The 143,590-nt window shown below is 41.8% G+C and overlaps 6 protein-coding genes across 27 annotated transcripts in view; 1 reads left to right on the forward strand and 5 right to left on the reverse strand.

Annotated features, from left to right (window-relative positions):
* Positions 1-2,305: 2,305 nt before the first annotated feature.
* On the reverse strand, positions 2,306-11,900 carry CLDN11 (claudin 11; the record flags this gene model as incomplete). The annotated part of the gene is made up of 3 exons (XM_082319194.1): positions 2,306-2,538; positions 8,736-8,900; positions 11,675-11,900. The coding sequence occupies 3 exons, from the start codon at positions 11,898-11,900 to the stop codon at positions 2,306-2,308; spliced, it is 624 nt and encodes a 207-aa protein (XP_082175320.1).
* A 4,174-nt stretch (positions 11,901-16,074) lies between these two features.
* SKIL (SKI like proto-oncogene) lies at positions 16,075-34,459 on the reverse strand. Its single transcript, XM_082319833.1, has 7 exons — positions 34,328-34,459; positions 31,701-33,607; positions 27,660-27,757; positions 25,985-26,223; positions 25,531-25,772; positions 24,212-24,436; positions 16,075-21,218 (listed from the first exon to the last, which is right to left on the reverse strand). The coding sequence occupies exons 2-7, from the start codon at positions 32,805-32,807 to the stop codon at positions 21,057-21,059; spliced, it is 2,073 nt and encodes a 690-aa protein (XP_082175959.1). The 5' UTR covers positions 32,808-33,607; positions 34,328-34,459; the 3' UTR covers positions 16,075-21,056.
* Positions 34,460-37,114: 2,655 nt separating this feature from the next.
* PRKCI (protein kinase C iota) lies at positions 37,115-74,602 on the reverse strand. Of its 11 annotated transcripts, none has more exons than XR_014229087.1 (21): positions 74,311-74,602; positions 71,841-71,977; positions 62,997-63,118; positions 58,397-58,486; positions 57,021-57,071; positions 55,721-55,806; positions 54,246-54,386; positions 53,330-53,384; positions 52,545-52,603; positions 51,939-52,115; positions 50,854-50,951; positions 49,729-49,815; positions 48,944-49,079; positions 47,867-47,954; positions 46,568-46,693; positions 46,391-46,470; positions 45,350-45,439; positions 44,938-45,053; positions 40,831-43,798; positions 38,095-38,159; positions 37,115-37,649 (listed from the first exon to the last, which is right to left on the reverse strand). XR_014229087.1 is itself a non-coding variant. In XM_082320713.1 (18 exons), exons 1-18 carry the CDS (start codon positions 70,888-70,890, stop codon positions 43,711-43,713), a joined length of 1,806 nt encoding a protein of 601 aa, XP_082176839.1. In that variant the 5' UTR covers positions 70,891-70,955; the 3' UTR covers positions 39,149-43,710. The 11 variants fall into 11 exon arrangements, 1 of the variants encoding a protein (XP_082176839.1); XR_014229093.1 differs by lacking the exons at positions 71,841-71,977; positions 74,311-74,602 and adding an exon at positions 70,775-70,955 and having other exon boundaries at positions 37,116-37,649; positions 40,831-41,049; positions 43,621-43,798; XR_014229086.1 differs by lacking the exon at positions 71,841-71,977.
* A 51-nt stretch (positions 74,603-74,653) lies between these two features.
* Positions 74,654-112,604, forward strand: PHC3 (polyhomeotic homolog 3). Of its 12 annotated transcripts, none has more exons than XR_014229084.1 (16): positions 74,654-74,716; positions 78,034-78,181; positions 79,027-79,185; positions 80,620-80,697; positions 82,339-82,497; positions 84,802-84,900; positions 86,495-86,735; positions 88,228-89,105; positions 90,578-90,728; positions 91,799-92,052; positions 92,915-93,071; positions 97,240-97,354; positions 98,749-98,899; positions 98,991-99,222; positions 100,974-101,281; positions 103,751-103,788. XR_014229084.1 is itself a non-coding variant. In XM_082320707.1 (15 exons), exons 2-15 carry the CDS (start codon positions 78,056-78,058, stop codon positions 103,903-103,905), a joined length of 2,952 nt encoding a protein of 983 aa, XP_082176833.1. In that variant the 5' UTR covers positions 74,654-74,716; positions 78,034-78,055; the 3' UTR covers positions 103,906-112,604. The 12 variants fall into 12 exon arrangements, 10 of the variants coding, with proteins under 10 accessions (XP_082176833.1, XP_082176835.1, XP_082176836.1 ...); XR_014229085.1 differs by lacking the exon at positions 100,974-101,281 and adding an exon at positions 99,383-99,483 and having other exon boundaries at positions 74,655-74,716; positions 103,751-103,826; XM_082320707.1 differs by lacking the exon at positions 100,974-101,281 and having other exon boundaries at positions 91,802-92,052; positions 103,751-112,604.
* A 1,543-nt stretch (positions 112,605-114,147) lies between these two features.
* Positions 114,148-115,167, reverse strand: GPR160 (G protein-coupled receptor 160; the record flags this gene model as incomplete). The annotated part of the gene is made up of 1 exon (XM_082319420.1): positions 114,148-115,167. The coding sequence occupies one exon, from the start codon at positions 115,165-115,167 to the stop codon at positions 114,148-114,150; it is 1,020 nt and encodes a 339-aa protein (XP_082175546.1).
* Positions 115,168-126,622: 11,455 nt separating this feature from the next.
* Positions 126,623-143,590, reverse strand: part of SEC62 (SEC62 homolog, preprotein translocation factor) — a 20,558-nt gene continuing 3,590 nt past the window's right edge. The window contains exons 2-8 of the mRNA XM_082320942.1: positions 139,071-139,179; positions 138,564-138,669; positions 135,715-135,925; positions 134,032-134,124; positions 131,520-131,580; positions 130,480-130,599; positions 126,623-129,872 (exon numbers count right to left, since the gene is read on the reverse strand). Of these exons, the coding sequence (XP_082177068.1) occupies positions 129,406-129,872; positions 130,480-130,599; positions 131,520-131,580; positions 134,032-134,124; positions 135,715-135,925; positions 138,564-138,669; positions 139,071-139,179 (1,167 nt within the window). The 3' untranslated portion in view covers positions 126,623-129,405. The remainder of the gene's footprint in view (positions 129,873-130,479; positions 130,600-131,519; positions 131,581-134,031; positions 134,125-135,714; positions 135,926-138,563; positions 138,670-139,070; positions 139,180-143,590) is intronic.

Genomic DNA, 143,590 nt, shown 5'->3' on the forward strand with positions numbered 1-143,590 from the left:
TTTCCTCCCATTTTGCTCCAGGACCCTTTGCAGGGCAACGTTCCAGCAGCTTTCTGCTGTGAGGTCTCCCACGCCGCCATCGGCCCCGGGGTTAACCGGCAGAGCCACTGCTCAGCTAAAGCCGCGGGCAGGGACACACAATCCACAATCCCCGGGCAGCCTGCACAAGCTGGCACGTCTGTGCGCCACCCCTTCGCCCGTGGCACCCGCACATCAATGGCAGCACTTATAGCGTCTCTCCAGCGCATACAACAACTGCCTGTGCCCTGCCCGTGATGTAATGGGCACAAGTGTCCTGCCGCCGGCCCCGCGCCGCTGCCCGCCTCGGGTACATTGTATAGGATGGCAGCGATGCAAAGCCTGCACAACAGAGACGCGTTCAAGACTGCTCGGTCTTAAAGGCAGATGCTGGGGTTGCCGTGTCGGAGCTGGAGGGTGATGCACAGGCAGCCCGGGACGTGACCAGCCCCTCCTGGAGCCTCCTTATTCACTCCTTGTAAATGCTTCCACCTTGGTTTCCTACATGGAGGAGGCAAGGTGTGGGAGCTGCAACATCCTTGCCCTTGGCTGTGTCAACCAGTTTGGATTCTCCAACTGAAGCAGACCGAGATGAAAGGACAGTCCCTAATCCACCAAGGCTTGACTAGCAGCCTTGTTTTCCAATTCTTCCCTGTCATCCCAAACAATTTGGTTGGTCCTCCTCTCTGCTTGCTCGATCCCCTCTCCTCCTACACGCAACAGCACCTGGGCTCTCGCCCTTGTCCACGCTTGAACAGCGGCTGTTCCTCTTTTCCTGCTCCTGAAGCCTGGCTTACACAAATTATTTGAACTGAGTTAACATCTCTGGGAACAGATGGGATTTTGTATCAATGTAATTAAATTGCTACAGCCTCTGGTAAGGACAGAGTTAGATCTTGATCTTACACGGTTTTAATCAGAGCGATGACCCCAGATCAGACTCTTATTTTAGTTGAAAGCACTTCCAGCAACATGACTTCTCAACTCCAGCACACCCAAGCAGTGCTGGGGCTGTGTCTCCACCGCTTCAGTGGGTTTCTAAGCCTCCCCGATGCGAAGAGTACCACGAGTCGGTACCGCTGGTACAAGCTGCTCTCGGGAACATTGAAAGAACGAATGGATAAGACAGCGGTCAGTACCATGCAGGAAAATTACTCATATTTTAAATATTCCCCCAAAGAACCAAAAGGCCCTCTGAATTCCACAGCGGAGCAGAATATCTCATCCTGAACTGCTATTAAAAAAAAAAAAATCTTTAAAATCATTGGGAAACCCCCGTCATGGAAAAGCTAGCTATGGAAACACAGAGGAAGGAAGGAAAAAAGAAGCCAGTGGTTGCAGGGACTCAGTTATTTATTGTACAGTGTTTCACTGAAAGTACAAAGGCATCATCAGTATTCACCAGAATTGTATTGTAACAGGTACGTTATACTGCGTGTTAAAATGTGCTACTTTAATGATGCAAGAGAGAACACAAATTTAGAGGAAGAAAGCAAGGAGTTTAAAAAAATGTAAAAATACATTTTTAGTAACTGGTCTGTACAAAGGAAAAAAAGAAAACAAACCGGAGCGCGGGGATTAGAGCCCCCAAAGTCATTTAAAAATATATAAAAAGGCACTGTTATCTACCGTGTAATTAGGACCTTTGGGTTCTGTTTCCTTCATACTGATGACTGTGGGGGTGGAGGAAATACTGTTATTAAAATGATCAAACAACTCATACAAAAGTATTTACAGAGAAAGGCAGAAAAAATTCCCCTACTCCTGTTCCAAAAGAGAAACATTTGCCCGGTTGGAGAGCACAGCCTTCCTCCCTACCCTCTCGCCCAAACCGTGCCAAAGCAGTGACCTTGAACAGGGGAAAGCAAATAGCGACTTGGTGGGAGAAGCTGTCAGAGTCCTTCTAACAACGGGGAAGTGTCTCTCTCATTTCTGTTTTATTGCTTTAAACTCTCCTATAATCAGGGGAGCTGGAAAATAAAATAAAAACCCTAAAACCCACATGACAACCCCGAACCATCTGAGTCATCCTGGCTGCAAGAAGATGGGGCAGGTGGGCAGGCCAAAATGGGGAGGACCAAGAGGTAAGGCTGGCTGGAGCTTTCTTTCTAAAGAAGGGGGCAACAGATGGGGAGAATAACGCTTCAAACTACCAGACATTTGTGCTGCTTTTCTAAATCTTCCCCTGGGAGCCCGACAGCAGCGTGTGTCAGTAGAAGCAAACCCAGGGCACACAAACCCACCAGCCAAGGCATCCGACGGCAGCCATGGGACGTCCCCAGGACGCTTACACGTGAGCGCTCTTCGCGTGGGTAGGGGAGCTGGATCCCGAGGCGTAGTAGAAACGGTTTTCACCGAACGTCTGGGCATCTCCCGAGCAGCAGACGATGACGCAGCCGCCGAAGAGGCAGAGGGCAGAGCCGATCCAGCCCGTGTACAGGGAGTAGCCGAAGCTCATGATGGTGGTCTCGCGGTGGGCGCACACGGGAAACCAGATCGTCGCAACGACGCCGCACATGGCTGGGGAGGGGTGGAAAGGAAAGGTAACTGCAGCGAGTAACCCCACCACAAAGCGCACCAAAGGGGAGGGAAGGCTCGGCAGGACAGGGGACAGAGAGGGAGCTCATCCCTCCTCCCTTGCTGTCCCACGGTGGGGCCCAGGAGCATCAGCATCAGGGGCCGGTCCAAGAGATCTCCGAGCAGGAGGCAGCGTGGGAGCCTTATGGGGAGAGAGATCACGAGAGAACAGCCGTCTCTCTCAGGCACCAACAAACAAAAAGAAAAAGCAACTGCTGCTTGACACAACCTGATATATTTATTACAAGGGAAAGAGGTTTGTTCCCTAGAAATATCTTTAAGGAGGAAGAATGAAAGTCATCCCTGAAATTGATGCTCCGGAGAGCTGCAGAATTAGGAATAGATTAGATATGAAGCAAGACCACAAAAGCCGTATGCATTGGTGAGACAGTAAAATCAGTGGCCCGGAGTCAACTGGTTTAACTGACTATTTCTGCATGAACTCACGTGCTACGTCCTCAGCCCATGTCAATCAATCAGCATCACTGCAGTCGCTCTACTGAATGGCCACATAAACATTAACAAAATACCCCAGCACTTCGCAAGACAGAGCAGGGTTTATAAGATATAAGCAGAAAATGGGCAGGGACAAAATAAGCAGCAGTACAGCATCGCTGGGGCTTTTTATGGAGAAGGAAATGTCTCACAAGTCAGGAAAGCAGATTCCACTCCCCTATGGAAAATTTCTCTGTATCAAGTGATGGGGACAAACCCAGCGAGGCTCTCCAGAAACCTATTGAATTGAATAGAAATGGGACCTCATCTGAAGGGAAAACAGTGTTTTACCTAGAGTGTATGGTAGGTCAAAAAATGACTGAGGAGTTCAAATTTTTCTTGAAATTCCATAGTTTTTTTCCACGCAAAGCAGGAAGGCTGCCACGGCGGTGCTGCAAGGACTGCTAGGCAGGTGACTTGTTCAAGTAGATACCCTCGGGACAGTAAAGCGGATCCAAATTCAGCACTTTGCAGGCAGCCAGGCTGGAGATCCCAATGGTTTCGGTGTGCAGCACACACGCAGGGTTTGCTGCCAGCAGGGAGAAAACACGTGCCCTGCATTCTCCTTGTGCTACACAAGGTCACACTCGCTACCCTCACGAAGGGTCCTACCTCCGTCCTGCAAAGTCCCCACAAGCACCGAGGGCAACGGGAGTTGATGGTGTTAATCACCTCACAGGAGCAGGTCCTAAAACAATACTTCTTTATGGCCTGTACATCTGAGAAGAATTAATCTGTCAATATTTACTTGCCTCCGGGACAAGCTGTGCAGGACTCCATCCTTGTGGCTATCAGAGAATCAGAGCAAAACAATAACAGGACCGTGGCAGCGTTACAGATTTCCACCGACCGCGTTAAAAGGTATCTGGAGGCAGTGTCAAAAAGTTAAGGTTGCAAGAGGAAAAAGAAAGGGGGTGAGATTAAAAATAAAATTGTTTAGTTAAAATGGAGAACAAACCATAGCTCCTGGCCGGTACAGCAGAAAACCCATCCCCAATAGCTGCAGTTATTGTGAGAGAAAATATTTTCTTATGGAAAAGAGAAGAACATTTGAAGGATGCTAATAAAGCCAGTAATAATTTTGGGCCTCCTCAAAGCAAGGACCCTGCGGCTTTGGAAGGAATTTTTGGAGAAGGCAGGGAGGGGAGAACAGCATTTCTCCTGCGTGTGGATCAGTCCTGCAAAGAGCTCATGAGCCCCTAACGCTTTAAAACAAAAATGTATCAGTTGGGAATCCACAAAGCATTCTAATGGGCTCCGGAAGAAAAGCTGCTTTGTTGTCCGAAAAAACACAATCATCTTTTCTTTTTCTGTCAGCAGTAAATATATATATATATGTCCATAGACTATAAGAGCCTTATCTCTCCAGACCCTCCCCCACAACACCGGACCGAAGAAAACACTCGCACTGGGGTGAGGAGAGCTCTCAGGGACGCTGACACAATGGCATCTCTTGTGCATGTGGCTCAAGTACATGTAAAACCACCTTATTTTAATGCTGACAATACTAGAAAGCTGTGAAACACAAGCCAAGGACTTTGCATGGGTTAGTTTGACCTCTCTGTCTTCGGAGGCTACCAGCTGCCGTCAGTCACCAGCGACCCCGTTGCTCAGCAAGAGGAACGCCCTGAAACAGGACTGGATTTCATCGCTCTGCATAGATTAGATTGGGTTGTAAATCCTCCGAGAAGATGTGAAAAGGACGGTCTGCAAGTGCAATATTTCTTGGTGAACTCAAGTTTTGGACTAGCTGTATCACAGAGAAAGGCTGAAAAAAAAGTTGATTTGCCAAGGAACTCAAAGGGATTGGAAAAGGCATTTCAGGGCAAGTTTCAAGTACTAAAATAGCTGCCTACAAGGATGATATCTTTGAATAGAAATTATTAGCCCTTTTCTTTTGTGCTGATGCTGAGAGACCCTTTGCTTCTCCCTAAATATGATGTCTTCAGATAGTAGAGCTGCTGTAGTCAATGCAGTCTAGCAGAAAAGTAAAAGAAAATCTGCAAACAAACAGAAGGAATATTTTCTATTAGACCAACCATGTTAGCTGGAAAAACAGGCATGTTTTAGGGCACACGCATACTGGAAAGCTTGCCAGCTTTTTGCAGCTAGAGTAGGCAGCCCTGTAAAAGCCACTGCTTCTACCTGCACAAGTCATCTCAGTAACAGATGGTATGGTTGTCCTTGCTCCGTCAGATCACTGTGAATCCACAGGGATACGTTCCAGGCTTCCAGCATTTCTAAGTCCTTTTTGACGATGGACTCGCAGTGGCTCAATCCGTTGAGCTGAAACTCTTAATATTCTACATTACAGGCGTATTTTAATTAGATGGAAGAACACATAGACAAGAAGCACAGAAGGTGCTCGGGGAGGTGGGGGAGATAGAGCAGGGTTACTCTCACTCAAGGGACAGGGAGTCCCTGCCAAATTCCTTAACAGTAAGTTAAAGGCTTTCTGCAGAAGAAAGAATACTTCTTTTTCACAGCTAAATTTAATCATTCTCTGAGTTGCTGACTCAAAGTCACACAGATTTCTCTTTCAAAGCATTTGGTTGAAATAACAGATATCCATTATTACTTTTTTTCTGTGTTCAAGGCAATCTTTTTATCTTGATACCTATGGTTTTAGAAGTAAATCTCATGCAATGCCCAGAAGAACTTATTACTATCATTTATTTAGTATATAATAGCTAATCCGGTCATTTTGCAGTAGTACTTGACAATAACTAACGTATTTTTCCTCTGTGTTTTCCAGTGTCTCGAGTCCCTCACCTCCATTAGGAAAATGCCCGCTTGGTTGCCGGCACGGGGTCCCCCAAATTAGTATCAACAACACAGGATGGGCCAGGGTTTTTCCATCAACACTAGTGTATGAAGTGTTTTCATACTGGCTCAGAGCAAACCTCTGCTGATGGTTGTTTTCGGCAATAAATCAATTCTCTCGGACAGATAAGATCAAGCAAAGACATAAATACATCAGCAGGCAGGATAGGAGGGTGTGCACACAGGTTGCACTCTGCAGCCTGCTATTCTCAGCAGACAGAAAAATCAATGGAATATCTGAGCCCGTTGTTTTCCTGGCAAGTTTTCAACTTTTTTTTTGTTCATTTGTTGTTTTCCCCCCCCACACTGTTTCCACCCCTGTGTTCCTTTTTAATAAATTTCAGTGACAAACTGCCATCCCTTCCCCGAGCAAGAAGTGAAGTTTGCCATGGGGCCAGGTCCCCCGCTCACATCTCCGCTCTCTACTTCTGCTATGTTAGTGAGCGTTTTGGCGTTTGTTTTCTTTTAACCAGAGCTCTGGGAGTTGGTCTCCGCTTAGAGGAAAAGGCTGGAACCCATGCGGTTGGGGAAAACCACGAACGAGAGTTCAGTGGCCAGAGGGTAAATAAGAACAGTCCAGGGCATATTACTTCTAGAATATAATTAATTTTAAGCCAGTATTATGACTTTTGAGGCCTGATTCATGCTTATTAAATGCTCTGGAATGGTAACGCCTCATTTTGCAAATAACAGATCATTAATCAGCTTAAATAATGTCAAAGTCCCAAGCTCTGTGCATTATTCTTCTTCCAAAGGGACTGCCTTGCTGATCAGCCTGGAAAAATTTGGGGTTTGTAAAAATAAATGTGGGTTGGTTTGGGTTTTTTTAAGAAAAAAAACATAAGAGCAAAAGGAGCTTATTTATTCTTCATTTGTGATCTGACAAAAAGAGCATTATTGTAATTGTGACTAAAACATTGTGTCGGGGCTGCTGTTCCCAGCCCGGATCATTCAGGACATCAGTGACATGAGCAAACCACTTCACCTGCAGATGCTTCAAAACTCATGGGGTAAAAAAATCAGTAAGAAGTCCAAATGTGACCCAAAGAGCATTTGTCTGCCAGTGTCTGTGTAAATACACATTTCCTTTCCTCACAGGATCTCCTTAGTGGGAAAACCGTGTTCTGAGGCAGAGAGGAGCCTGGCTTACGGAGCACCGCAACCCCTCTCCTCCATCCTCTTACACCTATCCTCCTCCCTGGTGTTACACCAAAGCAAGACCGGGATAGGAGAGTCGCACACCAGACCCCAAACCCCTGGTGCAACACTGCAAGACACAGGATTTCACTTGTTCTAATGCAGCATTACCCAATATTGCCACTGCAATTTGTTTGCCATGTGTGCTGGTCCTGTAATTCTGTTGCCCTTCGGCAAAGCAGATTTAAGGGCACTACTCTTGCCTCCACGTCTGCAGCCGTGCAAACGGGGTTGATCTACAGCACTGTTCTCCTTGGCCGGAACAGAAAACTCGTGTTTGTTTGCCACAACGTGCAGCTCTGCCAGGCCTCCCCCATCCTGGGCAGGGGAAATCCGGCAGAGCAGACTCCTCCAGCACTAAAATTTCATTCACAGGTAGAAAAAAACACTTTTTCTTTCACTTTGCCAAGCCCAATTATGTGACTCAAGGTTTCAGGACGGAGATGAAGGCCACATTCCAACAGCTCTCTAACGCAGCTGTTCACAATCGGGGTGTCCTAAACAGGCCCTATAAAGCTGATTTTAGGACTTCCAGCTGTGGCAATGTGCCCTTAAGCCCCACAGAGATTGAAAGGGCCCCTTGGTCTCAGTCCCCTAGATTTCGGACGTACCGACTTGTACTATCTGCTTCTCACCAAGGCACTGGAGGAGAGACCGCTTGCAAGGAAGGAGCATCCAGAGGACAGCCCCTCCGAGCGTGCAGCTATATCCAGTGCCCACTTGAAAAAAAAAATAAGGAGGAGAAGAAGAAGAAAGAAGACGGGCATGATGTCAGCGCGGGCTGCCAGCGACCAGCAGAGCCAGACAAAGAGGCCACTTTCCCTCACCCCTCCTCCTCTGCCACACAGACGGGTAAAAACAAGGCACCGCGGCCTGTTGCTGGGATGACGAGGCTTCAAGAACATGCAGGTGTTGCGTTGGGGACAATGAGCTCCACAGTCTGCGCTGCTGAAAACAATCTCCTCCGCAGGCACGGAGGACGGGAAGAAATTCCCAGGGGAACTTGGAGCCAAGGGCAAGGCTGGCCGGAGGGGGTTGGGAGGCAGAGGGGACATACCAGCCCTCTTCCCAGGTCCATGCCACCCCCTGCTCCCTCCCCTGCTGTCACCGCAGGACCAGCACCCCCTCAGCCGTGGGCTTCCCTTCCCACACACCCCAGCTTATTTTGACCCGGCTGCATCTGCGATGCCGAGGGAAAATTCAGAGGCTATCCTTTCCCTGTAAGCAGCTTGGGAGTTTAGACCCTTTTCCAAACATAGCATCACTTCCACAGCAACCCAGCAAAACCAGTGCCTGCAGGCAGCTGCCTGTGTGCGATGGCTATCGCCCTGCTGCAGGCACAGGCGGTGGCCGTGCCCGAGGACTCCACAAGACAATGCACAGTAGGGTTTCACAGCCCTCCTCTCTTCTCTCTGCTTCTCTCCCTGCCTCCTGTCTTTGTCCTTCCACTCCTGTTCGTGCCTTTTGTTCTCCCCACAGACTACAGCGGTGCTGGGGAGCTTCAGGGTCAGCCCAGCCTAGATAACCATGCTTTCAGGTGAACATGCTCAACCAGCTTGCACCACGCCGTCCTGGAGCAGAAGACCTCCAGCTCCGCACACACGCGGGGCTGGCAGGCGCCTTACCCAGGAGGATGATGAGGATCCCTCCCAGCTGGGACCGCCGGTACTTGGCAGCTCCGGGCTCGTGGCCCATCCGGATGCAGGGCAAGACCGTTATCAGCAGGAAGATAGCGGGAAGACCCAGGACGGAGGCGGCGATCATCAGTGCTCGACATGCTTGGACGTACCCTGTTGGCAAGGCAAGGAAAGAGGATTTTGATTATTCGGCACAAGAAAAGGAGAGCTTTGGACAAAGGCCCCTGTTAGATTAGCTCCCAAGAGTTGCATGGAGTACAGGAGAGAGGTTCAATCCTTTGTGTAAGCAATTCAGTCTTCACCAGGCATAAGAGAGTGAGGCTGCAGTACAGTGGGCAGTGCATGAACACGGGATATGCAAGCTCAAAATTTTCCAATGAACAAATAGCACTGCCTGGAAAACACAAGCTCTCCCCAGCAAGACACTGGGAAATATGGGAAGGGAAAGTAAGAGAAACAGCTCGGAAAGAGTTTTCCTATATCTTCACAAAGACAGCCTTGGTTAAATAATAAGAATTAAAATCTTAAAGAACAGCTTGCTGTGAGCAGAGGAGGTCCATAGTCACCCAGAGGAGGGCTGAATAGTTGAAGACCCACTACTGAAACGTGCAGGTCCATGAGATACTAACACCAGCTGCCCTGAGGAGCTGAGCACTGATGACCTGGGAGGAGGAGGGATGCTCACCAGCCACAGCCAGGTCGCGATGCTGCACCTCAGGGGTCCAGCCTGCTAGCGGGGTTTCAGAGGAGACCCGTGGCTCCAGCTGACCGCTGGCACAGCTCTTCCTTACGGAGAAGAAATGACTGCACCTTGCAGAGTCGCTTGAGTTGCCATAACCAAGGGCCATGTTATTCCCCTGAGTCCCTACGGACATCACGGGATCCCCTGGCATTTCATCAGCTACCACCCCTCTCCTGCCTGCCCCTGTGCAGCAGCAGCCTAACACAAGGCAGCGAGGAACAACGGGGATGGGACTGTGCGTGTGCTGGGCAGGCACGTGCTATTTCTACCCATCTGTGAGGGACTTTGTATAATAATGTATCAATCTTTTTATATTTTTATCTATATTATGTATATATAGTTTATTTTACATATAATTTTTATATATAATTTACAGATAAAATATAAAAATTATATATAAGTAAATAAAACCAGGTCATTACTCGCATGTAAAAGAAGAAGAATCAGTATCAGATTTGCTCTGGTGCCTGGTGAGTCTCTGCCAGCTCCTGGGACAGTCCCAGCAGAGCAACTATGCTGGCTCTCTTTCCCCTCTTGCTAACAACACGAAGCTGCCACATGCAGACACGGAGTTTCATGATGCCTCATACAACATCAGCAAACGGGGGCCTCAAGCAAGTCCCTGACATACAGGTAGGACACCAGGAATGAGGATTTTACTGTTCCTGGAAATGCAGACTCTGTGTTTATTGAATATTTGCTTGATTTTTTCAAGAGGAAACTTAACAAAAAAAGCTACCTGAGGAGTTCAGGGCAAAAAATGAGACCCTAAACAAAGGAGCTGGCGGTGCCCGGTGTGGTGTCTGTGCAATCAATCCCAATTAAACAAGAATACAAACACATTCGTTTCAAAGACTTGACTCGGGCAATGAAAGACTCTGAATACATTTCAGCTGTCGGGCAGACCAGGATAAATTTCTCTCCCATGGAAAGCTGTGGGTATCAAATGGGTTACAAGCAGAAGCATCTTGTTTTGTGATTTGTTTCTGCTGGAGAGAAGCATTGCTTTCGGCTGCTGAAAGACCTATTTACCTATTCATTCAATAATGTTTCTTCAGGGCAAGCCTTGTCTCTGTCTTATGTGCCGGATCATATTGAACAATAGTAGCAATAAGGAAGGTAAACCTACTAAAATAAAAGCATACGTACACAGAGAAAGGGAAAATAGGAGCTAGTGTAAGAGATTCAATATTGCTACACACTGTGTGATGCAGACAAGGCTCTGTAACAGAGAGAAATTCGGGACTAATCCTTCTAACCTCTTGTGAAATTATTTTCACAACAACTTAAACAAATAAATAAGGAAACATGAAAGAAAACTACAAGGAATGGTTATTTCTACCCTGTCAGCTTTGAAAGGGGCATCTCTGAAATGCTAGAGGAGGTGCGATCTAAACCATAGCAGAATGAAGCAGCACCACAGAGTTAACAGTGAGTGAAACAGGTAAGGTCATTAACTAAACTTACAGGGACCGCACAGGACTTCGGCAGGTTTAGTTAACTCAAAAGATGTATTAATACTGATGAAACACCTTGCTTCATTTTTGCTTTGCACTAAACTAGATGAAAGTTACTATATAATTAGAAAATATCAAGGCAAGTTAAATGTAGTTATATCTGTTTGCCGTGTAAAAGTTCTGTCTTGCCTTAGAACGTGTGGGAAGCACAGGGCCACCAAGACTAATGACAATCTTCCAAAAGATTGAGAGCCATAGCAGCATTAATAATAGATGCTGAAAGATTCGTTATGCTCACAATCATTTTAAGGAATAGAACCTTAACATCTGTGATAGTTCATCATCGTCTCAAAGCAAAACTCAAGCTACTCTATCATATCTCAAAGCACTCTACTATCCCTCAATATACTATATATGTTTTGCGATGCAATCTAGACATGAGATGTGAAAGGAACAGCAAGTGTTTACTAAGAGCAATGATTAAACATCAACTGGACTTTAATAGCCACAGATGATACCTAGGTATGATTAAAACCAGGTATAATTTAATGAGAATCATGTTAAGAATGATCATACAGATTCTCTAGCGTATTTAATGGAGCATCTCCTGCGCTGATGAAGTTGAAGGAGCTTCGCCATCAATTCCTCCGGCAGCAGAACCTGCGCTGCTCAGAGCACGGCTTCGCTCCTCACCTCCGGGTGGGAAGGGGAGGACGGGGCACACGTACCTGGCAGTATGAGGATGTCCACGAGGGGCTTGCAGTGGTAGAGCCCTGTCGCCATGACACAGTCTGCCCACAGCCCCTTGGATCCCAGCTCATCCATTTTCCTGCAGGTGGTAATGGTGTAGCCGCAAGTCACCACCCAGTCGTTGGTGGCCGTTGCCACAACCACCCCGATCCACCCGATAAAACTGCAGACAAATCCGGCCAGGTGCAGGCAGGTGGCCACCATGTCGATCCCTTGGTGGGGCAAGCTGGACGGGAGAGCGTCCGCAGGGGTTCAGCCAAGCCGGCCGGCGAGCTCCCTGCTGCGGATCCCGGCTGCTGGGACCCACTGCGAGCTGCGAGCAGGAGGGACGGGGGTTTGGCAGGACGAGGTCCCTGCTCAGGCACTGCTGCAGGCGCTCGGCTGCCTCTGCCCAGCTCCCTCCCTGGGAGGGGTCAGAGCTGCCTCCAGCCCCACAGCGCATGGGAGGAGCGAGCGGGGAGCCCCAACTTCTGCCACTTCATCAAGGGAGTCGGAGGGGAAGGAGGGTGTGGAGAGGAGGAGATGCAGAATTACACCCACCCCTGCCTGAAAAGCAAACCAGGCTGCTGTATTCAAATGCAAACAGCCTGACCATTCAAAATTTAGCATCGAGGGAGAAAAATTAAGGCAGTGTTTTCGAGCTGAAGACAAATGATGACACTGGTACCTCTTCACGGAAAGACAGGGCAAGAAACATGGTGGACAGAGTTACTCAAGAGGTGGAATTGTTCATGTCATCAAAGCCATCAGCACGGCTGCAGAAGAAGGACAAAATCAGTCTTGGGTCTTTCCTGATGTTTTCAGTAACTGCAAAAACGTAAGAGCCCCATCGCTGCATTCTCTGCTTGTGCCTGGGTTTTCAGAAGTAGTAACTAACACTCACAAAGTCTTAAATAAGTGTTTAACGGCACCTTATTTCCACTTTTGAATGCTAAAATTAAAATGAGCAGCTTTTTACTCAGACTCATTACGGGCGTACATTTTAGTCTACGTGATAAAACAAGGAACAACCCACTTCAAAATGCCCAAAGAAGAAAAACTTCCCAGCCCGTTCTGCATCAGGAGAAATAGGCAGGCAGGCTCTTTTCCCAATTTCACTTTGTGTTTTCACACAGACACAGGTACGTTACCGGGTGCCAGCACAACCCTAGTGAAATGTCATCGTTGTGCGTCCTCCAGGGCTTTTAATTTTGCGAAAGGGAGGGTTTTTGGGTCCGGGCGGATCAGACGTGCCTGGAGGGACCACTAGCGGAGCGCTGCCCGCACTGCACGGGGGAAGGGGAACACCGGGCAAGGAGAAGGAGAGAACAACGAATTTCCTTCATTCCTAGGGCTGTTAGTGAAAAAGAAATCTTGGAAGCTACACCCCAAGATGAACGTGCCGGGAATGAAATATATCCTGCTCTTCATCTTTTTTCCCATTCTTTAGCAAATGAGGTGAAAAACATGAACAAGACCATCCCAAGCTTCCTTTGTCCCATGTTCCTGAGATTCAAAATTCAAGGAACCCGAGGCCACAGTTTTGTTTTGCCGAAGCTTCAGCTGAACATTAGAGTTACTACAGAAATAATTGAAAATTACCTTTGAAGAGGAGCTTTTATAATAAATAGAAATCTAATAGTTGTGTTCACATTTGGTTTATATTGTTGGTTACTCCTTGCTTTGTTGCTTTTGCAAAGCAGTGCTGCCAGCTGGCCTTCCATCGGCTTTCCTGATGCGATTCCACCTTTCTACGGAGTTTATTCTTCTGCTGCACCCGCTTCAGCTGGAACCAGCTGTTACTTACATCCAACCGCCATTTTCACGTTGTCCAGGTTTCAGTTCTGGATGGATTTAATCCTTCTCCAAACAATATCCCTGCTTATTTATTATTCAGGAGATAAACTTGTCATCTCTCGAGCGAAACGGGTGTTGTTCCGCTTCTCGGACCACGCAGTTGCGTCGGCCAGATCACGCGTCACCTCCTGCGTTGGGAAGGAGACGAGCTGACAAAGGAACGCGTTCCTGCCTCTCCCCTTCACTGACTCACTTTGCGTTTTTTCAGTCTGGCATTTCCTCAATCGAACTTTATAGCTTTCCGTAAATTAAGTATCCGATCTGTTCGTATCAAGTATAAATGCACGTAGCTTAATAACTGCTTTCTGATTAATACCAGGCATAAGGATACTTAACCACTTTGGGATGACTGATCCCAGCCTCTATCATCTAACGACAGTGTCACCACACAGTCCTTTGGAGGGTAAAAACCATGGTTTTTAGCTAAACCATGCTAATACTTAGATTTCTAATACACTTCAAAGTATTTCATTTTTCTTCAACACACCAGAAAAGTTTGCACCATCTTATATCCCATTCCATCCCAAGGCTGAGATGAGAAGCATTTTACCCGGTGATAGCGCAGGCACATCCTAATGTACAAAACCCGGCTTTTTTAAAGGCTGCAGGATAGGAATTGGAAGGCTGCGGACACATCCCACTGTAATTCAGTCTCCTACAGTTATGGGACTGACTCCTTAACCACCAAAGCTTCTTACGCTGCCATGTCTTCCTTCACAAATGCTTCAAAGAGCGTGCAGCAGCTCAACTGACAAGAAGTAAATTTTACACGTCGGTAACTAGTACTATTCACCGGTACTCAACCTGGTGCCCGTAGGGCAGAGGGGAATTGTTTCATTAAAGTCAACAGGGACAGGAAACATTTACTGTTTTGTCGCTGTTATAAATAACACTACCAATATTTAAGTGAATATGTTAGCATGCTACAAGCGAGCAATGATTCACTAGATCAATAAAATAAGAAACAAAGAATGACTTCCCAGCGATATGCTAAATAAACTGATGCATAGGGCAATATTCTTAAAATTTTCCATTTTTAAAGCAAGTGCTACACATGCATTTATTTCAGCAACAACACCTTAAAAATCAATCTTTTTACCCTGCCACTCAAGCAGTTTTTCCTTGATCAGCATTGTTGCCTCTGACAAATGACCCGCGTTGCAATTAGTCATACTTGCAGAAGCTATCAACACCCTATGACTTTTTCTCATGCAAATGACTCACCTTGAACTTTTTCTTTGCAGGTTTTCAGCCCGATAGCTTCTCCCTCGCTTGGAAATACAGCGGTATAAAAATATAATATGGGATGCAGAAATAAACAGGGTTAACTCTTTAAGTGGTACAGGTAGTTGTTAATTTTCTTCCATACTAACAGCGGAGCTCATCAAAATATTACAGATTTCATCTTCCTCCTGGTTAACACCGCTCATTTCTCTCTTTGGTTGTAAAATACAGGCAAGTACGTGGTAGCATTAAGGGTTTAAGAGTCTGAAACAATCGGGATTTCCTATATGTCAGACCAGTACCTTAAAACAAGGACAAAACATTTTCGCTTCGATTTGAGGGGAAGGAAAAACATCTAAGTGTGTGCATGGGACCGCGCTTGCTTATCCGTCAAAAAACCCCACTTAGTAGGAATAAAATCACCTGGAAAATCTCCAAAATATTATTTGTAGTACAAGTTATATTTATTTACTACAACCTACATTTTTTTTAAGTGACCAACAGAGCATAGCCTATTGCTGTAAGTGAGGGAAGCTCAACCTGAAGAGAAGACCCATTCATACATAGCTTACAGGAACAGCTCCCTCTTTTCTTCTTGCCTCCTTCTTCTCTCTTCTATTCTGAATTTTCTGCTATTTCAGCTCCCTGATGGTAGACAAAAATGTTAAGCAATGTAATCACGTGATTTACAGAAACGAAGAACTCCTGAGAGTCACCGTAGGGCATATTTTCCATCAGCAAATGAAATATAATTCTCATTTCTGATTTTAACTTTTTATAAACGTCAGCATTTTATATGGTGATGTGTAATTTTTATCTTGTTCCTTACCAAGCTATTAAGGAGAGGTGTGAACAACTCAAACACTGCTCGAGTAGTCAACTAGGAACAAACGCTGCGCACCCACCAGAGAACGTGCCAAACACACAAGTGGTTGTATTTACACGTATGAACACCAACTTTATGTCAAGATAGACAGAAATCTCAGGGTCGAGAACATCTTCAGCCGTAAGAGGTTTAGGAAAGGGACTCATGGTGAGGGAGGGCTATTGATCTGGCACATTTTGCTAAAAATGCCCTTTAGAAAACTGGGGACCTGCTGCAGGCAGTGGGAGTTCTGCTAACAAGTTTCAGTGTAATCCGGTTTTAATTTACTGTCATCAAAGCAAGGAAGGCTCTGTCCTCCTCGGAAAAGCACCACTGTTTTAAAGACCTTTCAAAAAGTCAAGTTTAGAAGTCAGTGTTCAAAAATATGACGGAGACAAGTGTTCTGACATTACAGTTCTTTATTTGTTTCTGAATCCACAATCTATACAGGTATTTACAAGGCATGAAAATGGATAACAGCACAAAATACAATTGAGGTATAAGCTAAGAGCACAGTATGTCATGTTTCAATAAATAGAATTCAAAATTTGTAAACTAAGTGACCAGATAGATGCATCTTGTTTACTAAAACCATATAAAATATCTGTTAAATCTCACGTGAGGTAGAGGACAGTTTTGTGTGTCATGTAATGCAACCACAGCAACTCTAACGATAAGACTGTACATCATTGGCAAAGTATTAAAAATTGTTGAATGCACTGATCATTTTTCACAGGTTTTTACTACGGTTTCAGAATAGTCATTCAACCTGTTGCCTTGAGCTAACGCAGACTCTGTTGTTTTGCAGCTACTTTCTGTAGTTTATTAAGATAATTATACTGGCATGTCAACATCAATAAATACTTTCAAGAGTGAGTATGAAAACACAAAAACAGATTTCGTCAATCACAGAAAGCAACGTAATAGCAACAGAAGATTTTAGACCAACTTTTTATTATTTCCTAGAATTAGTTTAAATACAGTACAGCTGTGCTTTCCTTTAAGTGAGGTATCTATATTTGAAGAAAAAAAATTCAATTGATATTGTTACATTTAATCAATTTTCAAATAGCAAAATTTTATACCATTTGTTTGCTGTGCTTGGTGAAGTGCTTAAAACTCATTTTTCAAGCATTTTCCAACTGAACCACTGACCCTGAAAAAAACCCAATTTTCTGAGTAATGGAGACACACTACAAAATTGCCGTGCAATTTGCAAGCAATAACTGCTTTCACAAAAGCTAAAAAATGGATGTCTTTCTGAAATAGAAATATGCAACAAACAGATAATTCTACAAGCTTTCTGCAATGAAAACTGAGGAATACTCGCACTACAAATGCAATAAGCAAAAAGAAAATTGAAATTCGCAGCTTTTGCTGCTTCCTAGTGACAGCTTAAACAAAATTACTGAAATATTGCAAGCACAGATTAACAGGTAGGTGTAATTACGTCTTTTGCCGACTTCACCACGTTATAGAAAACTCTGTTCTGCGGATTAATTATGCAAATTAAGTGCAGAAAAAATACAAAGTTGTTATCTTTACCGACAATCAAAATATATACTCTACAAACAAGTGAACTCTAGGAAGCTGACCATGACAGCAGTTCACGGCCAACTTCTCGACTAATGCTAGGAAAATTTTCCAAAAATTCCATAACACATTCTAGCTATCCCCTCCCCTGATGGAAAACAAGAATGTATGAATAAAACGTTGTGACTTCTAAAATACGGGCCTTATTTTTTCAGGCCACCAGTAGCTTTATGCTCCCATTCAACTTTTCCTACTTCACTAATTGCATTATGCCTTTACTATATACAAATGATTTTACACCTAAGCTATTAATATATTAAATATAGAATAAAATTAGTTTAAGAATGTGAAACATAACTACATTTATCTAATTACTCAAGCTAAATGATGTGCTTTACAAAAAATAAAACATGGACTTAGTTAAGTTTGGAGATTTAGATAAAAATCTCTTTCGTCTAGGGATCCATGGCTACACTGTGAACGAGAGTGCTTTCAAACTGTCAAAATTATGAGAGTTTTACTCTCTAAGCTCGTATACTTTCTTGTTCATTAAGAGCACACAATGCATGTGAAAGTTCTCTTTTAAAAAAGTATAGGAGCAAACTAGATGTGCACCTTGAATCCTACTTACTTTGTTCCAAAAGGTGCACTAGGAAACTTTGATCTTGGTCTAGGTGTTTAATCATGGAACTTTCAAAATTACGGACAATTTTAGGATTTTTTTCCTGAAGGCTTCATGTCACGACTATCTGGGAAAACGACGTCTTGCCTGAAAGATCAGCAAGAAGTAACTGTAGGCAAAACAAATACTAGTACATAAAATGAGCATGCTAGGACTAAAAGCGAGGACCTAATGACTGAAGGAGTTTCTACCGTTAAGTGTGCACTTAAGTGAGGGCCCTTAAGTGTGCATTCCAAGTTCCTATGTTAGGCTGTAAAATAAACCATTCAATATAGCTAGTATAAGGTAGTGAAAAAAGGTCAACGTATATTTATTCTAAAACTTATACAGTATTATTTACAATTTACTAAAAAACTATCTTTCAAAGACTGTGAACACACAAAATCTATGGCACATTTATGTATACATTATTACTTAAAATCAGTATAAAATTAAGTCTACACATATGAAAATTTTTTATGTTATGTAAAGAGCCTGAAAGTAATATTTAAGAATTTTAAGAGGATTACAATAATTTAAAATGCATTCTACCATTAGATTAACTAAATGGAATATTTACAAAGCTACTTTTAAAGTCATTTTAATAAATGTTCCATTAGCTTTTTCAGCCAGATGTTTTAAAACGATTAGGAGGCCTTATCTGCAGCTGGAATTGCTCAAACATCACATAGCTGCTTGAGTTCTTGCAACAGTGAAAATATTAGTACCAACTACGGCCACCGGCTTCTTAATAGTCTACAGCGTAAGGTGGTTAACAGCTGGTTGAGAGATGGTTCAAGTGCTGGCTGAGGCACAGGAACCCGGGCTACAGCAGTACTCCACTGCAATTGCCTCTGCTGAACATCAACCGGCGGCAAAAGGGGAAATTTGAGCAGAAGTCACGTAACATAGACAAGACCCGAATGAAAACGGAATATACAGTATCCTAATATAATAATCCCATGAGGATTCCATACATTCAACAGCTAAGCTATAAATACTGTGGTAAATTAGTTACTGCAGCTGTATTAAATGAGTCTGTATGGCCTTATCTACACTGACAATCGAACAAGTCTGGTTCAAAACACTGATACTGAAAAGTGCCTAGAAACGATATCTTTTGATCCTTTGATAATACCCCAAAGAAACTTTTCAGTTTCCCCGGACAGCGTTTTCTCACTTGCCCATCTAGCTAATCCAACGTAGGTTCTGCCAATCAAGCTGGACAACTTCAAGCTCCCGTCTCTAATAATCACACTTCTACCAATATTCCTGCCTACTCTCCCTATAGCCATGGTTTTGGTGGTTGTTACAATAAAACACTCATTGTGTTTTTAAAGCAAGCGGTGCACACGCAACCAGAACAATTTATACTCAACACCTTTCCTTCCAAACCATCACTATGTTGCAAAGACAGGCTTTTTTTCTTTTCTTTTTTCTTTAAAGCAATAATTTGGAGATGGAGTTGAAGAAGGGAAAAATGTAATCTGGGTCCTCTTTTCTGATCAACACTGACAAAGAAAAATTGATATTTTTTCATCTAAACTGCTTTAATTGTCAGTGTAAACATGACAAAGAGTCCATAGACAAAATTATACACAGCTATAAAAGAATCATCCTCTGACTCCATGACATTTAATTTACCACCTCATTTCTCATTCAGTTTAAAGACATGTGCAATTTTATCTTTCTCTGCAATATTCAGTCCTGTTATACCACTAAAAGAGAAACAAAAAAGAACTCAGAAGTGTTCAGTTTTACTAGTTCAAGAAAAAAAAAAAATAATCAATGTAGGCTTTTACTAGTGGTTTCATCCAGAATTAACTGCATTATTAAGAGACTAATAAACCTAAGCACCTCAAAAACAGAAGCTAAAGCACAGGTTAAAATTATGTAGTGAAATACTAGAACTACTAAATATTCCTAGTCACTGACATAATCAGCTAACATCTGTCAGCTGTATCGAACTTTTTGGAGAGAAGTGCAAAAAAGTATCTCTTCATCCAACTTTGTAGTCATGCGTTTAATCCACTAGGAACCAGACTGCTGAAGTACTCAAATATTATATATACATAAAACAGTAATTCTGTACAATTACACATTTTCAAATGTTATAGCTTAACAAACATGCTGTATTTCTTAATTCATGGTAACATTACCATGCCATTCAAATACAGAGGCTATCAAAATGATTTTCAAAGTGCCATGTCTCAGAACGTTATTTTTTAAGCTATTAACACAATGTCAGTTAAGGCCTGTTCTATGTAATGAAAGAAAAATCCACAAGTTGGCAAGAAGCTAAAGGTGTGGAGGCTTAGGGTACTAAAGAAACTAATACATATTTCTTAATAAATATTATTTTTCTTGAAAGCATTAGTATCTGAAAAACAGTTAAGTCAAGCTTTCTCTGTTTCTAGAAGGAAAAGCCCCACCTTTAAGCCTTTTATTAACGTTTCTTTCATACCTACTATATAGAAGAAAACAAAAGAAAGTATGTAAATTTTTAATTTTGAAAGATGCCATTGTAATTGTAAATTTTTTAATTTACAAAAAAACCCTAATATTTTCTTCTTCCAGCATGGCAAGCAAATGCCGGCTCTAAAACTCTTTAGATTGATAACGAGTTGTTAAATAGAAAAGTACTGAAAAGATCAGCTTGACTTCACACAACGAAATCATGGGAAAAATTTACGCTGGTAAATCACTTTTGATGATCAATCATCTATCATAGTGGCGATTTTGAGCATTAACTGACAGATGAAAAGCTGCCTTTACTTTCCCCAGTTCGAGAACGCATAATTCTCACTGAAACCCAAACTATTTTTGACCTTGAAGAATTTAGAGTGTTTTTAATGTACTTTTATAACTGGATGTGCAATTGATAGCAAAATAAAGATCACCACATAGATTTTAACAGACAATGTTAAAAGGTATAGAGTCCTCAAGACTGCATTAGAAATAGACAGAAACCGGTCACCCTAAATCAAGAGTTTCGTATTTTTCATTGTTTGAGAAAAACACCAGTACAAATAAATGCAGATTTTCATTGGTTAGGAAAATCTAAAAATGTATACCTATCTATCTCGATTTATTTATATATATGTATATCTTCATCTGGCCTTGTCTGGGAAATAGAAATCTGTAGAGAAGACTTTTTCTTATCACACAGAAACTGCTCACAATTCATTAAAAACCAAAACACCCTGTTTGAAGGACGCAGTCATGCTTCCTCTTCCAATTTCTACTTTCCTTTTCCATTTTTTGAGGATTTCAAGATCTGTAGCTTCAATTCCTTTATCATCATTTCTAACTTCTCCCTTGCCTCTCGTTCTTGTCTCAGTTCATCTTGAAGCTCTTGTCTATCTGCCTCTGCGTGATCCAATCTCTGTCTCAATTCTGCTAGCTGTAAAATAGAGAGGAGAGACAGAGAGGCAGAGCAAATTTTATCAAACTTATTTGTAAACGTCAACTATTCATTTCAAGATGCCACCGATGACCACCATATGCACCAGATAAAAATATTTCTGTTCACTAGTATTCATCAGCTCATCTTTTGCAGTTACCAAGAGTTATACAGTTACCTGCTACACCATTAGCAAATGACATCAATATGGAAAGTTGCATAAATATCATAGTATTATTAAAAAATGAAAAAGTCTAATCTTTAAATACATATAAATTGTAGTTGTATGAACTGTCACACTAGACCACGTCAATAATACATATAATCTGTTAGGAAGATTGTGATGATGTCTGCATCAGATGTTTCATAAATCCCAGAATAAATAGCACTCTTTAATTTCCCAGGTTCATTTCTCTTACCTGACAAATATTACTTCTTTATTTCAAAGCCTTAATACATTTCTGGAACAAACAAAACCACCAACACTGTTTTCTGATACCCTTTAGCATAAATGAAACAGAATTACCAGAAATGAGATTCAGAAAATCTTGAACATAACTGCCTGGGCATTTATGTGTGTTCAAATACAAACATGAGTCCACTCAAATTCTTTTGTGAAACTTTTTGTGTTTCAACACATAAATTAAATAATTTTTTCATCTTCGGAGTACAGTAAACCTCAAACTGGCTAGAGTGTCATCAGAACTTATTTACAGTGAGATCTGGAAACGTCTGATGAATATTTCAAGTGTGGGAAAGTTACTGCCTGTTAGTTATAGAAAAAAAATTGTCAAATTGCTTATAGGTATACTACCAGCAGTTAAAACGGGGAGGAGACTGGAAACCAGTTATCTTCTCTGCCATTGATTTTTGTTATTTCTTACAAAAAGACCCCACTGAACCTAAAAAATCCACTTGCCTTTATGACGATAGGTATCTAATCTGATCTAAATCATCACTAAGCGTACATCTGACTGAAAATGAGGAAGGCAGGTCAGGAAAATGAAAGCAGCAGGAGCATACAGGATCACTGGTGTTTGCCAATTGCTATAAAATGTACTGGGCAAGGGAACTGCTGTGCTGATTTTAGAGAAACACCACATTCACTGGAATTTAAATGGTTCTTAGTATAATCAGAAATATTTAAGCGGTTCTTAGACAGCAACAGGCTATTAATGCAAGTCTTCTGACTCCACTACTTTGATTCAGTAAACTGCTGCAGTACAATAATGCCCACTGCCTGCATGTTACAGCACGTACTACATGAGCACGTCTCTGGTTGAGTTTTGATTTCCAGCTCTAAGGAAAGGTTCCAGTACTGGTTATACTGCTCTATTGTGATTGACAGGGTAAAGCAACAATTAAACTAGACAACTCAATAAAGACGTCAAAAAGGGGGAGAAGACACTTAGTGCATCTTTAGGCAGGCCTAGAAGGAAGAACAGACATTTAAACAAGTTCCAAATCCCAAATTATTCATTTTGTTTAATGTACAAAGAGGGTTCCTCCCAGTCCACGGTTCTCAGAGAGAAAGGGCAGCCTGGGCAACTGCTTCAAGAAGACATCGGATTAAGGCTTTTTTCAAATGCTGTATACACAGCTTGGGCAAGTTACCTGTTGCCAGGAACTCTGTTTAACTCGGGTACTTCTGACAATTGCTTGGAACCTAGGGTCCAAAATCTATTCTAAGATGTGATAAATGGAGAAAAAGGTTCAAATTCTATGTTGCGAATAGCTCTACCACACAGGTAATAGCAGAGTAAACTTCCATGAAAGGAATTTATTTAGTTTTCAAAGTCTAACTTCAAAAGAAACAATCAACCAATCTCCTTGGGGAACAATCTATGGTTCTTACCCTCTAAAGAAAGTAAGCTACACAACCCATATGAAACATGCTATACATGATTATCTTCATAAATTAGAACATGTCGTTACTTGCAGTAACAGGGCTTGTACCAGATGTTTAGTAAATCAGGCCTTAGTCAGAGAGGATTATTTCTGGCAGCAAAGGCTAGGAATCTGTGGAGTGGGATGTCATGAAATTAAATTCACGAGAAGGATTTATGATGCTAGTCCCTGCCCTACTCCCCAAAAATACCAAAACCTGTCTCTCAAGTACTGCCTGTTTCTTATTTTGAGACAATAAGAACAGGAAATACACACAGCTATGATCGAATGACCACAAAGCTTTACTGAACTTAAGTTTTACATTTTGTTTACTTTAAAAAAAAAAAAACCTGTGAAGACTAGTGTTCTGTGACACAGTACAAAATGCATCACAATCATAACTGCAACCAATTTTGAAAAGGGCCATTCCAAGGCTCCCTTTGGCATTAACTGTATTTTTCCCATTGGAATGACATGAGTAACCTCCAACCTAAAGAAGCAATAGTAAAAGTTAAAAGGAAAGTGAAAGAAAAAAAAAAAATCTCCATAGGTTTTCACATACAAACACAAGAGGCAGGAATGAGAGACAAAAATGCGATTATCATTTCCAAGAGAACTCTTGACCAAATGCTTTGATAGAGCACAGAAGGGGGCTCAGCAGTGCAGCAGATTCTACCACCAAGGAACAGAAAGAGCAGCAAGGTATGCTACTAATCTGACAAAAAGGTGGTTAAGAGGTTTGGATTTTTTTTTTTAACGTAAAAGGAAGAAAAAGAGGAATAGCTTATTTCTATAACTAAAATGAGAATGTTTAATTCTATAACACAAGCAAGCCTATATACATTAAAAACACAATTTGTTTTAAATGAGGATGTAACAGACCTTATGTTATATTTCATCAATAACATCATATGTTTCCGTAAGTTGCATTCTACCTCAGTTTCAATCAAGGAACAGGGAAATATGTCACTGTGACCTATTTTGGTATTCGTCTATGGTATCAGAACACACGGAGAAGATAAAACCTTCAGGTGGCTGAGCAATAGCTTCACCATTTCCTGATACACTAAATACGGTTTGGTTTGAAACGAACTTTCCCTTCTCACCTGTGCTGCATATTCAGCTTCTTTGTCTTTTTCTAAATTGGAGTCACAGCTACACTTTTGTTTCATCACTTGGTCCAGTTTCTTCTCCAGGTCTCTCTGCTCAAAATAAAATTCTTCCATTCTTTGAGCATGCTCTGTTTGCAAACATTCAAGTTCTTTTTGTAAATTCTGCTGCTCTTCAGTTAGTTCCTTCATAGCTTTAGAGCTGCTTAACATTTCCACTTCCTGTCAAGAAAAATCAGGATCACATACACCTTGGTTCTAAGACCAGAAAAGTAAAAACTTAATTTAAATGCATATCTGAAAACAATGACGCCAAAAAGAGCACATTTATCTACTGATAACAATAGCTCGACAATGGTATTTATCTACTTATCAATGACAGCCTGGAATTCTGTAGCAAGCATTTCATTTTTAAGAAATTATTTCTACTTCCAAGTACGCGGAGCTTCCAGAAACAGATTCACAACTTCCAGCAGTGAACCTCAGAAAGCAGCAGCACTGATTTACTAAAATATACTTTGAAGATGTAAGAAGTGCATCATCAGAAAACAGAATATACGTGTTTGATTTCTTTTTCCACTAGCATTTTGATATTTCTTAAAGTCTTAATTTCTTTTTTTTAACTTCTCTACAAGCTTTACCTCCAACAGCAGGACAACTTAAAAGCAGCAGCTCTAGGGCCCTATCTGAGCTCATAGATTCAAAGCTTAACATTAAATAAACTAAACTATTACGTCTGGTCTATGAATGTAAGAGGCAAAGACAGTATTTACCTTAAATCAGAAAACAGAAACGAGGCAAAATCACAAGCAAACACCAGCTTCTAACATCATCCATTATTAAAAAAGACCAACAAAACCCCCCTAAAAACAAGGGCTTATCAAATAGAAATAGGAAGGTGGTATTCTTTTTTATGCAGGGCAGTGATAAAACCAATCCTAGAATACTGATGTCTGCATCTTTAAAATCCTGAAAACTGAGAAAGTTTAGAGGACTTAAACTATATTTGCCAAGATACTTAAGTGTTTGGAAAACATTTTAAAGTGGAAGAAGTAGTTTTCATTTGGATAAAATAAAAGAAGGAGCTGCTTGAACACAGTAGTTGCAAACTGAAAAGACACCAATTTTTAGTGGACTCGAACCTAATGAGCTTAAGGGATATTAAAGATTTGGTGTCTGGATTCAAGCTGGGGAGGAAATTATCTGTGTTTTGGTGTTTCTAAAGGAATGTGATCTGTGATATTGATTCTAGAACCAACAAGCTAGAATCAGCTTTCTGATGTCAAAAGTGAAATGCACTCAGATTGGCACTGTACCATTTGAAGCTGCTGTTTCCTCCGCAAAATAGTATTTAGTTTTTCCTGCTGTTTGATGTAGGTTTTCATTACTTCTTCCATGATCCTTCCCTTGTCATCTTCACAACTGATGTCTTTCATGAGAGTGGGGGACAAGGTTCGCAGATCATTACCTACTTCAACACGGCTAGAGCTTCTAGTGATTTTGGAAGAAACACGTTCAGATTTTCCACCTCTTGCAGAACGAGTGGACACAGGTGTATCTATAGAGAAAAGAACAACACAGCATAATAATCACAGAAAATTAAACTTCCAGAGTGAAAAAAATGCAAAGGAAACTGAAGATTATAGAAAGGTCAAAAGAATTTTTGGAAAACTGAAGTGGCACCACGAAATACCAGCTTGGTGTTGAGCTTTCCAAAATTATACAAATTGTAAAAATTGAAAAGACTTTAACATAATTTTCACTACTCACCTAAACGTTTATGCTGCTCCACGCCTGTTTTCAAGTCAATTTTTTCCTGTTCTTCAAGAGAAAGCTCTGGATAGGAGGCAGCTTTTTTGTGCTTTCCGCTACTAAGTTTCTTCTCTGACTGTCCAGGTGAGGATTTAATTACTTCTGAAGCTTTGACTGTTGTTTTTGCAACATCCTTATATTGTGATGCAAGAGATACATTTGGGGCAACCACTTTATCACACATATAAAGGTAGTAACTGAAACAGCAGAACAGTAAAATTAAGAATGAAAGGTAAGGCATAATAAATGATGACTGGTAGAGAGCAGTAAGTTTAATTTAACATGATTTCAAACTGTAAAAGCTTCAATGAAAAATAAGCACGTCCTTTTTAAATTTTTCCTATGCAAAAGGAAATCCTAATGACCCACTTTAACTTCACCGAGCAGGTCATCTAGATAAGGTTTTGAGGCTATCAAACAAGAGGATTTTTCAAACATCCTTCAAAAAAAAAAAATCACATAGAAAATCATATGAAGTCGTCATTTAAATGCAGAGTGAAATTAGAATGCCACTGAATCCAGACTCTCCAGCATTTTCATAATCCTTATATTAGCAATGGAGGATGAGGGAAGCGATTAGTGTAGTGGCAATGAGCATACCACTCTTTAAATAGCAATGCTGTGTACTGGCAGTGCCGGGGCATGTCTGAGACCAATGCTGGAACTTCCTTCCCACATATATTGACCAATTTGCCAGGACTTTCACAGCCCCTGGACTCCCGGGAGCATCCTTCTGTACTGCTCTAACCTAGCCACTCAGCTTTTGTCTAGTAGAGAGGGAAAGGAGTGCCAAATGTGTTGAGATAAGCGCCACGATAATCAGCGTCACAATGCTGGAGTTAACGCTGCTGTCTTCAACGCTTTCCTTTCTCCTAGTTTTGAAGGAAGGCACCGATAGAAACAGCAAACTGAGGGACCATCACAGAAGTCCCACCACTCACGTGTTTGCGTGGGAACTAGTTTGACGTGTGTGTGTTGCTTTGCTGCACACTGCTAGCCAAAAGCATCTGATCTCACCCATATACGGTAAATGCATAACCACATGCGGATAAGTGTAAGAGGTACATCAAAAAAACCGTTTCCCTCGTTGATGCAGATGACAAACTTTGTACTATGTTAAGGAAATGCACTTGGTTTCTAAAACCAGGAAACTAATCAGCAGACAGTTCAGCTGTAGCCATTGTTCCAGTGCGGAAGAAAGCCTTCAAACACCTTTTACAAGTCTTTTTTGAAAGGAAATTAAGTTGCACTCATGGTAAACAGGGCCTATGCAGCTTTCCACATGCATGCATTATATTATAATACAAAAGATTAAAAATTACCTTCTGACATTTCTACTCTGACAAGGGAAATAGTAATTACATTTCAGTTGTATTGCCCACTGAAGAACACTCATAGATCACAGCTTGAGTCCTGTACCAAAACCCACTCATAAGCCGTTCATTAATATTTACACTAAGAAATGCATAAAAAGTTAGTGTTCAATTATTCCTGTGCGATCCCTTGGAGTTCTCCTAACAGTTCAGGTTCCAAGTACATTTTTTTTTTCAGTCTGAATTATCTTTAAACAGTGAAAAGTATTTAAATACTTGTACACACAGTGCTTATAGTTCTACACAGCAAATTCAGTTACCTGGGATGGAAAAAGGAGGGTGGTTGAGGATCAGTTTCTGCTTCTTGCTTTATAACTGGATACCACTGCGATAATTCCAAGCTCTGCTGTGAATCTGCCTAAAGAAAAGAAAAGAAATTGGTAATTGGAAGATGGGTACATGCTGTTTACATCTTCATAAACGCTCTTCAGTGGAAGGGCATTTACACCATTAATACACACACACCAGAGAAACTGAGGTACTGGAAAATGAAGTGTCTTTGGCAAAGATGCAGGGTGATGCAAGCCACAGAAGTTTCTTCGATTTCCAATTTCCCATTACGTGCAAAGTAGCAACGAAATTAAAAGAAAATCTCTTTACAAACCTATATAAAAGCTCTGCTGAGCTTCCACAACTCTGCCAGAGGCATGCTAAAAATGTTTGGGAGAAACAGAAAGCGGAAACTAGGATTCCCAAAAGGTTGTAGCAGCCTTTGACAATAAAGTATCCACATCATAGTAAGCACTTGCCAGATGCTTTATTACAAAATAAAACCTGTGAATAAAATGGAACAATCACTGTTGTTGCAGAGGCAGAACTTTCTTTAGTGGTCACGAATTTTTATTGCAAAAGTGGGAAAAGCTGCTGCAGTAACATGACAACTCCATTTCCTTTGCAGTAACAAACAAAATTAATTCAGGAGCATCAGAATAGATCATCCTAAAGAACTTTTGTGCATTTTGTATTTGGTTAGCAATGCTTCTTCTGTTTGTCTCAAGAAACATTTCTGGAATTACTCTTTAGTCAAAGTTGCTGGTGATACTTGGTGCTCCATTCCAAAGGTACTATTAATTTCAAGTGAAAGGTGTCTCATCATATGCTTAAACAAGACTCATAGCTAAGAAATTGATTCTTAATTTCATTGTATTAAAACAGCCTTGGGAAGCGGGTTTCGGGGTAAGGTGTGGTTGGTTGACCCCAGCCAGCAGCCAAGCACCCACACAGCCGCTCCCTCACCACCACCCCCAGGGGATGGGGACAAAAGCAGGAAAGCTCCTGGGTCAAGATAAAGGCAGTTTAATAGGTGAAGGAAAGAGAAAAAAAACAAGCGAAGCAAAGGATATCGCTCACCACCTCCCACAGGCCAACTGATGCCCACCCAGTCTCCGAACAACATCCACCATGGATGCCAAAACCCACTTTCTTCTTCTTCTACCCCAGTTTTTTTGCTGACTGTGACATTATACGGTATGGAATATCTCCGGGGCCAGTTCAGGCCATCTATCCTGGCCGTGTCCCCTGCCACCCTCGTGCCCACCCCCAGCCTACTCGCTGCCGGGGCCGAGCACGAAACAGAGAAAGCACTGACACTGTGGAAGCACTGTTCAGCGGCAGCCAAAACACCGGTGTGTTACCAACACAGTTTTAGCCACAAGTCCAAAGCACAGCACCATACAGGCTGCTATGAAGAAAGTTGACACCATTCCAGCCAGGCCCAGTACCTTTGGAAAGCTGCTCAATTAAAAAAAACTATAAAGCTAAAAAAAATCCTACTGTACTGAAAGCTTCATCTAGCATTCTAACATCTTCACAATTTCTTGTGTACAAGATACGGTATCAGAAAAGTTTATATTTACACACCCTGAAATAAATTGTCACAAAACTTCATCTCTGGCAGTCAAGAGAGTACCCAATTACACACCAGTGGCTTGTACCAAGGTCTGCAGAATCAAATGCCACTTGACCATGAGAGAGACGAAATCCCATCTGCAATATTCTGGTCAAAACCTCCAGCCCACTAAATTCAGCTCGAGCAATGAAACTGAAATTTAACTCCACCCTTGCAGTTCCTCAAATCGGTTCCAACGCAGATAGAAAGGGCACAAGGAAGCTAAGCTCCACAACAGTAAATTCATAATCAAGCCTTTAAATAATAAAATTTGAAATACAGCAAATAATCTCTAGAAAAAAGGCCTCATCCTGACACCTGTCAAGTTTTTGCTACTTATTCAGATCATTCTAATAATTTAAATAATGTACAAATATTCTTCTACTTACATTACAGCTAGTACACAGTAATTCAATTTTAACTTCTGAATCACATCTTGTCCATGTTTTAGGACTCACATTTTAACATGTTTATATATTTATATATGGAATTACATATCAGGTAATCTGTATTTTCAAGTTATTAGGTCAGATTTTTACATTCCCACCTATTTCAAACGGAAACTAACTGTATTGTCTACCCATTAGTGTGCATTTTGCGAATGAATTACATAACATGCAATCAAATTTTTACTTAGGAAACAAAACGAAAGGTAATCGTAAATAAACATGAAATCTTTTTCTAACACCATTCCTCCCTTATCATCCAGGTTAATAAAATAGAGACAAAGCATCTACTTCAATATATACATGTATATTTCTTTACCTAACAATCTGTTCAGTCTAGATGCTCCTAAACAACTAAAAAAATGCAATATAGCCAAGTAAACTTAAAATTCATTGAATGACTTCTACCTAAACTGTTTGAAAGGGCTACATGAAAAATATGTCTTTTCTTCTAAAGCTATTTGGACAAAACTGTTTCTTAAGAAAAAAAACGCATAGAGAGAAGTAGTGGTTTCAGCCTAACCATTAAGCCAGTAGTTTTAGCAGAGGTGGGATTTATAAAAATACTCAGAAGAAATGTTCACTCTCCACATTGCGAGCTTTTGCCCACGCACAGCGATGAACTCAAGGAATTAGTCTGAGAAGCAAGACAAAGTTTTAGCGCAGAGCGATCGTCAGAAACTGTCACCAAGTCGGAGGGAACGATAGATAAGATAACCTCAATGATGCGCTGGCTCTTCCGAGGACTGACTCAGCAAAGGTGGTAAGAAGGCGACAGAACAGCAAAGGGAACATCCTGCGAAGAAATTTCCCTAGGAGCGTAGGAAAAGAGACCGTCTACACGTTGTAGCTAATACCTCTCTCGCACCACAGAAAGGAGGGAAAGAAACGATGATTCAAGCAGCCCAAGCTTCCCCGGGACAAGGAAAGGGAGGCTGTGCTCCAACGCTCCCCTGTTAAACTCCCATTGTTTTGGGGCTCAACCATCTGGACTGCTCTTGCTGCTATTTTGCAAGCCACCACAAAACATCCAACAGGCAAAATGGATATATAATCAAACCAGTAGCCACCAAACTGACATATAGATGGCAAATACACTGAAAAGAAACATAGTCATAGGGCAGGAGCCATTTAAAAACCTCCTAAGTTTAAATTATATCCAAAAAATTGTACCTTCTATGAACAGAAACATCTATGATGTTCAATATTTATCTGGTGCTTGTCTTATTATTTAAAGTAGAAACTCTCTAAGGGAAAAATAAGCTGTGTATTTTTGAACCACAGCGCAGACTTGCAGCAGTATTTTAGGAAAAAATACGACGTCTATTATTAACCATTGTCAAGATACCGGCCTACAGCTCATTACTTGGGCTGCTTAAAACCCCCTCTTTTTGCCATCTTTCTCTATACAAGTAGTTTAAACAGAAAGCTATTGCTGAACAAGCAGACTTGGGGCTTCCAAATAGCAACTTATCAATGCACCATTACCCTGCACGCAAAGTCATGAGATGGGTGGTTAGCAAGCCAGGTCACCATACACCGCACGTGTCCGTGCTGGAGTAAAAATAACAAATGAAAAATTAATTTGTAATACTTGATTTTCAAGCTCCTTTCTGCTTTGCTCAGCTGCTGCAACACACACCGCATAAAACCTACTCAAAGGTCAAATGGGAGAATGAAAATTTCCACAATAGCTCTGAATTTTCCAGAGACTGTATGCCTTAGAACAGAACAAGAACCAACAAAGCCAAACCAGCTCTAATGAAGTTGCTTACAGCCCAATGAGGAAAGAAATTACCGAGCCTTTTAACAAGAAATGTATTTCCATGGTGAAGCGCTCTCACAAATTTAACTTAGGCTTGATTTGACAAGCTTTCCCACTTACAAAAGGCAAGCAAGGTGCTTCCAAAACAAGTATTTACGTGTGAGCAGAGATTTGGGAGATTTGCAGGAGTAGGTGAACTTACTTTGGACCGAGTTCTTTTCTGATTTTTCTCGCTAAATTTCTCCTTCATTTCCTCCAAGAGATGCTTCAGTTCCCGCTCCTCCGACGTTCCTAAGTATTTTTGGTTAATGTGCAGGTAGCAGTGCCACTTGGCCGACTCAAATCCCCAGTGGCAGGTCCTCTTGTCCGGGGATCTGTGCGAATGCATCACAAACGTCTGGGGCGAGAACATCCCGTAGCACTCCAAACACTGGATACAGGGGTCATCCGGCGCAAGGTAGAACTGAGGTGCAAACAACCCCTGGCACTTGCCCAGGCATTCATGCTCTACTTCAAAGGCACTGCCAGTCTCTTTCAGTTGGGCCAAGGTGTTCTTACCAGGGAGAAAACTGCCATTTTGCGGAAAAGTGCGAGGACGTAGTAAAGCGTTGCATAGTCTCTGAGCATCGGTCAGCGTAATTAGCCCACAGGACGGAGCATTAAATGGAAGAATTCCCAAAACCTTCAGAATATGAAGCTGGTCTGAAGTGCACCTCGAGCAGTATATATACAGTTCATCGCACACCGTATTGATCTGTTGCAATGAAAAGTCTCGGAGAACTGAATTCAACACTTGAGGCAGGCAAAGTCTTTTTTCTCCTCCGACTTTAAAACAAGAGATAGATTCCCCCTCCAGCGTAGTCTGGGTGAGTTCTGTGGAGCTGTCCGGTGGAATGAGCAGCGGACCAGAAAGTATTTGCGGTGATGGAAGAGGCAAGAAGACAGTGGGTGACATACTCTCCTGGGAATAACGAGCTGAAAATGCCGCCGGTCCACCCAGTGAACTCTGGCTGCTCAGGTGGAACTGTGCCAATGTGTGTTTCAAACCTGGATTTAAATTCAAAGGCTCAGATAGCGAACTACTGTTTGGCTTGGCAGTTTCCCCATCAGCCTCCACAGGAGTTTCGTCATATTCGTCCAAGTTTTCCTTCTTTATGGTTGGCAATTTATTAATTACAACTCGTACTTTGCTATTTACATGCATTTCTGTCATTGCTTTTTTTAATGGAGGACTCCCATCCTCTTGGATCCCACTCCTTTTTTGGTCTGAAACCAGACCGAGAGGGAAGTTTATCTGTGGGCTTTCCATCGCTAAACACCAGAACTTTAATTCAGTCCTGAGTGTGCATTTTTCTGCTTGTTCATACAAAAAATAATTTCAAGTGATCTTTATTACCTCAGGTACGCCATGTTTTGCACTCCTTTCAGTAAAACGTTACTTCTTCAGCCTCCAACGGTAAAAACTGTAACCCATTTTGCATGTAATACCATAAAATTAATAATGGAGAGGCTACACAAATTTTTTAGTTTTATAGTTATTTGTTCAGTTTTCTCTTATAAAAAACCCGCTGCAGTATGTATACAAAAGGCTTTTCTTCATACCCTACCCACTATTTTACACAGGAGTCTTGTACAACAAGTTAGTAAAAAACGATGAGTTGATGCAGGAGCGTCCATCCTTGATCATTTTCTTCCTTTAAAAAATATACTGTCTTTTCAAATAAAAATGGTCTCAGTTTGAAGAACGCTGATCTTAATGCAACCGATCCAAAATTCAGTTTAAGTTGTATGAAAATTTTGTTCAGCACTTTCAGTTCTTGGAGATCAAACACAATCTTACAGGCTTGCTTTATTGTGCTGCCAACTTTACGATTTCACCACCACCGTGAGAGTTACTATGGCAGTTCACAAATAAATCCCCAAATTAAAAGGCTGATCCGGATCGCCGGCCAAAACGAAACGTCCCTAGAGAGTCACCTTTCGCCCAGATGTCACTGGTGTGTGTCAGAATTTTCCCACCCCGCGTTATTAGTAACAGAGGTAAGATGCAGGCCATCGGCTGAATTCATGTCTTGTGCTAACAGAGTTCTGTCAGTCCTCCCCGACGACCTGCGAAAAGAGGTCAGTCAGAAGCAACCCCAAAACGTGAGTTCGCTCTGTCACAGGGACGCGTTTCCCCATTAATTACGAAACGCAGCACGCAGAGAGCTCGCCTTTAAAACCGTAAGCCCCATTACAAGCCCTGGCAGATGGGTGAAGCTGGCAGCAGCAGACGACTCCCGAAGCGCTGCATTCGCCGCCCGGCGAGCGGCGGGCGGGCCGGGGCCGGGGCCGGGGGCGGGGGGCGGCCCGGCAGCGGCTCCCTGCCGGCGTGCCGCCCCTGGAAGGCCGGGCTCTCCGGGGAGGGGAGGGCCGCTCCAGCCCCCCCGCCCGGGCACCCCTCGCCCCGCAGCCTTTTCCCGGAAGGGCCCGGGACGCCGCATCCCGCCGCTCGCACCCTCCTCCCCCCCTCCCGCGCCGTGACTCACCTCAGCCCCGCCGGCACCGCTCCGGGCAGGGCTCACCCCCCCTCCTCCCCGCCGCCGCCGGTCTCGCCGCTCCCCCCCCCGCCCAGCCCCGCTCCCCGGGGGCGCCGCTCGCTCCCTCCCTCCCCGCCGCCCCCGCGCTACGCCCGCCCGCACCCCCCTCCCGCCGCCGCCGCCGCCTCCCCCCGGCTCAGCCCCATCCCCCTCAGGCGCTCCCGCCCCTCCCCCACCGCGGGGCCGGCCGCGCCGCGCCCCCCCCCCCCCCCGCCCCGTCCCCCTCCCGCCGACCCCCCCGGTTCCTCACCCGCCGCCGCGGGGGCCCCGGCAGCCCCGGGGAGCGGAACAGGCGCCGCCCACCCGTGACCTCACTGCGGAGACGGCGGCGGAGACACGGACACCGAGACGGCGGCGGCGGCGGCGGCGGCGCGGGCACGAACCCGCAGGCGGCGCGCGCCGCCCCCTCCCTCCCTCCCTCCCGCCGCCGCCGCCGCCGCAGCCCCGCCCACTGTCTGGGGCAGCGGCGGGAGCGGCCGCCCTTCCCCCGCCCGCCGCCGCCTCAGCGCCGGGAAACCCTCCCCCAGCCCGGGAAAAGGGAGAGGAAAAATGAAAACCCACGGGGGGAAAAGAAAGAAAAAAAAAAAAAAGTGTTATTTCTGACTGGCGTTCGCACGTCCTCTCGCCGCCTCCCCTCAGCCCACCCCGGTCAGACCCAGCCCCGGGCCGCCCTGCCGCTGTCCCCGCTGTTAGAGACCGGGAGGGAGAGGCGGCCCGCAGCGGCGGGGAGCGCCCGGGCGGCGCCGCTGCTGGGGCCGGCGAGGCGGCCCTGGAGCGGCAGCTGGGGCGGGGGGGGGGGGGGGGGGGGGAAGCGAGAGAGCAGCCGTGGCAGAAAGGGAGAAGGGGCCAAGCGGGAGCGCAGGCAGCAGCCAGGGCGGGAGAGGAAGGAGGAGGCCCGGAGGCTGACGGGGAGCTGTCAGCCGTAGCGCTCCCCTGAGGCGCGGCGGCCGGCAGCGAGCGTCCCTCATAGAGAGGGTCTCTCAGTGACTGTCCCTCAGTGACTGTCCCTCAGCGAGGGTCCCTCAGCGAGGGTCCCTCAGCGAGGGTCCCTCAGCGAGGGTCTCTCACTGACGGTCTCTCAGCGAGGGTCTCTCCGTGACCATCCCACAGCGAGGGTCCCTCAGTGACAGTCCCTCAGCGACTGTCCCTCAGCAAGGGTCCCTCAGCGAGGGTCCCTCAGTGAAGGTCCCTCAGCAAGGGTCTCTCAGTGAAGGTCCCTCAGCGAGGGTCTCTCAGTGACCATCCCTCAGCAAGGGTCCCTCAGCGATGGTCTCTCAGCGACCATCCCACAGCGAGGGTTCCCTGGTGACTGTCCCTCAGTGAGGGTCTCTCAGTGACCATCCCTCAGCGAGGGTCCCCACACAAGGTGGACTCCACTCTGAGACCCTACTCCAGGGGCACAGGGAGACATGGGGAAGGCAGGAGATCGTGATGGCGTCTGTCCCCAAAGGGGCCTCACAGACCTCTCCTTCGGCAACGAGATGCCGAAGCGCAGGAGAAGGCTCCGGTCTGTCGTGGGGCCCGGCTGGGAAGGGGTAGGGTCAGCTCTTTGGAGAGGCGCTTCTCCCACTTCGGGCTTCTTGCTGGAGGGGGAAGATGCTCTTCAGGGACTGCTTAGTCTTTGTACCACTAGTTTATGTATTACAAGTATTCTTCTGTCTGCAAGGAGCCTAAAGCTTTCTGGTTTTCATCTTCTTTGTAAAGACAGCACTTCAGCTGAGATTAAGGCACAATCCAATTTGCCATTGCCTTTCATCCCGTACAGTCACATATTCTGATGCAAAGTGAGTATAAAAGCGTGGCGCACACTTGCACAACCACCAGGCACCGCTTAACACCGGCCGGCGCTGCCCGCGGCAAGCGGGGTCCGTCCCGCGCCGTCTCCTAACGCCACGCCAGGAGGACGAGCAGGCAAAACCTGCCTCGCTGCCGCTTGACAGAGGGGTTTGACGCGCTTTAATCCTTGACTTCGCACCTCCGACGCGCTCCGACGTCCTCTGGGCTGGCAGGGCGTACTGATGGAGGGGCCTCGAGAATCGCCGCAAAGCCGCTTCGCCAGTCACCTTGAAACTCTTTTTTTTTTTTTAAAAGACCGCATCAGCTGCAATATCTGCAACACTATCTACGTTTCCTTCTGGCGATGGCTGGGCAGAGCGCGGTCTGGGATTGCCAGCGTTACTTTGGGTGCAGGTTTTGCCCTTGGTGCTAACGAGATGGGCACAGCTGTAGGTAGGCGCTATCCTACGCTAGGGTTGCACAGCAGCTAGCACAATCTTTGGCGCCTGTGGTGCTTTATATTGCAAAAATAATAAATTACTGACAGTTTAAGTAGTAGAAAAGGGTTTAGAATAACTGTATAAATAACAATGCCTGGGCTTTTAACAATAAAACCGATCACAAAGACCATAATGGTTATATTTATTTTTTAAAGCCTAAAGAAAACCACTTGACCTTTCTGTTATTAAAGAATCAGGGTGCAGGTGAAGGAACCGTGAAACTGAAACAGAGCACGACCTCAATTTTTATATTCATCAGAAGGTGTTGTAACAAGGATCATTGTTTTACTGTTGCCACATCGCAGCGCTGTCAGGCAGGCAGCTTTCCTACAAATGAAGGGGTACCAAAACGAAGCCTTCATTTTGTTGAGGGAGGTAAACCTCCAAAAGAAATTAAGTGTGCTCTTCCTTGCAGCTGCTTGAAACAGATATTTCACAGAATGCCTACAGAATATCATAACTTTTCTTTTCAGAAGCTAGAAAAAACAGAGAAGGAAGGGCCAGCATAAATTCCTACCATTCCACACAGACCAAAGCAGAGATAAAAGCTTCCCAAAAATTGGAACGAAGATATAATCTTAGGGAAGAACACAAGTATTGGAGAAAAGCCATTTTTTCCCCTTCAGTACTCTATGTGCCCTTTTCCATCGTCATCTTGTTTCTCTATTTTTATTGTAAATGACTAGAGATTGACTCAGCCTTCCCTCAGGGGGCATTTATCATAACTACTGCCATTACGGGGAGGGCATTTTTCCTTACTTACATTCACCCTGCTACTTTTGCCAGACGCCGTCTGCGTATCTCCTCCACAGCAGCAGGACACCGGCTGGAATGTATAGGTACAAAACCCATCAGGCTCTACGCATTATTTGAGTTTCATGAACCGAAGGATGATCAGGACTGACGCCTCTCTACTTTCCAGCCACTTGAGATTCACCACAAATAGGATTTGTGTATTTAAGGAAATTTCATGGATGTTGGACCGTAACCCTACTCTTGGCTCATCTTTGCATCCAACGGCATTTGATCTAATTTGGCAACACACAGTGGCTGATAAATCCCGGTCATTCCACCTCAATATCCAGTTTTACATCTAGGCTTGTTGTTTGTACTTTCCAAAGCAGAGAAGTGTTATAAACATGTTTAAATGAATTCCAGCATTGTGCAGCGATGTGTAGTACCCTGGTGCTTTCCGTAAACGCTATTCTTTCGCCTGCAGCAACACAATTACAGAGGACTGTGCGAGCATCGTCTCACTCTGGCTGCCACATCAAATGCTACTGCAGCATTTCCAGCCTTGGACAGAAAAGAGGATTGCTTCAGGTAATGATTATGCAGCCGGATTTTATAAATATTGGTATTTTTCCTCCATTTACAGTTAAGCAAACAACACCAGGCAAAGCAGCTGCAGGAGTACAATCGCCTTACACAGAAATGCGAACTGCTTCTGTGCAGGGCAGGGAGACTGAGGGAAATGATGGAGAACATGCAAAAGCGCTTTCATATTTAATCTCAGTTGTTTAAATTCTGTTTAATTCTTTATTCTTCTGCAACAAAATGTCTGAGGGTAGGACAACAAAGAGCTTTATGAAAAAGTAAATACGTTCGTGAAGAATGCTAACTCTGTACTTATTTATTAAGCAGATACAAAAGGTTTGCTTAAAATCCACAACAGTATAGCAGAATACAACAACATTTCTGAATCTACCAGCTTTTGGAGCTGATCCTGAAAGACACAGACCTGTGATGCAGTCGTCCACGTGTTATGGACGTTCCCGTCTTCTCCAGCCTCCAGGGGTTTAGGATCTGATTAAAAAAAAAAAAAAAAAAATCTCTTCAAATACCAATCAGTGAAACACACTAGGTCGTATTTCCATTTTAAATTTACTGAAGAAAATGCAAGATGTATAACACCAGAGCCGGACTGATCTATGGATGTAAGGAAAGCAACGTATGTAGGCAGATATTGCATCTTTTATTAGACCTACTGATGTCATGGAAGCTTAGGAATTCGGTGACATTGTTTAATTTGGGTTGTTCAAGTCCTGCTGCACATTTTCCATTTCAGGTTGCAAATTCTGGTAACTATTGCGCTGTAATGGTAGTGTTGCTATAGAGCTACAATAATCAGGCAATGGAAGACAAAGTTTGTAGGTAGAGGATTGTCTAAAAAAAGATGTCAACTCTGCCTACAACTTCTACTGTAGACTGTGAAAAGCAGTTCCAAAGACACTGCGCAACTAAAACCCGAGTTACGGACCTTTGCAAGACGTAATAAATTGCACTAACAGAGCACAGGAGGAATCTTTCTGTTATTATTAACTCCTCCGAGTTTTCAAGAAGTGCCGAAGCTCTTTGGAAGCTTACGAAATTAACATTTAAGGTTGTCTTAAAATGTAATTCACAAATAGCACCTTCACTGCTTGGTTTCAACACCTTAGGTTTAACACCGAGGAAGCCTGTACAGTATTTTTGTCTTTAAGTCAGCTCTAAGGAAGAAAAGTTATTATTTAAAAAATAATTTCTTACTTTACAGTTGAACAGTGACTGCAGAAGTTTCCTTTTCAGATGAAGTAAAAAATGAGGGATCTATAATAATATACGGGAAACCAAGAGGCTCCTGAGTGAGTATATAATTTTTCTTTCATATATTTCTAAGATAACACCAAGCAGGACACACTCAAAAATACAGACCTCCAAAATATCATGAAGCAAAAAAAAAGGGTGTTAAAAAAAAAAAAAAAGACAAAGTCCCATCCTCCCTCCCCACCCCCCAACCCCTTTGAATTCCTCGCAGGCCACCTTTGGCAGTCGCCGGGGTCGATACCTCTCCCTTCCACTCGCACACTAGGAAGAGGGGCAAGGGAGACAAACTAATCTGCATTTCTAAGTGCAAATAAAAATAAATCCTTTAAACTACTGCACATAAAGTGAAGTGCCAAATACCATATTAAAACAAAATAAAATGATCTTTCAGTTGAGCTGGGTAACATAGATACAAAGTTGTCGGTCGAACTGCTAAGCGTGTAAAGAACTTTGTCACAGTTTTATGAGATTCAAGTTGCATATTTATGAACAAAGGGGGGTTTCTACAGAAATAAGCATTTTTTTAAGTGTTTCCATATACACCGTCTCTAAATATGTTAACGAGTACAATTTAACACTGAACAGAGAACAGAAATTGTGCATTTTCTTCTCTGAAAATATTAGCTTGCGCATTTTAAAGAAAAAAATCATTTCAGTGGCGATTTTTAATGGTAAATTGTAATACTTACAGCCACTCTTGTGACACGTCCTATGACAGATTAAGTAACAGACAAGATCCCGTATTAGATACCTATTACAGATCTTACTGTAAGCACAAAAAGCGGATAGATTTTAGCACGCGCCACATCTTACAGGACAAGTTACTTTGGAAACAGTTCTGTACAAAACGCTACAGCTAACGAAGAACCTGAGCGATAACTTCGCTTCTACATCTGAAATCATGGACAAAATCCGGGTGTTCAGCGAGCGGCTCCACCACCCCACGTAAGAGGGACACAGGCCCAGGCGCTCTGTTCAAGCTTAGAAGTCAAATGCGGAGGCAACAGATTTCTGGTTCTACTTATGCCTGCGAAAGCCCACCTCCCCCAAAAGCCAGGCAGATCCAGGAGGCAGAGGCTTCTCTGCCTTTCATCGTTGGTGATTAAATACGCGATGGTAAGATTACACATTTCAACTATACAGTTCAGATCCCTTTATCGTAAGCAGGAAAAAAAGAAGTCTTAAAAAAAACCCCAGCATCCTAACCGAGCTCTTCTCAAGAAAATGCAAGCTATGGTAAAATCCCCTTTTTCTGAAGGGCTCCAATCCCCAACCCCCTCTTCCCAGGGAAACCTCATTAATCTGTAGGCAATTTCAGATACCTTTCTTGCTCCAATGGCTTAGGCCGTCCATCAGGAAGCGAGGCTGCATGCTTAGCTGTTAAGGTACCAAGTATATATAGATTATACAAGCTATTAATTTCTTTTCTACAGTGTCTTAACATAAACAATTGCTCAGACTGAGCCGAGAGCAGTTGGCCACCAAACTGAACAGAAACAAGAAGTGTGCGTGGGGGGAGGTTAAGCATTTAAGATATGTAACCATCTGTAGCATTTGCCTAGGACTGCCGATACGCACTTGTAATAACAAGCCAGATTGCAAGAGGAAATCTCTTTTAAAATACAGATACAGAAATACAGATATATTACAATACTGCATCTGTAGCAGGGTATGAGGTCAGTGCCCTTGCCCTCCGTGTCAGAAATCTAAGAGAATGCAGGGGAGGAGTTGAAGAAACAAAGAAAGAAATCATGCAGAAGTAAGCGCAGGGGATGAGACCGCTGCTCTGAACTCCAAATCCCCAGCTCTGGAGCCGAGATGACGTCTTAGAAGTTCCAACTGAAAGAGGTCCTTGGTTGAGCAAGCTACAATTGCATTTTATATATTTTACCTGAAGCTTTCTGTAGCTGCGCAGCCAACTGAAGCCTCGCTACGTACTTGTGTTTCATCACTGGTGTTGGGACGAAAGACAGAGCCTACAAGGATGCTTTTTCTCCCTAGGGCACGACGGCTGTAAGGCTGGCGAACCACGCTGGAGAGGGACCTGCATCCGGAGGCAGGCTGGGGGAGGCACTTCTTAGGTTGCTATGGTCTATCCCGGTGCTGTCTTCTAGAAGAAATTACAGAATTAGAACAAGGCTCCCGCGGGACCTGGATATTTAAGGGTCAGACGACAATCCCAAGCAAAGCCCAGCATTTTGCAGTATTTGTTTTAGAGGTTAACACACAGAGGCCTAATATAAATGTTTTATTTAAAGTAAAAAGTGTGCACAAATAAAGGAAATGATTACACAACAATGTTCAAGACCATATTCCATACGAAACACGAAAATAGTAGTGACAATATTAACTAGCAGAGCACCCATAAGAATCCAACTCGTATACAAAAAGGAGGTTACTCCACATAAATACATCATGCTTCTGATGCAGACACTTTCTCCAAAAGACAAAGCCTACTGCACTGGACTGTTTACACCCAATGTCCCTTCTGAATATTTATGACAGTTGCTATAGGCTTAACAATGAAAAATAACTGTTAATATCATGGCACTTTGGAGAAAATTGAAGTTGAAAAATGGATTTACAGTTATTTAAGATGTTTGTCACTTAGCAACATTCTTAACGGTTAGATACGTAAGTAAAAAAGTATCTTTTCTGTGACTTTATCTATTAAAAAAAAATCAACTTTTGCTTTAAGCACAAAAGACAGTGTTTTACTCCATTACTCTTCTGTGATGAATAGCAGAAATGCCCTTCCTTACATAAAGCCATTTTTCTTAATACCCCACATGAAATTCAGCCACTGCAGAGACAAGGCTTTTCTTGTTTGCTTTAAATAACTTCCAAGTTTAATATCAGTTAAGTCCTGATGTCTAACCTAGTCACGCGGGTGTAGAAGTCAGAGGCTAAACAATTAATCACGATTTTAAAACTGCACGTAAGCAGCGCACTTGACATGAAGTAAACGTGCTGAAGTTATCAGCTGCTCTTTAAAAGAAGGTTTGCTCTGATATTTTACATTTGAAAATACACAACTTGAATTTAAGGGAACCCGATTCTTAACAGTGCGGAGGTTCAATGCTTCCCTGAAACCGAGGCTCCTCTGATCACTTCCCAGTTTTGAAAACTCAGCCCAATACTTAGAAGTTTCCTATTCACATTCCAAAAAAAAACATGAACTAAATACCACACCATGCCACTGCTGGGTCTTTGTGCAATCTCCCTCCTTGAAGCTAACATGTAAGTGAAAAAACACACACCGGAAGAGCTGTGCTATGGATTTACAGCGTCGCCATACAAGGATTTTCAAGGAGAGACACCGACCAAGCAGAAGTCTTATTAAAAGCTTCAGATGAGGTTTGCTAACTTGTGCTTACAGATACTTAGATCTGCTTTTGGTAACGCTTAGCCTGCCTTACAGCTCTTACTTACATAACACAGAGTCTTTTCTTCAATGTCTCTTAATCCCTTTTCCCCAAAATAAAAAAAAAAAAAAAAAAAAAAAGTACATTTGGCATTTCTTCAGCCTACAACATTCAAAACTATTCCTTAAACATTAAAAATAAGAATTATCTGTCCTGTATATTACACTGTTCACTAACATGAAATGTAAGAATCACACCTCCCAAAAGTCCTAGTTTGAACCGTTCTTTCAATTTATTCCAATTGCTTTACTATTAACTTTGAGCCTACTGCCAACATTTAAGGTTTGACTGTGATTACAAATCACCCTCCGTAAGTGCAGAAGTTAAGGGAGTCATTGTGGACAGCACCTATTTTTTTCTAGGTGTGCTTTTTCCACTGGCGAAGTGGAATGCATTTCCAACAGTATGGCAGTAAAATTAAAAACGAGAACAAATGCCCTTATCTAGGCCATGCTGTAACTGTATCAGAACTGCACACGTTAAGACAGAAAGTGTAAAATCAATAAATAACAGTATGAGGTTCTACATCTGTCAATATTAGCTGCCCATTACTGCTAAATTACACTCTACAGATTTTAACTTTTTAAAGTATTAATTGAATCCCATTTAAACTGACACTTTATACCACGTACAACCCTCACACAAAGGGACAGGCTCAGAAAGGCACTCTCTGTGTATCAGCGTACAATTCCTAGTGTATAATTTCAGAGCAAAGCCTATTGATTCTAATATTGAGTTAATCACCTCCTTTAGGATAGGATCAATACACTCTGTGAAAGCAGCCATCCTTGACCTATTCAGTTTAAAAATCTGCTCTCCTTGCTGTCACTCCAATCTGAAGGGCGATAACATAGCTCTAACTTCTAAGTCTAGGAGAACAGGGAATTCAGATGTTCAGAGAGGAGAGATTTAGAACTACAGAAGTTGTAACGTCTTACTTGTCTCGCTGGAAAAATGGAAGTCCTTTAATGATATTTTATTACTTCCCCTAATGCAATTTGTATTCTTAAAGCAATAAGAAAACTTTCCTTTATCAGAACGCTGTATTGGCAGATTATAGAGCCAGACCCCAGGCAGGAGCCCCAGAGCCCAACTTCTACATTAAAATTCAAGTTTGGCAAGACTGTTGGAAAGTTTAACATTTTAAATCTGGCAGCCGAAGTTTCAGCATAACAACTGTCCTGGACGACAATTAATACAAAAAGAAAATTAGTGAGTAATTCACGCTCGGTGGCAAGGGTAAGATGTTCAGTTACTCATTTTATGCAAGTGCATCCAAATGAAGAGATGTTTATCCATGCAGAAGCAAACAGAGTAACAATTGGCACAGTCCAGAAACGGAGAATTCAGACACATTCCTCAGCTGACATCAAAAGAGGATTTATATATTCAAAACCTTCGAATTCAGACTGGTCAATCTTCTTCACAATATCACTATTAAGATTAAAAAAACAGTCATTAGTTCAGCAAAATTAAAAAGGTAACAATATTAACCGATAGTTTGTTGGAAAATTTAGACCCGCACAGCGGATTGCAATTGAGAACATTTCCCTTCTCTCTTTAGTCCCTCTCTATCCTTACAGTTACCACTGGTTTTTTTTTTCTAATGCCTATAATGGTAACAGACCACAAATCCACCCTGGAGTAGCGATTGGGCTGCTCCCATGCACATATTCTCCCCACAAAGCAATCTGCAAGGTTTGCCGTTTTAAAACTTTCCCAGAACAGTCAGGTTTGTAAAAAACTGAAAACATTAGGATGTGATAGATACTGCACCTGCATCAACAACTTTTCTAAACTTTTTTTGCACATTATGCATTTACAAAGGGATGAAGAAGGAAGCTGGATCTCAGACCTAATTAAGGCGCATAGGTAACATTTAATATTCACTCTTTGTGTTTACATACTACATGAACATTATACAAAACCCTAGAAAAATTCCTAAAATGCGAACAGCAGTGGCTCAGTCAAACTAGAAAGGCCCTTCCCTCCTCATCCCAAATCAGGGCCCCTCGGGAGTAAAGAACCACAAATCTACTACCAAAATCAAACACATTGTCATGCATTTCATCAACGCTTTTCAGCCAGGATAATCTCACTTGACTTACTAACAATTTCAAATACCTGAACAAGCCAAACAAAGCATCTTCTCTTGTTCAGAACACCCAAGATAAATTCAATCTAAACCCAACGTTCTAGAAATATCATGGCTTAAAGTAATGCAAAAATAAACCACTTGACAAAACAGGTCTTTTCCTTCACACGTTCGTTTCTTGCAGATGATGCCACTAAAACTTGCAAAATAGCACTTATTCATCTTTCCCTGAACTAAGATTCTTTATAGCAACTTTCCCACTGTTAGCTGATTTTTACATCATGCCAGAGTACAATACTTAATCCAGCCATACCAAGTCTACCATGAGGACACATAACAGAACTTTCTCCAAGCTAACAGAAGAAAATGTTATTTACTTCTTTATGTATACTCTATGTACTACAGCTACAGCTATTAAATGACGTTTTGTAACTCCTTCACTGACTTATCAGAACTTCTTAAATTCTACATTACTTACTCATCATCTGGAGTGAGCTGCACAGGTTCGTTGGTGAACTGGGAATCAAAGTTATCCAGACCAAATTCTCCAGATATATTTGGTTTAAACGGAGGCACCACTTGCTTTTGCTCCATCTAAGAATAAATGCACTTAGTGACGCCAAGAATGAGTTACAACCCATTGAATTATTTTTAAACAAGGCTGGCAGTTACTATTAAGTTTCTTCTGCATACTTTCTACAATCATTCTATTAATCTACTGTACTTACTGTGCGTAAAAGGGTTAAAAGATTCTGTATTGTCATTATGGTACATCATAAGTTAAGAGCGTAAGGTTTTTATGCTTAAGGTCATCTCTCGTGCTCAAAACAAGCTGTCAAGCCATTGCTGTGTACAAAGAAACTAAGCCCAGCCAGTGGGCATTCACGCACCAGATCCCAATCAACGTTGCGAAAGAACGGATGTCCCTGGATATCTGCAAATCCCGTTTGAGGATGGCAGCCTAGACGTTCCTTTGGATCCTGCGCGAGGGAGAAAAGATTTCTAAGTGGGTGTCATGGCCTACACATGAATAAAATACAAATGTTACAAATTCCGTGAGAAATGAAACACCAGAGTTACAAGGGACACTGAAGAACTAAGTTAGCATTATTTATTTTGGAAACTGTTCCAATTTACTGTCTGAAATAGGCACGAATACATGGAAGCCTTTAACGTAATTTTGTATAAACAACCATGCCATCTCTCTTCATTTTTATTCTGACCTGTTTAAGCATCCCATATGTTTCAGAGCAAACTGATAAATACGGCGGAAAGGAGGTTACTTTAACAAGACAATTCCATCTCTGTGTACGCACACACTACCAAGGGGCTGTAACAGAAGCAGTGTTCTTGAACAGTATTACTTTCTCAGAATAATTTAGCCAAATCTCTTTTCTCCGTGCCTCTTTCTCCCCACTCATCTAACACTCACTAAATAAAGGCCAGCACGTTCTCAGACTAGCCCACTACCACATATGCCCTTTTTGACTCTCAGGCTAGTTAGCTACCAGCAAACACCGAGCATACACTGCCTCTGCATGTCCCTCGATGAAGTCGTCGGCAGCTGTCACAGAGATTTGCTAAGCTGCTTCTCGTTAAGAACCCAAATAAGTCTGATAAGTTTGTCCAATTCCCCAGGTTATAGAAATCACCCCAAGCACTGTTAAGCCTTTCAAGTTGAAATTTACTCATGATCCCAGCCTGAGAATCTGGAGCTTCAGATTTTAAGACAAGTAGCTAGAATAGATCCCCCAGCCCCACTGGAATTCTGGTTTAGGCTCAGACCCTTTCTACCCTATTTCTGTACCTGGCAGATAAAGTATGTCTACTACACATTGATTAGTCAACAGGTTTAAAAAAAAAAAAAAAAAAAAACAACACCAAAAAAACCCAGCTGCCCTTGAAAAGGTTTAGTCCCCTTTAGTTCTTACCTTATTAAGGAAACTCTTTAGAACACCCGCTGCTTTAACAGAAAGGGATCGAGGAATTCGGATCTGTTTTTCCAAAATTACTGCAAGAAAACAAGGTTCATATCAGCCTTTGCATCTTTAAAGTTAAAGGTAAGTAGAAACAAAGCACTGAAGTGCAGGAACACTCATGGCGCTTACCTTGGAAAAGATAATCTTCTGTGTTCTGATCAGGGTTGTCAGAACTCCCGACAATATCAAATGGTGACCGGCCCGCCATCATTTCAAACATCAGCACACCAAGTGCCCACCAGTCTACACTGAAGCCTAGAATTCAAATGAGAAAACACCACTGAACATATTTTGAAGCAAAAATAACAACACTTTTGGGGCTAAAGACAGACATGTTTTGAGAAGAAAGAATTAATTCAAAAATTTAAGTATTGCCAGTCTTTCCCATTATCTGAACACAGGAGAGGTTAACAGCTGTACTAGACATTACTTGGCTCATTACGTGCGCAGAGGAACGAATGCCGTACAAAGAAAAGGAAATGCAAACAGTTTAAAGGTTGGTGCTAGGACCTTAACGAAGGTTTAGATAATATTTAAGCCTAGTCATTGCTAACCAACAGGGGGTTGGCTATCCAGGGTGGGGGACAAGGAGGAAGTATGTGGTTCTTAATGGTAGCAAGACAGTAATTTATGGAGCTAAGCTTATCTATTCTACTATTCACTGCTAAAGAAAAAAATTCCAGTAGCTAGGCTGGGACTGATATAGTCAGGTTGGCCTGGAAAGTTTGTAATAAGGAAGGAAGACGTGAGGCCAGTCTGAAAGAGACATTCGATTGAAATAAGATGGTAGATTTAAAAAAGATACATACTTTTTTTTTAAATAGGAACTAATTGTAGAACTTATTAAAGTCTTAAGGAAAGAAAACAGATCAAAGATCTGCTTGGCACAGTATTGGAAGCTTAGGAAGAAAGGGTAAGCAACAGGAAGCATACACAGCAAGCCTTCTATACTCTCTTATATCTCTTGCTTCAGGAATCTTGTGGGCTTCCTGAACAAGCAATCGCATAGACAATTTCATTTTTAACAGAGGTTTGTGAAAGGGATGTCTACTATCTAGGCCCTTCGCAATGCATTTTTATCTAATACTATCACTGCTGCCAAATATAAAGCTCCAAAACTCAACACAATTCAAGACTGCAAGTTTATCATTAGTAGTATCTAGAATAGTTATAAACAATAAGAAGATCAGAAGAAGTTATTCTTCAAGACTGACAAAAAGAACTTAAAGGGTGGAAGGCAGGGTATGTCGTTTGCTTGGTGTGATGCCTTCTGCCCTTCCTTTGAATGGTTTATCTACTTTTTCAGACAGGAGGCTGAATTAAGACTGATCATGTGTCTAAGGGAGATTTATACTCGAGCTGCTTAGCAGTAGAAAGAAGTAAGAGACAAGTGAAAGTTACATGGTAGCAGTGAAAAATTCAATTTACCATAATCCTCTCCCCGGAGAATTTCAGGTGCAATATAGTTTGGAGTCCCACAGAATGTGCTGGTTGTGTCACCAGGCCTCAGACCCTCCTTTAAGAAAAGATGGGAAGAAAATACTTCACAGTTTGCCAAAGATCCCACACTTCCCCTCTGCTAAGAACTTAATTTTGAATTAAGTGTCCTGAATAAACTGCTTTCGTTTTAGTAAAACTATACTTAAATCTGTATGTAAATGAATACAAAACACTACTTGTTTCAGAAGGAAGGAGGATGGCACATACCTACTGAAAACATCATCTGTTAAGGTTTTAGCTAGTAAGCTCCACCACCTCTCCAGCAATAGGCAAGTGGGAATAACTGAGGCATGATGGAACAGCTTACACGACCGGGGTGCTGCTATCGACAGATACAAGCTTTTCAGAGAAGAGCACGGGATGCGGCATGGGGGGGTTACCCATGGGAGCTGGGCAGTCTTCATCCTTGGAAGGTTTCAAGGCCAAAATGAATAAAGCCCTCAGTAACCTGGCCTGATCTCATAGCTGACCCTGCTTTGTGCAGGAGGGTGGATTAGACCTCCCGAGGCCCTTCACCTACTCGTGTTATTTCATGCTTTTCAGTCGCTTAGCCAAAATTACAGCATTTAAAGTAGTTCTAATAGAGCAGCATAAGGGCAATTCCATGGCAAAGTCCAACCTGTGCTCCAGTGTCTTTGCAGTGACAAAGTTTTTCCAGAGAAAATGGGGGAGTGTCATAGAATCCAAATGACCGCCAGTGGGACCGATATATTTCAACCTCTCGCTCTTTTTGAAATCAAGTTATCTTGACTATTCCAGCCTACCCCTCCCAGTCACGTTGATACAGCAGCTTTATAAAGACATAAACAGTATATATAGGTAATCTGTGCACTTTAGCATTTCTTTTTCTTTTCTCCATTTGTAGAAATGAAATGAGTACCAGCCTGTCTGCACTGTGTATAAATGAATACCTTGAAATTTCACGTTTTTAAGTCTCTGCATCTTTTAATTTATGACAATTTCATAATTGTTGATTTTACCGATTAGCAAGGAACTAGAGCTTACCTTGCACATGCCGTAATCTGTGAGTTTAATATGCCCTTCAGAATCTAGCAGCACATTATCCAGTTTTAAATCTCTGTAGATTATCCCTCGTTCATGTAAATAGTTCAATGCTAGACTAATTTCAGCAGAATAAAACCTAGGGTAGAAAGAGATATTCAGAATAAAACCTAGTGTAGAAAGAGATATTGATGACTCAAGTAATCAAAAACCCAAACCACAATAACATAGTCTCGGTCGTATGATACTTTTCTAAATATAATCCCCTGTATCCTATTATTTTTCATCAGAGAAGTGGATAAGTTGTTTATAATCATATAAACATTTCTACCCACAGTCACTTCAAAAATTATTTTTAATTAATATTAATGTCTACTGAAATCATCCCTTTCATCTCACCATCTGAGATGAAGCATATGCACCAAGAACTCAGCATTTGCCTGGACAGCTGGTAGTGGTTGTTGTAAGAGAAACACATTGATATCATTAGACAGTTAAAAAAAGACAACAACAAAAAAAACCCACACACACAAAAGTGTTTTTCTAGGAAAAAAAAAAAATCAGAATCGGACTGAAGTTATCTAGGTGACTTCAATACCTATTACAGTTCCTCCTTGAAACAAAAATATGGTAGCTTGCAGCATTAAAAAGGGAGGATGCAGTTTCACGTTTCTTAAATCCTTAACATCTGGAGAGGATTTGCTAGCTCATCATCATAATCTCTGCACTACTGCACTGTGTCAGAAAACCAACTGTTTTGACACAAGAAATTTGAAATTACGACATACCTGGCATGCTCCTCTGGCAGCTTTCTCTGTCTCTGCATATGAAACATTAGATCTCCTCCGTTTACGTACTCTATAACAAAGAATAACCTGAAACACACAGGAGCGTGTTAAAAATAATTGTATACAAGGCTGAAAGAGGTTTGAGATGTTCCAGGTCTGTTATCGAACAATGTCAGTTCAACTCCTCCCATCTCTCTGGTAATATGGCTGGTTTCACCATCTTCCCTCCCTCTGAATGAATTCCCAGAGTTAAAAATTAAGTATATGAAGTTTCTCCAAATAATTCCCTTATTGTTAAAGGAAAGTAAGTAATCCTTCCCACATTCATAATCCATTACAGCTACTGCTTGTCATTATTATTACAGGTGTTACTATATAAATAGACTCACATCTGTTTCTATGCACAAACCAGAAAAATTTTCTCATTTTCCCTCCTGATCCCTTCAATCTCCTTTGTCTGTGCTTAGTACTATTAGTATATTGCAAATACTCTTTCTTCCCACTTCCCTGCACTAGCTTGTCACCGTTTCAAACAGCAAGGATGTTGTTTAAATATAAAATAACTATGTTTTATATATACTGAAAATTATTACTGTATAGAATAGTAATTTATCCATCTACTGCAATCTCTTCTCCTATATATAAACACACAGGAAAAGAATCATTTTCATCTCTGTTACTGTTTTCCTTTTTAAAATTCACGTACTATTTTCCAAGTTTTGCTCAGAGACTCATCTCCAGAGAGTCCATGCAAGTTTGAGATAAATCTCCTCTTTTTTTGTACTTCTGATTTCTCTCTCCCTAAACCTTTTTTCCCCTCCCATTGTCAGTTCTGTCTTCTATCTCATATTTTTAAGCCTTTTTTTCTGCTAGCTGCACTTCTCTTCCTGTCCAGAATCCTTCCCATCATACCTACCAGTACTTTACATTCTTTTGCATCTTCCCAATCTGAAAAGCTTAGATGATGAACATGGCCTTTTGCTCAAAAAACACTACAATGATTTACAGCACATTGACTTTCACTACCTACCTAACACTTAATGCTTTAAATAAGCCTTTGAGGTGCCTAACAGTATGAAATATTTTTTGAACAAGACAATCTTCTTATTATCTCATGACCTTTACCTGCTTTCTGTCTGGAAGCAAGAGTGTAGTCCAACAAGAAAGGGATGATTTGAAGCCTGTTCAAAGACGTGTTTCTCTGTCTGAACCCAATCAATATCCTATATATTCAAGAAAATCGACATTCAGAAAAGGATTGTTGCACTTTTTAGGTCAAGTATTAATGACAATTAGCAGAAAGATATTAAAGTGTTTTGCCATCCTCATTTTACTTGCAAGAAATTAAATATTATATAGTTCTCCAATGTAAAGTAAGACAATTTAGCATATTTTTTTTTTCCTCTCTTGAGTGTCCCGTACTTTTAGCCTCATTGTGTAACTACACTTGGGAATGAAAACACACTGACACACTCATCTATAAAAGATAAACCGGTGCAGACAAATGTAAAGTAGCATCAAGAAATGCAGAAGAAATCAATGGTAAACTGAGAAATAAACGCAAAAACTCTTGGGCAGCAAACCACAGTCACTTGAGTCTTTTCAGAGTAGCCTAAAGAAACACAAGGGAAATCTTCAGCAACAAGAGGTGTTCAGCAGTTCAATACTGCAATTTCTGGTTAGTTTCCACTAATCACTGGATAAGCTACAAACAAATTGTTAAGATGGAGGTCCAATTTAAAGAGCAATTAAAATGACATTGGGAGCTCTCCTTCGTGACAAAAAAAACCAAACTTGAACATATGAAAACCAGACTCCCCCCAGTTCTTTTTCAGCCCAGCAAGCCAACGTATTAGGAGATATATGGGATACTGCTCCAAAATAACAAAGCAAGCCAGGCTTATTAACTTGAATTCTGCAGGAGCACTGCTGCAGACAGTACTGATCACAAAAGGAGACACTGACAACAGAGGCAGCGAGGCTCGCGACAGAAACTGCTGGCACAGGAGGGCAGCTGTGAGCTACCAGTCTGTCAATGAAGACCTCAAAATTGGTTATCCGTCTTGTGAACCTTCTGTAGTATAGTATGTATAAGAAACCACATGTATAATTTTCAATTAGCTTTGCAGACCCAGAAGCCTGGCTCCCACCTTGTGGTAGATACTGAAGCTCTTTGGAAGAGTTGATTTATTGATAAAAAGCTTGCCTACCTCATCATCGTTGACGAGCTCTTTCTTCACCACTTTCATCGCATAAATACGTTCAGTTTTCTTCAATCGAACAAGCAGTACTTTAGCATAACTGCCTCTTCCTATAACTCGGAGCAAATCAAAATCCTGAAGACCCAGACTGGAGGAAGCTTTGCCACTTTCTCTAATGCTCATTGCCTTTTGATAAAGATAACTTGACATTAGTAAGCAGGCCTGCCAATTTTAACAACTGCAAAAGTTAGCATTTCAAATAGAACAGCAAAATTAATATAAACAACTGATTCAATTAACACTTGTTTTTCTTAAAACTGCGCTGCTCTGGAAAGGAATGTGAGTGGAAAGGAAGACGGCAGAGGAGACTTGGCAGATAAGGAGCAAATGAAGCTGGAGGAGTTTGGAATACTTTCTAAGTCAAAGCACATCTCAACTCAAGGTTCAAAATAAAACAGCTTGCAAGCCATAAATGCATATACCTGAGTGAGCAACCCAAATGTGCTTTATGTACTAGTTTTCAGTTTGTGACAAGTTAAATTACTAAAATCTTGAAATTGAGAGACAAAGGCTTTAAGATCTCTGAATACAGTCAGCACGGTTACGATACTTCACCTCTTTTTCTTCACCAACGTGGTCCAAGCTCTCATGACTTGAGGGATTGTACGGAATCACTACAGGTACAAGAAAAATTATTAGACGGATGTGACACAACAGTATTTTCTTTTGTCTTAAAATTTCCACACACAAGAGCTCAATCAGAGAGGTACACAGTTTAAATGCATCTATTTTAAGTATTCAAAACTGTTGGGTTTGACTTTTTTTTTTTTTAAGCCATCAGAATCATTCTTTTGCAATACTGCATTAATAATCAGTTATGGCTAATATAGAACTCTGTAATTACAATTGGAGATCTCTTCAGATTCATCTTGACTCCACACACACAGAATCTTGTGCAGAACAGTGGTTTGTTTGGTGTTTAACCAGATCATTGCCTATATTAAAATTCAAGCGTTAGGACCATCACCCTGATTGCTACAAGAATGAACTTGTTTGGCTCCCGATCCAGTAGAAACCCTGCTAATTCTGTTAGGTTTTTTTTTTTCCCCCCGTTTGTTTCATCAGGGCATTTAAAGTACACGGTTTACTGATGGAAAAGTGTAACTGACAGCCTAAATTCTTCCTCTTTAGCCAAGTTTCTTAAACTGATAAGATATGAAAAACTGAGGAATGTTTATATTTATATCCCCCTTAGCATTAAGAAGCCGTCTTAATTTTCTTGTTCTATGAACAAAAGTAAAGAAGGGTTTTAAAAATAATTTATTCTGTTTCATTTTAAAACCCAAAGTACATGTTTCAGCCACTTACAGTAATTTAAAGAAAAAAATTATTGATCTTACCCGATTCTACATTATCTGGATGCACTGATGATGAATCCATAGGCATTATTGGTTCCTGCAAATATGCACAGGATTTTTGTAATAGACTGTCCAAGTCTGAGACACATTATTTTAGAGACAATAAATTAAATAAATGATCCCTGAGGAATATAATCTAGCCACTTTTTAACTTGATTCATCAACATAGTTACTGTTGTAATCAATACACAATAAAAGACACCACTGCAGTCCTTATTTTACCTATTTTCCAGAAGTTATGACATGTTTCCAGAAGTTGTTCAAGTGACAACTCAGTACAACACAGAAAAGAAGTATCGCAGATGAGAAATGAGACAGAAAAGCTCAAGTACTTCAGCAGTACATATATTAGCCAAATGAATTAACAAAATATAGACCTGTAGCTGTCTGCTTTTAATATTAAAGGAGCAGTAATCATCTAAATTTTGCTGGGGACTTCAGAACTAAAAATGATTTAATTTCTTGGGCGCAAAGTCAAAACTTCTGCACTTCATCTTCCTTTTCTGTGAAATGGGAAATAGTCTAATAATCTAACAGATGTTTAGAGAATTATTTTACCTGTACCTCACTTTGAAGATGCAAAATAGCGCATGTGTGCATATGCACCACGTAACAATACAGTGAAGGATGAGATAAATATCACTTGTATGTTTGTATTTGACACAGGAAAAAATCAGATATGAAAGTTAGACGCCCGTCTTGCCACTAAATTGCCATTTTGCTAAGTGATTCCCAAACTCTCTTGCAAAGTGTCACAGTAACCACAAAGAATGATGTTTCATCTACTGTGATTATTTGCAGACTACAGTCTGAGAACCATTAGTATAAAATGGGCTTTTTTGTTTGCTTGGCCGGTTGTTGTTTCTTAAAGACAACTTTTCAGACAATTTTTACTTACTGGTTGTAGCGTATGACGGCCACATTCAACATTGACAAGTTTGTGACACTTCTTGTGAACAAGGAGTTTGCAATTGATACATTTATACCCCTGGCGACCCAGGCCCCATATTCGGTCGGTGCAGATGGCACAATGAGCTCTCTAGAATGACAAATCAACAAAACCGATTAAAGAGCAAAACTAAACAAAAACTATTCAGCCACATTTTCATTAACAAAGAACATGGATAGGAGATCAGAGAGATCCCTACTGAACTTGCCGCTATACCAAGAGTCTCTATCTGAAAGCTTTAAGAATGAACAGGCAGATACAATACAGAGGATATAAAAAATTAGAAACTGAACAATAAGCAGCAACCGCTGTACAGAAAGTGTGCATCTACACAGAAAGGTGCAGGCATAGCCAGCCTCTTCTGCTTCACACAGACCCAGAGAGACATGAGCCAACTCCAGGTCAAAAGCATTGCAGCTGAATCAGCAGGCTGCTGTGCCCACGCTAATTTGCTACGCGTCTCGTCACCTCTCTGTGTAGATGAGTCCTTACATTTGTACAGAGGAAGGCAGGAGAGCAAAAGCTTCAACACATTAAACCACCAGTTAAGAGGAAGTGGGAAGATCACCATTCACTGATGGACATTCACAAAACAACTCGGAAGAACCAGGAGAACAGGGTGTCTACGAAAGCAAGAGCAGAAAGTGATTAAACTATGGTGCCTTGACAGCCCTTGACCAGCAAGAGGTTAAAAAAAAAAAAAGGCAGTTAAGATATGAAGGATGCTCAAGCTGAAGTTTAGTGGAGACATTCTCAAGCATTAAGCACACAATACACTAAGCTTAGAAAAGAAGGAAAGATTATTGAAGCTGTCAAGGAACCTGGCTTATTCAAATATTTTGGGTTTGGTTTTTTGCTGTTGCCTTTTCTAAATACAACAGATAACCTTCTTGGTCCTTAGCTAACTATATTTGACCATTGCTTCTTGAAAAATATTACAAATGGTTTGTTATTTTCAGTTGATTACATGCCATCATAAGCAGGCTGTTTGGAGAAAGATCTCAGTTTTTCCTTTAAAAGTCATGAAAGAAAAGCCTATGCATCATAAGCGAGTTCAGACCCTTTTATTCCCAGAACTTAAAGAAGAGCATATACACTTTCAGCTCATAGTCATCTAACGCCAGTGTTCAAGTTTGCACTCTGGGAATATTTTAAGGGAACACAGGAGCATTTATATAATTGATATCATGCTTTCAAAGTATATGTAAAGTGAATTGCAACCAATTTTTTTTTTCCTAAGTTCCTGACAATTTAATAATGATTACGTTTCCTGAAGCAACAGGGTTACCAAAAGTCTACATACTATAGACAAACAACAAAAATGAGAATAAAACTACCTTATAATTTTTCAAGGCAGTGACATTGTAATTATGAAAGTAAGACATCCCTGTACCATGGTTTTAAGTAGCCAACAAGAGTCTCACCCTGTTAAATCGTTTGGCTTGGAAAGTGTGACCATTTGCACAATAGAGCTTTCGCCACCGGCGGGCGCCTCGGCGATAAATGGATTCTAAGAGGAAAAACATATAATTATATCCATAAAAATATAAACACAGAACTACAACATCTTCTCATGGACATTTCTGTGTAGAGTGATTTGCAGAGCAAAGTTTCACTCCTGCACCTTACAGAAACACAGAGTCATGTTCCAAGTATCTTTTTCATTTTTTTTTTTTTATGTTTTGGAGAAAATTTGAAGTAGAATATCCCAATCAACTCAAAGTTAATTCCGCTTTTCCAAAGTTAAAAGGAACAGTGAGTTAAGAGAAGGAAAACAGCCCAAACAATACAAACGCTTGTGTGCAAAGTACGCACCTACCTTACCTAAACTTGGGGAGGAGCTGTGGGGAAAGGGAAGGAGGAAAGAAGGTGAATTTCAGGAGCATGCCCTGGTTTATAAGATTGCTTGCACAAATCCTCCAGTGTTTTAGATCCACAGCTGCCACTGTTTGTTTTTTTTTATTATTTTTTTTTATTTTTTTTTTATTACTAGAGGCATGTCAGGAACCAAAACTGAAAACCAGAATACACAAAACTACACTGAGATGCAAATCTATTTCTGATTCAGTCTGCAACCTCAGTTTTTCCGAAAAGGAGCATTATATCCATACTGCCAAAGTTAACTTTTAAGCATGCACATTTACATTTGTCAGAGACTTGGATATCAAGCTGACAGACACGTGTGTGCATAACATACACATGCTCTTCTATAAAACTTTAAGACCAAGGGAAAATTACATCTTTAGTCTAGGACACCAGCTAACCTAACTCAGAGGTTTTCGTAGAATACTCCTGATAGTACCTAAACATCAATTTAAAATGAATTAACCACAGATCTCTAAATGGTGATACAACAAGTCGTTACCATTGCTTACCACTGGTTACAAGCCTTTGTTCACATTAGTCAGCCAGCAATCTGGCAACTACCAAAAAGACAGGAACAGGATAAAAAAACGGTCACGATAGAAGAGGCAAAAGCAAGGAAAGCAGAGTGACATGGATAGTTAACAGGAACATGAAATGCTTATTAACAATGATTCAGAAGTGACAAACAACATTTAAGTTTAGCAAGACTTTCTATTCCTTTTAAATATTTAATTTGTAGAGATCTGCATTATTAATATTCATAAGCGTAGGATGCCGAACCATAGAATATCAAAAATTCTAGAACAGGAAATCTGAATTCCTGATTTTCTGTACTTCTTAACTAAAATGCCTACTTACTATCTTCTCCTGGACAAGGCATGCCAGGCCGTTCTGGTACACAAGGAAATACTGCAAGAAAAACATTAACTTCTGATTAATTTTTATTTCAGACAGAAAAATAAACCTTTGGGTTAAATATAACACTTCTGAAAAGCATTCAACCATTTAGGAAGACAGCACAAACTGCATTTTAACAAAACCTTGTGCAAGAGCAGGTGACCTGAGAAGCTGCCACAAAACCCTTTTGCTGGACGTAGCAGTGATATACATGAGAAATACGAGCAAAAAGCAGAATAAAGCAAGTTATTTCCTAAAGAAAAAAGTAATGATTCTGGTTTCTCATGTGACCAATCATCATTGTCAGTATTTGGAAATCTTGACTATAAACGTATTATATTACAGTGTCTTAACAGCTACATATGATCTTGTCTATATTTGCCTATTTTTTCAGTTTATTTAGCTTCAGTAACTGTCAGAGAGAAGTATACCTGGGGACAGATAGCCCTGGTGCTGGTTTAATCAGAAGCTTATCAAACACAAAAATAAATGAAGAAAGGGCAGATCGAAAAGCATACTGAAGTAATATATACAGAAACAGCGGAATACATACGGAAACAGATTACATTCTTCTTCCACTTTTTAGAAGTTTTTATGGGAAGCTGAAAAGCTGTCTCTTCCTTCCAAATGAGCTGATGGTGACTAGATTTTTTGCATCCTTTCAGAGAAGGACCATATTAAGACATGTGTAACACACCCACTAACACTCTTTACAACGAGCCCCTGCTTTTCTGCTATAACCTCTGTTAAACTGAAATCTATCTTCTACTTGTAAAAAGTTACAAACAGTAAGAAAAATGTACTGCAGAAGCTACCAAAATAGGCATATAACCCTGAAAAATAAAAATTGAACAATTACACACCAAACAGGGGCACGATATTAGGTTCAAAACTGGTCTAAAGTACTTAAGTTTAGAAAAGTCAAACTTCTGACTAATCTGGCATCACAAATGGAGCTCATCAACTTTTTTTCCTAATATAGATGCTGCTCTGCACCACTTATCAATAACAAAGCGTAGGACACTGTACTATATATCTTCTACCATTTGTTACCAGCAAGCACACGAAGGCACTTGGGATGAATGAATGAGAGAGACAGGGGCTGTCTTTCATTAGAAAGAAGCTAACAGCAAGTATTTTTTCCTCCCTTAATTTAATAAAGAACATTGACAAAGTGCTGACAGCTAAAAACCGTGGTGCATGGTCTTCAGCATCCTCTTGACAGAATGCCACAACAGGCTTTGAGGAGGCTGCGCAAGACACAGATAATGCAAGGTAAAAATTCCACTTATTCACAGGTACAAACATGAGAAGTAATACAGTAAATTTGACCATACCATGAATTAGAAGCTCTGAATCCTTGTTTAGTTCATACAACCGAAAGGCCTCTTCTAACTCCAGCTGAGAAGAAACTGTACATGGATCTCCTGCAGAAAGAAAAGAGAACAATACAAAACGCAATCCAATTAGCTCTGTACAATGCAACAGTTCCCTCACAGTCGGTTCTAAGATAATTATTGTAGCAAAACAGAAGAATATTCTCAAGTGTGGTAATGTTTATTTTTAATGCTGTTCAGGGAGTACATCTGAAAATACAGGCATATTGAATGCTTTCAGGGAAAATAAAAATACGAGATATTCCCAAGAGGCAAGCAGATCATAATCACAAAACATTGTCTGGTCTGCTACAAGCGTGGTTACACATCATTTCAGTACAGGAGGTGCAGGTTATCTTCCTGCACCTAAAATCCTTCTACGATTCCATTTTATTTCATGGATTTTTAATTAGAACTGAGGCAATTCTATTTTCACAGCTGCTTCAACATGGCCAAGACTTTAACCAGGAGGTGGAAAAGCAGTTAGACCTCTAGTCCAATGTCTTGACTGAGGTTTGAGGAAAGACAAATCATGTAACCTAAGTTAAAACACTCCATTTTTCTGATTTTTAGCTGCTACTTTCACACTCTCAGGACTATTTGATGTAAAATCCCCTAAAGAAAGGGCACCAAGGCAGGAAAAAACTGTGAGTGGTGGTGGTGGTGGTTTTTTTTTTTTCTTTATTATAAAACAATTGCAGCTTTTGTTGACTATTTGAGATGAGGTAAATTATCATACAAGCATTTGGCATGTATTTTAAAGTTTCTCTGACAAGACTGCATTGGATTGCTTTAACAAATCTGTGTTTCAGCAGTAACAGTTTAGGACTGACTAAGGTCTCTTCATAGATACCTAGTTTATGGTTCTGAAAAAATATCCTGCTTCCACAAAGGCATTTCAGAATCGTTAAACACCACTTAATCACATCAGGGCAATTTTGGCCTATAGGCAAGTTTAAAACCTAGGGACAAGGGTGGGTGAGGAACAAAGGAGATCAAGCTAGAGATCTGCTGTATTCAGGATCAGGAACAAGGACCTTAAATTGCAGCCTTGGTTCATACGCCTTTGGAAAGGTAGCCTGTACTTTACCTGTTTCTCAAGATTCATCTGAAGAATTCATCTGATATTTTAACTGATCACCTGTGTCTGCCAGCGTTTGGAAACTGCTATAAAGACTGAAAAGAACATCCATGCAACAAAATGTTTTCTTCGGTGTCTGATGCACATTAGCAACATTATAAAAAAATTATCCCCCTAAAAGAAGAAACCTTGTTCAAAACAATACTACAACTGAAACATTTTTAAAGCAACGTTGAATCTGAATCCCCACTGCCCCAAAGAAAGAAAATACTTCTGGTTATTAATTCAACTTCCCCCCCCTCCACCTACACAAGATGTTCTGCGGGATTTATCTCTGCCTGTCCGTACTCCAACACATAAGCAGAACAAGCTTCTTTCCAGCCAAAATCCCATGCAGCAAGACTACTGTCATATAACATTTCCAATTTTTAAAAGAAATACTACTTTCCACACCCTTAAGTGGTAAATTGGTTGTGGGTAAGTGAACTGGAGGAAGGCAGAACAATTTTCATCTCAGCTGAACTGGATCCAATCTGAAAGTTTTACTGCTTTGAGTCTTCGGTCAATACCATGGTTTGAAAGTTCACTAGCAACAGTCTATTAACTATACTCTTTTTGTTTTGTACTACAAGATATCAAAATTAATTCAGGCATTGCTAAAGCTTTTCAGTAGAACTATGCACCTACCAGGCAGGGGGATACTTAAAACTCACCCTGCAAAAGTTTTTCTAGTTGATTTGTTTTGTTTCTAATGTATCCATTCTTTTCTATTGCTAAAATATTAGTAATAAATGTAAACTGTCCATTTGCAGCATTCTGTCTTTATTCTTTTCTGCATGTCATAATCCTGAAAACGAGTCTTTGAAGCCAGTTGTAGTCATTTTTCATTGTACCACCTCCCCCCTACAATTAGCCTATCTGGACATCAAACTGCCTACCCACCACACAAACCTACACAGTGCAGAGCACGGGGGGAGGAGAAGGAACAACTCCATTTATTCAGACCCACTATGACAATCAGCAAACCAGTTTTTCTTCATTTGTTTCTGACACCTGTGCAAACAGTTTTGTGTTTCTTTTTGGCAGAAGAAAAGGAGGCTCAAGAACACACACGGTGCTCCAAACCAGGAACAGAAGATTTATAGACATACTCTTTCAACAAGTTCGGAGTAGTACCAATTTTGCAGCCAAAGACAGCTGGGCTAAGTGTCATAGGAAAATATTTACTTTTGAGTTATACAGCAAGAAACAACAGACTGAACACAAACATAAGGCTAGTGGTCCATCCTGCAGGGCATTTCAGAAGACAGAGGTAAGACAAACGGACCACACACAGATAAAACAGAAATTTGTCTAAAATCAAATCAAGTAAATTCTATTTTTCAGTTGCATCAGAGCATTTTTTGAAGTGATTCCACTCAACTAAATTATGTCTGCCTTTGTGTGCCATTACCTCTATGAAATAAAAGTAATTATACACAATGGTCTGCATCTTGTAAAAAGACATTTAGCACATGACAAATAAAAACCTTAGTGACTAGGTAAATCCAGTTTAGTCACACATCTGATCAAGCAGTTCAGTCAGGAAGTAGTGAAGAGATGGCCTAGACACCATACCTTGTCCTACGCTACACAAAGCGCGGGTAGTAGCGTAACAAGTACCAGTCCCCAGTACCCACATTTCCTCATGCTACTATTAAAGAGTGAACTTCAGTTTTAGTGAAGAGGATGCGAGACGGGAATTTTCCAAGAAAGCAAATTATGAGTTTCTAGAAAGAATACCACCTGAAAACACTAGAGAGAGAGGAAGAGAGGAGGCAGGGGTCTTGGCAAGAAGCCACGCATTGTAGATGCAAGAATTACTCATAATAAAGATGGGGGGATTTTTTTTTTTTTAACACACTCCTCATCGCCAAATGAAATTTTTCTCCACTGACATTAAACTGGAAGTCAATGATTAAAGCAAACACAGATTGCTTGTGAAAATTGAATCCTATGTGAATACATTAAAATGATGTAGTCAAACTGCAGCATTCCTTTTTTTTTTTTAAGCCTATCTTTAATCAAAGAGCAGATATTGAGACAGAACAAACTGTTGCTTCAAGTAAATTATTGAATCTGCACAAAATTTTCTACAAATGTTTTATCAAAAAAGATATGTACTTCTTACTGTGACTGACACTGCAGACTCTTCCTCTTCAGTAAGAGGTCTATTATCTTCCTCAAGATAAAACAAAACAGCCAGCTTACTATGAAGTAAATGTTCAACTCAAATAGCACCACTGCACAGTTCAGTCATAAACATTGTTCATTTCACTCTACTGCATCTGCCTGGTATAAATAACTTTGGAATAATGCAAGGAAGAAAAAAAAAAAAAAAAGAAAGAAAACCTGCTCAGATTCCCAAGACCATATAATCTTCAACACACCTGCCCATATAGCACTTCCAAAAATCAGCTTTGTTTAGCTTTAAGCTCTGCATAAACTAGAACTCACCCAATTTTGAATGGGAAAGCTGTGAGAAGGGGAGGAAACAGTTCTATAAGCACCATTTACGCTGATCGCTGCATACAAATACTAATCACTGCCAACAAATCACTGCACATTATGGCCTTTTATGTATTGCATCAAGTAATTAGCATGCTAAAATAACTCAACGGCTATTTCATAATTCAGATGTCTCTTCGGTGTAGCTCAAAACCTGTGTAGAATACAGCAATTCCACAAAGAAAATAGGAACTACAAATAACCTTTTCAAAAAATTACTAATGTATACATACAGCTCAACTGGACTACATCTGCTAAGGAAAAGGGAAAACAGACTCTAAACTTTTTTTTCATCCGAGGTAGACTTTAACACAGATAATGTAATTGCTAGAGATGACAAGAGTTTTCAGTCAAAGTTGTTACTGCACTTTGATGAAAGGTTACATACATAATTCAGACAAGGCATTTCTCTTTCAATACTTAGAAAGGTTTATCAGTAGCTATGCATGAATAGACTTTAGGTTGCTAAAGTAACAGCTGATACAAACACTCAAAATATAATGTTTTAGTTACACATACAACTCAACTATATATTAAATTATATCAATCTTTTAGAAAAATAGTGTAATTTGTAGAATTTAAGGTTAGTTTAACTCTTTTTCAAAGATTTAAGACTTAAGGGAAACCATAGTCATCTTCAGCAGTATAAGAGAATACTTTCTATTTATTTCATAAGAAATCCTAACATTGAATTCACATTTTGATAGTCACTGAGGTTTTATTTGGTGAAAAACAAACAAACAAACAACTACCTTTTCATTAAGATATACTTACAAAGACACTGGATAACCATTATTTTTGATTTACTATTCCTAGAAATATACTTATGAAGTATGTTTTAGAAGCTTATCTTATGACGGCAGAAGGAAAAGAAAAGATGAAAGGGAGAGGAAAGCTAGAAAGCTGAGCAACATATTGATCAGCATTATTTACCTTCTTCATCAATCCACTTCATGGTGAAAAGCTGTTCGTTGTCAAAGGAGCACATGTCTCGAACTTCACTGCACAGTCCCTCAAATGAGATGGAAGGTTCAAAATATGTTATCATGATGTCCCTGAGCAAGAGAAAAATAAATTTGAGAAACTATACCATAATATGTAGCACTTGATCACCACCTCTTAACACCTGCCATATACCACTAATATAAAACCCACCCCTGCTGCAGCCCCCTAAAAAAATATTGAAATAAAGCACATAAGTTCCCTTCCTATAGGGACATCAGGCTCCAAGTGATTTTTATTACCAACTACTTGACATTTAATCCTCCACATATTCGTTTAAGAAAAATTAAGATTTAAATGCCCAAATAACTATGAAGTGAGTTACAGCAGATATTAACCACACACAGAAGTGAGATATATTATACCAGTGGAAACTGAAGAATGAAACGCTGCAAAAATTTTGAAGGACGTTATTAACATATTGCTGGTTTTGCTTGCTCTTTAATAGTTATTTTGTTGTTAGATATCAAAATGTTATAAGAACGTATACATCTTCTCCAACTAAATTTTAATTGTGTAGATGTTATGAAAAATGAATGAAAAATATTAAACAGGTTTCCTAGTGGATTAGGGGGGATGTTCCAAACATTGGAAGTGCCTTTAAAAAAAAAAAGAGACCCACGATGCTTCACCGCAATGACAGGGAAGGGTGACAGAGAGACATATACTTAGAATTAAAATTTACTACTTTACTGTTATGCAGAATGTGTATTTCTGTTATAATTAAGATTAAAAGTTAGTTAACCTGGTGTTTTAAATACGTTAACATAAAATCCTGACCCATTGTCTCTGTATTTGCTGGGCCTTAAAGGGGAACAGGTGACTCAGGGTTGCAGGCCTTTAAATAAAGGATTTCAGAGAGACAGTTCAGAGGAAGGTGAAGGAAAAAAAAAGAAGAGAAGGCTCTTTACAACACTACTCTTCAAACATCTCGTATAAGCCCAATCTTTGAGCTATGAGACTAATCTTCCCATAAAAACCTCAGCTAGCTGGGATTTGTTTCAGTTGGTGCCAGCCACTGGCACTGTTTGGTGGGGGAAAAAGAATAATTAAAGCAACAAAGTTTATATCTGGTCAAAATTCACATCGACATACCTACCAGACTGAAGTGTACATATGCAGCAAGTTAAATGTCTTTAAATCATCTTGTGCATGGGCAGAGTTGTATCAAGAAGGTGACTTAACATAAGGTACTGTGGTCACTGAACCTGAACCGTTTTCAGGAATGGCAGAGAACACACACGATAAACATGCTTCCCTGAGGCTCCCTTAAGTTCAGCAGCATGAATAAAATAAACCAGCAATTCCTAAGCACTCCAGAAGAACAGCTAGCCTATTTCTGGATTTATAAGCATGATCAGAGTCAGTTTAGTTAGGGGAAAGACTCCAGTAAATGGTTAGGATACTGAAATGACATCTCTTCAATAATCTAAACAAAGCAGTCAAAAAGCTGCTACCTTATTCGCTTGAGGAATTGCTCCTCTTCTTTCCACGCGAGACAAAATGCAAAACAAAACAATTTTTGGACGCCAGTATCTAGACATAATCCAGTACTTTGGGGCAAATGGGGCTTTGTTTGAAAGGCCCGATTGCGCCCATCCCACAAGGCAAACCGTGTTCTCTCCGACACAAAGTTCTCTCTTTGCATCCTCTCTCAAAATGCACAAACTGCGAACCCAATGCCAACATTTGTCTCTACGATCCGAGGCGGATTTAACAGCGCGTTAGCGTTGCAGATACACAGGCATCAACCAAAGAGAAGCCCACGAGGCTGTATGAGGAGGCAAAGTCGTAACCTGTATTTCCTGTTTTTCAGGGAAGGAAATAAGGCACTGCTTACTTAGCAACTTCACTGATTTTGTGCTTAAGTTTACCATCCCTTTATTTATTCACATTTTAGTGCAGATATATTCACTTTGGAATATTTTCTTAAACAAAAAGCCAAGTTCTGAAGGGCACTGAGAAGTCAGAGTTAGGTATTTCAACTATGGCAGCTTATTTTGTGATTGAACTAGTCAGTAATGGGAGAGGGTATGTTAAAAGCAGCAGTGACTACATGACTCTTATTGTCAGACAAGCAAAAAGAGTTAGGTGACAGACCATAATCTCAAGAGACTGTAATCATTGATGCTCTAGCAAAAACTGAAGATTAAAAAACCCCTATATATTAGCAAAAAATGTTCAGCAGGTTTTCAAATTTGATAACTCAAGCCCACTTAAAATAGGTTTATCTGTACTACAGTGAACAGAAAAAGTCACAGTGTTAAGATGTACTGAACAGCCCAGGAATCCTTCCGTGTCTATAAAGTAAAAGCTGGTACCAACTGAAAAAAAACTCTTCTTACTCATCGCTACCTTCAAGTAGCAAAACAGTTGCCCTTCAAATAAAAGGAGAGTTTAATTATTTCAGAATTTAAGCAAGTTCTCTGAATTGCTACGCTAATACCTCCAGCAGGACATGTATCGGATAGTTATGAAATACATTTGGAAGATCTTACAGTCTCTGTTACGACAAACACGAATCGGTCTTTCAGAGAACCCTAGCTAGTAGCAATATATTAAAAAAAAAGGATCAAAGTACGAACAAGGTTCTACAAGCAACATCTAGCACACTTTTCTGACACATGCGAAGCCAGCTTTATATAACACAGACACTGAAAGATTACAGGTCTTTCTACAAGCTTTATTTTGCCATTTTAACTATACTGATGACACTGACGTTTTCTACCGAGGCAGGTCTCACTTCCAGAGTGGTTCTGTTACCACACCTTCACATTATATGGTGTTTTCCACACTTCTTGCACCTAACACCGCATTGATGATGTCTTCATTAGGAAAAAGCTGTATTTACTCAAGCTAAGACAAAGTTAAACTCTACTGAGAAGAAATTTGGCATTTTAAACAAAAAATTAGTAGGCTAAGAATAAGGGAAAGTTAATGTGGACCATAGCCTGCTGCCTTGCATGAAAAAATACAAAATGCTTTCTTTCACTAAGACGTGGGAAAAAAATTATTGAAAATAGCCCTTTCCTTCTGATGAAGATAAGCTTATGCACTGCTTTTAATAAGCATGTTTGTTTTAAAGCTATTCTAAGGCATAATATCCTTATTTGTCTCCTCACACAGGGAATGAGAAGAAAATCTGATTCAAGCACACCCTTTGCACCACCACATCTGGATGTGTCAGTTAACTCTTGCTGTGGAAGCATCAGGTTTTTTAGAATTTGTTTTAGTACTATTGTAATAGGTCTTAATCAGGGACCTGTGAGTAGGAAACATGCAAATAAACAAGAGAGTACTTGTCCTGAATTACTTCCAGTTAAGATGTTGTCATTTGTATCTTCCATAAATATTAATAAAGGATCATTTTATTCATACTAATAAAAGGCCTGCCTGAATCAATACCCTGCAAATGCAATAATAATCAGTAAAAGATAAACCATAGGAAGACTGCGGAAATGTAAATGGTAAAATCTAAACACGAACACTAGAGAACAGATTTTAAATACCTCTAGAAGACCATGAACCTCATCACTACCTTCCCCACCTTTCCTCTGAAATCAGCTTTTCTCATGCCTTTTCTTTTACAGATCATCCAACAGCCATAACATCCTTTAACAAAAAAAACCCCACCCACAACCAACCAGCTAAACAAAACAAAAAAAACCCCAATGCCAACAGTTAAATGCAGTTCAATACCCATATCCCATTTTTCACTTCTGAGCTTAAACTTCTGTGGGAGAACAACCCCTGCAAGAACAGAGACTACCGCTTTAGATCTTTCCACCTGCAGCCTAATACAGCTATTACATATTATGTATGTGGAAATATACAGATACATAATCACATATTATCTACATATCCACATATTTATCACACACCTGGGTCAGTCATTAAGGCTTTTGATAATGTCTAATTACAGCTCACTGAAATTAACTCATACAAGACTCCTGGAGAATTCTGCTGTTTCAGTATCATTTCAGTACCGTAAAGCGCAGGCACTGCCATTCAGAACAATTCAAAGCATCTCTTTCCCCAGTGGAAGTCTGAGGTCTCAAATTGCCTGCTCCTGCAATCTGTTTTTCTGGAAAAAATACATCACCAGAAAATTAAATCAATGTTGAAACAGCAAGAAGGGGTGAAAATGTGTTCATAGGCTTAAACCAAAGCTTTCTTAAGCTGAACACTCTCCTATGTGGAAATTGATCCTCAACAGACAACAAAAGCCATTGAGCTGAAGAATTGATCAGAAAGTGCTCACGACAAAGAATATAAAGAAAGCATGCGAGAACTCAAAAATTCTTAAGAAATTAATTTCCTGGAAATATTTATGGAGGTACATTTTGATTTTACAATTAAAATTGAAGGGGTTTTTTTTTCCACTTTTCCCACTCACATAAACGTATTAAAATTAAGAAGCAAATTTAACATGTATCATGAGAGGACTGTCAGGAGTATTCTTCATTTGAACCAAATCAAACTGAAGGTGGGCAAAGCATTGGTAATCTATGCCTTTAACTATATTAGAAGTCTAACCTACATTACAGCCCACACAGTTAAAACAGTGCAAAATCTATGTCAGGCACTGGAAGAACGCAAGCTAGCAGTTCTAATCATGACAGAAAAATGCTTCTTCATGTTTTTAAGTCAACAACATTAATTCCACAGGATTCTTACTGCACAAGCAGTGTATTACTCCTACCTGTTCTCTGCTGCTACAATGCGATCCTCCTCATGCATATTAATGATATAATAGCTTCTTGTACTGAACTGACAAAAAGCATCTCCCACAAATGAGATGAGACAAAAGGTAAGCTTTCAATAATATTAGAAAGCCGAAATGGTTGTAATTACAGATGCTGTTCAGTGCCACACGTTTGAAGCTGGTACACTTTATTCGTCTATTAACAAAAAAGTATGTAAACATTTGGTATAATAGAGTCAATTCATAAGAACTCACTCAGGAACCTCGATTACATACACAGATCACGGTAACTCTTTAAAATAGATAAGACTCTTTTCAACATTTTAAACAACCAGCCCTATGAGAAAGATACGCGTGACTTACCTGAGAGAAGGAAATACCTGGATAAACTCAACCTAATGCCCTAACTCCCAAGTCTCCAGGAACTCCCATCCTCTTATTCTCATGATCTCTGCTCATTTTAGGAAAATTTTCCTTCCCGGTTTTACATAATTCATGAATTTAAGATAAAGAATTACCACTGCACAGTTGAATGAAACAAAGACCCTTCAAAGAATTCTTCATGAAAGTCTTTGTCTTGGCTGAGAAAAGCAATTAGGCTCTTGGCCAGACCAAGGGATGTTTTGGGGATTCAGGTTCGGCTCTTTGCTCCGAGTCGGTAAGCGCAGCGTCTCGAGCCCCAGGCGAGTATCCTGACTATCGGATTCCCAACCGTTTCAAGAACGAATCTGCGCTTTTGAGTTGCTGGGGTTTTTTTCTTTAACCAGGAACTCTTTCTGGAAGTTGAAAAGACCTTCCTAGCAAGACTTTCACCACAACTCCTACAACCCACTTAAATGCTTCTATTAAAATGAAATTACAAGAGATTAACATTTCACGATTAACACCATTTCCCATTAAATCCTATATCCAGCTCTAATCTTGAGACAGTTTATTTGACGACAGGGGAAAATGCTGCCTTTGATATCAGCATTTAGCTCCTCAGTCTCCAAGTCATTCCAGTGTAAGTGCAGGTAAAGTGTTTTGCTTTGATACCCACTTCTCGATAGTGCTAGCCTGCAAAGCAGGCATGAGACCTTCTGTTGTAAGAATGTGGAGAGAATAATTTGTTTAGATCTCAAAACAAATCATGACAAAGGCATTCAACTTGTTAGTTTGTTGGTATTCACAATGGTTAACCAACACCCTATATGACTCAGTGTTATTAAAAGTAAACTGGTAATTGCATTAACAGATAAAAAGTCAACAGATGAGACTCAAAAGAAACATTCCAGTGCCTGTGAAATTATTACCTAATATTTAAAGTGTCATGAGCCAGCATTCCTATCCAATGTAGCAGTTTTCTTCCTCACTCCCACATCCCTGAGCTGCTTTCCCTCTGTTCTTGCACCACAGCCTCCCTGTGCAAGAATTCCCATTGATTGCATGTAGAAACGATCAAGATTAAAACTGACCTAGCAGAAGAAAAATAAATGGCTTTAACCCAGAACAGTTCCCGCTTCAGTTCACTGCCTGACCAAATGGATACTTCTGCCAGCTGGGGCATCTCCCCATCTGTAAGACATGGTGGATTAAAGGGACCATAAAACAAAGACCTTCGAATTTCACATACTATTACTTTGACAGTGTTTCACATGTCCTTTAAAGCCACAGACTGTGCCAGTCTCCACAGGACTCCTATAGACTTTTGTCAAGAAAAGCCCCAAAGCAGACACAAACTAGAAATTAAACACGGTAGCAAATACCAAATGCTCAGCATGGTTTCTATACCTCTCCTTAAAATGATAAAGCTAGAGATACCAGAGGGTAAATACTGTAAGTGTAATAAATCTTTTCTGGTACTTAATACAGATAACGAAGGAAGCTGTCGAGAATATGTGTTCAATCTTAATCCAAAAACACAACCTACGTTTTTTTCTGCTTAGATCACCTCCTCTCAAACTTAATGGCCCAATGAACCACTGTCAACCTTTGCATTCAAACTTTTAAAGTTAGATCCTGTAACTGTTACTATTTAATAGGGGGTTGCGAACCCAAAGCAGAACACTTCTTTTGCCTTATATGTCATTGTTGGAGAGCCATGGAATTAGACCAGCAACATGCAGATTTTCATTGTGCAGACCTCTAGCATTTTTGTTTACAGCAGAGGCATAACTGACAGTAGATGCATCTTAGCTACCATTCACAGGCTCCCTCAGAAGCCACTCAGTCCCTGGGAAACAGCCTAAAACCTGATGAAATAGGTTTTTCATCCCAACACCCTCCTTGAGACCTGCGTATCGCTTAACACGCAGAGGCCAGGACCAAGGCTGCACCCTGGACGTTTTTAAGTACGACTTTCGGCACGCGTCCCCAGTAAAGCGTTGGGAGGGAACGGGTGGCTGTTACTGACGGGGAAGAGGCAAAGGACCGGGCTGCGCGGGCAGCGGGGGCAGCAGGGCCGGGGAGGCCCCTCAGGTGCCTCCCTGTTTACCCGGGGGTGCCCAGCCCGTGCGGGCCCCGGGCAGCCCTCCAAAGCCATTTTAAGGCGGCTGTCTAGTTGTGGGGATTTTTTTTTTTTCCCCTTCCCTCTTTTTCTTTTCCCCACAAGTGGATATCCAGGGCTTGAGACCTTAACGCTACAGCAAACGCAGCGGACGCCCGGTGTGTAAAACGCCGCGCTGTACGACCCGCCGCTGACAGAAACCTGCGGGCGGTGAGCCCTGACGAGGCCGACAGCCGCGACTCCGGTCCCCGGCGGAGAGCCGGGGTGTTCTGCAGCCCCCGCACCCCGGCTCCGGAGGGCAGCGCGCCCCGAGCGCCCCGCCCAGCCCCCGCAGAGGAGCCTCCTTTAGACCCCGCCACTCCCGAGGGACCGGGCCGGGCAGCGCGGCGCCGGCCCCGCCGCCCCCCGCCGCTCCGCCCCGGGCGCTGGCGAAAGCCTCTCCTCACGCCGGCCGCCGCCCCTCCGCCTGCCCGGGCCTCCGCTCCCGTCCCGTCCCCGGGGCTCCGCGCCCTCACTCACCCCTTGTAGTAGGCTTTCACCCGGACCTGGTGGGCGCTGTCCCCGCCGAGGCCGCCCCCTCCGCCGCCCGGAGCCGACATGGTGCTGTTGCCGCTGCTGTCCCGCTGCGTCGGCATCCCCTCCCCGCGGCGGGCGGCTCCGCCCGGGCCGGCGGGCGGGCGGGCGGGCGAGGGGAGGCTGAGGGCGGCGGGGGTCGCGCAGCCGCCGCCGCCGTCCCTCGAGCGCGCCGCGACCCCGCCCCCGCCTCACGGCGCCAGCCCAGGGCGGGCGGGACCACGGCGGGGGTGGGGGGAGCACCGGAGCAGGGGAGAGCGCGGAGCCGGGCGGGGCAGCGCAGGCGGGGAGCGCGGACACTGCCCCCCGCGGGAAGGAGGAGCCGCTCCGGCAGCGGCCGGTCGGCAGCTCTGCGGCCCGGGGAAGGCGGCCGCCGCGCCTCGCGTGTCGCGTCCCCCCCCGGGGAGCTACATGGGCTCTCCCCGCGCACACCTGCGGAGCGGAACGCTCCACGCCGAAGCGGAAGTGGGGGGAGGCGGCGGTGGCGCACAGGCAGCCGGGATCCCCTCAGGCGGGCCAGGAGCCACCCTGATGGCCCCGCTTCCCCGCCGCCTCCCCGCCACTTGGTACGGCCCGCCGCGGGGCACGCTGGGCGGCAGGGCGGGAAGGAGGCGGGGAGCGGCGCCGCGGCGGCGGCCCCGACTGCGGGAACCGCAACCGGCCGGCGGCCCCTCGCCTCCCGGGCAGCTGTGGTGGCCAGGCCGGGGCCGCCGAACCGCCTCTGTTGAGTTCTGGGTGCCGGCAGGGCTTCACCGCACGGTGAGGGGAAGGGGCGAAGGAGGAAAGCTTGCCGTTTTGCTGAGGTACCGACAGGACCGTCCGCCTTGTAAGGCCAGGAAGGCCTGCGGTGGCGCTCTGTGGCGAGCACTGGCCTAGGCTCTCCAGCTGAGCTCTCGGGTAGAACCAAACCCATCACTGCCACCAGGAAAAATAGGCTTGGACACACCTATGCTCCTTTGCCATCGGTTTCATACCGTGACCCCTCCGCGAATTTTGCCACCGCCCCCCTGACCTGAGAGGAGCCGTGGAAAAGTCAGGATTTTGACACCAAACGGTTGCAGAAGTCGCGTGCTGCCCTTCAGCAGCGGCGCGGAGCTGGCAGGCAACTGGAGCTCCTCAGAAGCAACGGCGATGCGTTTCCTGCAGCTACTGTTGATTAAAATATTTTCTGTAAGAATTCTAAAGAATTCATGCAATGTCCACGGCCCACAAGGCTGTATTCAGTTCAGGTGAAGCTTTAATTACCATATAGCTAAGATGCTTTTTAAGAAAGGAAGAGGAAAGATGCTTTTTAACTAAAGGGGGGGTGAAGGGGAATGGTTAATAAAAGGTATTTTATTAAAACTGTTAATCATAAGCCACCTTATCACTGCAAGTAGTATTTCCTTCCCACTTTGCCTGTTGAACAATACATCAATAGCTCCTTTGATAACACGTATTTATATTGCCCAACGCTTCCTGAACAGACGGATGTTTCCGGCAATTCTAAGAAACAGGGAACCTTTGTTTTCTTCTGCGACAGTAAAAACAATTCCTTTTTTCCACTGCCTCCCTCCACGCTCCAATCTGCATCGCATCTGCTTGCTTGTATTGGAGCAGCGTGGAGTTCGGCTTTTTTGTGTTCGGTTACAGGCTGCTACGGGAGATCGGCACTTCCAATCAACACCCCTTGCTCTTTCTCATACTGGTGATAAAATAACTTAAGGCCTTATTTGCTGTTTACCTTTGGTGTGGTTACAAAGTACAGAATTTTTTTCATGCTACCTGCCCTTCCTGCAGCCATTGGTTTTTTTTTTTTCCTCAGAAGAAAGTTATTTGCTCCACCCAGCTTCCAGACAATCTTACATTTTTTTTGTACATCGGGAAGTACCTTGCTGTATCTGAACTCACCCATGTCTTGCACCAGGACTTCCAACATATTTTCTGTGTCCTACTGGATCTCCAAGAGTATTTCAGCATGAGTCTTCATTTTCCCTACACCTCCTTCTTTTTTAACCTATGAAAATTCCTATTTTTCTCCCACATAATCATCATACAATCTTTTATAGAAACCAGGCATCCTCATTAGACCTGGAAAATTGTCACTACTTATCACAGGCAGTCCACTTGCGGTCAGTGTGACTGCTTCACCCTTCAACAGTTTAAGCTCATCTATAACGCTTTGGAAGGTATTTGAGTTCTGTAAGACACTTGCCAAGACTCTTCTTTGCAAAGTACTTATCTATCCCAACTAGCTGCTAGACGTCTGGCATTTCCCCCCTGCCCCCTTCACGTCCAATTATCAGTTGGTCAAACTGCATTATGTGAGGAAACAGCAACCTAACTGCAGAAAGAGGTATTGCTGAGCTACATTTTACTATTTGTTCCTATTGTTCTGTTACCGAATTTTTAACCGATTTCATTTTCACTCACACAACTGGTTCTGTCAGATATTTAAAGTGTCATGAGCCAGCACTTCTGTCCAATGTAGGCACTTTCTTTATCATTGAGAATACAAGAAAATTTGAAAATACTAGTATACCTGGAGGCTATGTAATGATGTTATGTAATTTGAAGATACGGAAGGTATTTCTTCACCACAGGAAGACATTTCGTGAGGAAGAGAGGGCAAGGTGCTGAGTTTGTCAAGATGTCCCATGTAAGATTTGAATTAGACCTATGTGGTATAGTGGCTATTTGTGCTCACGGATGTTGGGCTTTGCCCATCTATGCCAGGTAATATGCAGCAGCTGCTACCACCTACTGACAGGAATCCATTCAACTCGGATCAATTACGGTCAGTTTGGAGGGAGGGGTGGTCTTCCCCATGGCAAGGAAAGTCTCAGGGCCAACATTTCATAGGAAGGAACTGAAAACTAAGCTAACGGGGCTAAAAGACTCTTCTGTTTCATATCCCTCAGAGAAGTTAAAAACTCACCACCAGTGTCCTGGTTGGAGCTGCCGAGGTCCTTGAGCAGCCAATGTGGAAAAGCACTACAAGCACATATTTTCCTGATCTTAACCTCCCAAAAGCACTCTCAAAACAGCATGTATCACCTCCTTCATCTTCCTGCTATAGCTAAAGCATGAAGTAAGTAAAGATTTGCCATAGGCCCTGGTAACATACAGCTCAACTGTACCACTGCCACGGGAAAATTAACTGTCCCTGCTGCCGTGCTCAGCTAAACACACAGCACCGTTGGAGATACGGGAGAAATAAGACAAAGGATGTTAGAGGACGTTAATCAACCTCTGTAAACAGTTAACATGACCTGGCCTGAGAGAAGAAACAGGAGGACACCGCAAAACAGCCTAGCAAGGAAATACCAAGATAAGCATGAGAAAACAAGGCCGTTGACAAAGCCAAAGTGAGAATCATTTGAACCATGAGTGACCTATCCCAAGTAACACGGTAAAAACCACACCTCCAGCAAGGAAGGCCCCGGCCCAAGCAAAGACCCCTACCCACTGAGCACGCTCTGTAGATTTAACACACACTGTACCTTTAACTGGAGACGAGGCTTGTGAGAACTGGCAGAAGCAAGGATGAATAAGTGGAATTGTGGAAACACTGGTAACAGCTACTCAGAACGTATAAAATGTCACATGTGGTTATGTTAACGAAGAGGTGCTAGCTTTGTGGAGCTGCCACCTAGCACCCATCTCTGCCGGGCTGCTGCTCCCCGCCACAACCTTCCCGCGCTAACGTGAAGGCAGTCGCTACCTCACGGCGGTCTGAGAGCCACCGCCGCCACCGCCGCCCCTCACAGACGACGCCGGCCTCCGACGACAACATGGCGGCGGGGGCCATCACGTGCCCGGCGCCGGCGGCGCCCAGCGCGCCTGCGCGGCGCCTCCCCCTGAGGGAGGCGAGAAGATGGCGGAAGCGGAGTGAGCGGCTTGTCCGAGGCGAGTCTCCCGGAGGGACGCGCGGAGGAGGGGGAGCGGCAGCGGCAGGCCCCGGCCAGGCCGCGGCGGGGCGGGGCGCGTAGGCGGGGACCCGCGCCCTGACAGCGCCCCGGCGGCGGGCCGGCCCCGGGCGGGGAGAAGGGTGCCTCCCCTCCCGCCCACCTTTTCTCCCTCCCCGGCGGCGGCTGGCGCCCGCGGGGCTGCTGAGGGGGCGGGCGGGGGCGCTGGGCCGGAGCGCGGCCGCCGGTTGCGGCGGCGGGGCCGGGCTGGGTGAGGCCGCGGCCCGGTGCGAGGGGCTGAGGGGGCGGGTCAGCCCGGCGGGCCCGGCCTGCGGCGGGGAGCGCGGCCGCCGCCGCCCCGGGGCCCTGCCGCTGCCCGCGGAGCAGCCCCGGGGCTCCCTCAGCGCCGCGGAGGCCCCCGGGCCCGGGCGGCCGCCGGGCTGGGTCGCTCCGTGCCGGTTCCCGGGCAAGTTGCAGCTTGTGGCGTGGGTTGTATTTCTACAGAGCATAGTTTCAACTCTCCTTTCTCTTTTTTTAATGTTATTTTTTACACAAAAACACAAAACCCCAAGGTTTGGGCAAGGTTGGCCTATGCTGTAGTTAGAGTGAAGGGAAAGAGAGAGGATTTATTTTGGAGCCTTCAGTCATGTACAAAAATGCCTGTAGGGATTATACTTGGAGGAAATTTTCATTTATTTTCTGTGTTTTGTACCCTTGCAGTTGTAAGGAGAGGTCATGAATGGAAAGAATAAGAATAAACCATATATGTAAAAAAAAAAAACCCACCCTATTTTCAAATACCAATTCTGGTTGCAGATTGTCAGCAGTGTTCGTTATTACCATGACATTTACCAAAAGTCAAACTTTCTGAAGCATGAGTAGTAACGTGTATCCACTGTGAAGGTAGTTTAATGTTATTGGTATAGAATAACAAGTATTTTTTTTACTTCAGATATTTGCTTTGACCAAGAAATATAAAGAGAATGAAACTTCTGAATTTTGCATATTATGCACAGTGTAATTTGAAATTATGTGGTGTCTCGTACTGTTACTATTTGAATAAATACTTGTTTTCAATATAGTTTTCTGTTGTGCTTTGTATTTTGGGGTTGCTGAAATGCATAGTGGGTTTTTAAAGTCGGAATTCAGTGCATTTTCTAAAACTTACTTTGCATTGCAGAGGTTCTTTTAAGTTGCTCACAGGCAGCATCATTGTAAGGTCCTTGTCATGCATTTAACAAAACTAATTTTACTGTAAGTTAGGAGTTTTGCCTTTTTGATATTGTTGAGTACTCAATGAACAATTCCAGAAGACTATTTTCAATTGTATCAGAGATTTTTTTTTTTTTTAATAACTAGAAGTAGTCTCTGCATATACAGCGTTGTAAAGTAAATGAAAGCTATGCTGTAAAGGCAGTCTGATTTTAAGCCTGTAATGGTTTTTATACTTTCTGTCATAAAATATCCATCTGCTAAATTGTAATAGATTCTTGGTTTTCATGCTAAAAAAAAAAAATTACGTATTTCCTCTTCTCCCTTAAACATTCCACTTCTCACTTCAAGAGAGGAGAGGTTTCTAACAAGTGTCATCTGTTGAAACACCTTACTATTCCTTCAGCCGAAAGAGGGCACGCGGTTTCTGCGCCTTAGTGCTGTGCTGCCTGGTGTTGGTGTCACGGTAGGACTGAGGGGAGGCCCGTCAGCATCTTGTACCGGCTCCGAGTGAGGTGTTAGAGGAGGACTGGAGATGCACCTCAGCGCCAGGCCACGCTGAACAATAGTTTGGGAGCTCTTTCCTCTTTTCCGTGTACATCCACTGCGGGAACAATTTGGGCAATGACAAAATTAGTTTTTTAAAATGAGACACTTTCATCTAAAGGATTAACAGCTCTCGTGGGGTGAACTTCTGATGGAATAGCTGGTGGAGTGTGATACGTTGCACATCTCACTAATAATACATATAAACTGTGCCTGAGAATGAAGGAAATTAAACATCCAGTGTTGTTTTCTTAGGCTAATTTAACTGGTTGCATAACTCTCTGGTAAAACTAGCTAGACAAGTTGTAGGTGTAAATACTTTGATGTGCTTTTAATGTCCTCTGGAGGAGACAGGACTTTTTTTCAAGGTACTTTTCATTAGCATTATGTGAAATTAATGTAAAGTGTTTTTAGAAGTGATGCTGTTTTTATTGCAATTGAAATAGTTAACCCATGTATGTTGTACTCTAATGTAGGTAGACAAATGGCATCAATAATGCACAACAGATCTGAATTTTTAACAACAAAGACTTATTTTTTTCTTCAGTTCTAATAGTAGGGATCTCTGCTTTTAAAGCATGCTTTATTGCCATGAATTTTCTTTGATGGCAAAACATATGCAGATATACAATACAATGATAGGCGTGAGGTCCTTAGGTGACCATGTATCTATTAAAAGTTTAGTTATTGTGAGTAATCAGGTGCTACAGCATCATGTGCGGTTCTCTACTTGCAAAGTAGTCATGTTCTGAGAGGTGACGGGGGCAGCCTGGCAGTGCTGCATTCTGCTTTTCGCTGTGTGAGTTGAAACTCCTAATTACGTTCCCGTTTGATGCAGCATCCAATGGGCGGTTTGTTAAGCACTTGGCAATGCTGCTTTTTTTTCTAGTACATTGCAGCTCTCTCAATGATTATTTTTCTGAACTCTTCTTTGTTGTAAGAAGGAAACACATCTTCTCCCCACTGTTTTTTTTAACATCCTTTTAAAAGCAATAAACAGGAACTATACTATTTCCTGTTAATCGTAATACTAAAACTGAAAAAGAAACTAAACACCCCTCATATGTTGAGATAAGCGATTCATTTCAGTTTTAAAGACAACATTTTGGGAGAGTGTACTGTGCAACAGAGGGAAGTCTCGTAAGGCTGGGGAGGAATCATCAGAGGTGCTTAAATAGGTAGTTTCTTCCTTGACTGTTGCTGTATTTTGGAAGGTATTCTGTAAAAAGTAAAAGCATTTTTCTCTACATCCTTTCCATCTCTTGCCAAATAGAGCATGCCACCAGTGATTTTTGCCGAGAACGTGTTTTGCTGAATGCACAGAATGGACAGCCGGCAGTTTCTGTGCTGTGGGGAAGAGGGGTGCAGCAGTACTCCTGTGCAGCTTGCCAGAAATCTTGCGTGTATTCCTAAACTGGTCACCTACTGCTACTCTTGATGGATCTTAGATGATTACAACCACATCTCTCAACAAATTCCATCAAGTAATAGCAAATCCTACAAACTTACCCATTTGAAAATTGTCCGTTATTCTATCCACTTTTATTTCAATTCTGCCAGGCTGGACGAACACTGCACAGCTATGGAGAATGAACCAAACACAACAACATGTTCTGCATCTACAACTACGATCACTACCACCTCCACTTCCCGGACACAGCTGCCGCAGATATCTGTCTACAGCGGCTCTGACAGGCATGCCGTCCAGGTAATGGGCTATGAGATGTTCTTTCCTGTACTGTACAGTGCTCTTAAATGCAGACATTGCATAATACTTTACACAAGATTAAGTTTCCATTCTTAATTGCTGTCTCCTTTCTCAATATCTGACTTTCTGGTTTTCAGAAGATACTGTTTACCAAAGGGTATCAGACCACTTAAAAATAGTGCCGGGTACAGGCCTGCCTCCCAAAAACAAACCAAAACCAGCTCAACCTGGCTGAAAATAAGAGCGTTGGTTAAAGTGGTTAGTGCGGAGGGAAAGCAGTTGTGGCAGGGGAAATGCTACGTTAGAAAGTTTGGGTTTTTTTGCCATTCCCTAAGGGTATGGATTATTAACATAAGCCTTTACAAAATAACACCAAATAAAGCTGTTTGTTTGACCAACATTGACTACAGGGATCCAGCGGTATCTGGGCGTGTAACTGCTGCTTTGGATCCAGCTGCCTCTTGATGTTCTTTAAATTAGGTCTCCTCGAACTCTGTGCGGTCCATTCTGCTGGGTTTGATAATTGAGTCTCTCTCTCTCCATCCTGATCTTTCAGGAAGCAGAACATTTTGTAGGACTCGTTGACAAGAACCTAAGAGGCTTGCGTGTTGTGAATGATGCTCTATTGGCAGCTGATTGTCAGGCTTTCCTTGAAAACGTGAATATATTTTATGTTGACTGTTCCGTGACTTGGTTGAGAACAGTGATGGAGCAAGTTCAGTATGACATAATTGGTGTGAAAAGCATTTATTTGGTTTTCTTTCCTTGTAAAGGTAAACTTCAGCATCATGTCAGCATGGCGTGTACTTTGTAATTGTAATTAATTACCTACTGATTCATCACAGGTTATTCAGCAGGCCTTGCATCGTCCTCCTAGCTCAGCTGCTCAGTACCTCCAGCAGATGTATGCAGCCCAACAGCAGCATCTAATGCTGCAGACTGCTGCTTTGCAGCAGCAGCACTTAAGCAGTACCCAATTTCAGAGTCTGGCAACTGTACCACAGGTGAGAGCGAAGATTGCTGAAAAAGAACGTTGTACTACTTTCTAGAGCAGGACTACAATTCTAGAGCATTGTCAAACGTAATAACAGCTTAAGTGCCTGAGCTTAATGCCTCACAATAATTCACTGTTAGATTTTAATGACTTTGTTATTTTAAATTGTATCTTCCTCCAAACTGTTTGGAGGATTTTGTCCAGTGTTATAGATGCTCCAGTAGGCGACCATTCCATGCTTTATTGCATACATTATAATGCATCATGTAAATCATCAAAGAGTAATAAAATAAATATTAAAAGCAGACTACTTCAATCTTCATCCCATGATTTTCTGTAAAAGTTGATGGGGAGAGCAATGGATAACAATGTATCTTAGTGAAATCAAATAAAAGTAACGAACATCTGATATCTTAGTGTGTTTTGCCACGCATCTGGCTGCGTTGTAAGTAATGGCAAAATTCAATTTTAACTCTGAGTGTGGGAATGTAGGAGGTAAATGACATTTCGTTTCTGAAGCACAGCTTTTAACATTAGCTAACACTGGAGGAGACCCATTTTGAAAACTCAAGCAGTGGAAAGATTTCCTTTGACCTCAGTTGACCTTGGATTGAGACTACTGTCTTGCAGAGATGGTTGTCAATGATTTTGCACATAGAAATGCTAAAACAGAGTTAAAGACTTCAGGGATATAGCTGTTTGTTGTCAGAACTGGGACTGACTCTTCTATGCTCGTGGCTTTTTCTTCTATACCTTTTCCATTAGATTGTGGTAATATATTGATTTATCATCTTTTTGTGACGGATTTGTGTGTGCGTATGCACTCACTGAGACAGAGCAAAGAAAATCAGATTGGGGAAGGCCAAGAAGTTTTGGTATGCAGTCTGTTAATAGAGAAATCTAAGTCACTGTCTCTGTGTCCATCTGAAGGGCTCAATAGCTTTATAGACACTAGATGTGCATACATAAATTATCATTCTTGAATATGAGGGCGTTCTTTACAGCATTTATAAAGTTTGTTTTATTTTTAGAGGATTCTAATCATAATAAAAATCATGATGTGAGTTTTAATAATGACAGTTTATAATGATGTCACATTTAAAGTTCTGAGCACCGTAGGTAGGGAGCTGATCAGTTAGCTCCATCAGTAACAACAGTCTGATAGACTTTACCTCTGATAGTTTTTGTTCAAGTCTTGATCTGCAAGAATCTGAGTGCCTGAAATTGGGTAGGAATTCAAGGCTTTTAGCACCTTGCAGATAGCATTCCATGCTGCAGAGTGCACTTTGCTGAAAACTAATTCCGCTGAGTAAAGCATTTTTACTATTAACTCAGAGAAGAGGTAATGGTAGAGAGGGAGGTTTCTGACGGTTTATGCAATAATATGAACATCACTTAAACACTTTTTTTATTTCGATATTTGACACGTATTCTTGCTATTTAGGCAAGCCTGTCAGGTGGGAGGCAATGTACTTCCCCCACTGGGAGTGTCACTCAGCAGTCAAGCATGTCGCAGACCTCGGTACGTAACTGAACAAAGCCCTCCATCCATTCTCAACCCCTCTTGGCTATTGTATAACTACTTGGAAAAACAGAAAAGATTTTAGTATTTAAATTTGTGTGGGTAAAATTAGTATTACAGAAACAGTAAATAGACGTGTGACGACTCTGTAGTAAGTGTTGGCCGTGCTTCCAGCATCCGCCAGTCATCCTGGTGCATGCTGCCAGCCGCTATTGTTGCTGGCCAGCGTTGCAGGCTTCCCCGGTGCCAGCCCACTCTTGGTGCTCCCAGGGGCAGCTGCTCACTCCACAAGCACTGGTGACTGTTCAGACCACTACAGGAGTCACTCCCTGAGCTTTCATCTCTTACAAGATTTCTTACTGGATTTTTCACATTAGTTTCTTTATTCAGGGCACCATTGTAGGTTAAAATCATAACTCTGTGTATCAGTGATTAAAGAGCACCAAATCTGAAGAATCCAAGTCAATGCTCACATATATATATGAGAAACTGATTAAATGTTATAGCATTCATTCTTTTATTGATTATCATCTTTTATCATGCATCTTTTATGCTCTTTCAATTACTTCATCCATATTCTAGGCATGTGCTCAGGTTTCAGTTATTAGCAGCTCTGTGTTCAGTTCATGCTGTATTTCTTCAAGCGGCATCTTCAGACATGTAATTTGCACGGTCTCTTATGTACAGTTCTACAGTTGTCTTGAGTAGGACTTTGTTAGTCCTGCAGACATCCTGCTTATTAATCATGCCCTCAAGCTGTTCATGACTTCAGTGCATAGCTTCAGTTATTTAACTGTATATTTTTTAAGCTCTCATAGCATTGCTTTGGCTTACAGTTGTTAGAAGTAAAATCATTCATTCATTAAATTTAGGTGGGAAAGTCTTTAAAGATGTCTTTAAACTAACATAATAATTGGGCTGGGATTTTTCCAGGAAATCTTTTGAGTAAGTGATGAAAAAGAGCTGGGCACTTAACTCTGTTAGACTGGTTAGGAAAAAAGGAAAAAGAAAACAAAAAAACAAAAACAAAACAAAACAAAACCACAAACCAAAAAAACCCAAAACCAAACCAAAAACACAGCAGCTTTTGTTTGAGAAGATGCTAAGGAGTGATTGTTCAGGACCATTTAATATGAAATTCTAGGAAGTTTTACTTTCCAGTCATTTTTAAATGTGTATATGTAGAATGAGGAATCAAAGTCCCTATATGGCAGCGCAAAGAGTCCTGATCAGGTTGAATAACAAGCATAACAGAAGATATCAGTCCAGTCAGATAATATAAACATTTAAAGATGCTTAAATATTAAAATTTAGGTGTTTTTCTAAAAATATTGCAAGCTCATGCTACATATTCTGTAAATGTATATTTCTATGAGGTATATTTTTCAGACTTCATAATATCATTGTTTATACTCGTAACTGGTTATTATTATTTACTGCTCAACAGTTGCTTGCAGTTTAAGAATGAAAATGTACAATCTTGCCAGAATCCAGTTTTGTGATGATTGGCTCAATATATTTTTCATATCTTTACAGTTCAGAGATTTCAACTGCCCCTGCCATTTTTGTCAAAGGCTTTCTGGCTTTAGACCCTAGGATGAATGAATTTCCATGACAGGAGCAATATTTTTGTTTCCTTAGATTAACCTCTCCACCTCTCCTACACCTGCACAGATAATAAGCCGTTCACAGACCTCCAACACCACCAGCAGCAGCATTACCCAACAGACTATGTTGCTGGGGAGCACCTCTCCAACCCTGAGTGCAAGCCAGGCTCAAATGTATCTACGAGCTCAAATGGTAAGTTTTGATTACAATTCTTAAGCTTGGTTTTGGTCCGTCCCTGTCGTCTCCACCTCCCACCCCCCAAAAAACAACCCACCTTAACCATTTCAGGATTTTTGTTTCTATAAATTAGTTATAAATATTTTTCTTTAGTTTCAGATAGCATTGAGAATTTAGTCACAAATTTGTGAATACGTATCTTCTGAAACACTGTAGACATCAGAAGTAAAAGAATTGCCATAGCTTAGTTCTCTGGTGAAGTTTGCTCAAGTGTTTTTAGCCTGGTTGTACTACCATTATTAAATTGATCAAACATGGGAAAAGTGGAAAAAGAGCACCTGTCTTTTCTGGCGATGTAGAAGGGAATACTGGAGTCTATCTGGATTCCAGGTAGATTGTTTTCCAATGCACTGGTAACATTCAGAGTTCCGACTCTTGATTAAAATTTTCTTCTATTTAACTAAGACTGTTCTTTGCATTATTGTCTCTAGAATTCAAGTTAGATATATAGCTTTGATTCTCTTTGGATTAACATGAAACTCATCAGATTCTTGCAATTTCCTGTCAATATGGGATTTCCATTTCCTAATGGGCAACTTTGAAAAATTTGTTTAGTGATTTAATTAATTAATTAATTAATTAATTTAATCTCTACTGAGTTTCATATGAATTGAACCTTACAATCTGTGTGGGATTTCATAGAAATTACTGAAGTTGTACGTGAATGCTCGGGTACCAGTCAGCACTTGGTAAAGGCCAAAGGCACTATTATGGCTTGTGTGAGTTGATGACCAGAGCTTTCTAGAGTGTTGTATTCAACTATATGAAACAGGAAGAATCACTGTTGTCCTGCACAGAGACTCAGAGCCAGAGGTCCATGACTGCAGTGGTATATAAAATTAGATGCAGGCATGAGTTCTTGCAGGAATTGCACCCATGAAGTATGTTTGGGAAAAGTGATCCTTTGTTCTTTTTCTGAGATTTTTCGTAGGCATGCACAGCAATGCTGTTATGCTGTGTTGAGTTTTTTCTTTGGCTCTTGTTTTCCTACGTGTTTATTGAAAAAGCAGTATAACTTGGAGATAAGGATTTAAACATCAAACACCTGTTTATCCATTTGCCAGTGAAAGGATTTCTTGAGTCTCTGGTTTGTAAGCAAAGCTAGGTGCTGAATGCACCCAGTACTATTTAACAGAGCAGGAATTACAAATTCATTTTGTGTCGCTGCCTTGCAATATGCATTAACAACTTGGTAGCTGAAGCAGTATGGGGATGACATTGCTGGGTTTTGTAGTAGCAATCTCTCTCAATGACAGGGATTATTGATACAGTTTTCTTATTCATTTACACTAAGTTTTCATCCAGACGCTCAGTGTCAAATCCCATGCTTATTTGAATAACTGCTTTATATCCCAGTTTCAAGAAAGAAATGTACCCTGTTAGTTTCTGTTTGGAATGGTATTGCAAGATCATTTTGCTAGCCTCAGTAGTTCGAACATCATACCTGTCTTTCTGTATTTCTAGCTAACCATACTAAGTAATGTATTTTTCTTCATCACCAAGACTTTTCATTTTCTTTAAAAAGGTCAGCTCTTATCTCTAGCTAGCCCATAATAACAACTTCATCACCTGCTCACTTCAATTCCAGATAAAAACCTTTGTGTTTTCTTAGCTGCTCCTTGCATTTGAGATCTCTTTAAAAATATGCAAGACTAACTAATGGTCTCTCTTCAACACCTTCCATAAAGCTTGTCTTTGCTATATTGCCTGTAAAGAAACTAATGAGAGTTAGGTATGCTGGTATTCTGAAGTTAGTAATTTCAGGTTGGTTGTATGATACCTGTTCTCACTATGAAACTTAATTAGCATAGTTAAAGTTCATGTAACAACTCTGCTTGTTAAATAACATTTTGGCGGATTGAAAGATCTAAGTTCTCTTTCTTTAATATAGTAGATATTGGGCTGCTCTCATGACTTTTTTGCCTTTGTTGCACTCCTTTGTAGTATTGGAGGGAAAGTCCTCTTTAAAATACTTGTGTGAAAGATGATAGGTGTGTGTATATATGAGAAAGATTTTTCTCAATATGTAGAGCAAATATTTTACATTATGATATTTATTTTACATTATTATCTTTTATTTACTCAAACTACCATGATAAATTGTTCTTTGAGTAAGTTCATCTAAAAGTAGAAAAAAGTAAATCTTAGAAGCTGTACATCACTATGTGTAAGTTATGTATCTCTCTCTAAAATATTGCATTTCTTTCACATATTTTCAAAGTTTCAGTCTGTTACCAGGTATTTTTTCTTGCTTTACAGCTTATTTTTACTCCTGCGACCACTGTGGCTGCTGTCCAGTCTGACATTCCTGTTGTCTCATCATCTTCCTCATCTTCCTGTCAGTCTGCAGCTACTCAGGTGAGCTCGTGTAAATTTATTAAAGGTATGTACAGTAGAGTGGGCCAAAATCAAGCCGTTCCTCTCGGCTCTCAATGTTCAGTATGCCCTGTTGCCAGATGTTGTTAACCTTGGTTGTCTGGTAGTTTCTATAGCAGCAATGACATTGCAAAGATCCAGTTTCATCCGTAGTCAGTGAGGCAATGGAAAAGCTTTAACACTGGTACGCTTTATTTTTCTTACTTTGCGATAAATATGTCCTTAGGGTTTCAGTCAGCTGTATTTAGAGAAATGTCTTTGTTTAGCATGTAAGCAAACCTGAGCAAGTAGGCAATGCCAGTTCATAAGAAAAAAATGCATTTGGTTATATCCGTAGATGTGTATATTAACACTTAGCCAAGGCGTTTGTGAAGGTACAGTATAGCGATCTCACAGTATCATCTTCCATATAGAAATATCAGAGAAACTCAGTAGTTCATCAGTGATTAGCAGTGTCTCAATGGCACACCTAACATGGCCTGTTAGGTGAACTGACACTGCTCTCCTACTTACTCTTCTTCCCTTCTGCTTTCATACTTTTTTCTTTTCATGTGTGTCCCCCTCATGTATGACCTGGACATTTCGGATTAGTTCCCTTATCTGTTAAGGTGTGCTGAAGGTTGATTTGTACTCACAGAGACAGGATTGCAGTAAATGCCTCATGTATGCCGATAAGGAAACAAACGCTGTTGTCTTCAGAACAGGATTTGGATGCATCCTGTGGTAACACGCTGAACAGCGAGAAGTAAAATGTCAGCTAGCCGTTTGTTACACAAGTACTAACTGTTGAATGAGGAAGGGATTATGTAATCAAGATAGTGGATGGTGATAATAATTAGTCCTCTTTTTCGTGTAAAGCATGATGTAAATTAGTGCTACAAGGGTAGTCTTTATCCTTGAAAATAAAATTCTAGCTCAGCGCGTAGGATTGGAAAGCTGGGATCATTCTGCGCAGATTCTTGCTGTGGTATAACAGACGTTAGTGAAAGTAATCACTGACTGATTTACATTTCAGAAGGCAAACCTTTTGTTTCATGTGACACTGGAGGTGTCATGATGAAAAGGTACATTGATATCGCTGTAGAAATAAAGGGCTCAGGTTTGTTAAGCCATGGATAACATACAGCAGATTCTGATCCCGTTGACTACCCAACACTCTGGTTTATGTTAGTCTCTGCAAACATACTTACAGACCACTGCACGTCTGCAGTGTCTGTATAAAAATAAAATTGTATTTGCTTAAGATGCTTAGTGTCATTCACTTTGAAGGCACAATAAAAGAGAAAAATGCAAGTTTTAATTCAAATTAATATAATGAACAATTTGTTTTAAAAGCTCAATAAGAAAAAAACTCTCCTGTATTTTCTTTATCAGTGAAGTAATTCAAGATCACTATTCTTCTCTAAATTTTGTGGCTTAAAAGGTACTTTGATATGCAGATTGTTAGTTTCTCATGTATTTTGATCACAAGGGATGAGCAGCATTATGTAACATTATTTTTTTGCTATTTTTGCCTGGATATTTGTCATAGATGTTTATACGGTCTGGGTTTTTTCACATTTTGCTCATTTCCCAGGTTCAGAACTTGACATTGCGCAGTCAGAAGTTGGGTGTATTGTCAAGTTCACAGAATGGCCCACCAAAGAGCAGCAGTCAAACTCAGTCATTGTCTCTATGCCCTAATAAACCTGTAACCAGTTCCAAGGGCAGCCAACCAGATCCCTCAGAAAGCAATAGAAAAGGCGAGAGCCCAACTCCAGAGTGTCGGAGTGCACCAGTCACACGGACATCAAGCATACATCACTTAATAACACCAGGTAGGATGAAAATGGAGCTATAAGAAAGTTATTTTAATTAAAGTTAATTTGTGTGTTTTGGTTCTGTCAGAGTCCAATGCTCTCTGACCGGGTTCTTTTAGATATTCCACATGAATAGATTTTAATAGTAAATTTACTTATTTGCTGATATTGGATGTTACACAGGATTTTGATTTAGCAGAGTAATACAGCAATGTTCTGAAATCACAATACAAGCACAATATAGCAATTGCAATACACAGTTAAATCACAGTACAAACATGATTCTCATTATTGGTCTGTCTGTATGCTTGTTGTCAGGACACGTCATCCCCAGTCTCTGGGGAGCAATATGTGGGCTGAAACCACCTCAAGCCTCTTGCTCTCATCAAAATCTATTTTGGTGGTGGTTCTTTTTTTTTTTTTTTTTCCTGTCTTGTCTATGTCATCAGAATGTTCTCATATCAAGTACTTCTATAAATCCATAGGTAACAGTGCCCCAGAATTTTAGTGTTTTGTATTAAGAGAGAGATCAAAATAAGTGTGCAGTTGGTTTGGTAGGCATTTACATTGCATGCAATGTATTTGTATTTTAGCTTCCTTATTTTGAAGGGGTAAGGGTAGTCTAGACAATTGGTCTGAATTCTGTGGAATTTAGCTTGGCTTAATGGCAGCTTTTAGAGAAGGAGTAAGACTGCGAGGCAGACATTCTTGAGGTATTGAGCCCTAATGCTTTTAGAACTCACTTCTATAGGGAAACAATCTATCTTCACTACCAGAATAAATAATAAAAAAAGACAACATAAATGAGTTGTTCCTCCAGTGGAAAAGACAAAGCAAGAAGAGTTTTGCATGTGGAGGAAAATATGTGTGCATGTGCTGTAAGGAATTACTAATGAGTCACTGGCTCACTTAAAGGTGATGTGACATCTCTGGAAGCTGTGCTATTTTTAGTTTCATACCTTTCAGTTTGTGTGTTCAAGTTCAGGCAAATACTTTGAAAGTTTTTAATTCATACTGAACTCTTGGAATTTTGTTTAGTCTCTTAAAATTGTATTACCTAAAATTCAACTCAGCAGTTATCAATGAATCTTGTTGATGGTGACATGCTTATCTCTTCCATTCCAGTCAAAGCAAAAGTTAAATCGATTTAAAGTTGCATGAAATTCGTAAATAAGCGAAGGCTGGATCAGCAATAATCTTAGAACTAGCACCAAAAAATATAAGCTTAGATACTTTTATATAGAAAGTACGTATATGTGTATATATATGTAAAAAACACGGCTATGTTCCTTTATTCATTGCTGCATTTTGCTTTGGAAATTGATATATTCCCCTAATAAATTGTTCTTGTGTACTATATGGTGTCAAAGAAGGTATTTCTAAACATAGATCCGAAGGGTTGTGCTGGTCTTAGTTTAGAGTAAAAAATTCCTTTCTTTTAATATTTTTATAGTGTTCTCTGGACTTGAAGAAATAAATACTAATTGTCACTTTTTTTCCCCCCTCACAGCTTCATATTCTCCATTGCAACCTCATTCTCTAGTAAAACATCAGCAGATCCCACTTCATTCACCACCTCCAAAGATTTCCCATCACCAGCTGATACTGCAACAGCAGCAGCAAGTCCAGCCGATTGCCCTCCAGACTCCTTCGGGTCAGGAACCCCCTCCATCACAGCACTGTCTACCGCTCCCAAGCCACGGTCTTCCTCCGGGTCCCAGCAGCGTCCAGTCTCATTGCTCACCTATTCACATCCATCCTCCACCTCTAACACTATCTCCTACTCCATCCCAGTCAGCTCAGCAGTCAGTAGTGGTATCCCCTCCACCTTCTCACTCCCCTAGTCAATCACCCACCATAATTATTCACCCTCAAGCACTTATTCAGTCACAGGCAAACTCCCTCGTGCCAACAGCTCTTCAGCCAGAGCAGGCTGCTTCTCAGCAAACTACTACCAATCCAGTTCGACCAATTGCACAGCCACTTAATCTTCCATCGCATCTTCCACTTCCATCTTCCCCCGCTGTACATATAGGGTCAGTAGATCAGCCCAGCTTAGTTTCCCCGGGCCAGCAGATCGTGTCCTCGACACCACACCAGCAATATTCAGCCTTGCAGTCCACACCTATCCCTCTTGCAGCTCCTCCTCAGCTGTCAGCATCTTCAACCCAGATTCAACAACTGCCGTTGCAGTCTGTGCAGTCTTTACAAGTGCAGCCTGAAATTCTGTCCCAGGGCCAGGTTTTGGTTCAAAACACTTTGGTTTCTGAGGAAGAACTTCCTGCTGCAGAAGCTTTGGTCCAGCTGCCGTTTCAAACTCTTCCACCACCACAGACTGTTGCAGTAAATCTTCAGGTGCAGCCATCGGTACCAATTGAAACTCCAGTGGTGAGTTGTAATATTGCAGTCCTTTATTCTTTATCCTCAGCTTCTCTAAAGAGCTGTAAATCTGGCTCATTGACTTCAGAGGGAGCTAAATCAGGTGCTAGACAGAGGACCAGAAGAAACCTCTTGATTACAGAAATGAGTTTCAAGAAAACGATAGACATTTTCCTCTGATTTTTTTTGGCTTTTTGTAATGGATCATCTGTCGAGAATATCAGCCAAGAATCATGAAAGTGCAACTTTTTGACCTAAAGTCATATCTCTTAATGAAATTGCAGCATATCGAAAGTTAAAAAAGCAAGTAAATATATGCCAATGCTTATGTCAAAATGAATTTTGATAAATATACCATATGGACTGTAAGCTTTTACCTCTTTAATACAAATACAAGTAATCAAAATTTTCAGTAGGAGAATCATCTCTATACTGGGTGCAAAGGTATATAGCCGATTATTAAGATAATACAGTTCTGGGTAATTAGTTTTGTACTAACATTGAAAAGATCCTCTTCATGAAAGAATAGGGGAATTTTTGATGCTGTCTTGGTGTTCCCCATCACTGCCATTTAATTTAGTTCAATGTTATCTCAGACATCTGCAGTTTGCAACTGAAGGTTTCGGCTTCACTCACACTGAACTAAAATCACGTACAGTGAAATACCAGTGAAACAAAATGATATGCAAATAATGCTGACATTTAAGATTGCATTGCTAGGCTTTAGTAGTAACATGCTAATGAGATTAACGTGAGCAAAAGAATCAACAGCTGTTGTAGGCTTTTTTCAGGCTGCCAATGGGTTAAGGAAGAAGGTGTGCTGTTTAATTTATATTAAGAGGGTAATGATAATGTCAGCTCTCTGATATTTCATGTAGAAACTGGGCAAAAGAGTAGAAGCCAGGTTTGCTTTTGATGAGGTGGTGGTTTACATCCTAATCTGCTAAACTGGCTGTCAGTAATTCACATAAATTTACTTTTAATAGTTCTGAGCAAAGTACCTTATCATCTCTTATAACCACTAATGCTTGATAGTCTTGGTGTACTCTTCTGCCGTACCCAGTTTGATGACACTGCTGTATTAGATAGAGAACAATTTACAGACTTGTCATTATGTTATAAAGCTTGCATTTCGCAGAAGTGCTTAAATAGCTACAAATGTGTGTGTAAATAAAAATACAGTAAACTATAAAGGTAAGGCCTTGAAAAAGTCAAGTTCTCTGGTCTGTTTGATAGGAGAACTGTACCTCTTTATATTTTGCTATTTGTAACAAAATACTTTAATTTTGCTCTCATAGACATTGTGATGTCCCCAGAGTTCATTGTTTTGTATGCAGTTTGGAAACTAGTATTTTATTAGGAGATTAGCATGTTTGAACATTTTAACTGGTAATTTATTTTAAAAACGGTATTTATGCAACTCTTTTAAGGTATTAAGATAGAATGGAAATCTCTCTAAAGCAATAGTTTGTTGGATGCAGATTTACCAAGTGGAGAATGTATGTGAAGAAGAGATGCCCGAGGAATCAGATTGTGTGCAGATGGCTAGAACACCTACGCCACCCACCTTGTCTCCACCAGCCATAACCTTGGGGAATGGAGAGGCACTCAATTCAGAAGATCCTTTGTCAGGTGAGAACAAATGTCAAACTAAAGTAGCTGTTCTGCTTAGAAACTTCTACTAGTTATTGATGTTTTAAAATAAAAATCTATGATTTTGATCTTTTTTATAATTTAGTGGTATCATTTTTTAAGTAAAAGAAACTAATGAAATATATTAGAAATCCATGTGATAGAATGAATTATTCAGTCCCAAAGGCGTAGCTTACGTATGTATTTGGATAACATGTAGCATGGAAAACACTTATTGGAGCTCTTTATACTAAAATCTTAACTGGAGTGTCAGTCTCCAGTTAATCTTTAAGTGATAGCTGTGTGATATGGGCAAAACATGCCGACCGATGTGGTGGGACGATTGATTTTGCAGAATCAGGGTCAGCAATCAGAAGCTGCTGTTGGAATGGTTGACTACACTGTATGATTCTTCTTGGCACCGTTTTTGTGTGCCACAGTAAGGAGCTGTTCTAATGCAAAAGCTACCAATGAAAATTTTTCTTCTTCAGCGAATTGTAGATGCCCGATACATGCCTGTATCAGTTGTTGTCGTGCAAACTAATGTAACTTCCCCGATGTGCTAAATATGCAAATATATACTCTCTCTCTCTCTAGTATAGTGTGTTTATATATATGCTATATATATAACTGGGTGCTTAGTGGTGCTTAGTGGCTTGATGTTGTATGTGCTTGTGACCCTGCAGGTTACTGAGGCCCAAAGCATCCCTGAAAATAAATTCTTTCTTTGGAAATACCCCAGCTGCTCAGTCTTGAGAATCTAATGTTTGAAAATACTGGTTTCTGCTTTTGACTTAGGGATTTGTGATTTGTGTAGGTAATTAGCGGCCAACTGTGCTTAGAGTTAGTAGGTACTGAGTAAAGGAAAACGTTTACATGAGAACTGTTTGTTTGTGGGATAGTCTGTCAAGGAAAACCATCTTATTTCAAAGGTACAATCTATAAACCATAGGGAAAAGCCTGTGTTACAGGATGATGGGTGTATTTATCACCTCTTATTTTTAGAATTCTGAGCCAACAGTTGGACGTAGGTGATAAAAACATAACATACTTTGTTATTTTTTTTTCAGAAGATGGGGGACTACCTTCAGTGACATCATCAGTCAGTGCCTCAGTAATTAAATCTCCATCTGATCCTTCACATGCCTCTATTCCACCACCACCTCTTTTGCTTCCAGCAGCAACAACAAGGAGCAACAGCACATCAATGCCCAATAGCATTCCTAGCCTGGAAAATAAACCTCCACAGGCTATTGTTAAACCACAGATCCTGACCCATGTTATTGAAGGCTTTGTGATTCAGGAGGGGTTAGAGCCGTTCCCTGTAAGTGTAAAAGTTGCTATGAATTTTTTACTACTAATTTTTGAAACAAACTGTTTTTAAGGACGATGTTATTTGTGGCTAGTAGCTATTTAGATCTTGAATCATTTTTCAGATGTTGTTTTTGACCTTTCTTTCACTGATTGGTAGCCTGTTTCTTACAGCATTCAGTATACTTGTATATTATTTTTATTGTCTTACGTCCATAATCAGAATTCATGCTACTGTTTGGCTTGCCAGTATCACTGGATGACAAGGTACTAAATGAAAACAGAGACACTCATTCATTGAGTAGATAGCCTATATCTGGAGAGAACTACAGAGAGTGATTGTAGGTTACCATTTGCAATAACTTTTTTTTACATTTGTCTGTCTCCTGGAGACCTCGATTTAAGTGATACCTTAATTTAAACCTCTGAGATGAGTCTGTGTTAAAATTCTAAAATGTTAAAATTTTGTCGTTTAAAGCACTGGCAAGCCCCTTACTGAGCTTGGTGTGATTAGTACTGTGTCTGGTAAGAATTTACTGTTGAAAATTTTAAATCCACAAATGGACAGTTTAAAACCTATGAGCCTGACTTATTAACTAATTTAATGTGTCTCTCCTTTTCCCATCGCTTCATTTCTCTAGATAGAATGTGTTTCTTCCTTTGTTAAATGTAATTGTAAACTCTGCAGAGCAAGAGCGAGTCTTTGTATTTGTTTGAGAAATGGTATTTAGAGCTTTGGCACTATATTATAATGATTCATTGATACAGAATAGAAACTGTGATTGTAGTCTCAGTTACAACTGCTAAGTCGCAAATACTATTTTCAATTATTCATTGTTCAGTTAATCACTGTTGCTTTGCTTTTATTGCAATAGGTAAGTCGTTCATCTTTGCTGGTAGAACAGCCTGCAGAAAAAAGATTGCTAGTGGAGGGTCAAATCATGAGTGTTGTGTGTGTTGAATCAGACTTGCAGAATACAAAACATGCAGACAACTCATCGGACACAGAGATAGAGGATATGATTGCAGAAGGTTTGTAGTTTTTGTTTAAATATCCATTTTTTTTTTCCCTTCAGTTCTGTATGTATTACAGAATCCCATCCCATCTGTACTTCTGGAATCTTTCTCCAGGCTTTACACTATCTCTAATAGAAACTATTTTCAAATGTTTTTTTACTAGCTACACATCATAACAGCAGTTGCTGTAGATGCACACAAATGTCAAGAAACTATGCACTTGTCCTGCTTAGAATATAGTGGTCTCTGGCACAACTCATGAGCTAAACCGAGTTCCTCATGCAGTATCCGACATAATCATCATGGATTTTTTAGAACTCAGCAATCAACTATTTTGGATGTGTTACACCACTACTGCTGTTCAAGCCCAAATGTAGGTAGCCTCACGAGTGTTATGAAATGGAAATTAAACCACGGCCTGGCCCAGAAAAGCCAAGTTATTCTTTAACTCACGTTTTTCTATAAATTCATCCAAGATTTCAAAGTCCAGAATTTTTCAGCCACCTCTGGGTTTTCTTTTCCACAGCTTGAGCAATTGCACAGGAGCTGGTTTTGGTGATCTGTTTAAATTTGTCTTAATGCAACTCTTAGTTTCATTCTCTTAAAATAGTTCTTTTCCTCCTTTCATATCAAAACTGTAGCGAGCAGGGTAAGAAGGGACAAATACAGTGCCTGCTACTGCCACAGGTCTGCATCGGGGAAGTGGCTGGAAAAAGTCAGGACAACGTGTCCTGACCAGTAGCAAGTGTCACCGTAGCTGTGCTTCAACTACTTCCCACTCCAGGCATTGTAAATTGTCACTTAATTAAACCAATCTGTCCCCCTGATCTTTTCTCACAGGAATTTTCGAGAGCGCAACACCCATGGCAGTTTGTTAGCTATTGTGGTTTCTGCCTTGGTGAATGGTACTGAAGTGCAATAGGGGAGTTGGCTGCATCCATTGTGTATCTCGGCAAACAAATTAGCTCAAAATTCAGTCTTTTAGATTATTAGATCCTGATACATTATTTTTTACTGCAGTGGTTTGTATCCATTACTGCTTATGAGTGTAATGGGTCAGACCCAAGTCAAGGATTGCAGACAAGGCAAAGAGGTTGCTTTAGAAAGCATTCTGAATTGGAAGAGTATTTGTTGGTAGTGAAGTCAAGTAAACATGGTTGGAATTTTTGCTTAAGGCTGACTGACTTTACTGCTCAGGCAATATCTCTCTCTGCTTAAAACGAAGAGTATATTTTTACCTGTAGCACTATTTTTAGTAGGAGCTGGTTTAGATTGGAAGCACACCACTGAAAGGAATTGTTGATGGGTTGCAGTCCTGCTACAAGTCGATATAACATCTGTGCAAAGAAGTCAGAAACTGTGGAAACAGTGCCTGAAAATGAAACATGAAAGAGGATTTCCTAAGTTATGGCTGATTATATGATTGCATTTACTATTATATCTCAGTACAGTCCAGAGCCCTTCTTCCTTTTGCAGTAACAGCCTAGTTTAGGCAGTGGCAGATATTTGAAGCGCTTTGCTTTGTAACTGTAACTTTCTTTTGATTATGTGGTGATATAGAAAAATGAAGAAACAATTTTTACAGAGTCAATTTTTTAAATATATTACACAATATTCTACTGTAAAGTAATTTGAGGCCCATACCTTATTCTTCACAAACCTTCACATACGCACGGCAGACTAAATTTTAGAAGGCAAACATCTGGCGTATTTATAGTGGAGGGTTGCAGTGTGACTGGAAGTTTTCTAAACCTTTGTTTCATTTAATAGAAAATTGCTGTTATTTTTTTGGTATCGTCTCCCAGTGAGGGCTTTCATTTAACCAGGTCTTTGAGAGGGAAGTCCAGTGACATGAAAGCATCAAGCAGAAGAGGCTTTAAAAAAAAAAAAAGTCATCTGGTAAATTGTATGAACTGTTTGACGTTTTTTGGTTCTTTTACAGCTCAGTGGAGTTACACTACTTTTCTACACACAAAATGAGACTTAGAAATCTCCTAGCTGGTGACTGTGCTTAGTAAATTGCTTAGTAAATCACTATTAAATAAACTTGCTTTCTTGATCAAGAGTACAGCTTTTCTTTTAATACCTTGTTTCACCCAATATATTTCAAACCAAAGAAACTCTTTGCCATCTTGCGTATCTTCTAGAATATTTGAAGCTCTGTTTGCAATAGTTATTTTGCCCTTAATTTCTTACAGTAGATCTTAAGTTTTCTTTTCAATAGCGTTCCCTAAGAACTTTTCAGTATTGACACTGTGTTGTTTCTCAGATTTCAAAAAACAGCTTGTCTGTTGTTTCATGGAATTATTCAAACATTCCTGGTTTTGTTTTTACTTATTGTTCCTGACAGCTGGTGTTAGGTTTATGTACACAATTTGCAACTACTCATTAGATGAGCTAGTAGGAAATGTCCATCATTGAGACACATCCACATATGCAGAAGCAATGGAGATTTTCTGATACTAAACCAGGGTATGATTGCATGTATGGTAGAAACACCTAATATGCAAAAGAAAAGGCCCTTAGCATCAATTTTTGCTTCACGCTGTTGTCATTTTTTTTCTACGTAGCATGACCTGCATTGCGAATGAGGGTTGTTTGGTTTTTTTAGAGAGAGCGTGATTTATTTGAAGGATGCATCTCTGGTATTTAACTTCAGTTGCAAGGTTGGTCAGATTCGGTATGTTTCCTATTTCCAGTTCTTACTTCGGGTGTGATAGCAACTTAAGTTGGAGGCTTGCAACATGGCAATTTTCAGCCTGATGCTGCCAGAGAATTTGTTGACTTCAGTTATGTCTTTGAGTCCTGATACATCAGATAGGTTATTCAAATACCCTTTTCGCTATTTTCAGCTCTTTGCGGCACTAGTGCTTTTGTGTTACCTTGTCAGTACAATAGCTAGCGTTAGCAAGCAGTTCAGTGAGTTAACATCGCTATAACAGACTGTTGCACATTCATAGTTAAATTCTTTCAGTTTGATACCTGCATTTGCATTAGCTAGCATCAGAGCTTAACAAAGAGTTTAGAACAAAAAGCTAGTTTGCAATTTTAGCAACTAATCAGGTAAAATTATAAATACGAATGCAGAAGGTGAACAGCAAGAGGCAAAATGTATGAAACAGTGACTCGGCTGTATTAGAAATGCAGGAGAAATGTATGTTTGTTTAGTCCTCTGAATTTTTGGACAATGTATTTTGTCCATGATTGCAGCCATGTGGCATGCAGTTCTTTTACTTAACCTGAATGAACACAAAATACTACATTTCGGTTTGTGCCATGTTTCAGTTTCACTCCTTATGATGCATTTCACAGATGGTGGATGGGGATAAGGTGGTGTTTTGGTTTTTTTTTTCCATGCCAGAAGTCACGTTGTTTTGCAGGTGTGGTAGCATTATTCTAAACTATGTACAAACCATGCTCTACACATGAAATACGCTTCCAGCTGAAGAGAGCATGGACATTCAGCATAGGACATGTATGCTGCCTTGTTGCCTTGTACTGCCTTCTTTTGGGCTTTTCTGCTTTTTCTTTCACTGATGCTTCTCTCAGCTGGTGGTAGAGTTCTTCACAAGGAGCAGGAAAGGTGCCTCCTCATCTCACCAATAACAGAAAAATATTGGGTAACAGTGGACTGTAAATCCGTAGATGCTATAATCCTTTTCTTTCTTATATGCAGCTTATCTTTTTCATAGATAAGAATCTGTGTTTTACTTGCTTTCACAAGTCCCTTTGGTTGTAGCAGTTGCTTATTCAAAGAAAGTATTTTAAAAGGTTAGTGCATTATGTCATTACAGCAGAGCTTGGATTTAGACTGTGGAGTGCCTGGTTCTCTTAATGAACTCTTTATAAACAATTCACGAGGACTGTAACAGTTCTTTTTCATTGTTCACTATGTTTGAGGGCATACTTGCTCATGGATGGCTTCAAATTTAACAAAAAAGCTGATTACGTTCATTGAATAACTTAATTGAAGGTTCAGTAAGGTTCAGTTTGCTCAAGATCTTTTCTATAGAGAGTGAAATCTATGACTTGCTTAGTTTTGCATAATTTTCTGTTAATCAAAGTATTTAATGAAATGTGTTAGATATTTGAAAATCTTCTACCTGCCTGCTTGAGATGGGAAATTTGGAAATAATTTTGTGTCATTGAAACTGACTTCTTTATGCCTCACTCCTTTCTTTAGAGGGACTGGATGAAATGGAAAATGATCTTTTGAAGTGTGAATTTTGTGGAAAAATGGGATATTCTGATAAGTTTCTACGGTCAAAAAGATTCTGCTCCACATCCTGTGCCAAAAGGTACTCTGTCTAGTTATTGCTTGCCGTTATCTGGTTAATGGAATAGCATGCAAATAGTATCTGATGTTGAAAAATTAAGAAACAGTAAAACATGACTGCCTTCTACTGAATTGGTGGGGTATATGGGTACAAAGGACTATGGGAGATTATAATATATTTCAAGAAGATAGACAAAGGGAATTACAGTAAAATTGTGGACCTCTTTCCAGAGGATGCCATGAATGCTGTTGGGCTTATGGGAAGGTGATGGGTATCACGGAAGAGAAATCCATTAAGGGTTTACTAAGTGTTTGGAAATTGGTGCGGAGGTTCATGGGCCACAAATCTTAAATATTTCTCATATTCCTGTTGTCTTCCCCTTGATGTTGGGCAAAGTCAGAGAAAGAATGCTGGGCTAGGTGGGCTTTCTTATAGTTTTGTGCGATGCTGGGATTAAAAACCCACTGAATTTATCTTGGCATAATTGAAATGCTGCATAGACAAGAAACACTCTTAAATGTTTTTAGTAACAGTGTAAAAATTCTTTGTTTGCATAGAGGAAAATAGAAATATTCATAAACATACATAATTTAGTGTTTTCTAAAGCTTGTACTTTCTTGAAAATAATAAGTGGTGCCATTTGCTTGTACATGGTGGGCAGAGGAAAACAGCTGGTTTCTGTTTCTCTTTGGGTTCACTATGCTGCTTTTATTTTATTTTAGTTAGGAAGAATTTGTAGTCAACATCCGAATGTAAAATCTTCCATCATTACAGCTGGAAATGTGATATTTAATCCCAGATGGCTTAGAAATGGGGAATAGTTTCCCATTTCTAATCACCACTTAGTTCTTTTTTTGCAACCGTGTGCCTAGAAACCACTTTTCTCTTATGTCTGCTACTTTTTTAATCTCCCATGTGAGACGTTCCCATGTTAAGTAGTGGGAATGTATATTTTTTTATTTGGTGCTTGTTGGGACACTACCAGCGAAATAATATTAAGGATTTGGCCCCATAATGTTAAGATGGGATTTTTTGCCTCCATCCTCCTTTGACTGGGTATCAGCTAAGTAGAGAAAATGGAAGCGAAATGTGACTTTAGGCTTTTAGTGGACATTTTAGAGAAGCAGGATTGGACTGTGTGAGAAAATGCAAAGATATTTCTATCATGGAAAATTTTTAAGACTGGGAAAGACAAACATCTTCCAGGGATGATCGAGATGTATTTGATCTTGCATCAAGAGAAGGAGTTTGAGTAAATGGCCTTTGAGATACTTGTCTCTTATATTTTTGTGACACCCGTTGTTGTCTTTGGTTAGGCAGCATTTCTGTAGACAACAATGCAATTTTACTGTTACTTGATTGAATGCAGTCCAAAAAACTATTAGTGCATGATCGAATATATCTTACTTCTTTAGGCACAGCCTTAGTTGCACTAAGAAATATGGGCTGTTTACGTCAGACAAGACCAGTCGCTGGAATCGGAAATCAGATAGCCAAAGTCTTGGGCGACGCGGGCGTCGACCGAGTGGCCCTGATGGGGCGTCACGAGATCATTTTCTTAGACAGGTCTGTGGAATATTTGCTTAAAACTATGGCATTGTTTTGGGAATTACAAATAAAGTATAATACTGTAGTGTATTTGTACTACGTTTTCCAGCTTCCAATTACTTATCCATCTGCAGAAGAAGATATGGCTTCTCATGAAGATGCTGTTCCAGCTGCCATGACCACCCGTCTGCGAAGACAGAGTGAAAGAGAAAGAGAACGTGAACTTAGGGAACTAAGAATTAGGAAAATGCCAGAGAGCATTGACTTGTTACCAGTGGTGCAAGCTGACCCATCAGTATGGACTGTTGATGAAGTTTGGGCCTTCATACATTCTTTGCCTGGTATGTGCCATAACTTGTTCCTTTTTTTTTTTTTAACAGTAAAGCCCTTGCTTTTTAGCATTGGTGTGATGAGGAGGTGGTGTGGTTACAGCACTAGTGTACTCGTTAGTTGGTGATAGAAACTAGAAAGTGATTTGTTTCCTCTTGCTTATTCCTTCAGCACAAATCCCATGTTGATAGAACTAGTCCCACTTCTGCTGTTGCATCCCAGCTGATGGAGATTAGAGCTGGTCCTCCCTTCAGTCTGACTTCTTTCAAGAGGTCAGTAGAGAGGTCAGACACACTTCCTCCCTTTTACATTTTTATTCTCTGCCCTCCTTACTTGCTGCTTATTCAGTAGAAGCAAGAAGAGAGTTCTTTCCCTTTATACAACTGAAAAATTTGAAAGACCTGCCCTCATATAAGTCATTAAAAAAGAATAAGCGAGTTTCTTCTATAAAGCTAAACTTTGTTTTGCATAGCTTTACTCAGTAGCTGAAATGCAGAGAACTTCTGCATATAGACTCTGCTTACTGGTAGACACAGTCTGTTCTCAGAAAAAAAAAAAAATCTTGTTTCTCCTTATTTACAAACCTTTTCTTTAGCTCAATATTCACAGTTACCTTTATATCATCTTCAGGTTATATTTGACATTTATTTATTGTTTCCTAACTATCATAAGCTTTAAAGTTTCACTCCCCCCCTCTTTCCCAAGGATGCCATTCTATCTGATCAGATACTCTAATCCTTTCACGTAGCAAGGGCAGGTCGCTATAATAGCGGTCATACAAGAATTTTTGTTGCTTACCCATGTAACTTACATGTCAAAACATTGAAACCCAGGTTAAGTTTGTTCCTAATTTTCTAGTTTAGAAATGCTAAACCATTTTTCTCTGTATCCCATTAGGCTAATAACCTGTAAGGAATGTATCTTCATTGCTAAGTCATACACATGGGTTTTGACAGTTACTTGTTTATAAAGTAGGTCAGGCAAAGAATTGAGTAAGGGATGTCTTAAATCAGCAAAAGTCATCCTTGAAGTACCTTTCTTCTGACGGTTTATAAATTGCAGTTAAGTTACATTACCTGCTTCTGGGAACCTGCAGTGATGTCTGTAAAAACAAGCAAAGCTCCTGAAGTTTAAGACATGGTCATTCATGTTTCTACTTCAGCTGTGTTACTGGAATATGACTCTGTCACTGCTGGTTTGAGTTATTATTGTTACAGATTTGAGGCTCTAGTTCATTCAATAACTTCCTGATCCTAGGTCCTGCAAAAGAATAAACGATAACTGCTGTCCTAGAGAACGTGAAGTACCACATAAACACAATTCATTTGCAAGTATGAAAACAGAAACATCATTCTTAAAATGTGGTTTCTGTTTTGAAACCATTACTTGTAGAATATTTCACCAGCTACTGGATCTGGGGTTTTTTGTATTCTATAAACAAGGTAATCTCTGATTTTAAACCAATTTTATATTTTTCTGCATTTCATGAAAATTTATTAGGATTACTCATTCCCATCCATATTAAGGCCTAGTTTCTCAAATACTTTTTAAAAAAAGTTCAATAGGTATTTAAAATTATATTCATAACCTGCCAGAATTTTTATTCTTACACAGCTACATTCATATTTTTTTGCAATTGGGGGTCTATTCTGCTCAATACATCCTCAAGCCACCCTCTTGAAAAAATATTTTTTTATATGCTGTCAGAGTTGAATAATAAAGAAATAATTTAATTGACTTTCATTATGCTATTTTGCAACAGATACTTGGTGCAGTCCATGCAGACCATCTGCCGTGTTGTAGGAGACGGTGATTTGTCAGCTTTTCGTAAACATGAGGGGCATCTGTTTTGATTTACAGCTTTCTGCATAGAGTCTGCAGCTGAGATCTAACTGCGTAGTCAAGCGTCCCTGTCAGGCTTTTCCTGAATTCCTCTGGAGTCTTTTGGAGAAATGAAGATTGTAGGACACTTCTACTCTTACTTATTTCTTCTGGGGGGAAGAGACAGCAACAGTTTAAACCCCAGCAGAATTGTTTCTTTCCTTTCTTTCTTCAGCTGCAAGATTAAAGGTCTTTCACCCACTTCCCATCCTTTTTTTAGCTAAGTTATTGCACAACAACCAATTGCGAAAGTGCTTAACAATACCCAGTAGTGCTTGGATGAGGGAACTGAAATGTATTCAACTTTCATCCTTTGCTTTTCCAAAATGACTTTGAGAGAAGGTATTTTAGGAAAAGTTGCGTGGAAATGCTTCATGTCCTGCTTAAAGAAAAAAGCCTGCAATAACAACCGATTATGTATTTTAATAGGACAACTTTTGTTCCTAAATGCAAAAACTTCTCTCCATCTCTCAGATTCTTTGTCAGTGGCGTGGTCTGACAATCCCCATGTTCAGGTCAGATATGCAGTGATACCTTTCACAGAAATACTTACTTAGTACTTGACTGCCAGATGTTTTGTCTGTTGTCCGCACAGAAATAAGAACCTTTATGATGATGATAGAGCTGTTAAATCCTCCTGAGAATGGTCAGTTATCTTGAGATTTTTCTTCATGTTACTGGCAGCATGATCTTCATTTTGTAGCTGGAATCAGCAGCACCATTCCAGGAGCTCTGTGACAACTCTGAGCTCCTGACGATTGCTCTCTTACTGACTGTGGTACAGTTTGCAGCTGGGCTGCACTAGTGCATCACTGTACCAGAAATATTAAAAGTAAATGTTATGGAATACACGCAAGCAATACAACATTTTAATGGCTTTAGTGGCTATATAAATACTGTTTGTGACAAACTAATTTTTTTTTTCTCCAAAGGATACCACTCTAATTTCTTGTTACAATAAATAATACCCAAGAATTGGGTATTTATTGTGTATTAAAGCTGCTTTGTTTTAAATGCTATGCAAAATAGTCCTTAGTCTTGATTAAAAGTTAGCCAGCTGATACAGAGTAACTGTTTTACTTTGGGGATTGTAGTTTATGGAGTTGTAACCTAAGCTACAGAGGTTTAGCCTGAAACCAGAGGCTACAATAAAATTCCATAAGACCACCTTTCTCTTTTCAAATTATCTTTTAATCTTTTCCTTTCCTTAATAAAGTGGCAGCTAATTGTTACATGGGGTCTGTTTAACAAATCATTAAGACAAAAAATGGGACTTTATTCTTTGTGAAAAGCTAACCTTTTCCAACCTTGAATGTTACAATCACTACACAGTAATAATCCAAATGAATTAAGGTTTGGATGTGGATATTTCCGTCCACGATTTCTTTCTATTTGTCTCTTACACATTTATAAATCCATCAGGAAATTAGACTATCAAGTCTTTATAGAATTTAAATCTGAACACACAAGAGGACATAAAATTAGTCAATTGCTCTCATCTGGGGTGGAAAAGGAGTCCTCCACAGTATTTTCACATCTCTGTAATAGTATACCTTTAGAAAAGGGGAAAATATAAAAATGCCAAAAAATAGACTTAACCGAGGAATAATTAAAATCAGGAATGGAAGGTCGAGCACGAATTAAAATGCATCTGAAAGACTTTGAGAGAGACAGAGACACCACTGGATTGAGAACACAAATATTTTAAAAACAGGAAAAATGTGGCTATGAGGAAAGAAGCTTCAAATAAACAACTGACAATGAGTGCTCTTATTCATGTTGTTAGATGACATTTGTCCATATAACAGAGCTGCCATACAGCCAGGCATAACTGACTGTTTCTGCTTAACAGATGTCCAGAACCAGTCTTTTGGGGAACCTTTTGTTTCCACAGTGTTCTTCAGTGGAAAGGGGCCCTCGGTTACTTGGGGCAGTCCAACCCAGGAAGAGTCCCCTTTCTTATGGTGTAGGCCTCAGTAACCTGAGACCATGTTATTTCATGTTCAGAAAAAGAGTTTTTTAAAAGAGTTTAAAAAAAAATCCAACTAGTTTAAAGTTGCACTTGTGAAGTGACTTACTGCTGTGTGTAGCATATTCACTCAGGTAACTGATGATAAATGCCTTCTTGAAACAGTTACGCTAAATAATCAATAATCAAAATTCTGTTTGCTTAACCCAGTGGTGGTAACAGAAGGAATTAACACCTTTCGGAAATTGTAGCGAAGTGAATTTTCTCGTTGAGTTGTACATAGCAGTAGAATATGCATATCTTTTTCTTGATGGGAAGAACCCACTTGAATTATGCTCTTACTTGATTGCTATTTCAGTGGTATTTTCCCAGTCTCTTCCAATTGTGAGATTGTGGTGATTGTTCCTCTTAATGAAATGAGAAAGCTATCTTTGCTAGGACTTGAAATTTCCAATGAGTAACTCTCCAGTAGTTACAGTGTAATTAGAGGCTGTAGTAAAAATTACTTTCAGATTATCTTGGAAGTTGCCATTGTAATATTGAACTCTTGCATATCCCTTAGGTTCCACAGGCTAAAGGGACAAGCATTGGAAATTGTGTAGCTGAAAAGCTCTAGCATGGACAGAGTCATTGCATCTAAGAATGCACATTTCTAACCCAGTAATTCTTTTTTTTCTGTTGCCTTGTAGGTTGTCAAGATATTGCGGATGAATTTAGAGCACAAGAAATTGATGGACAAGCTCTCCTCTTGTTGAAGGAGGATCACCTTATGAGTGCAATGAATATTAAGCTTGGACCTGCATTGAAAATCTGTGCACGTATCAATTCATTGAAAGAATCCTAGAGGGTGAACATGAAGGTTTAAACAAGTTTCTCAGTGACAGAACCGACAGTAATATGCCAACATCTTCACTGTGGCATGAGTATTACTGTGATGTTTTGTTAAATATATGGGGGTTTCCCCACATAAAGACTTAAAAATGTTCCTTTGATTATACCAGGTAGTCCTCTGTAGTTTCCAGCAATTCATAAGTTCATGGTAAAGCCTGAGTAATACTTTGAGTTGAAGTGGGAGTTCATGGAAAAACATAAAGTGAAATATGCTGTGATAGGTTAAATATTCCCCAACATGTACTTTTTCGTATAAGTTTAAGATTAACACCTCAGCACCCACCCCAATCTAAACACCGTTTAAATTGTGTTGCTGTATTCTGAAAGATTTTTCCCCACATACAGCAGTTTTTGGACTGAAATAACAGAAGTGTCCACAGACCCTGTGGAAGCACTAATAACAGTAAAATGCTATGCATTTAGTTGTGCTCTCTGAGTTTCTTTTAGTCTTGAGCAAATTGTTTGTAAGGGGTAGGTTGGCAGCCTGTTTTCCTTGTGTAGCTTACCCTCATCTCTGCCACTGTAGTATTTTCTTGAAGTCTGGAAATACTATAAACCATGTAGATGTCTCATCAAAATCCTCATCATCAGGCTACTGAAATGCAATGGCATGACACTCTTGCCAGAGGTAACTGAAGCACATGTTACTTTACTCTTTGTATGCTGCTACGCACTAAGAGGGCACTAAGTTGTTAGGTTTGTAGTTCCGCATGCTGCTAGTTAAACTAGACCAGCAGTTCTCAAATGGGGGTGCAGAGCGGATCCTGAGAAGGTGTGAGAACATTCAGGGTTCAGGTTCCCAAATGCCTGGGTGCGAGGGGCTGAAAACTGCAGCCAGCACTAGCTCATGTTGAGACAAGTGTACTTTAAAGACTGGAGGTAGAGAAAGGATAGCATAGCTCAGATGCTCTTTTTCTTGATACCTCTTCTAACTCGTCTTTCCCTATAGTGCATTCCCATTACCTCACTGGAAGCTTCCAAGCACCTTTTATTTGTCCGCTGGCTCGCGTGAGCTGGGCTTGCAGTAGTCTGAGGAAGGAGCACGGTGAGTTAGTTGCTCGATGAGGTCCTTTCGGAGCTGGGTGTAGGAGCAGCTGCTGCTGCAGCGAGGGAGCCTGGAGCTGCAGGCGGGCAGGAGGAATGCCACCGCTGGGCAGCCCTGGGAGGGATCTCCAGGGGCCCTGCTTTGTCCCTCTGGCAGGGGATTTTGACTCGGATGCTGCAGACCCAGGCGGTGGGAACTTAGTGTCTCCCTCCGTCTTCCCTCTCTCGCACTCTACGCGGAGCAAACACGTGTTTCCCGAGTTACTGACACTCTCAGAAGCTGCTTGGGCTCTGAGGCAGCAGCACCTTCTCGGCCTTTGCTTCCCCATCACCTGTGTACGGATGTTCGTGGATGTATTTTGAACCTTCTGTTCCCTCCCTTTTGCAGCTCCACTCCCCTTATGTACAGACCTAGATACCTAGATCCCTAAGCTCTTGTATAGGGAAAGAAGGGTATGTGTGCTGATAGAGTCATTGTGTATATTTGAATTAAATATGTGTATGTGTCTGCAAATAATGTATTTTGTATTTTATGCAAATTAACGCATAATATATGATTGTGTAGGGAGATATCAGGGGGACCCTAAAGTATTCCTGAAAAGAAGAGGAACTGATCTAAAGTTTGAGAACTGCTGACCTAGATCAAAAGGAGTCAATGCGCATACACTGGCTGAAAGGAAAGTTTATGACAGGTAGATTAATATGGATATTATTTAACTGATGACCTTAAAGAGTAAATTGGGATTACAGAAAAATCTGTGCTTCAATTTCCTTTAATTAGGCTGTTGCTTTGTTTCTATTAACAGGCTTTCTGCCATTATCTTCCAGAGATCAACAGTAGAATCATTGTTTTTAATTACAACTGTTTGAGCTTACTAATAGCAGATGTTATTGATATTTTTATTAACCACTGAAGCTCCAAGTTAGGACAACCTATTGCTGTTACGTGCTAGTATGTGGTGAGAGCCCTATCCAAATGGCACCAAAGGCTTTAGAGAATTAATCCATGTCTGGGTTTATTTTGGAGGGAAGTTGCTAAGCACTTTCTAATTTGTTTTTTCTGTCTTCAGTTATTGTTGTCAAATAAACTTCTTAGTTGAAGGTTCAACGTTTGGCAATGTTCATTTGAAAGATATTCAAATGATGGAGACAGCAGGTTCCCATTTGTAGCATTTCTGTAAGATACACTGTGTAGCATATCTGTAACATAAGTTCTAAAGGATGCGTTCTGTTTTGATGAGCTAACTGAAGACTAAAGAGATCTTAGATATTTATCCTTTGGCTTTTGTCTTAAAGTTTTATTATTTTTATACGAAAATTTCACTGGCTAATTTTTAATCTGTCTTCTGATTGTACTGTTCTTTGGCAATGTAAAAAGTAGGTATACGTAACTGTGATTTGATAATGGCTTAAGGCATATTTGAAAATGTGGACTTACGAGTCTTATTTAGACTTGCAGTTAATCACGGTGGTGTTACATGCATGAGAATTTCCCGGTTGTTTTAATTTTGCTTTATTAGACAGCTTTCGGGAGAACTTCTACAGCTAGTGTTTATATACGACTCTCGGACATAATCGCTGACAGCTGCCAGGAGCTCAGAGTAGACCTGATTAATGCACGTCTGTTCTGGTTCTTCTGGTACACTACATTTTCTTCTGGTACACTGTGGTTTTGGGAGAGCCACAGATAGTGAGTTACGCTTTAAATATTCATGAACGCAGCAACTAAGAATGTGGGCCTTATGCATATTGAAAGTTTTTTCTCCTTCACTGATTTTGGCATTAAGCAGGAACTTAAAAGCAGACACAACTCTGCTAACCTACGCTGATAGAAATGCAGATGTATTGGAGTGTCTGCCAGTATAGCTGTGTCAAGAAAATCAGTTTTTAAAAAAAAATCGCACCTGTACATGAAAGTAGGCCAGAAAACTTCCAAGTGCAACTGAAGTCTACTTTAGAAGTTTTTGAATTTACTCCAAAAAGCAATATAATACTTAGAGTAATATCCCTCCAGAACCATTTTGCATACCAGTCGCTTGTTTTTGTTCAGATCGGTGAGGGTTTCCCAGGCTTATACTACCATTTTCCATGGCTTTCCTCACAAATTAGGCTAGAGCCTCTTGCAAAAGAGGAAGTATTGCAGATTTTAATTGACTATTTTTTAACACTTGCTCCCACTCGATATGTCTATAAGAAATCCTTTATCTTTATTTCCTGGGGTTTTGTATTCTGTATTCAGACTGCTGCTGTTGTGGGCTACATCTCACAGTAATCCCTGCAATATTTCAATTCCTATAGAAAGCAATACAGGACGCCATGGGATCTTAGCTCAAAAGGGAGATAGGTTGGATGGCTTTTTTTCCCTTCCTTTTTCTCCGCTAGCCTCCATCCTACATTACTCCTTCATGCAAACTGCAGCATTAGCTCAGGGCAAAACCCTCTTGCAGAGCACTGGGCTGAATGTGTCGAGATTTCTTCCAATGGAATTGTAACTGTTACACTTGTCTCAGCTTCAGAGTTTATTTGGGGTTTCAAAGAAATGCACCGGAATGGTCAAAATGGGTATGCAGACTGCCTGGCTTAATCTGGCTCGTGTCACTCGGCAGCCCTGCTTTGCAGCTGAACCAGGGAACTCCAGCAAGGAAGCTCGGCCACCTCCACCGACAAAAGCGCTCGGGGAGCTCTAGGCTGGTCCTTGCTCAAAAACAAGCATTGCAAATGAATTGCTAACTTCTCCCTGCCAACCCGTATCGCCGCACATGTCTAAGACTTCATTCTCTATATAAGCAAGGTGATAAAGAATAACCATCTTGTCAAGTGAAACTGTCAGTTCTCTTGGTTCACCAGAGAATGTTCGAAGGGTTTTTAAACAGGCTGCGTTGTAAATCCATTCTTTACCTATTAATCCATCGTATTTTTTTTTCCAGAAATGAAGTTCTTGATGGAGGGTAAAACCTTTGCTAGATTTGCATCTATGAGATATCTCAAATAGAAGGTTCATGTCCTGCAAGTATCCATTTCCTCATTCTTTCCTGTGAAAGCAGTTTTTTCCCCCCTAACTTCCTTTTTGGATAAATCACAAGTGGGAATCCAGCCTTTTGGATAGAACAGACGGAGTCTGCATTATAACTGCAGATGCAGCAGCAAGAGGAAAGAAATGGGAGAAAAATAAGTATTTGAGCAGGTTTACGATAGCCTTTGGATCGCTTTATCTCGATCTTAGCTGTAAGGACGGAACTGTTCGGGTATGAAACCATTTCTCAACTGTAGCTTGAATGCAAGTTTATGTAGTGAGACTTTGCTGGGTGTGGTGTGTCCCTGCCTGGCATACCGGTTAAAACTAATGCCTCTTTCAGATAACTGCTCTCATTTTAGCGTCACAATATCAATGCAGAAACTTACAGCTCAGTAGCTTAAGAAATTTTTTGCGCATTGACAAACATATAGCTCTAAGTGATCAAAGAATTGAGTGGCAGCTGTCCTGGGAGTCCTGCCTTGCAAATAATTAGACATCCACATAATTTATAACATGAGTAGTTCTTCTGATTTGTGTTGAGACTATTCATATTAAAATTAAGCATATGTAGAAAAGCTTGCAGGGTTATTTTCGTACCAGTATTGCATAGAGATTTCCTGTGAGCGTATATTTAGATATATAGTTGTCACTCGCTAGCCAGACTTTTACTCACGAAGTGTTCTAGGTTGCAGATAATGACTGCAAAAGAATCAGTCTAGGATACTTCTTTTTAACGTTCACCCAAATTAGTTTATTAGAGATGGAGAGAAACTAACATTTTAAAGTGTTTTGTTTTAAATGTACTCTTTCTGTTGAATCGTGAGTGGAACAGCTATGAACAGAGCTATAAATGCATAATTTCAAAATCAGGTGTTAATAATTGCTCATAGTGAATTAATTTTTAAGTCACTCTTGCACAATGAGCTGTAGTTTCAGACAGTAAATATTGTGAGGAGAAAGAAATTTAAACTCATTTAATGATTAGTTCATTTAAGCTAAGCCTAAAAGTAAGTTCATTTTAAAGGAGTTTGCCTTTAGTCATGAGAATTTATTTGGACCGTATCAGTTCTATGTAGTTATATCCACTGGATGGCTTTGCAAATAGTGACATTTAAAAAAAGAGATCGTAATTATGATACAGATAAGTGCCTGCTGTGTAGATGCTACATCTACTTTCTTTTTCAAAAAGCTGTCCCTGATGTAGTCTAAGAGCTGATGGACAGCCTGTGCCCTGCAGTCACTGAATACAAAAGCAGTCAGCACACATTGCCCTAATCCATATGAATCGGGCTGATTTCTTTTTACCATCTACATAACTTCGGAGGAGCTCTGTCACGTGCCATTTCCTTCCCCATATAGATTTCTAAATGTGCTTTTTGCCCTGTTGGGTGTCAGCTGTGTTGGCTGGAGCATTTTGTGTCCTGCTTGTCCCCCGGGTCTCTCGGTCAGCGCTGCCGCGTGTACTCAAGGCCCCCATCCTCAGCTGCTGTGTAGGTTTGCGTAACCTCTACATTAAAACTTACGCACACCTAATCGTTCACTTGAAGCTTGTGCGCATTACTTACTGATCTCTTACAGCGAAGTGGAAGGAAAAAAACAAAAGTCAAAGATGTGAATATGCTTGTAACTGAAGGTGCGTCCTAAGCTTATAGTCTAGCTTTTGCGACCATTGATCTAACAGTTCTGGGGGTCAGTGTTACGAACAGATTTCAAGTTAAAATATTTTAAACTTCCAGCATGTATTAGCTTCCTGCTGAATTATCCAAACTGACTGTGTACAGTAAGGAGCTAGCAAAAGGAGAGCTAAAGAGATTTTTTCCATCTAGAAAGAATTATGATTTGAGCACAATTGTACATTGATAGAATAGTGATCGTAAATATCATTTAAGTGCAATACATAACCAGGAGCATTTTAATTGTACGTAAAAGGCACTGTTGTGTTCTGTAGGGTTGTTGAAAGCCTGGTAGTATTGTTCATAGGTACTAAATGAGGGTATCCTTGCTGATCGTGGGATTAGGCTAGAAGCACAAATATAATTGATTCATGAGGCGTATCTGCTTTGGGGGTGAAGTCTGGTCAGCCTTGGGCGAAGACTCTTGTTGTCCTCCGCTACCTGGCGGGCGTATTGGCAGCCAGGACGTTCCCGTCCTCCGGCAGCTTTTGGCAAAGTCGCTGTTTGAAAGAGCAGTGAGAGATTCTGCACACCCAGCTTCCTTTTTAAGTAGTCTTTGTGTTACAGTGTTAGCAAAGCAGTACTGATCCGGAAAGATGTGTGTAAAGAATGACGGGTTTTATTAACGAGTGCCAAATACCTCCAGTTAGAGCTGAAAACACATAGAGTATCTCATCAAAATCAATGTTGATTTTTAAGGGATTCTTTATGAAAGGACAGAAGTTTCTCATAAAGGGTTAATACTTTAGCTGCCGTTATTTGATATTAATATCAAATAATCCTATAAGAATTAAAGACTGTAAAGTATTTGAATGGTATACAGCCATTTAGTTGCTGGCACAGCACAAGAAGTAAAGTACAGAGGGGACAGGGCAGTGGTTGTCTGTAGTTCTTATTATTTCAGATATTACCACCCTCCTAGCGTAGCTTCTCTCCTCTTTCTGCCTGGCAGTGAAACTGTAATCCTGTTCCACAGAGCAATGGTTTATGGTTACATGGCTGGGCTCAAGGTTCGGTGTCGGGATTTCCCAGAAGCGCCAGACAATAGAAAATGCGCAGAGGAAAAGACTTGGCCGTCCGGAGGGCAATAGGATAAAGCGTCATAAAACGTCATAAACCTCCATAAAACATCACGGATAAGAGCGGGCTTACAAAGGGAGCTCCTGCCGAGGTATTTCAAAATAGTGACTTAGCAGGCTCAGCCGCACAGTCGGATGCTAGGTGAAGACCCGTCGTGCCGCTGTTACCTCCGCGGTGGGTGTAGCCACAGCCCAAGGGCTGATGCTCTTTGGCACTTTTCCCCAAAGAGTACGGAAGAATGAATTTGATAGTAATACGGTGACGTGACATCAGGACGTTCATATTTGCTTTGGCTGCATGTTGTGGTTTCCCTGTAAAAAATAAAATTGTAAAAACTTAAAATGGCTTTAGAAGCACTGCAGCAACTGCGGGCATTCTGCCACGCCGGGATAGATGGGGTTGCGTAAACTTTAATTATAGGTTGAGAAGCTGAACCACACTGATAAATAAAACGCATCAGCAGCCTTACCCAACTCCTTGCCGTTGCAGTCCTGTATGTGTTAATGAATCAGAAGGGTGAGACTAACCACACAAAACAGAAGCATCTGAAATGCGTGTTCTTGAAAATAACTTTGCCTTCATCTGGTGTTAAATGAATTTTAAATTAGGAATTTTCCTTTGCCTGCCGAGTCTGTAGGGATTAGTTACTTCATGATCTTCTGAAATGCCTGGTGCATTACTATATTTGAGATATTTGCTGGTTTTTAAGTGGAATTAGGTTTTGTAAATATTTTGTCAGCCCCATTTCAGTGGGTGTCCAGTTTATATAAAACCTGAAGAAATGCTGTGTCAAAAAAAAATGTGTTTAGACACGGTTTATCCTGTAGCATCTCAAGCGCTAAGTAACAGCAATTACAATTTGAGAGAGCAGGGAGTGATTGCTTAGGGTTGTTTTTCAAGTTAACATTGTACGTGCTTTCCTACTTTTGGCATGGAAATAGAATTTCCTCCAAATACCTTTTCCAGCATAAAGGATGAAATAATCTGTGGTGCCAAACACTTTGAACTATGTTGCCGAGCGTTGTCTCCTCTTATTGCACTAGTTTTAAAATTCAGTTTTTGATCATCTACTGTCCTTTTGATGGCCTTTTTAACAGATTTTCCCCAAACCATTTTCTACTGCTTAAAAATGCTCGCGTCCTTTCGATGACGTCACTGAAACCTCAAAGAAGTTTACCACAGACGGGGGGTGAAAGAAGCACTAGGTGGGGTGAAGGAAGAAATCAGAATGATAATTGGTCTTCGATATATTGCAGAAATTAAGATTAATATATGATTGAGATGTGATGGTGTATTCTTATGGAGTGATATACTGGAATATTCTTTTATAAGAGATTTTAGCCCACGTAGCATTAAATTCTGCAATTAAATCTATGTCTATAATTGATATATAATAACATAAATTATTACCCAGAAATTAATTTTACAGTTGAAGAGCACACAGTGAACTATGTAAAATTATGATCTTTGTGAATCATTTTTTTAAAAAGCACTTTCCTATTACCAACTAGCATGTGAATGAATTTTAGATTCTCTCATTTGTTATGATCTGTAGAAGTGAAATTTCTTTAATCTGTCTGTTAATGGGTAAAATCATCATACAGATGCTGAAACAAAGCACCTTATACTATGCTGCTTAAACTTGCTTGTAATTGCACCTTTTGTTATCTGCAGATTTTTCTTAATGAGTATTCTTGTGCGGTATCATTGTTCCCTGTGGGTCTGGGTGAATGATTAACCAACCTACAGCATCATTTACTTACATAGTTTCTATTTCAATACAACATTGTATTGTGAGTTCAGTGCTTCAGAAATAAATGCTACTTCCTTTTGTCTGCTTTGGTTGTGTATCATTTATTTCGCTTCTAGAAAGTTAAATCAAGAGCTTCGTATAACTGTAAGAATTTGAAAATTAGGAGAGTGTTTTTGCTAGGAGCCTGACTAATTCTTCCCCTACTGAAGTAGCCCCACTTCAAATTGAGCTATTTTAATTTTAAAGTAATTTTGGCTTAAAAATAAACTATATTTTAATGTAAGCTGTTGTCCTGGTTTCAGCTGGGATAGAGTTAGTTTTCTTCTTGGTAGCTGGTGTAGTGCTGTGTTTTGGATTTAGGATGAGAATAATGTTGATAACACCCTGATTTTGGTTCTTGCTGAGCAGTGCTTGCACCACTCAAGGACTTTCCAGCTTCCCGTGCTCTGCCCGGTGCACAAGAAGCTGGGGGGGGCACAGCCAGGACAGCTGACCCAGGCTGGCCCAAGGGCTATGCCATACCGTATGATGTCATACCCAGTATAGAAACTGGGGGAAGAAGAAGGAAGGGGAGGACGTTCGGAGTGATGGCGTTTGTCCTCCCAAGTCACCGTTACGCGTGATGGAGCCCTGCTGTCCTGGAGATGGCTGAACGCCTGCCTGCCGATGGGAAGTAGGGAATGAATTCCTTGCTTCGCTTTGCTTGTGCGCGCGGCTTTTGCTTTACCTGTTGCACCGTCTTTATCTCAACCCACGAGTTTTCTCACTTTTACTCTTCTGATTCTCTCCCCCATCCCACCGTGGGGGAGCGAGCGAGCGGCTGCGTGGGGCTTAGCTGCCAGCTGGGGCGAAACCACGACAGCTGTTCTTTAACATGGGCATTCTTCTTGGGCATGCATTTATGTACAGCAACGAACCTTGTTGTTTATTGGTCTGACTGTAATGATTTAATTTTTAGTATGTACATATATACATTAGAGGAGCAGTAGCAAAGAAATAATGAAACATCACCATCTTTCCTGTAGTTGTGGAAGTTGCGCATCTTGCACTATTTTTGTACTATGTAAACAAAGTTTATGTTTCTGTAGGAGTTGTAGCTTTACATTAACTAAAACAACTTATTTCTTATTAAACAGAAAACAATCCTTAACTGAAATCAAACTGACAAAAAGGCACACCTTAACAAGAAAATACACTTCAAAAATCACAGAAGTTGTCTTTGACAGTAGGTTAACGTGTACGTAGATGTTAAAAGGGCTCCAGCTTTGAAGACGACTTTATTGCATTTTGTACTATAAAACCTGAGATCATTCCATTTAAAGCAAGTGTAAAATTCTAGTAATAAACATAGGGTTTAACTGAAAACTTGGGTTTTGTAAGTAGCGGTCTTTTCTTAAACCTGTGCTTTCAGGTTAAATTCTCTGAAGGGGCAGGTGCTTCTGCCCGCTGGAACCCAGCGTGGCAGCGCGCAGCGTCCCGCACGCGGGTGCAATGCTCGTGACGATGGTGGTGGATGCCGGACTGTTTTCCACGGGTTGTAGCTCTGGAGATGTTTCCTTCTATCATCTGTAAGGACAGGGTCACACAGTTGCACAGCACTCGTTTGCAGTCTTTTCAGTCAGCAGCTCATTAGCAGATGACAATTACTGCCCCTGGCTTATCAGCTGGCTCTGTGTTTTCATTGTTAAATGGCATAAAGCAGAATTTCCAGCTGACAAATGGATCCGTAGACCACATCTCCTCTGTCAATTCGACATCGTGACATCGACACCAGTACGCTACTGCGATGAGAAAGCTGTTGACGAAGTACAGCCAGGGGACGTTCATCTCCACGTAGGCTGGAATCCGAGCACCGAGAAACAAAATGATAATTTGAAGGAGAACAAAAGGTGCCCAAGTGCCAAGAAAACAGATGAGGAGCCTGGTCAGGAGCTGCCACTTAAAGCAAGTGCCGTTGTTGTTAGAGACGTAGGAGAACAACAGGACAGGCTGACTGGCAAAGGAAGCTACCCTGACAGACAGCAGCATGGTTGTAACCTCCTTCCGACAAGCCAGGAGAGCCGTGCCTGTGAGCAGCACCACGGCACACGAGACTGAGTAGCTCTGCACGCTGGCAGAGAGAGGACACTGATAAGGAGAAAAACGGTTCTGAATTTCTAGTTCTTCATAGATAGAAGTTCCTTTCAGGATGCAAAAAAACCCTGAAATCCATATCACAACCACAGCAAATACATAAAGTAATCTTTGACCTCTTTTAGGAAATTGAGAGGTTTGGGCTATAGTCATGTAATAATCCAGACCGGCCACAAGATATACCGGGTAATGCAAAATACCGTAGGTAAGAGAAATTATCTGAGTGAACAGGCAAATGTGGTACTTGGTAAATCGCACACCCCAGAGTGCAAAGTCTTCAAAACAGAAAATGAAAGATATACTCATCAGCAGTGTGAAGTCAAGAAGTGCCAGTGAAACACAAAAGTATCCCATAAAACTAACTTTCACATTTTTTTGCTTAACTTGCAACATGAAGAAATCAAGGAACACTTTTCCGAGCATAATCGGGAGCAACATGCAGCTGATTTCAAGAGGCTGGTTGACCTGGGTGTAGTGGTACTGACCAGAACAATTTTCACAGAGTATGGCAGCCATCCTCCAATGGCGAGAACCAGCAAAGTAAGTATCACAGGGCACAGTGCTTCATACCTGAAAAGAGAAAAAAAAAAAAGGTTGTAAAAATTTATTTCTGGGTACCTCTACCAATTAGTTAATTCTCCATCATAGCAACTACGAAATTTACACCTGAATTTTCCAGGCTCCTTAATTAAGAGTAAACAGCTTCACTAACACATCATTAAATTGTCCAGAAGTGCCTAAATTTCATGTTCTATGAATTACGTTCTCGAGAGTTAAAAGGTCAGCATCGACCTAAGTTACTTTTCTAGCTACTGTCCTAAGGAAAGGTTTAGGAAACAAGGCTGACTGTGTTCCTTTCCTTTAGAAAGCATGGGGGTCCAGCTGCGCAGAGGGATGGATGTTTCAGAGCTACTACGTATTTTGAAGAAATTAGACAACCACATAGGACAGAAATCATACAAGACACAGGAGATGTTACAGTACGGCCTCACCGTTCATTACGCTCATAGGATCTATGCAGAATTGAGACTGCAGGAATATCCTGAAAGCAGGAAAAGCTCCAGCCCAACTCACCCTTTTTCACTGCTAAAATCCCAGAACCCTGAGGCAACCCAACGCACGCTTCATTAGGTGACTGGGCTTTTTTGTTCATCCTTTAGCAATGTAAGTACTACAATGACAGACACCTCAGAACAGTTGTTTTTCCCCTCGGACTTCCATAAGTTTCCTTACGATAGCTCTTTTCCCTGTGTTAATTCCTAAGGAAAATGAACACAGGATGGCTTTGTGTATGTCAGCAAGACATATTACAAAAAGCTGAACATGCTTTTCTTCTCTCTCTCCTAAAGAAGCAGGATGGTGACAGCAGGGAAAAGCTGAGAAGCCAAGGCAGCTGTAAAAAGGAATTGCCCCTTACGATCTCTGTTAACAGCGATGCACTCGTATTTAGACAGACACCTACATTTTATTACTAGCTCGCCAGAGCTGGCGAACGTTCGAGTCGCTGTCTCCTGACAAGCAGAATGACAGGAACAACCAGTTGGCAGCACAACCTGAGCTGTATCCACCAGCTACCCCCGAACTCGGTTACGAGCCTCCCTGCCTGCTTCCCTATTCACCTGTACAAGTCCATTTCATCCTCTAAAACCGAATACGTTTTACAGCACGACTTAAAACAGCCTTCTGCGTCTGGCTTGTCTTCGCGTACTGGATGCCGCGCTTGTGCGTGCGGAAAGGAGGACAGCCGCACGCAGGGTCGCGCTGCCAGCGGTCACTCGGAGCCATTTGCGTTATCACAACGCATATACATTACAACGCATATACATTACAACGCAAACAGACTCAGCTGGGCACGGGCTGGGCCCTTCGCCTGCTGTGCCGAGCCCCGGGCAGGGCAGCCCGGGCGCTGGGAGCAGCGGGGCTGGCGCAGCGCTCGCCCGGCGGGCAGAGGGGGGGTCGCGGCCGCCCCGCCGGCGCACACGCTTCCCCCGACAGCCTGCTGCCAGCGCCGCCGCGTCCCCGCGGGGCTCCCGGGACGGCCCTCGGCCCTCCCACCCCCGGCGGGTTTCTGTTCCTCGCTGCAGGGCCCCGGCCCCCCGCCGGGCTGAGGGAGGCGGCGTCTGAGGGGACGCCCGGGCTGGCGGCGGCTCCGGCGGTGGGTTCCCGCCCGGGCCGGCCCCTCCTCGCCCGGGAACCCACCTGCTGCGGCCGCCGCCCCTCCGCGCTCCTCTTCGGCGTGTGCTGCGGACGACCTTCCCCGGCCTCCCGCGCCGCCGCCGCTACCTCAGGCGGCGGCCATCTCCGTCCCTCCCCATCGCACGGGGACCCGGGCGGGGTGGGGAAGGGAAGGGAAGGGCCTGCCTTGCCCTGCCGGCACCGAGCCGAGCCGGTCCGGCCGCTCGGCGCCCGCTGAGGAGGCGCCGCGGCGCCCGCCACTTTCCCGCCGAGCCCGCGGCGCCTCAGCGCGCAGCCCCGGCCGGGACGGGCCCTTCCTCACGGCGGGCGGGGCAGGGCGGTGAGGCGCTGGTGTTGAGGGAAAAATAAGCGCTCTGAGGGAAAGTGTTAAATATGTTGTGTTTAATCCCTCCCTCCGCGTACGCGCGCTGTGACTGAGGGAAGTGAAACGGCTCCGGGCGCGGGAGGTGAACGCCCGTCGTTACCTGAGGAGTGGGGGCAGAGCCGAGATGAAATGACCGCATAGGTGATGGATAAACGTTTTCTGTTCTAAATGTGCGACGTGTGCGTGGAAAAAAGGGCAGCGGGGCGGTGGCGGGGCGCTGAGGGCGCTTGGGCGGGTGCTGGTGAGAGCCCGGGCCCTCAGGGCTGCCGAGCCGTCGCCCTCGGGACTTGATGGCGGCGGCGTTGCGTGGCAGCCACCACAAGATATTTTATTTATGGAGCCCTGCCTTCGCTCGCTCTGCGTTCACCCACCCACATCGGCCTTGGGACTCAGCCCTGTTGATAAATGGTCACCGGTTTCCCCCACGCAGAGTTAGTCACAGCGAGCAGAGGTGCTGATCCCCTCCCAGAGATGTCTCTGAAAGACTTTTGGAAGAACTTATTTCTGTTTCTTTACTGGTCTCACAGCTGGAAGAAAACCCGGTGCCGATCTCCCGTCCACGGAGCCCTGCGTGGGGAAGCGCATTGCTTACCTTGGGGCATGATTGCACGTGCAACGCCCTGGGTTTGTCAGCTTCCATGTGCACGTTACCCTTCCCGTACTGAACGCAGCATGCTTCTAAATATGTGACAGATCCCCTTTTTGCAGCGTATCGCTACTTCTGTCATGGGTTAAGCCATCGAACAAATGGGAATATTGCAGAATTCAGCCAATGGTGTATTTGCAACACAGTTCAAATTTTTAACGTCATGTAATGTTTTTATAGAGCACTTCTGGTTTTGAAATACAACGCAAAACTGTACAACCCCTCAGTACTGTATATTTATTCTCTTCCACAGAGGAACTTCATATTTGACTAGCAACTACGTTCTGGTAATGACATAGTTAAAGGGCTACACCGTAAATATTAAGAAGATTCTTAACAATTAAGAGAAGTTTAGGAGGGAGGTTAGGGAATACCCATTATTTATTTTAAGATAATGATGAATGAAAGTAGATAATCCTGAAAATATATATAAAACCTTCTAAATGGGTTGCCTTTTTAGCTTGGCCATCCTGTAGCAATCTATTTAATAGAACTTAAAAGTTCACAGTAACAGCTTTTCGCCTGTTCTGGATCAAAGTGCTAATTTAGTTTTCCATTTGCTGTTTTAAATCTCATCTACCGACACGTGTAGGACAGGCACGCATCCCACCGCAGGAGTGGCTTGCTGAGGGACCTGAGCTGCGCTTCTCAAGTTAATTGGCAGTAGTTTCCTGATCGCGGCGTGCACGCGATATAGCCGTAACACTATGACATCTTTATTTTTTCCCTTTATGTTTTTGGTAATTCAGGGCTAAATCTAATGAGAGGCTTGGAAGCCAGTGAGCTGGATGCTGCAGCACCCGCCCTGTGCTGAAGAGTCCGGAGCCCAGAACTGCCACTCCTCTGCCTCCACGGACAGCAAGGTTGCCCGTCCCGGGATGCTCATCCCAGCTGGTTTACTGAGCAGCAGTTGCTAGTGTGAGTCACTGCATGAGATGATCTGGGAAAAGGTCGTGTCCAACGTCCCGCCTTTCTCAGAAATTCGGTACTGGCAGGAATAAATGACATCTTGTAGATGCTTCCTGCAGATTGCACTGCCTGAGAAATTTAGGCAGAACACCTGATTTCCGGGGCCTCATGAGGAGAGCTAAACCTTTGGGAGCTTTTTGGATTTGTTGTATCTTACTCGATTTAACCTGTCTGTTGTTGGGTCTAAACTTCCGTCGTTGATCACAGAGCAGCTACATTTTTAGCGTGTCTGGTGTCCATTGGGAGGGAAACATTTTTTGTTGTTTTTCTTGCAGGGTAGACTGCAAATCCGTGTTTGATCTGTGTGTGATCTGTGTGTACAAAAGTATCAAGTTGCTGGTAGGACCTCTTCTGAAAGCAACTAACTCTCTGGAATTAAATTCAGATGTAAGTAGAGCTTTTCTTTTCTTTTCTTTTCTTTTCTTTTCTTTTCTTTTCTTTTCTTTTCTTTTCTTTTCTTTTCTTTTCTTTTCTTTTCTTTTCTTTTCTTTTCTTTTCTTTTCTTTTCTTTTCTTTTCTTTTCTTTTCTCTTCTCTTCTCTTCTCTTCTCTTCTCCCTTCCCTTCCCTTCCCTTCCCTTCCCTTCCCTTCCCTTCCCTTCCCTTCCCTTCCCTTCCCTTCCCTTCCCTTCCCTTCCCTTCCCTTCCCTTCCCTTCCCTTCCCTTCCCTTCCCTTCCCTTCCCTTCCCTTCCCTTCCCTTCCCTTCCCTTCCCTTTTCCTTTTCCTTTTCCTTTTCCTTTTCCTTTTCCTTTTCCTTTTCCTTTTCCTTTTTCTCTTCTCTTTTTCTTTTCTTTCTTTTTTCTTCTTCTCTGGTTCATCTCAAGGGTTAAATAACTTCAGGGAAAAAAAAAGTTGATTTTTTTTGTGGAAAAACAAGGTGCTTGGTATTATAGTCTGAAAAAAAGTGAGAGCTTAAAGTAATCTCAAGCAGCATTCACGCTGGCAATATTTACTTATCCGAACAGTACTTACTAGGACTGTTGCACAAATTGCAATATGATAAGAAAATGTTGACACCTGAGATGGGTATTTTACATTCCGAGCACCCAGTCCACAGCGTGGACAAGTATCTGAATGGTAATGCCCACAACAGTAGCTACCTTTCTTCTTCTTCTTTCTAATCCAAAGTAAAGCAGCGAAAGTGATTTTCCCGGTGGTAGCTGGTGAATTGGTTGGACGGTATCCTTCTGACGTTTTTGTTTCTGATCATGGCTTTCTTTATGACCGCAGAAACTACTGTACTGGCCTACATCGGGAGACACCTGGATGGTGGAAACAAGCAACTGGGAGAGGAAGGGCAAGGCTTAAAGATATTTTTCTGCTGATAAAAATCCTAATGAGCGTGTGACCTCCAGAATATGCAGCACAGTAGGTCAGCTCCGTGCTCAGCGAGCCCCCTGAGCGGGCTCCTCAGCGTGGCCCGCAGGAGCACAGTGCTGCCCAAGTTACATCCTGAGTTAATGTTGGGGTACTTCATGGCTTCCCGTTCCCTCCCCCAAGGCCCTCTGTGGTGCTTGTTTGCAAGTTTTCTTATTACTCACTAATTACTCTCAAGTGATTGTTTTCCGCTCCTGAATACTACATCTCATCTTCCTGTTTTTCAGAGAAATGGTGGTGCGAGATGGGATGCCCTTGAAATCAAATGCGTTGCTGAGCATTGGCAGGTCCTTCTCGCTGTGTTGGGAGCTGCTTGCGCTCACTAGTGACTAAGGGCAGGCTCCGCTTTAGCATCAGCTCAGTTTGCAGCATCGCTGGAAAACTTGCAGGTACCTGACAGATTCTATGCTCTGTAAATAATGACTTGAGCCCATCCTGCTTGGTTAAAGAGGCTGCGTTTATATTCATGTGCAGCTGTAGGAAGGTTGGAGAAACTAATTTATATTTGCATGCAGGCAGCTGTGTGTGAAAATACGATGGAAGACTGCCTCCTCCAGGAGGAGGGTACGTGAAATGATACAGCAAACCTCTTGCAAAAGCTGTTTGTGTAGTCTTCAGAGGATTGTGTTGTGGTTCTCTGTCCCCTGTAGTCGCGTGACATTTGCATAGATGCGTCCTTCCTTCTTCAGGACTGTTTCCTGCTGCTGGTTGCTCGTATTTTGGGTTCTGTTGTTAAACTTAACTGTAAGCGTAGGATTTTAGGGCGAAGGAACAAGAAAAAAAACTCTTTTAATTTCAAAGCTAACTTGATCGGTTTCTGAAAGAAACAGAGTGACTGAACAAAGTTAGTGTCCTCACAGCACAGCGATCGGTCTCTGCCCTCTCCTCCCGTCTGTGACGGAGCTCAGCGCTGCAGCCCCGCGGTTCACTGCGGCTTCTGAAGTCACTTAGGGAGACCGATGGGCAACAGCAATGTTGCTTCTGCTTCACCCCCAGTGCTGCCTGATTTAGGGCCAGGAGGTTTCCTTCAGACAGAGGTAGGTGTAGATAATAAATACAACTTACTGACCATTCCGTGAAGGAGCAGGGGATATGCTTCCTGTGGAGTTCGAACCAAATCTTTACTTTTCCCCAGTTCTTCCTGTTTGGGACGTGCTGCGCTTCAGGAGCTAGTTGCCATCTGCCCCTTTGTTGAGTTGAGCAGAAGGAATACATTTAAAGCTCGACTTTGTGTATTTCAAGAAATCTTACGTTGACATCTTGGACATATCAAAGCATGTGGGAGCAAGGCAGGGAGATTGAATGCATATTTATGCATATTGATGTCACGTGTGGGGAAAGCTATACGCTGCGCAGCGAACTCCTGGGAAAATGATTACAAAAAGCAATATCCTGAGCAGCAAGGAGCTGGGCTGGGACTCAGTTTGGAGATGAATGGACATAACAGCCGCGAGCAGAGCTGGCAGTAGACCGCAGTGAGAGCAGAGTGTTGTTTCTGGAGCGTATTCGTGTGTGGCGATGAGTGCTGGCCTGATACAGCCTCTCCTGTATCCTTTTCTTTTCCCTGGATGTGCCTTTAACTGGGCGTTGCCTCGCTGCGCGTCTTTAATGCCCTATTAGATTTTATGCCTTGTCGGCACGGGATTAGCAACCGGAGTTTTGCAATGGCTGATGAGCAAGCGGTTGTGGAGTTGCTGTTCCTGAAAGGCTGCGTGTCTCAGAAAGATAGTATGGTGTTTATGAAGATTTTATTTTTTTAATAAAATATTCAACTAATATTCAACTAATAAAATATTTAACTAATAAAATATTTAACTAACTTAATTTCTTAAAGAAGAAAATACTTGACCAGCGTCCCATTTACAAGATGTTTTCCTTTACTTTTCAGGAATCTTTTAAAAGCACGGACAATGTGCATTTGAATCTTGATTTGAATCATTCGAGGTGCTCATCTTAAAAGTAACAGGTTTGTTCTTAGGAAGTTCTTGTTGAGAAGAAACTGTAAATATTTCCATAGTAATTTTAATTTGAAGGCATCTTGTTATAGAATTCTAACTGCTTATTCAGTGAAAGTCTACTAAATGCAGTACATAGTTGATGCCAGCCTTGATGCATTTTTCAGTGGTGTTTCCTTGAGCGGGGTAACCGCAGCAGGCTTTCACTGTACGAGGTGCAGCCTTTCCCGGTGCTCATGATGACACTGCAGGCTTTTTTTTTTTTCCTTGCCTTTGACACAAAGAATTTTTCAGGGAACTAGAAGAAGGATGGGAAGTGCAAGGCTCTGAAATCTACATGACATGAACAGTCGTTTATAAAACCCGACTGGTGGCTTGCTGGTCACCGTGACAGCTATCTAAACATGTTAAGACTGAAGCCGACACGGAGTGCAAGGTGTGATCCTACTCTCATTATGTTGCTCACAAAAACCAAAAGAGAGCTAGGAATCTTCTGTAACCTTTTACTAAATTACTACCTCCCGACAGAGTTCAATTTTAAACAAATTCTGTGGTGCCACTTTCATTTAAAAGGAAGCTAAAAAGGGGAGAAATGTAATTTCAATCCCACCCTTAGTCTGAACAATTCAAAACTACCTCTTCTGATTCCCCACAAACGGCCTTTCTTAATTGTTGGTTGAAGACTCATGCGCCAGAAAGAGAAAATAAGAATTTACTGTTAAGGCTAGCGGGAGTCACTCGGGACTGTTCTGTGTTCCATTTATTGCCTAGTGAAGGTGAACTGCAAGAGTCTCTCGTGAGCACCTACCTCCTTTACTGGATCCAGGCTACAGCGTACTTTCAGGGATCCTAAGCGTAGCCTTTTTTGTGTTTGGTTTCTGTTTTACACGATGAGGATTAATGGCGGTCACCACCTGTAGAGAATACCTTGACCTATATCTAAATCATGATCGGTGTTTACCAAGTGCTGTTAGCTCTCTCTTTACTTTAGCTTGCAGTGAAACCATTTGCATAGTGCTGTTACTAACTCTAACTCCTCTCTCAAAAGTCTTTTATCATAAAACAATTATTTTTCTGAGTGATCATTATTCTCACATTAAAAAAAATACGCATGGCGAAACGAATGCCCGCTGTGTCAGCCGGTAAGTAATGGACTCTTTGTGGCCACAGTCAGGAAATGTGCCTTTTGTTTTCCTGCACCTGTTGCTGTATTACAAATAAAATCATCCGATGTTTTATTAAATAAAAGGAGAAGCCCTAATGAAATTGTAGCAGCCATTACCAGGAAGTCCACTGAAAACATGCGGCAGCTGCTTCAGTCTCAGTTCATTTACACTGACAGGATTGTTTTGTCCTTCTCCTTAGGCTCTAAGTGAGAGCGCTGCCGTGCCGTGTTGGTCTACAGCCGCGCCTTGGAGCGTTCATGCCACTCTAACTCCCTTTGAAGTCTTCGGTCATAATCAGTAATAAATCGTGCTCAACAGTTAAGTGCCTGTGGCTTGTAGAAGTCTGTTAGAAGTCAGCGTCCCGGGTCTTACATCGAAGTGTTTTGCAAACATCAGCTGACACGCCCTTACAGCACAGCGGCAAAGCAGGTAAAGATCTACTGTATTATTTTGATTTTATAGAGGGGGATTGATCAGAGAGGGTAAGAATCAAATCACTCAGCCCTTCTTATTCGACAAAATGCCTGAGGAATCCTCTGGAGTGAGCAGGGGCGTTGGCTTTGTTCAATATAGTTAAATATCACCCCTCTTTATCTAAAGGTCCCTAACAGAATTGCGCTCTCTCTCTCTGTTCCATATTTAAAAGTCAATACGTGTATCACAGCTGCGCTGGCACGTAGGTGGAGGCTCTTTGTCATGGTTTAACCACAGAATAGACTGTAGTTCCTAGCAAGAGTTGCCTAATTTAAAAGAAAAGGTAACCCTAGCAGCAATCTCCATGCTAAATGCTGAACAGTAGATCTTACATTAAAACCACTAAGAAGTTGCATCATAACCGCTTTGGATATTGGAAAATGTTTGATAAAGACTTTCTGGTAAAAACAGCATAAAGAATTTCATTCAAACCCGCATGATTCAACCATTTCTAGGCTTGGTTTTAAAAACGTATGAGAAGTAGCCGGATGAAACGTCAGCCAAGCAGCAAGCAACGCAGCCCTCCCTTCCCACAACAGCTAGGGAGCGAACAGCTACGCCTGCGGGCAGAGCGCGGTCCCTCCGCGTCTGCCGCTGGTGCGGTCCCTTCTGACCCCCGAGCCTCAGCAGAAAAGTTACCACCGGCGTCTGCCTCCTGCCCCGGTTTTGTGACGTTACAAATTTGCGGATCTGCTCTGAATTTAATCCAGTGCAACTCCGTGAAGAATTTAGACTCAAATATAAGGAAGTGAGGCAAATACAAGGTTTTTAGAACAATACGTATAGAATCTATATGTATAGAACCTTTCTGTCTGAAAAGTTGATCTGAAATTACATGCTGTAGTGTGCCTCAAGGAGTTGCTGGTGAACGGCTTCGGCACCCCCGGTTTGGCCTGCCCTGAGTAGAGTCACGCCAGGGATACCAGCAGCGTTCAGGATCCTGTACCTGCTCCGCTTCGCTTTATTTCACACCCAGTCTGTTGGAGCCCGTCCTACTGGTGTTTTCCGCCACCTTGAGATGGCCCTGCTCTCCTTCTCCCTTCAGGCACTGACCTGAGGAGGAGGAGCGAGAGAGGGAAGTGGATTTGGATGTGAAAAGGACTCCGCTCTCCCTTAATAAGTAAGTTAAGGCCAGAGCATCTTTCACGGGGTGCTTAAGGGCCAGCAGTGTTTTACAGTCACCACTTGTTGCCATCGGATCCACGCGTTAGGATTCTGCACCTCTCTGCCTTACCGACTCAACACCTCCCTGGTGCCAGCATGGAAAATTTCCCGGTGCCTGGGCACGCACTGGGTTTGCCCCAGGCCTTGCAAGGCAGGACGTTGTGTTACTTGAAAATCCTCTTTTACTCCAAGCTGACGGCAGTGCGTAGCAAGGTAGGGCACCTAGGCTGGGATAAGGCCAGTTTTGGGGATGGGGAAGAGGGGAAGGACACGTCCCCGTTATGAGCGGCTGGGCTGGGTCATCGACAGGCAGATCCACGGGGACAAGAGCTCGTTTCGGCTCTGGAACGCCCCGTGTGGGGAAGCCGCTCTGTCCTCACTGCGGCGTCTCGCGGGAAGAAAACAGCAGGCAGGGGCACTTAACTCTTCCACAGTGGTCTGTTAGGTGTATTTTATTTTGTAAAAGGCTCAGGTTTGTGGCTGAGTATATCAACGTGGCTGCTCAGCAACCGCACGAGGGAGGAAAAGGGCAGGGCGCACCAGCGAGGAGGATGAAAAGGCTTTGCTCTGCAAACTGAGCTCGCCTGGGCTGAATCTGCCAGCAGATCCAAGAGGGATTCTGACGGGGACTTCCAACTGCTGCCAGTAAAGGAACTGCAGCTGGAAGAGGATGTTTCTCTGTTGCCCGGTGCTTTTGACGCCACCTGCGAGGTCTGAATATTACTTTGCTGTCACTGTGATCCTATTAGGAAAGAATTATGTTCTCGGAGCAGCTGGAGAGCCGCCCTGCAAGGCTCTTACGGCTTAGTGCCACCGGGAGAAACGCAGGTGGCTGCAGGAAGGAAAATACGGGGCTAAGGCAGGCAGGTACCTTTCCCACATCTCTACATTTAATGCTTACATAAGGCAGATGCTTCTGTCAGCCTTTCTCCTGATCTAAGAGAAGGAAGGCAAGTCCCGGCTGAAGTGTAAGTTAGGGCTTGACTGAGGAACTGAGACATTCACCATTTATCTGCCCTTCGTGCTGCGTGATGCTCTGTGAACTCCATCCGGTATTGATTGCAAACCGAAGCTGAAACAGGCCTAAATGAGCAATATATACGTCCTATAAACTATACGTATTAAAAAAAAAATCAGAAAAATCTCTGTGATATACAGCAGGTGAAAATAAATGCTCCCCCTGAGCAGCTACTACAGAGGTACTTTGCTGTTAGAAAATTGCTTATCCTCACAGATACAAGCATCCCCACCAGCGCTGTAACATTTCAACAGATAAAGAAATATGCGAGTTTGTCAAAGAATAATTTTTAATTATTTCTTAATTGCTAGAGAAAGATCTGCCTTTGTTTAAGAGCACCGGAACACCAGAAGCGAGCTGAGGCTGTATCCGTACCAGAGGAGACCATACTTAGGTGTAACATCTCCACTAAATACTGATCTGCATTAAATACTCATCTGTGTTTTACCAGTAACTATTTAATTAAAAAAAAGTTGGGTATAGTCCTATTTTCTTGCAAAGAAAAATAAATCAGAAACTTGTACTGGGTATATAAAACACTGGGAGGAATATCAGTAAAAGACAGCTATAAAATTTTATTGCAGGAAGGACGTTTTAATAGACTGGTTATTTAAATAACTTTCCACTAAATATATAGATGTATATACTTGTTCCCATAAGGTCACCCTAGACTCTGGAAGTTAAAAGTCAAAATCAGTAAGAAGAACTTGGAAATACCCGATATAAAAGCGGCCTGATAAATAACTGACCCTGGCCACGTTTCACCTTTGTGATTTTCTCTCTTTGGACTGGAAGCGTTTGTCAGGATACCGTAAGCCCGCTCACAATTTTACTATTACTGGCACGTTGTAATCACTTCTCTCCTGATCTCATTCCAAAATAACTCTGAAGTATTTGGGGAATATTTGTAGGAAACGCTAGATTACAGGAACGGGTCATGACGTCCTTTCCTTAACCACTGAACAGCTCCAACAAATCTCTTTCTTCACACTCCTCCTTCACAAGGTTCGGTTGTTCGCTGCAGATCACACGGAAGAGTTTAAGAGTAATTCAGTGGCTACAGCTGCGCGAGCTCGGAACTCTAAGGTGACGGCACAAACTTTGGGTGGTTAATTTTGAGATCCAGACACTCGTCCCCAGGCGGGCAGCGCTGGCGTATCGCACACACCCCCTTAGCAGGAAGCAGATGCCAACATCGCTACAGCATTCATTATTTGACCATTTCAACTTTATTTTCCCAGCAAGGCCCTTAAGATGTTATTTCACTTTTAGGAGGAAACAGACTCGAAACGTAATTGAAACCCACCGCGTTAACGTCTTCAAAACCTGGCAGCGGCTCAGCTGCTGGGAACCTCCGCTAGACACGTTGCCAGCACGCGCCTTCTGCCGCGTTCAGCGCAGAGCGCTGCTCGCCGGAGCGCTCATTTGTAAACGGCTTCTGGAAGGTACATACGCGGAAGGCCAGCCACCCTTGCTTTAGCTCCCGTCGGGACGGGCAGGAATCTACCACGGCGGACTGCGAGGGTGCCTTCAGTACGGAGATTTCTGTAACTCCGCGCTCCGGTGGTAAAATGCAAGAGTTACCAAGCGAGCCGCGGCACCGGCGCTTCGGTCAGGTGTGCCCACGCCACCGAGCTGAAGGTCCTTACACAGAACGGCAGCTCTGTCCTCAGCGCTGGGCGGGAAGGCGTGAAATGCGAGCACAAAGGAGCGAGCGGTGCCCGAAACCAGCTGCTGACGGAGCGGCAGGCAGCTGTTGGGCACGGTGCTTCGTCGTCGCACAACGCGCAGCTGAGTGAGGCACTGGAGACAGCGACAGGACTTCGTTAGCTATTTTAATCAGTGGTAGCATACAAGCGTCCGGGAGTCAATCTGTTTAGGTCTTTTCATTTTTTGCTATGTTAATAAAAAAAAGTGATCCAATTTGTCTGTTTCCTTATGGAGTAAATATTTAGATTTAAGAAGCAAATACAGCGTATCCAGGAATTATCAATGCACCCATTACGATAGATGTATTTGCACAATCTGAAAAATCAGTATCTTCGTCCAAAATGCCGATGCCGGAAGGAAGGGGAAGCAATTTAGGCTAGGAAAAAAAGTTCTCCAAGTCAGTTATTAAAACATCAAGCTTACCCTTATCTTCTCCGAGTGGGTTTGGGAGACGATCGCATCCCCAGTTACCCTAAGTCAGCCAGAGGAACGATGCCATGTCTGAACTTCAACGCTCCGCTCACCACAACACACGGCACATCCTCCAACCGCCCAGAACGGGAGGCGCAAGGGAAACTGCGCAGCCTGCTCCAGGATGCTTACGAACAGTTCTTGACCGTCGCTTCGGGTTAGCTTTGCGTTACCTGTATCTCCCAACAGACCAATACTCTCCTGCCTCTTCAGTTTAAAAAGCATTCCAGTTCCAGAATATAGAAAGTTTTAACATTAAGGCATACATACAGCTGGGTTGTTTGCTTTCATTTAATAAAGATCAACTTACTCAAATACATGGAATGTTGGCACAAAACTAAAGCTCTTGTGGAACAGCTACCAACCGTACACAAATATTCCGTGAGGTCCTCTCGACTGGCACGTCTCTGATAGATACACCACAAAATGGCTTTAATACCACAACCTGAATGCTGGATCAAATCTCTAAATAATAAGTAGCAGTTAAAGTAAATGGTTCGCTTTATTTGTAAATTATGTACAGAATACATTTTTCTTTTAATTATGACGGAGCAGGAGAAAGAAAACAGCCATCATTTCCAAACCGCGCTGCTTCCTTCACCTGCTGGAGATGACATCTTTCTCTGAACCAGATGTACAAAACCAGTTTGGATTTCCTCGGTTGCTGGCACACAGTCTGGAGAAACAGAGAACGCTGCAGCCAAATTCAGCACTACCGGCTTTTTATATTCGCAGCAAAATACTTCTGCTAAAACTAGTTTTCTTAGGAAAGTTTTCACGATCTTTTGAAAACAAAATCAAGAAAAATATCGAGAAAGCTGTGGGCTAAGAAGGGCTTTACCTAAACAGCTATCAAATGAGTACAACTAGGAATAATCTGAGATTTGGTCATTCGACTTTCACCTGTTTTACAAAAGCAAGTTTGAGAAGCTAAACTAATTGGCCAGTTATGCAAGTACCAGAAAACGATGCTTTTCAGTATGTTTGAGGACGATCTGGGCAATCTATTGATCAATAGAAAACTTGTCAGATTGATAAAATTTCTGTAAATGGATATTAATGATTAACATAGTACCAAGTAATCAAGTTAATGGTTTAAAAAACTGAAGGAACTAGATATAAAACTGTTTGGTAACACGTATATTTCAGCAAACAAAGATGCTACTGTATGGTCTATGTTTTGGTGATCAGCCAACAAAGAAAATCCAACCATTTGCACATACTTAGTCCCAAAACCACAGTGAGTTACGATTTTTCATGTGAAGGCCTACTTTCGGTATCTTCCTCCTCTTCCTCTTCACAATCCCCTTCATCTGTTTGCTGTTCCAGTTCCTCTTTTGTGATCATTTCAAAGTCGTTTCCATTTCCACTACTGTGCTGGGACCTGTCATCTTCACGCCTGTCACTGTCAGTGTCTGAATGGCGCTCTCCCCCTGAGCCGTCTGTTCCCGAGTTCCTCGTTCCTTCTGTTTTCCCATCCTCCTCTTCCTTCTTCTCACTATCGGATTTCTCCTCGCTGTCGTATTTTTGCTGCTTTTTGGATTCTGATTTTTCCTCTTTCTTTGAGTCTGCTTTTGGTCCTTTGTATTCGTGTGTGTACAGGGGCCTGAAGGAGTCAATGAATCCCACGTCTGCTGTAAGGTTTGGCAGGAACCAGAAGTGATGCCTTCCTCCAGTGATGAGCCAGATGATAAGGAAAAGGATGCAGCGAGCTGTATAAAAAAAGGGAAATTTGGTGCTTTATTGTAAACATCCGCACTGTGCAACTATGGTGTAAGAGATACCCGCTGCTAACGCCCACCCAAAGCCAGGGACGGGGGCGATTTGTCCCCGGCTCAAAGCATAGTTTGTTCTCACCACGTCTCCCCCACCCCGTTCACCTTGCATCTCATCTCCGGTTCAGCTCTTTATCCCCTCTGCTAAGGACATACAAGCCGAAGAAAGCTTTACAGTCCTGGCTGCGCCATTCTCACTGCTGAATCTCTTCGTATGTTCAGTTCTTGGGTTTGGTTTTGGTTTTTTGTTTGGGGTTTTTTGTTTCGTTTTGTTGGTCTTTTTAACGGAGGCCCTAAACGCATCTCCACTATACAGGAAAGAAGCAGGTGACAGGAGCTCGGGCTCGCTTTCTTTCTGCGTGGCCCAACCCTGACACCCGGTGGCCAGGAGGGAAATGCGTACAGGGAACCAGCCCGGCTGCGGCTAGCGGCAAGGCACTGGGAAGGCAGCCAGCCGCACCTCCCAGACCGGCTTCAGGAGCAGGCTGGGTCTCCGCCCGTTCAGACTTCGCCTGCTGATAAAGCGAAGGCAACCGACACTTACCAACGGCAAGAAGAAGAATACTGGCGACAAAACAGCCTGCGCCTACGCTGAGGTAATAAACACCAACGCGCATTTCTGCTGGCCAGAGCGGGAACAGAGTTGCGGCTATAACGGCAATCACTAAGTAGAAAGACAAGCATGAGAAGCACGATTAGTTTCTCCCGGTATGTCCGCAAAGGTTCCAGGCTTACCATTTATCCACGGTCCTTAGCGTAGCACGAGTTACTGACACGATTTTAGGCTTTGACCGAAACCTCGTCTAGTCCCACTGCTCCTGTTCTCAGCCCGGGCAGAGGCACGGCAAGGGCCACGCGCAGCAGCTCCGAGCCGCTGTGCTCCCTCAACGGAGCAAGGAGAGCACCGCTGGGGAGAGGGCGGGAGCGAGCGGGAGCGGGGAGCTGCCCAGAACCGGTGCAGCGGGACACGGGCGCGGGGAGCCGGGTGGAGGTGGCGGCGGCCCCGAGGACCGGTCAAAGGCCTGAATACGGCCCCAGGGGATGGCAGGGACGCTCAGGGAGGGTGCTTCTCTGCGGGCGAGGAAGCTGGAAGGGAGGGTGTTGGGTCAATGATCTGTTAGCTCCCTGGTGTCAGGTCACATCAATACTAATTTAGATTAAAAAACCAGAATTAACTGATTGGGCTTGTCCTACATAAATACAAATTCTAGGGTCAGAAAGGCACCATTCACTGTTTAAAATAATTCCTTTAGCATCTTTCACATTTTTTTATACAACCCACCACATTTGCCTACTGGGCAACTTACTCCTTAGCTTAAAGCAACGGAAACAACCAGCTCGCAAACTCGGGCAAGTTCAGACGTTGGCTAAAGCGTGTTTCAGGTTTGGTTTTGTTTGTTTTAAACATGTGTAGCCCTCCATCCCAAGATCAAAATTCGTACAATAGGACTGGTATCAAATCACGCTGAAACTGAAGAGCAAAAGCTTTGTCCAGAAAAAAGGCAAACCTCCCCAGGGACAGGCAGGCCTGTCGATACTACGCCTACATTTACGACATGCTCGCTAATACCTACTCTTACTTACCAAGTACAAGTCCCATGGCAAACGTTTTAAAGTGAACGGGGTCATAGATCCACACATACACCTGCAACAGAAATAACCTGGTTTTCACTTGGAAAACAAGCTCTCTGATAAATGATTTCATTTATTCCCTCATCCAAATGCTCCCTGCCGTGCTGTAACACCGGGTGCCGAACCGCCGGCCCCGCGGTCGGTACCGTGTCAGGGCAGAGGAGGCGGGCAAGGGCTCGCGTACCGCAGGCAGGGCTACGCTTTGAACAGCACCTGGAACAGGTTTCTGCCAGTGAAAGAGGTGGGAAAGGAGACAGGCGGGCGCGGGGCTGCCGGCCTGCCTGCCCGCGCTGGCTGCCGTGACGCCGGGCAGAGCTGGGCAGGGCGCCGGCCGTGCTGGAGGCTTCCAGCTGGGAGGGGAAGGAGGGAGGGAAGGAGTTCCCATCCTGCGTAAGAAAAACAGTGGAAACCTCAGCCTGGATCTCTGAAAGAATTACTTCACGAAAGAAGCTGTACCCTGAGTAACTTGCAGGGGACGCAAAATCCTGGGGAAAACAATCAGACAGCGAAACTGATGGGGAAATGAAAGATTCCAAAACATCACTGAATCAAGGTTTGGTTTTATCTTTCTTTATTCATTAATGTTGTTCAGCATGAAGCCAAAAAAACTTTTGTAAAGAAAAAAATGTCTCAGGTCCACCAAGTGGAACAAAAAAATACTTCTGGCTTTGAAGAGATTCCCTTAGGAGGACAAAAAACCAGACTGAACATATGGAACAAAGCAAGCAGCTGAAATGCTCCGTTCTGCTCAAGTCCCATTCGATGGCCTCAGATAAGCATGGCTGTACGCTCTGTTCCACAGCGCACTGTTATCTAAACGTCTACAGTTGCAACACTCGACCGAATGTTTGCCTGAGAACTGCGGATCCACTGGAATCAGATCTGCTCAGCCTGATGAAAAAAGCTTCTTGGTAAGGTGCAGAATTTGCTCAACTAGTAAAATCAGAATCCTATTTTTCTTACCAAACTAAACAGTTTGAATCTTAACTATTGTTAACTGTGCAAAGAAGCTGCTGATTACTAGAAAGCAGCAAACCCTTGTAGCAGATGAGCTAATACGAACTCGCAGGAGGAGACCTTAGAGGCAGTAACACGGTTTTTCAGTGTGATGCAAAAAAAATTTAATATTCTACTTCTCACAGGGTGTGAAAGTTGACTACATGCAGGCGCAGCTCTGCTGCCAGTCAGCTGTTACAAACTGAAGATTACGACGGGGGACTGGGCAGTAAGAGAGCGTGTAATAGTCAGTGTTTGCAAGTGCAAAATAAGGAAGAAAAGGGAAAAACAGCACTAATGTAAATACACAAGGACTGGCTCTAAATTAGCTACAACTTAAGAAAGATGTTAGGAGTCGCAGTTCTTAAAAAAATGTCAGCTCATTAGTAAACAAAAAAGTCAACGATGTTAAGACAGAAAGTACTGTTACACTGCAGCCCCACTTTGAATGCTGCATGCCGTGTAAAAGGCAACAGGGAGGGCCAGAGGTAGGCGTGATGCTGCACGAGGCGGGATGGAACAGAGCAAGGCAGGCTGTAAAAGAACTGGGAAGAGTAAAATAAAGATACGTAAAGGAAGGACATCTTCCACACAAGCGATTTATTACAGCGTTCACCGCCACGTACGTTTTATAACCAAAGGTATACCGAATCTTAGGGGAGGTTCCAGCACAGTGACACACAGCATCAACACACAGCACAGCATCCCTTTGCTGAAGTAAAGCCTTACCACTTATCCCAAATCTTAAAGGCACAATTATGACTCTGTACGTTACAGAGCCGTTAAAAGAATTCAATTCTTTGTCTTCCAGGAAAGCAAAGCGCAGAGAAGCATTTAAGACCACAATTTCAGTGGTAAAGCCAGGATGAGAACTCGGGAATGCCTCAGTGTCACCTCCCTGCTCAGATCACGAAGTCAGGCAGCATCTGGGTGGCAAGTATTTTTTATTTCCCCTCCTGCGACTGACCACCGTGTTCTAAAAGGCTTGTCTTTTGTTTAGGAATATTTCGGCATGACAGTGGCCAATTTGGGGCGGAAGGGACCTCAGGAGGCCTGTAGCCCGCCCTCCTGCTCGAAGCAGGCTGAGCCGCGAGGCCAGCCCCGTGCGCTCGGGGCGTTACCCAGCCCGGTCCTGAGAGCCGCCGAGCGCGGAGGCTGCAGAAGCGCGCTGGGCGCCTGCTCCAACGCCCCGCTACACCCCGAGCACAAACGTTTCACCTCATGGCCGCTAACACGTAAACTACCGCCAGTTAAGTTTTCTTTTAGATTTTTGAAGTTACCGTCCTACATTTATCTCCACCTCACCTCCTTGCAAATATCTAAAATCTGACGTTTCAAGATCAGCCATCACATTGCCATTAATTTTTCTTTCAACATGTCAAACAGCTTGCAGAAAACCAGCAAATTAACCTATTACCTGACAATAGTACACTGACACTAAAAGTTAGAAAGTACCCATAAATCTCACCTCATTTCCATCCAAGAAAACTTGGTCTTCATGTGGCTCAAGTTTAAATTTCCTCTTGGTTTCCTTTTTCTTGGGTGTTCCTGGGGTCTCATCCTGAGGACAAACACAAATTATACATATATTAAAAAATAAAAAAGATGGTTTTAATTTCTAGCATTTTAATATATTGAGCCTGATAACTTTTCACAAACTTAAGATCATGTTCACACTTCTTTTTTTAAGTAAAGATGCATTATTTCCTCCTGTTCTCGTTTATTACCAACCGGGTACCTCACAAATAAAGGAAAATTGTAAGAAAGAGCAACTTTATTTTTAGTTAGCGTCTAAGGACCAGGCTCTGACTTCAGGATTACATTATGTCTTCAAATGCATGGCAAAGCTCCGCTGATATTAACAGAAAGTCTGCACTAAGATCAAGAACAGGGTACGACACTTCATAATCACCAACGTTATCAGAATTATTTGGTCCCTTGGTGCCGTATTTACCACACGGGCATCCTTTCAGAATCACCTTCTGCCCGTTTGTTCTCTACCCTCCTCAGTCTCTTTTCGGATCTTGTGCTTCCTCCTCCCTGTCTCCTCTTTCCCTCTCTTTGCTTCTTTCTTTGTTTGAAATGAACTTGCTAATTTTTGCCCTGTGGTGGTGTTCAAGTTACTACCCACTGGCTTATATAATCCACTAAACCAGCAGTTCAATAAATAATGATTAGCTTAAAACTTAACATTACATTTAATAATGTAACTCTCCAGATGACAGGGAATTGGAAGAGTTCATAACTTTCATAATCAGCATTTTAAAGTACCTCAAGAGTGAGGTAATCTTCTACTGGATCCTATGTTTAGACTGCCAGCAAGATTGTTTTGTTTAGAATTCTTTTATTAGCCATGTAGCTTTCTTCTGAGATCCAGACCTTTGCACGCAGACTATTCCTCGCGCTGAGAGTGCCATTATTTCACTCAGGAGTGTCTGGATGGGAATAACTTTTGAGCACTGTCCTGCTAACTCTCGCTGGACTCGTACCGCAAGTTCCTCCTGCAGATTCCTAACATTTTAATTTAGAAATTCTGTTCTGCTATTAAAAGAAATCCAGAATGAAAATGTGAAAAAGCACATGAAAACCTGTACGGCAATAACAGCTTGAACTTTAAAGAAATTAAGTCAGAAGCCTGTGAAAGCCAGGCATTATGCAGATTAGTAATGGAGCTGTCGTACAGAAAAACGGCCCACTATTACAGAGCGATTTACAAGCACCAAGTCCCAAATATTACATTCCAAACACTCCTATTACCAAACACTGCAGAATTGTTTGTTTTACAGGTGCAGCCGCACTGGTTTGAGATGCTAGGTCCCGTGCACGTGTCGCTCTATGCTAAGGCACGCTTGCACACAGCATCGTCGCCCGCTGTAGCTGAAAAGTCAGTTTTGATTAACTCAGTCCACATTAGAAGATGATCAGGTGCACAAAGGCCCAACTGAAGCCTCTTGTTTGGTCTAGATCAAAATCAGAACAACTCCAAAGTTAAAATAAAAAGCAGCAGCAAATTTTAGAGATGAAACCAGGCAAAAAAAGGTATGTCACATTTTAGAACAACCAACCGTATTCGTAAGCCAATGTAATCTTAACAATCAGTGCATGTATTCTCTGTTACAGGTTTGTCTCTTCTCTTGCAGACAGGACGTACCTTCTTACACTCCTCTTTTTCGCCATCCTTTTTCTTTTCCTTTTCTTTCTCCTTCTTAGTTTTTTCGTCTTTGCCACTTTCCTTCTTGCTCTTTTTCTCCTCTTCTTTCCCACTCTCGGCCTTTCCTTTCTCCTTTTCTTTCTTTGTATCCTTGTCAGGTTTCATTTTCATCACTTTTAATGCTCGATGAAAGAACTGTTTTTTCAGGAGTCTTAAAGTGAAAAAAGTTAAATGATGCATTTAAGTGTGGCTGCGATAATAATGTTTACACCCGATTATGTTATTAGACACCATTCTAGATTATTTATCTAATAAAATAATGAACAGAATGACTGAAAGACAGAGATCACCATCATCTGCTCTATTTGCAAATAAATACACCAGACCTAATTATCCCGTGTCTCACCTCTTGCTTTGCTTTTTTGTTCATCTGTTCAAAACTGGGTAAAAACCCGTACTTTCCTGGGGCAGCATTCTGCGTAGATATAAATGAACACACAAGGTGCGGGATGGAGGAAGCCACCAGGTCAATTTAATTCTCTTTCCCATTAACGCAACTCCAACCAATATTTATTTTCAAGTTCATGTCATATGTATTTCCCAGCAAAAATAAGAAAGCGGGCATACGGCTTCCCAAGTTCCTTGGCCAGAGGTGCGCGATGGATAAATCACCCTGTTGGAACTACGGTACCTACACAAGCATCCCGTTCGTGCCAGCTACAAACATACCTTACAGCAAGCCTAGCTACGGCCAGCGGGGCACCAGGCAGCAGTATTTGGTAGTCTTAAGGCTGTCGCCAACAAGTAATGTCCTTGAAAGGATCATAGCCAAATTCAGGACAGGAAGAGCAGTACAGAATACCGCTCCTCAGACTGCGGGGAAGCAGCGGGGTGTGAAATCCAAGCACTCGTTCACACCGAAAATCCTGGTCCTATGCTCCGAATCGATTTGATTTGTCCTGGGTTTCTTTCGTCTCTTGCTGCAGACCAAATCCTTACGCTGGACTGCTTGTTCAATTAGGAAAACTCGCTAAAGAGAGAGAAGTCATTCTACCAATTAAACTTATGTGCATGCTGACGATCAAGCAAAGTTGCTTCAGGTATATGAAACACCTTCCTTCAGACAACTGGTGACTTGGATTCTCTTTCTAGCAACAGAAAATCACTTGTTTGGGAGAAACTACTTTTCTTCACAGCTGGAAGTTTAGGGGCCTCGGGTACACGCAGCCCACAGGACAGGTCTGGCCTGCAGGCCAGCCCTTCCACCTGCAGGAGCTACCTCAGCCTCTGATGGAATAGGGAAAGCCGGGACTGCGCAAGATCTCCTGCTCAGAGCACGGAGCCACGGCATCAGTGCGGCCAGCAGCCGGGTCCTGAAGCGGGACGGACCCTGACGTAACTAACGAAGTCCAGATTGCTTGCCGATTCCGGACTTGTTAACCCTCCATAGATCTGCTGAACAAAGCGTTATCGATGTAGCTTATTTGTGAACAAAACCCCTCAACAGAAAACTTACTGAACGTAGATCAACAGATACGCATACCGGGAGACCTTACGTACTGGAGCAGCATTTCGAATTCAGTTAGTAACTTGTTTTAAATACACAACTGATCGATGCAATTGAGACAGGATGAAGGAGCAGGATCTGATATTTGGGTTTTGCTCGATAGGGCAGGTAAAACAAGCAATAGCCACACCAAGAGAGTTAAGGTACTTGTATTTAATATGAATAAGAGCCTAAGCAGCCTCTTATACTGAAGGGATTATTTTTGTATTAAGATATTCCTCCATCCCTTCCAAAAGGCAAAGGAAGTAGCCAGCGCTAATGTTTAAAACTCTGAAAACAGCTTCAGTGACCAAAGGTGGCCTTAGCATTATTAGCAATATAGAAGCGAGCAAGAGAAACCAAACTGCAGACACGGTATGGTGCCAAATGGATCATCAGGACATGAAATGATACTGGTGATAAAAATCACTGCCAGAGAACAGAAGGTTGAACTCATTTTCTTTGCACGCTACACACGCATTCTTTACGCTGCTGGAGCTGAAGGACTCGGCCAACTGTTGTCTCATCCAGTGCTTTAGTAACTGAAGAACAAACGCACAGACTCCTACCTCAGTCCAAAGACTCTGGAAGGGAAAACTTATTTTTCTGCTTGCATTAAAATAATGCTTTTTTCTAAACTTTCTTGAAGAAATCAGCAAAAGGATTAAAGTTCAAGCACAGAATCAGCCCTGCCTTGGCCCTGGAACTGGGGGGAAGAACCTCACCTTGCTGGATGGCTATCTAAAAGAGGCCAGGAAAAAAAAAAAGCCTAAATAGTAGGCATGGTCTTCATTTCTAAGTAGCTTTCGCAGAGCTCTCCAAGGGTAGACGGTCCTCTTAACCCTACGCGTCTGCCCCAAATGAGGTATAGTCAGAATATGCCATTCATCTAAACAAAGCCCTTAGAGTACACCGAGCAGCGGGGACACGCCGTTTGAGAGGCATAAATTGAACCTCAAAGTCCAGTCGCTGCCACGATGGCAGACTTGGTCCACAGGAAGGAGAGATTTGAGAGCTCTGACCCTACTGACTTAACATAACTACAAGATCTAGGAAAATCGTTTTGTTCATCTTGCTGCCCCAAGCAGCACAATGAAAGCGTGAGAGAGTTTTGAGAACAAAGATGATAAAACTACGTTGTTTCCACCCTCAAACACAGTAATAAAAATACAATCATTATTTTTACACGCAACCGCAAACGTTTTAGAATGCACAAAGCCTGCGTGAAATTGGTTCCTAAATAACTAAGACATTTTGACAACTATACTCATTAATAAAATTAATGAATTAGGCTAGGTCATACCTGTTGCAGTAATCAACTACAGACTCTCGGGTTGTAAATAAAGCCTCTTCTCCTTTCTTTGCCTTTGCCCACTTAGAATCCAGGAGGCAATCCACAGCTTTTGAGGCTAGAGGGAAAAATGGAATTTAAAATGCATCAAAAGTAATGACATTTATTTTAACATTTAGTCTACCTTCCTTGAACCACACCAACCAGTCAGTCAGTTCTGGTGATCTTCCACATCCTCTCAATCTTTAAAGTAAGACTAGCCCCTGTTCGGAAATACAGCACTCTTGACAACGACACACCCTTAAATCACAGAGCAAAAAGTTTATTGTGTTTACTTCAGGCTGATAAGATTAATTTTATGGTGATCTAAGGCCTAGATAAGTTTTCAAAACCAAACTGTAAGATCAGTACTTATTAGATAAAGCACTAATAATAAAACCAAAACAGCCCACCCCCCCGCTCCCCTAAGTACAATGTTAGAAGAAGAAAGTTTCATTCTCTGGTTAAAAGTAACCCTACCAATAAAATAATCAACTCGGTGGCCCATCATGTTGGTGGATTTTGTTGGACAGTTGAAGCGTAAGTATTTAGCAACAGCCTTCTCCTCTTTGAATGGCTCACCGACCTCCTACAACAGCAAAAGCGCACAATTAATACAGTTTTAAACACATGGGAAAGACGCTCATTTGGGCTCAAAAATCAGATATTGCAAAGTCCTCATTATTTTATGGCAATTTATAAATAACAAATAAAACGCAAACGATGTGAAAAAGGTCAAGTTATTTTTCCCAAGAACTTTCTGTCTACATAAAGCAAAAAAGCATTCCTTTACAAACTCCTTTAACAGCTCTGTAAAAAGAGCAAACTGGAGGAGGACCTAAGAGGAAAGCCCTGGGCGCACGGGAAGGCGCTGAAGGCATACAAGCTTGGATGAAAACAGTTGTGAAGCTGAGAGCGAAGAAAAACAACAGAGGGAGGAACGAGCATGTGTGAAACGACAGCGATGCAGCATATCGGCAGAATACAGAGCAGCTTGAATCTCCTCTGAAAGAGGAGAAAACCATGTTGAAAAGAAGTTGGAAGATTTGGCTAGAAAAATTCAGTACCGCTGCATGACTACAAAATGACTCAAGCTTCCGAGTGCCACTGAGGAGATTCTTCCAATCTAGAGACTAGGAACACCAGTACGAAGCGCAGCAGGAGGAAGCACACGAACATCAAACCAGCCGTTCTAGGAAAAGGGAGCCCTTAGTCTGCACGCGTTTGTAAATTCTGTACATTTACCAACTTGCAGAGAGGCAGCAGAATTCAAAGATTTGTAGGACAGAAAGACAGAGATGGGCATTTTCGATTATGTAAAATTAAGACCTAATATTTGTAAGTGGGAAAGGGAGACCTTTCTAATGTTCCTGCTTCGCAAAAACATATCCGAAACAAACACTTGGCATATTACACTGACTCATTCAAACTTCCTCAAAAATTCCTTTCTGTCAGAGTGCTTTTAATCAGGAAGGCTTAATTCTCCAAAGCCTCCCACTACTCGCAGATCAGTAACAGAGAAACACCAGGACATCTTTTCAGACTGCCAGTACCGCTGCTCTACCTGTTCTTCTCATGCTGGCCAAAGAAACAGATTACAGAAGCCACAAAACAGATTGGTGATTTACAGGAATAGATAGAATTCAAAGATTCTATTTAAAGACAGAATGTTTTTAAAGGTCAATAAACATACACAACCTCCATTACGGCTTTTAAGATGTATAATCAAAATATTGCAAGAAGCATGTTAAGCGAAAATGCAAGGTCAAATAGATGTTGTTACACCAGAATCAAAACTTCAGATGGTGAGAGCTGTTAATTTTCAACAGTTTGCACAGCTAACTTTCAAAATCAACTGGTTAATGAATTATCCTTCTAGATGGAATTGTTGCTTTTCCTATCTGAGGACAATTTTAAAGAGAATAATATAGACATAAGATATCCAAATGACCAAAAGCACTCTGCAGTTTTTTAGTTCTGAGATGACTGACATTTTCTAAAGCCTAAATTCTTTATATCTGTGCAGAAATATGCTCTGATACTCACCAGTTAGATTAGTTTTAAAAACACGTGCCTAAATTAAGCCAGATGATCCTAACAGTCCTCATATAGATTAAATTAACTCGTTCTCCATGTTCAAGCCTTTTTTTTTTTTACCGCCAATTTTAAAAATCTGTGTAATTCATGAAAAACTATTCACTAACTGACATAATTTATATACTGTGGTTTGACGTCCCCTTATATGGTACAGTTGTACCAGTCATTGTAAATCACTGCTGATACTACCAAGTTTGGTACCAAAACATATTTGGTTCAATAGCAACAAAATGAGTTACAATGAGCGAACGCGTACCATCCTTATCGGATGGCGCATGCGCTAAGGTACCGTTGAGAGCGATGACGACATGCAGCAACTGAGTTTCAAAACAAGGCTTTTTTTAATATTTCCTACCAGCAAATGAAACTTCGAACAACTCCTCACAGGGTAAATGTTCTTCTTCACAGCGCAGACCGTGAAACAGTCAGAGAAGCTACAGACATTCGCATCAATGTTAACTCCTCTGCTAGGATTTTTTTTTTTTCTTCCTAAAATATTTATGATTCTGATAGGTCAGGTGATGCGCTACACAGGCAGCGGCTGGCACCGGGAGATTTTTTTTTCTCATTGCTCCTTACTATCTATTGCTTTGTGCTTTTCTGTGGGATAGTTTCATAACATCCCAAACAAAAAAAGGCTTCCCTGTGAGAGAAACCGCCACAGTTTAACTGAGCTCATTCTGAGAAAGTTAAAGTTTCCCCTGCAATTTAATCCCCACTTTTCATCCTATTTTCATCCCTTTATGTGCAGTGCCAGGCGTCTGTTAAAACAGATGACTGACAGAAAATAATATTACATTTCATCATAAAGTGAAATCAACAAAAGCACTGAAAATGTCGGTATCCTAAGCACAACTTCTTAAAGATGCAGTTCAACTGATCTTCACGTTCAGTTGTAAAAATAGCCAAAACCCAGCCTCCTTATACATTTAAAAAAAAAGATTATACAAATTAATCAAGGGGTAGTTCTCAATAAATTATAAAGCTTTAAAACAGATGACACAGCCTTAAAAACGTATGAAAACTTTCTGGTATTTAAAGTTTGCTTGTATAGGAAAGACAGAAAGATTCAAGAAACATCTCAGGCAATATATTTCTGGAATGTTGTAAAATGTCTTCTCAATTAAAATTCTATGATTAAACTGTTTTCAATTAATAAAAAATAGGATACTGTCAAGCTTCCAAATAATTCTGCTCTGGATTTTGCTTTAGACCCTTGCATCTACTTTAATTTTATATATTGAAAAATGCATGTTATCACTAGACAGAATGTAAAAGTTAGAGATTTATGATCCCTGATAATTTACAAATTCTGGAAGAATGCCATTAAAAATAAAATCAAACCCAATTTCTTATTTAGCTAGACAGAAGAACTCCATCTACAAGAAGACAGCAAAAACAGTGCTCAGCATACCTACATACTAGAAATGCACTGATATTTTAAAACTTTTAATAATAATTCTCAAGCATTCCTATCAAAATTCTGCCCTACATGAGTTCATAACACCACGCTGAGATTTTCAAACTCAGGGACCTTCCAGACCCACTGAAGTGAAAGGAAAACACTAATAAAATTTTTCTTTTTTGCCATTATCTCCCAAATCAAAGCGCATTCTGAACTTCCTTCCATACGCTGATGTAGTGCCCAGTTAATTCAACCTCCAGCTGGGACTGCAGCAGCAGAGAGGCCTGTTAAATTAAAAATAAAAACATCTGAACTGAGCTATTCAAACCAGCGTGCCCATGAGCTTCCTTCTCCCTCTCATCTCTACCTAAGTACGACTTATTCAGGTTCTCTTACTCCTGGAACCACTCAATGGATGTCAAAAGGCCAGAGCATATTTGTGGTTCGAAATTTCTCTCATTTTTTTTCCCCCTTTACATCAGAGCTGTGAGAAGACAGGCACGACCCACGACAGGTTGATTTCCTTCTACAACATTGTAAGATAAACAAGGTTTCTGGAAAATCAGAACAGAGTGAACAATGACTATCACTAACAAGACAAGCTATTTCATGTGCAGACAAATGCATTACAAGGATTTATGTTCCTCTGTTTTAAAGGGGTCATCAAAATTCTTTGATTTCAATAAAATGAATATCTAGTTTATTTCTTTGCTCCTACATCAGAGAACTTAGATTTTCAGAACACCGTCCCTCACAGAAGACTTCTGAAGCCTAATAGTTTATACAGTTTTCAGATAAGGAAAAGAAGAAATTTAAGCACATTTGTCACGTGCAGCCTGTTTTTCAAGCCGAGAGGCTATGTCAAAAGTGACACTATGTCGACGCACGTTCCATTCCTCATACCTCTCCTCACATTGTAAGGACACAACAGCTGCGTTAGCATTATCTGCTCTGAAGATGGTCTGAGCACATCAAAGCTTGGGCTGAATTGCAAGATTATCTTTTTCCTTTCCCTGTTGACTCTCGGGCCCTTAGATTAGAAGATGTTCTGTGGCAGGAGAGTGAGTACTCCTCATCCATTCTGCTGAAACATTTATACTTTGCCTAAAATAAATCAAGGTGCAGTAGGACACAGAAAAAGCACACAAATCAGCATGATTTGATAGATCACTGGGTGGGAGGGGGAAGGGGGGAAACAAACACGTAAGGGTCTTAGGACTTGCTCTTAGGACTCCATTTATATTTTATTCAGTGACTAATAAACCTAAAATTGTCTGATGCTTGCACTGATGACCCGTACATGGATTGCCTGAGGTCTCTTAAAAAAAAAACAAAAACAAAACCAAAAAAATGTGGCAGAGCCATGCAGAGGAACCAGTTCTTTTGGATTACCGTGGCTGTGTGCTAGCCACAGTTGTTTCGACTTTTTCCCTTCCCACCTCCAAAAATGTAACTCAGATTTTCAAAAGACAGTGATTCTTGTTTTACTGACAAGTGG

The sequence above is a fragment of the Platalea leucorodia genome, assembly GCF_965183815.1.
Source record: "Platalea leucorodia genome assembly, chromosome: 8".
Lineage (NCBI taxonomy): Eukaryota > Metazoa > Chordata > Aves > Pelecaniformes > Threskiornithidae > Platalea > Platalea leucorodia.

Excerpts from the sequence above, each read along its gene's own strand:
- SKIL (XM_082319833.1), bottom strand. The coding sequence starts at position 32,807 with ATGGAAAGCCCACAGATAAACTTCCCTCTCGGTCTGGTTTCAGACCAA. Across the intron at positions 27,758-31,700 it reads AGAAAAGAACTCGGTCCAAA|GCAGATTCACAGCAGAGCTT; the intron begins GTAAGTTCACCT and ends TCTTTTCTTTAG. Across the intron at positions 24,437-25,530 it reads GGAAACAGCAGCTTCAAATG|GAAGTGGAAATGTTAAGCAG; the intron begins GTACAGTGCCAA and ends TTTTCTTGACAG.
- PRKCI (XM_082320713.1), bottom strand. The coding sequence starts at position 70,890 with ATGCCGACGCAGCGGGACAGCAGCGGCAACAGCACCATGTCGGCTCCG. Across the intron at positions 57,072-58,396 it reads TTCAGAGCTTCTAATTCATG|TATTTCCTTGTGTACCAGAA; the intron begins GTATGGTCAAAT and ends TTTTTCTTGCAG. Across the intron at positions 54,387-55,720 it reads AAGCCAAACGATTTAACAGG|AGAGCTCATTGTGCCATCTG; the intron begins GTGAGACTCTTG and ends TTGTCATTCTAG.
- PHC3 (XM_082320703.1), top strand. The coding sequence starts at position 78,056 with ATGGAGAATGAACCAAACACAACAACATGTTCTGCATCTACAACTACG. Across the intron at positions 84,901-86,494 it reads GTCAGTCTGCAGCTACTCAG|GTTCAGAACTTGACATTGCG; the intron begins GTGAGCTCGTGT and ends CTCATTTCCCAG. Across the intron at positions 90,729-91,798 it reads TTCAGAAGATCCTTTGTCAG|AAGATGGGGGACTACCTTCA; the intron begins GTGAGAACAAAT and ends TTTTTTTTTCAG.